We start from the raw sequence: 144,179 nt of genomic DNA on the forward strand, positions 1-144,179 counted from the left end.
TATTGTTCAACATTTTCCTTAATGATGTGGACATTGGAGTCAGAAGCAGGCTGGCCAAGTTTGCTGATGACAACAAACTTTGGGGCAAAGCATCCACACCTGAAGACAGGTGCGTGATCCAGACTGACCTGGACAGGCTCAGCAAATGGGTGAATGAAAACCTGATGGTGTTTAACACCAAAAAATGCAAGGTTCTCCACCTTGAAAAACCTGCAGCATCCTTATAGGCTCAGCAGTGCTATGCTGGCTAGCACTACAGAAGAAAGAGACTTGGGGGTCATCATTGACCACAAGATGAACATGAGCCTGCAATGTGATGCTGCGGCTAGTAAAGAGACCAAAACGCTGGCTTGCATCCATAGATGCTTCTCAAGCAAATCCTGTGACATGATGCTCCCCTTGTACTTAGCCTTGGTGAGGCCGCAGCTGGAGTATCGTGTCCAGTTTTGGGCTCCACAATTCAAAAAGGATGTGGAGAAGCTTGAGAGAGTCCAGATAAGAGCCACATGCATGATCAGAGGTCAGGAAAGCAGACCTTACAATGACAGGCTAAGAGCCATGGGGCTCTTTAGCCTGGAAAAGCGCAGGCTCAGGCATGATCTGGTGGCCACCTATAAGTTTATCAGGGGTGATCACCAGTTTCTGGGGGAACCTTTGTTCACCATAGCACCCCAAGAGGTGATGAGGTCGAACGGTCATAAACTACTACAAGACCTTGTCAGGCTTTACATAAGGAAGAATTTCTTTACTGTCCAAGCCCTCAAGGTCTGAAACAGCCTGCCATCGGAGGTGGTTCAAACACCTACACTGAATACCTTCAAGAGCAAATTGGATGCTTATCTTGCTGGGATCCTATGACCCCAGCTGACTTCCTGCCCTTTGGGCAGGGGGCTGGACTTGATGATCTCCCGAGGTCCCTTCCAGCCCTAATGTCTATGAAATCTATGAAATACTCAAAGAACCTGTCAGCTTTTATCCACGCACTATTTACTCACTTAAGTAGTCCCACCCATTTCAGGGCTGCTGTCTTGAGATGTCACCAGATATATGAAGCAGCTGACCTGTGACCGAAAGACAAGCCAGCACAAGCCTATATCATCTTTTCACTCAGAGAATTATGAAAAAGCAGAGCTGCAAAGGACTTCAGGAGGTCATTTAATCCAACCCTGGATTAATCTGCTCAGGGTAGGATCATGTAAAGCAGCCCAGAAAGCATTGACCTAACCTATTTTTAAAACAGCAGACACCCCTGGTGCACTACTACCTGGCCCATAGCCTCAAAACACCAAGAATACCCTAGCCTTATAAAGCAGGGGGAGAAGGATACTGGTAATGTCCTACTGCTGCAAAGACAAGAGGTGGTTGTTAAAATACCAACCAAGGAAAAGGACTATGTCTACTGCTGCAGAAGAAGGTGAAAACCCCTATAGTTCCCACTCAGGCTACATGACATCTTGACATTTCTGCTCATAAATTCCAAAGTCCATCAATTCCAATCAATCCCATTCTAACGAATGAGAAGAGATCAAGGCCAAGGTACCAATTAGAGTCTGCTAGTTATTGCCATGAACTGCCTCTCTATGGGAGTAAACTTCTATATTCCAAATGAGGGGCACGAAAGAAGGTGGAACATAAAATATTTCCCTGCCATCATGGGGAATTCACAACAATTAAAGGAGAAAAGAGCCATGACCAGCAAGAGAACAAAGCCTTCATAAGATTCTCTTTTTCCAGTGGGGACAATTTCCCCCTTATTCTCCAAGGGACTTAATCAGTTTAATTTTTGCAGCTAGCAATGAAGTACATCCCAGAGAAATCATTGATATCATGCATGGCCACATCAGCCCTGGAGAGAACCTCAACCTTTTCAATGGTGAAGCCAGCTGCACTAACAATTCCCCCCTCAAAATTCCTCTGTCAGGACCAAACAGGAGAACTTTTGGGGACCAGCCATGTAGAAACTGGAGCCCAGATCTCCACTTTGCGCCAAGTGCCCCCTGGCTTTTGCAGAGAGCTGATGTCTCTTGGAGCAGCACGGTAGGAGCTCTGGTCTTTGCAGGCAGCTTCGAAGCACAGTGATGTGACCAGGCAGTCAGCTGGAGGCAGGACAACTGAATCCAGGGCGTTGCTTTTGTGGACATCACATTTTAGGATGCATTTGATGGCTCTTTGTATCTTCCCCTCTTTCTCAGCCCACTAGTTCCTAAAGAGAGAAGAGGAAAGAGAAAAAAGAAAGCAAGAGGTTAACTTTTTTGGTGTGTTTTAGGTGCCTTCCCCAGGATACAGGTCTGAGAATTGGGAATGTGGGTTTTGTGTCTCTAATTTCCATTCCCTTGGAGAAGTATTTAGCAAATGGGGGAGCTTTGAAAGCCATTTCACCCCCAGTGTTGCATTTAGGTAGATTCTCTCTCTGAATTGGATTCTCTCTCTGAATTGACCTGCTATGCTATGGACCATTCAGTGGAACTTGCCCCAAGCTTCATTTTGTAGCAAAATTCACTTCCACTGGGATCCTTTCCTTTAAGGATCCCTCCTCTCCCTGTCTTCAGTCAGAAAAGGCCTGCTCATCCCTGTGGATGGTTTTCCAAGACCCTACAGGCTCCAACACTAGCTTTCAAGATCTTTTCTTTCCTCGCAAATATCTACCTATATTTCTCCCTGCTGAGGCTGCACATCCCAGCTGGTTACCACAAGTGATGGATACTGATCATGGGTAGGCTTAAACCCATGGAATTTAGACGGTAGCAGTCCGGTATCTGTCTCCCTCCAGCTGGCACACATGCTGCACCACTGGAGTCCAGTCAAATGCTCCAGCCTCATTCTTCAGCCACTTCAGCATCTCCTGGCAATTCTGGTCTGTATATTCTGAAGCAGTGATCTCCTTAAAGAACTCACAGGCAGAAAGTAGCTGGTAAATGGTGGGTCCACTGCAAATATCAATCAAGGTGCAGCCTTTCACAGCACCTGACTGGGTTAAAGAATGGTTTAAGATGATCATCACCTCTCATGCATGCTATATGCACTTCACCAGAGGCACAGGGTATATTACACAACCCCCCTAAAGCTGCAACCTTTCCTGATTCTTGCTTTATTTTACTGGTGCTCCTTCCCTTCCAGGGGCTGCAGAAATAAACTGATAAAGAGCCAGAACGAGGCATTGCAATGCTTGATTTTCAGCAGTTTCTTCTCCCCATTCCCCCTGCACTCAGCCCCTTTCTGTTCATGAACAATACCCCCAAACATGATTTCTTTGCATCTAAGGAAGTATTTTAATTCAGCGGCAGTTCTTTCACAAAGCCAAGTGCCTCCAATCCCATTGCTGCACCGTGATTCTTGCAACCCCCTTTGCAAATGCTATGAAAAAGGCCAATCTCTAGGGTAACCCTGCCTGCCTCTGGGCTCGCAACACTTGATATTAATAAAACAGTGGTGTGTGTCTGGAGACAGCTGGCACCTGCAATCCCACAGGCATATCCCACCATATCAGATCCCTTCAAAACCCTTTAGTTCAGGGCATGGCTTCATGAGTGACTAAGGAGAAGGGAGAATCTGCTATATAACAATCTGCTCCAGGACAGCGAGGGCACTGAATAATCCCTCCTGTCTGCTCATAGATCACCTGGCACTTTGGGCAGGGTAGGCGTTCACAAAATCACCCCATGCTTAAGAGATGAAGACCAGGGGGCCACAGAGAACTGACACAACTGCTCCAGAGTCCAACAGGAGGTTGGTGGTGTGGACATGAGGCATCATTTTCCTGAGAAAAGTCCAGTGCCCGATTCTTTGCAGGCACTGTATGAGGGGAGGGTGGGAGAAGCTCTCCAATGCCCTGCACCTTGTTCAGAGGCCAAGTATCAACAGTTGGCATTTTTGCCATTCTTTCCAGCTGGAAAGCCCTTGGGAAGGTACTCGCACAAATGTTTGTGGGCAGCAGGACAGACTTGGTGAACTTGTCACACAAGTATTTGTCACACGGCCAAGACACTTGTCTCTAGCAACTGCAGGCCACAAACATGTTGCACGGACAGTGCAACTCCCCAGCCCCATCCAAAGAGTCCCTTTCTGGGTGCCTGGCTTGTTGTGCCACTGTCCAGCCAAGAGAAGACAAGAGTCCCCAGGGTTTTGGGAAGGACCTACCAACTTCAGAAGTGAAGGTTGTCTTGTAATGTTCCAGGATGAATCTGAGGAACTTGTACCTTAGGGTGCCTTCTTCAACCCTGAAGTGTTGCAGGTACACCATGGGATTGAACTCTGCCATATAAACATCCCCTCCCATGAAGACAGTCATGGTGCTGCAGTAGGGTTGGCTCTCACTCTGCTCTTGCCTGAGTCTCCTCACCCAGCTGATATCATCCCATCTGCACTCAGACTTTTAATCCCTTCATGCCCCTAACAGTGAAAAGCTCCTTGTAACCTGTCTCTACCTCAGAGGGTGACATTAGGGTTGCAGCCAGCTATTAACCATCCCTCCTTGCTCTTCAAGCCAAAAGGGAAGGACACCCCAGGCCCATTCTTGGGGAATCCAAGGTTGCAGCGGTCACAGGGTGATGTGAATAGTTAATGACCCAAGACCAGCGGGTCAGCCTCCCACTTAGCAGCATCATAGAGTATGCAGAGAATGTATGTGCACAGCTGCACAGCGGGGGACTTCTGATCCTTGCCCAGTTCCCATCGTGGATATTAGAGCAGTGAGGAGAGAGAGCAAGTTCATACAAAGACTAACATCAGCAGCACAAAAGCTCTCTTATGCCTCACTGCAGCATTTATGTGCTGCATCTGGGCCAGGGAATTCATTCACCTTTTCTGTGCATGTTAAATAAGGACTGTCAGAACCACAGGCTGCACCCAAGCCACACTATATTCAGGAGCATATTCCCCAGTGACCCTGCTTCTGTTACACTGTCACACTCATGCTGTGTTAGGGCAGTGTTGTGTATCTCTGTTCTGCACACCCTCATTCCTATGGGTGTTGGGAGGCTGAGGCTACTGGTGCTGGGTTTTGCTGCTTGCAGATAAATCATGAAGGTGTAAAGGGCTAGGTGGGTCAGACCTCTGTGTCCACAGTTTAGAGGCACATACATGTTGCAAATGCCAAGTTACACAAAAGTCTCCAAGGGGGCAACATGCCCTGGGAGCTGTGCAGGGGTCTGCGGGGCAATGTGTGAGAAGAGCCGGAGACTCCCCACAGCTGTTGCTCCCTGGTTGGCTTTGTGGGCATCAAATCCTCAAAAGGAAAGTGTTTGTGAGCACAAATCTCTTTAGCAGGTTCATGTAGAAACCTGCTACACACCATTTCTAAGAGAAGTGTCTGCAGGACAGGTTATGAAAGTGCAGATGAAATATAAGGACCCTGAAGAGAAGCAGTGGTCCCCAGTGATGCCAAGGAACAGCAACCCTCAGCAGCAGAATGGAGGCAAACTTTAGGGCATGTCCCCCCTACCTAGCACTTGCCACCTGATGGCAGCTCCGAGGCGGTCTCTCCTCCCACAGATGGGCCGAGGTGGTAGGTTCCTTGGACTGGTCTGGCAGTAGCTGAGACAGACTTAACTGGGGTTTCTGCTAATACTCAAGAGAGGAGGTTTTTCCATAGGGTATTTGTCTCCTTTTCCCCTTTCATAATCCCCAGTATATGTGAATCATTCCCCTTAGAATGCCCACCTGGCATTTATTTTCCCAGGTTTGTCAGTGGAGGCTTGAGCTTCAATACAAACTTTGTGTAAAACCCCCTGTGACAGGGTGTTTAATGTGTGCCCATCACTTTAAGAAGGGACCAGGCTGCAGTGAGGGCTCAGGTGGCCATCTGGAGAGTCAGCTGACCGGAAGGGGCGGGGCTTGAAGCATATAAACCCAGGGCACAAGCAGGTCAGGGAGTCTAGAGCAGAGAATCACAGGGAGAGGTGCTTTTGGACAGCAGGACTGCAGCTACGGTCCTGATTAATAGCCGAGCTGGGATAAGCAGCACTTATCCCAGCTGGCCTGAGCAGAGAGGGCCAGAGACCTGGGCACAAGGTGTGGGGAATTAATGTCAGAGAAAGGCTGCAGTGAAAGAACAGTGAAATGCAGAAAGGGAAGCCTGTGTGTGTGGATACATATTGACTATGTTGATTTTTATCACCTGATGATCTGGCTTTCAATATTTATTGCATATACTTTTATAAATGCAAACATGGAACCCTACATATATCTTTTTATCTGCTTTTTCTTAGCCCTGGTTCATGACTGATTCAACTTCCATCCATGCAATGGAATTACATTTGTAAGAATTTGGATTGTCTTCTTTTTGTCTTTCTGTCCTTAAATAAATACATATCGGAAAAGGAATAGTTGTTTTCAGCTGTGTAATAGAATTTCTTATACAAAGCAATAATATGCTTGGAGCAAGGAACCACTTTGCCTTTGGGGACAAAGGAACATTTTGGAGAGAAAAGAAAGTTTCTGACTCCTGAGGGGGCTTGTTAGTTTCTAGTAGTCTTACTTCTTTAAAGATAACTTTCTCTGTGTAGTCTTGTTAGATATACCGTGTTCCTCTTGGAGTGGCTGTGAAATTTGAGAGTGGATTTTCATCCAATTCATGACAAACACCTGAAAAAGGTATTAAACAAATCCTTCATGCCCTCAATACATTAACCATTATTGGAAAACACTTAAGCGCTATTTTTACTTGATTACCAATCGTTGACAATAAATAAATAAAAACAAAGCATTTTTGCTAAAACCCATTCCATTGTTTTACTGAAAAACTGAAATTTAGACATTTCTACCAGCTCTGCTCAATATCTTTAAACTAACACTTCTGGCAATGTACTTATTGACAATGCTTATGACACACACAGGTCATGCATGTAACATACTAAAAGCATAATTTAATATTTCTTTATAAACTATGAGCATATTTTTATGATGATTTATGACCCAAGATTAAAACTTGCAGGGATGTCAGATGGTGGTCAGAGCTGAAGGCCTTAGTTCTCTCTCACACAAGATTGTCTTCAGTGAAAACTTCTCTAAAAATTGATACCACTTTAGAAAAAATCATTTTTTCTTTATTTTGAATTGCTCATTTATTCACAAAATTATTAAGCTTGGAGACAATTGTTTTGGTCAGTTCTTGGACTCTTGGGCAGAGGACTGGACCCAATGATCTTGCAAGCTCCTTTCACACCTTCCTTCAAGTCTGACTATAGGAGGGAACAGTTTGGCCCTACATTATTGATGTTACAGCTCTGCTTTTGATTGCATTTCCAAGAACGGTTCAGTTCAGTAACTCAGTAACTCCAGTGTGAAACAAATGATGAGATTACAATTAGGTTTACAGTACCAGCAAAGAAAAGATGGTTGTGCAGTTTTTTAATTGCCAGAAGGCTGAAGAGAAACAGGTAGCATGATAGCAACAGATGGAAAAACATGTTAGAGTTCAATCTGGATTCCTTTGAAGGAAATGTCAAAATTCCCTTAACACAGACAGACAGAAATGTAGAATACAATAGTTCAAATGTTTATCTAAGCCATTTGGATGGATGACCTTGGGCTAGAAACTTTTCTGTGAGATTTCTAGTGCTTATTGTTTGTGCCAAATATACTATAAGAAAAGCTTTCACTAGTGTTTTGTCTGTTTCATTTCCCAGCAGGAACCAAGAAGGGCACAGACATACGAAAATAAGAATAACGGAATATAACGCAAAATGAACTTACCAAAACCTTTAATGGGATTTGGCTCAAAGTTGGTAGTATGTATTCTGTTTAAGGCTTTCTGTGGGAAAAGGGATTTTCATATTTTACCTGTTTCCAAAAAAAATAAAAAAATGGAACTACTAGCAATTGTATTATATTCCACAGTGACCCCTCGAAGCAAAAAATTATTCTCTAATTTGCATGAAAATGTAATGAAGTAAACTCTTCCAATTGTGCTGCTGTTCAGTTTAACAACATAGACAGTAAAAAACAGGACCAACATTACTAAACCTTTTCCTTAAGCACAAAGTGAGATTGAAACTGGTAACCTAGGATGTGAACAACATTTTGTTTTATCTAATAAGTCCCATCTTTCAGTTTGGGGGTTTGTTTGGTTTTTTGTTTTGTTGTTGTTTTTTTTTTTTTTAACCAAAACTGATGGAAGGACAGGACACTAGAAGCAAGATGAGATTCTGGAAAATCAAAATGAAACGTGCACACACGTACACACATGCACGCACACTTACTCATGTTTTAACTAATCTACATCACCAGGCATGTGAGACCTTAAAGCATGCCACTCTATAATCTCCAACAAAGTAAAACATCAGTAAATTCATCTGTCAACACTGTTTAATATATAGTCAGCAAAATCAGAAATAGGCCTACATAAAATAAAATCTGGCAAAAGCACAGGGACTGCTTTCCATCCAGCAGTTTTCAAAATGTCACGAAATGACATATTATTGTATTTTGCAGCAGAAACCACTGTCATCCGAGCACTGTGAGATTTAAACAGACGTATTTATATTGTACCTCAGATCGTACCCATCAGCTAATTAAAAATCTTTTTTTAGAACTGGGTTACAGAACTTTGGAAATCTTGATGCATTTGTCTCAGTTCCTTCATGCAATACACTCTTAAAGGAATCTTTTTGTTTAACAACATTTTTGACCAAGCATACAAAACTATGAAAAGTAGCACAGGCTTTTGAACTTCCAATCCTCTTCATTTAATGAGATTATGCATGAAGCAAAGAAATTATTTCAAAACCAAACATTGTCTCCCTGTGTAACAGATGCAGAAGCATAGCCCTTTGGCATATGTTACAGCCTTCAGTATTGCTCCTTTACATTATAAATCCTTCAAGGAAAATCCTGACAAACTTAATTATTAATAAATAAATAAATAAGCCCTTTATACAGCTTGCACATCCCAGCAATCAAATAAGAACCTCGGAAGAGCTAATCTGGTAAATCCCCTTTCTCAACCTAATTACCAAAGGATAAACTAAAGCCCATAAACTAAAGCTAAAACAAAGGCCATCCATGGTTTTGTTCACTACAGATGTGAATTCCTAGAACGCAGGCTCTGTGAACCTGATCAGAAAGCCAGAAACATGATCAGACAGAATGAAATGTTAAATATTAGGACAAGACTAACAGTCTACAAACCCCAAATTAATCTCTGTGAATTAGTTCAGTATGAAAGGCTGGAGATTGTTCTTTTTATTTTCATGGCAGACATTTTATTCTTCCTCTCCTCCCTTGCATAGGACAGGGCTGACATAAACACTGGAGAGCCGGGTTGCATAGCCCTTCTTCATTTTCAGAATTATCAAAGGAATGTGATAATCCTTATCGGCTGTTTCGACATTAGTTAATTTCACTGTGCTAGTTCATAAACGTGAGAACAGCGAGCCATGACAAGTCCACAGCAAAAGGCAAACTTTGAAAATAATACTAGCTGAATTCTGCTAATAGGCATTGTTCAGATTCTCTGATCACTTCTCTAGTAGTCACTTGGTTAAACTCTAGTGCGCGCGTGTTCCTAACAACTCAAATCTCTTCACATATCACATGTCAAAATCTCGTGTGTGCATTATTTGTGGAACCCCAGTTAGGTAACAGAGGAGGTATTTGTGCCAGAAGTATTTGCATACTCATGTAAGCATTAGATTATCTTGCTGGGATCCTTTTTATCTTGCTGGGATCCTTTGTCCCTAGTTGACTTCCTGCCCCTGGGGCAGGGGGCTGGACTTGATGATCTTCAAGGTCCCTTCCAGCCCTAACGTCTATGAAGTCTAAGCAGAGATGAGCATCAGTAGCATTTGCCTTATCTGACCAAATAGCCATTACCTTTATGAAGCAGATAACTGTTTGTTTTGTTTTGTTTGTCTTACAGATGTTCTGGCTCAAATTCTGCCAATATTACTTCTGGTGAGTAGTATCTTATTCAACAATGCTAGACTCAAAGGTTAGAGATCACAGATCAGGCTCCTCCAAAATCATGAGATTTTAAAATTATTTGCAGGCAGTTCTTTTACTGTAATTTTTGCTCCAATGCACTAATGCACAGTAGAATTAGTCTACTGTGCTTTTATTATCTCATGTAGACACACCAAGTAAAGGCTAAAAAGTGCTGTAGTTGTTTTTAATGAAAACTAAAATCTCACATAATTATATGAGTCAAGTTAGAAAAAGAACCCCCAACCACATGAAGATATGGCAAGCATGTCTGCCACAGTTATTTCCATTAAAAGGAAAGTGGCAGAATTTATCCCCTGAGAAAAAGTTGAATCAGACAAATGCATTATTAATTGCAAACTATTTATTCAGTACTAATTGCTAGACAACATGATGTGGTGATTTTTTTTGGCTCTTTTCAATTCCATTCAGTGAAAGAAGTGGATTTCTTTTGTGATTGTTCATGGCTCAATCCTACTAGTTTAAGGAATATTTGTAGGTGACAAGGGACTTGAAAAATGCACTTGGAATTCACAGAAAAATAAACCAAAACAATACAAAAAACCTCCAGAAAGTGTCTTATCCTAAACAGGGTGAGTAAATTACAACAGGAACATTGAACTATCTATCTGTACAAAGTTGCTAGTTATTTTATTGGATTCATAATTTTACAAAATATTTAATTCGCATGTGATCCTACAAGAATCTACTACCCTAAAAGCCTCTGCTCCATATATTAGTAAAAACAAGCATAATTCATATCTCCATATATTTTTAAGGCCAGAGAGGATGATTAGATCGTCTACTCTGACCACCTGCAAACATAGACCATACAACGTTATCCATTTCCCGCTGCACTGAATCCAATATCTTATGTTGGAAAAAGCATACCTTCCAGAAAGACATCCTATATTGATCTGAAACAGTGAGAATCCACTATTCCCCTTGTTCTTAACAGGCAATCACTCTATGTAATAAACATGTGTGCTTTATTTCTCACGTTCTTTTTTCTTTAGCTTCCAGCTACTAGTTCTTGTTACACTTTTCTCCATTCTGTAAACAGCCCTTTTAGCACCTAGTATTTTCTCTCCGTGAAGGTGTTTATGCCTTATAATCTAGTCATACTATAAATGTGCTATAACATTATTAGGCCCTAGGAGATAAACTGGAGGGCTGACTGACTTAAATTCTCACAAATGCCGCCATTTGGACTGAGATTAATCTCTACCATAATACCATTGACTGCAGTGGAGTTATATACGGATGAATTTAGTCCAAAAACTAGTTTGGCTTCTGTGGTGATGAACTTGATGACATTGCCTGTAGTCGAGTAATAGGTTTGGAAATATTTACATATGGAAACTTGAAATTTAGTATGCAGGTTACCTCCCCCAATGGTGTCCAAACTCTAGAAACTTAATTCAGCTTCAGTGAGCTACATAAAATGTGTCAAGGATAAGATTTACTAAATGTCCCTAAAGGAATCAGTCACTGAATGGTGGGAGAGATTCACAAAAAATGCTCCTGTTCCCAGGAGAGCACTTCCAAACTAATTTGATTTCCAAAACAGGTCATTTTCCTTGCACTTGCCTAGCCATAACTTTCTAGCTTCCCCTTTTTGAAGAAAAACTAGAGGCTTTACATTGGGCTGCTAAGGGATATTTTTATTGGGTTGTTCTTTTTAAATGGGATCTACTTCTATTCCTTCTGGCTTTTTTAATTCCGATTCTACTGAGTTCTGAATCTTTTAATTTAGGGTGAGATTATGCTCATATTTATTTGCAAACCCTTTTAGCATTCTGTAGAGCCCATCTTTTTTCTCCCCCTCTTTACTTGTTGAACAGGTGATGGGCTATGGTGGATGTATTTTTAATGAGCCCTTTGCAGTTTATTTTACAATCTGTAATTGATGATGTAGCTGGCCAGAGCGAGTTACATTTTAGAAATGTGAGGAAATGAACTGATTGGAAGTTGGTTATTCCATTTTACAGGAACTTTCTAGTTTTTAAAATCTGGTTTTTTTAATTTATCGGATGTGCAAATGGTACCACAAAGATTAATAACATTCTCACCAATACAGAATCTGAGGAAAGGAGAGAGGGAACAGGTCTATAAGACAAAAATACAAGATGGGATTTTTTAATAAAGTCACTTACCCTTTGATAAGAAGTTTTACACTTTTGTGGGTACTTTGCATTGGTCACCTTTTGTTTCTGTATTCCCAGGTTGCCAATTTTTTTTCACTTTAAATCATCCAATTGATTCATTTCTGTCTGTTATGGCCAAGACCATAGTTACCCATGTCTCTACAATCTCCAAACTGGAATACCACAATTTGTTTTACAGAGGCATTGCTTCTGCAGAATATGACTGTTAATCCCTCAGGGGATATTTAAAACAATTTTTCACAGGTTACCTCAGCTTCCTATTTCCTTCAAGTAGAATTTGAGTTGGTGACATTATCAGGGTGTGTACTACCCAAAAAACCCTCAGCCACCTAACAAAAGCAGGAGATGAAATCACTGGAGCACCCTAAACTATCAACCCTCTTAGGATAGGGCCTTAAATTTTGGATCTCGTATTTTCTGCATTTTGGATCTCATATTTCCTAGGAGTGCATCTGAGCCTAAATCAGCTGACATATTCAGAGGATGGCAAAGATAATTTTTTGCAGAACTTCCTTATCCTTCATGGACTATTTGTTGCATATGGTTTAAATTATACTCAGTGGTCACGTCTACATGAGACAGTACTACACACTAGCAATGAGCTGCTCACTGCTACTGCACAGTAGCACTGGGGGATGCTAACCATAATGCAATGCTACTGCGCAGTAACTCATTGCTTCTGTGCAGTAGCATCTGGAAAAAACATGTGGGGACACAACTGCACAGTAATTCCAGTTACTGTGTAGTCATTTAGCACTTGGTTATGCAAGTACTAAGTGACTGTGCAGTTGTCATGTAGATGTGGCCAGTGACATGTTTGGTGGAATCATGTTGCTATTCATCACTACTGTGCCAACATAAACATTTTTATGGCAGCACAAAGTGAAGGCAAATAGACAACCATACCTTTATTATGCCACGAAGGTGGTCCTGACAAAAGGTAGTAATGATTTATGCTGCTTTATTTTGGTGGACAGCTATTTGCTCTATGGAGTAAGAGTGCAGGCAACCTTGCACTTTCAACCGTCCTAGGCAGGTGCTCTTAGGGCTTGGGGGTGCTGGTAGGACTGGGCCCCTCAAGCTTCAAGAGCGCCTTCCCAGCTTTCCCTGCTTCCAGAGACATGCCTCTGGAACCTCTGCAGTGCATTTCTGGAAGGAAGGCTCTCTGCTTCCAGAGATGTGCCCTCAGCAATCTCTGGCTCATGCCTCTAGCAGCAGGGCAGGCTTTTCACACTTCCAGAGATGTACCCTGGACATTGCCAGGGGCATGTCTGTGGAAGTAAAGGAACCCCAACTTTTTAGCTTCCAAAGACATGCCCCTGGAGATTGCCAGGAGTGGGTTTTTGGAAGCAGAGATCACAATCTAGAGATTACCCTAATGGGTTTAGTGTTACAATTAAAAAAAAGATGGTGAAGGTAAGAACAACTTTAGGGTGAAGCAGGGAGGTGGATGGGAACAATGTTAGTAATAAACTCTTCTGAGCAATCCTTTCTTTTATTCTTCACTACTGTTTACTAGCTAGGCCATGATCTAAAAATGCAACCCAATTACACAAAAATACCTTTAAAGATCACATTTTTGGTGCTTTTGTTGGTCACAAATAGGATAAACTTAGCCTTTTAACTAGAGAATAGCCTGTGACCTGAGAACTTGAATTTACCACCCATTAAAAATGAAATCAGCAGAATCTAGCGCACATCTACTTTTAGCACAACAAGGCTGCATAAAGAACAGCCACATGAAAAAAACATTGGGAAAGCACACTGGTTATGTTGCCTTGTGAATATGCTGCCTATACTTACAACCACCAATGAGCCTACATACTTATAATAAATGTAAAAGAATATATTCAGCACGAAATGTTGAAGCCCAGTCATCGGCAGTGTAGTACACAATTGAATTATTAACATAACAGATTACTATTCAAGCTAACATATCCTGTTTCTCTGCCAGATTTTATATCAGCGTGCTTAACTATGCATTAAAGTACCGTACACAGATACTTAATTTTGGACCTCTTTGATTTGTCACAACCATGGTACATTTATAAAGTGAATTAATGAATATTAAAAACATATGCTGTTGCTCCCAAATATGAAAACATTGACACTTTAATAGAATCTAATATTATATTTTCTCTCCCTTTTTGTGCTGAGTATCTGAAAGCTGTTTACAGCTGATCACAGTTTAATCCCTGAAACTCAAACATTTTCAGATATATATTTAAGCTTCCCAGTTGGACTGAATAAAACTAACAGTCCATTCCTGGAATTGCCTAATGTTAATATTTTATACTATTAATATTATCATCATCAAAGCGCATATGTCACTCTGGGTATATCAGTGCATCACAGTGCAGTACTGTATAGCCGGTGGAGCACATTGCTAACATGTCTGCATTGCTTCAAGAACTTGAGTTAGCTCTGCCATTTCTGCACAATAATGCATTGTGCCGTGTAGCCCTACCCTTCCTAATACACAGAAAGACAAAGACATTGCTTTTCAAACTCAGGTAAGGATCCTGTGAGGTACACTGTCAGATAACATCAGAGCCCTGCTGGCTTCAGCGCAGTATGCAGTGAAGGATCCAGACCCTAGACTACTAGAAAAGGGTGGGAAAGACAAGAATAGCAACAGAAAAAATATGTGTAAGTAAGCATCACAAAAGAAGGCAATCTCTTTGATTTCATCTCTGTTCATTTTTTGTACTTTAAAAAAATAATCTCTACTTTTTAAAGCCATACGGATTTCCTTAAAATGCGAGCTATTTTACTACCCTTTTTTGTCTTCCCCTCAGTCCTAAACAAACTCAGCATTCCCTTCCTGACATCTGTGGGGGAGTTGTACAGAGGATGGGAGTGAAAAATAACCATAAAAATCCCACTACGTGTTTGGAGGAAAAGTGAGGCTTTTAGAGCTCTGAGTCAAGAAGTGGGGAATGACATTTCAGCTGGCAAGAACATATTGCTAGCAGGCAGAATTTATCATTCGACTCTAACTCCCCTACCTTCTTTTGTGACACGGCGATGTTCACTGAAGCTACCTGCCAGGGAGTTAACTTTCCAGGAAGGATAAAAACAAGTGAAATAATGTTAGCAGAGAGTGTGATTCTGGAGGCCTTGTTTTGGAAATGCTGCCAATTTTGCTTGAGTACAGACTGCAGGGGTGAATCGCATTTCTTTCCTCAGCTTTACTAGAAATTAGGAGGATAAAAAGACACAAAACCCTGATTCACTGTTGACCTGCACCTTGTGATATCATTTATACTAGTGTTAAGGGAGTACAGGCTGGGTGGAAATTGCTAAGATTCAGATTTGGCAGTACTTTGCACCTTCTCTGTACTGGTATAAATTGCTCTGTGACATTCAGGGCAATGAATAATGGTTTTTCAGTGCCTGTTTAGCAGTAAACTGAGCCTGACTAACTGTGGGTGGAAGGGCTGGTTGGAGACAGTCATCGGCATACTTCCTCTTCATACTTCTTGCTGAGGACTACATGCAATAGCAAGCTCTATGAGAATGGAAATACAAGGTTTGTTCCCACCCAAGTATTTCTAAGGAAACAAAAAGTGTTCCTGTGACACAGTCCATCCTGAATCTTTACTTAGGAGAGGTCTCAGTTACCCAGACACCATTTTAGCCCTCTTTATAGTTTTCCAGAAAACTAATATCCATTCTTGCTTTAGAGCTAGAATTTGAATTTTGGAGCTGAGACTCCTGAGAATACCTTTTAAAATTTTATTTGATTTATATGCTGCTCTACCCAACAAAGGTTCAGGACAGCTTACAGTAACAAGAGGCTAACAAGAGAACAAAGCAACTTGGGAAAAGTTTATGGAGTAGGTCCTCAAGTGGTCAACTGTGAAGTATCTACTCTGGTCTACTGTGAAGGTCTACTGTGAAGCCGCTGGCATGACTGTCTGAGCACCCATGTTGCTTTGGTCAGGTCCCAGAGGACTGGAAAAGGGCCAATGTGGTCCCTATTTTCAAGAAGGGGATGAGAGAGGAACCAGGAAACTATAGGCCAGTTAGTCTCACCTCCATCCTTGGGAAAACTCTGCAAAAAATCATTAAGAATCACATTTGTGGGAGCCCAGCAGGTGAAATAATGGTGAAAGGAAAGCAGCATGGTTCATTGCAGGTAGATCATGCCTGACTAACCTTGTTTCTTTTTATGACCAGGTCACAAAATACTTAGATGCAGAAGTTGAGGTATATGCCATCTACCTAGACTTTCAGAAGGCCTCCAATATGGTATCGCATTCTGTTTTTGTAAATAAACTAGCAGGCTGTGATGTAAATGATTGCATGGTCACATGGGTGGCAAATTGGCTTAGGGGTTGCACCCAGAGAGTAGTGGTGGACGGATCAATATTGACCTGGAAAGATATGGGCAGTGGAGTCCAACAAGGTATGGTCCTTCAACCAGTGCTATTCAACGTCTTCATCACTGACTTGATCAAGGGCATAGAGAGCACCCTATCCAAGCCCACAGATGATACCAAATTATGGGTCATAGTTAACTCCAGGATGAATATGAGTTGTCAATGTGACAAAGTGATCAACAAGGCTAACCACAATTTATCATGCATTAGCAGAAGCATGATGAACAGGTCCAGGGAGGTGATGCTTCCCTTCTATGCGGCACTGGTCAGGCCACAGTTGGAGTACTCTGTCCAGTTTTGGGTACCACAGTTCAAGAGGGATATGGAGAATCTTGAGAGGGTTCAGAGGAGGTCACTCATATGGTCAGAGGCCTGTAGGCAAGGCCCTATAAAGAGAGACTTAGGAACCTAGATCTCTTCAGTCTTTACAAGAGAAGGCTGAGAGGTGATTTGTATAAATTCCCTATAAATTCATCAGGGGAGGACAGCAGGGAATAGGAGATGCTGTTTTTACTAGGGCACCTTTGGAGTATCTAGGAACAATGGCCACAAATTGATGGAGAGCAGATTTAGGTTGGACATTAGAAATAACTTCTTCACAGTAAGGGTTGCCAGAATCTGGAATGGGCTTCCAAGAGAGGTGGTTCTCTCCCTTAACCTGGGGGTCTTCAAGAGGAGACTGGACAAGCACCTAGCTGGTGTTGTCTGACCAAATGCTCTTCCTTGCTCAGGGCAGAGGGTTGGGCTTGATGACCTAGTGAGGTCCCTTCCAACCCTAACATCTAACGTCTATGAATCTAGAGGAAAACAAGGCGACTGGGAACAGCCAGAATGAATTAATCAAAAGAAGTTATGCTTGACCAACCTGACTTCCTTCTATGACAGGGTGACAGTCTCTGTAAATGGGGCTGAGCAGTGGATATGATATACCTTGTCTTCAGTGAGGCTTTTAACACTGTCTCTCACAGCATTCTAATGAACAAGCCAAGGAAATACACATTAGATGCAAGTACTGTAAGGTGGATACATGACTAGTTGGATCATTGTGCTCAGTGAGTAGTCATCAATGGCTGTGTCTAGCTGAGAGGCAGTAATAAGCGGGGTTTTCCCAGAGGTCTGTCCTGGGTCTGGTACTGTTCATCATCTTCATTAAGAATTTGGATTAAAGGAGCAAGTGTATGCTTAGCAAATGTGTGGTGACAGCAATTTAGGTAGAGTTACAAATGCTCTGGAGGTAGGGCCAGGATCTAGAATGACCCAGGCAGACTGGAAAAATGATCCAAAAAATCAATCAGATAAAATTCAACAAGGACACACTCAAATACTGCACTTGGGATGGGATAATTGAATGCAGATCAACTGTAGGTGGGGGAACAACTGGCTAGGCTGCAATATAATATAGGAAACTGGGGTTGCAGTAGACTGTTAACTAAATTTACTTTTGTTGCCAAAAAAGCCAATAGCATACTGGTCTGTAATAACAGGAATGTCACTTGAAAAATCAGTGGAGATGATTTATCCACTCTATTCAGTACAGTTGAGGCCTCACTTTGAATAGTGTCCAGTTTTGGGCCCCACACTTCAAGAAACATGTGCACTGATTGGAAAGAGTCCAGCAGACAGTGACAAAACTGATTAGAAGCCTGAGAAGTGTGATTTATTTGGAAAGGCTGAAAAAAGTAAAATTTGAAGAACAGATAGCTGATGGGGAATTTGATATATGTCTTCAAATACATGAAAGGCAAGAGAGGATTTCATAGATTTCATAGACATTAGGGCTGGAAGGGACCTCAGGAGATCATCGAGTCCAGCCCCCCGCCCAAAGGGCAGGAAGTCAGCTGGGGTCATAGGATCCCAGCAAGATAAGCATCCAATTTACTCTTGAAGGTGTTTGAACCACCTGGTAGCAGGCTATTCCAGACCTTGGGGGCTCAAACAGTAAAGAAATTCTTCCTTATGTCCAGCCTGAAACGGTCTTGCAGTAGTTTATGACCGTTTGACCTCATCATCTCTTGGGGCGCTCTGGTGAACAAATGTTCCTCCAGATACTGGTGGTCACCCCTGATAAACTTATAGGTGGCCACCAGATCACCCCTGAGCCTGTGCTTTTCCAGGCTAAAGAGCCCCATGGTTCTCAGCCTGTTGTTGTAAGGTCTGTTTTCCTGACCTCTGATCATGTACGTGGCTCTTCTCTGGACTCTCACAAGCTTCTCCATAACCTTTTTGAATTGTGGAGCCCAAAACTGGATGCAGTACTCCAGCTGCGGCCTCACCAAGGCCGAGTACAAGGGGAGAATGACGTCCCAGGATTTGCTTGAGAAGCATCTATAGATGCAAGCCAGCATTTTGGTCACTATACTAGCTGCAGCATCATATTGAAGGCTCATGTTCATCTTACGGCCAGTGATGACCCCCAAGTCTCTTTCTTCCGTAGTACTAGCCAGCGTAGCACTGCTGAGCCTATAAGGATGCTGCAGGTTTTTCATCCCAAGATGTTAAACACCATCAGGTTCTCATTCACCCATTTGCTGAGCCTGTCCAGGTCAGCCTGTCTTCAGATGTGGATGCTTTACCTCAAAGTTTGGTGTCATCAGCGAACTTGTCCAGCCTGCTTCTGACTCCAATGTCCACATCAGTAATGAAGATGTTGAACAATATGGGTCCAAGGACAGAGCCTTATGGAACCCCACTGGTCACAGGGCACCACAGTGATTGATTTCCATCAATTACCACCCTCTGGGTCCGACCATGGAGCCAATTTTCAAGTCTGTGTATTGTGGTGGACCCAAGGCCACAATTAGCCAGGTTTCCATAGTGATCATGGGATACCAGACTGAAAGCTTTTTTGAAGTCAAGATATATGACATCAATCTCTTCCCCCTTGTTTAGATGATAAGTCACATGGTCATAAAAGGAAATGAGATTGGTCAAACAAGACCTACCCGCAACAAACCCATGTTGGCTATCCCTCAGGATGTTGGCGTTGGTGAGTCCATTAAAGTTGGCCTCTTTAATAAAGTTTTCTAAGATCTTCCCCAGGATAGAGGTCAGGCTGATGGGTCTATAGTTAGCCGGATCCACTTTCCTCCCTTTCTTGAATATAGGCACCACATTGGCCTTCTTCCAGTCTGCAGGCACCACACCAGACCGCCAGGAGTTTTCAAAGATCCGTGCCAGAGGCTGAGCTATGATGCTCGCCAGCTGCTTGAGTACCCAGGGGTGTAGATTGTCAGGGCCGGCTGACCTGAAGGTATCCAGCCTCTCAAGATGTTCCTTTATGAGGTCAGCATTGATGAAGGGCAAGGGATCTCCCTCACCCGGACCTCCCTATCCCATAGCAGGCATGGGCATCCCATGGAACTGATGAATGAATGACGCAAAGTACCCTTTTAATAGATGGCCTTTCCTGGGCATCAGTTGTCCCATCTGGTTCAGCAGAGGTCCAATATTGCCCTTTATTTCCCTCCAGCTCCCTACATAGCTGAAAAAAGACTTTTTATTGTCCCTGATACTCAAAGCTAGTTGGGGTTCAGTTGCAGCCTTGGCTTTCCTGGTTTGCTCCCTGCAGGACCGGACCAGTGCGGAATACTTGTCCTTGGAAATGAATCCCATCCTTTGTAGGTCTTTCTTTTTAGTCTCAGGAGGTCTGCTAGGTCCCTGGAAAGCCAGGGGGGCTGCTGTGCCCTCTTGCTGCCTTTCCTCTGAGATGTACTAGAATTAGCTTGTGCATTGAGCATCACTCTCTTGAGGAGCAACCACTCTTCCAGGACTCCCCTCCCCCTGGGGTCATGGTCCCTTAGGGCCTCACTGACAAGCCTCCTGAGCTTCTCAAAGTTGACCTTCCTGAAGTCAAGGACTTCAGTGTTGCTGACTGACTTGCCAGCTTTACAGTGGATGGTGAAGGTGATCAGCTTTTGGTCACTGTCAACCAGCTTCCCATTGATCAAGGAAAAATGGCTTAGATGGACAGAGAGGATTCACATGGGCTTTTCTCTGTGTCCATATGGGACAGGACTAGAAGCAATGGACTCAACCTGAAGTACAGGAAGTTTAAATGGGAGACTAGGAGGAGCTTGCTGACTATGAGGGTGGTCAAGCAATTGAACAGGCTACCTAGAGAAGCTGTGGGCTCTGCATCCCTGAAAATCTGCAAGAGTGGGTTAGGAAATTGCCTGGAATGGTTTAGTCAGAGACAATCCTATGCTGAGCAGTGGACTGAACTACATGACTTTGTGAGATTCCTTCCACCCCAGATTTCCACCTATGATACTATGAATTTAAAAAGGAATTAGAATATCTAAATAAAACAGGGACCAACTCCTAAATGATATCCCAGCCTAGCTTTCTTTGGTAAATGCCTGTCCAAATAGGAATGTCTTCCAATGCTTTTGAAAGATGTCCAAGTTTGGGCTCTGGCAGGCCCCAAGGGGGATGGTGTTACAGAACTGGAGGGACTGCTGAGAGTGATCTTCCATGTAGATTTGCCAAATGGACTTAGTGTAATGATGGAACATTGTAATTTCTGCCCCAGGAGCTGACACAACTTTGGGTTTTACAAGTACTTCGTCATGTCATGCTCAGCTGCATGCTCAGCAGCACATTAGGTTATGTTTGTTGTATGCTCTTGGCACTTCTTTATAACAACATGCTGATCTATGAAATCTGAAAACCTGCAGTTTGCTAATGAACAAAGCTAAAACATGTTTCTTTCCTCCAAGTAAAAACATTCTAAATAAATGTAAATTTAGAATCTGGATTCCAGCCAGGTTCCTGCAATTCGATTCTCTTCTCAGGAAGTACTGTAAAGGGTACAATAAAGCTGGCTTAAATTTTTTTTCCAACTATTTAAGTTAGTCTAATAAAAGATATTAAATTCACCCAAAGAACCTTGTCTGCCAAGGGTACAATAAGATTTTCATGGGCAGCTTTTTGTAAATTCTTATTCCCTTCATGCTCATCATACCTGAATCACTTGCAGGTAGTTTGGCACTTCAGAGAATGTACTCAAATGGTTTTATATACCTGTCATGTACTGGAAGCCTGATCCAAAGCTTATAGGAGTCTTCAAAGAATTCAGTGGGATTTGGCTCAAAATCTATTGACACCACACTGTTTTCAAAGATGTACTTCTACTTGTGTTTTCTGTTGGCCAGATGCAACCTTATAATACATAGGAAGTTGGGAAGCACCAAGTCCTTTTTCCACACATGGAGCTTCCAGGAACAGGGGATGTCTGTGCCTATCATTTCTGGCTGACAGCTAGATGCCACTCAATCCAATATGCCTCCCCAGCTGTCATTGAGTCAGGGACTCCCTCTACTAGAATGCCAAGGAGATACTAACAACTGCAAAGTCACAGCTTGGGCCTAATGGCCTGATGTAGAAAGGGGTACCCCTGTTGTTTCTGCAATCAATAATATTGGACCATCTGAATTGCATTGTCTGGATGGAACACAGATATGCTGAGAAGTTCATAACATATGAAGAATATGAATGAAGACTTGGGCTTTTATGTTAATTTTGTAAGTGGTTGACTTACAAAATGCACATTTTGTACTCCAGGATACCAGACACTGAAGTGGCATGTCCAGTCTTGTTTATTATAACCAATGAAGATGCATCTCAAAATTATTGACAGTTGTATTATGATGAACATGAATTATTACTGTGGAGCATGGATGAACATTTTTAGATACTCTTTTTGTTTCACATGGGGTAGAAGGTCTTGTATCAAAGTTCCTTGAAGTATTTAAGGACTTCCATTTATGGGTCAGGCTAGACCCTAGAAATGGAGAATCATGGGTATAAAAGAAAAAAATAATATAAAAGTGAGGAAAATATCATCTTAATTATATTGAAGCTTCAGGAAGATCTGTTTGGAGACATGAGTAAGGCTCAGTGAAATAACAGGTTTGTGTGCTCATATGAGCAAACGAAACTGGTATTTTAATCCAAGAGCATGGACAGACATATTCTGATGTACTTTATATCAGTTTATATACCAATGTAGATTGTACTGGGACAGTACACCCTGAACAGTATATTCAACAAGTATAGTAAGAAGACATTTTTCTGAACCAATAAGAAGGGGCTACTGTGTGTCCCAGAAGATTATACCGGGACAAATGGATCAAACAGTAAGGAGCTATTGTGGTGCCTCAGAGGAAGGTTATAGCCACTTGCCTTAAGCAAACAGCTACCCCAAATTGGATGCAGTCAGATTAAATCTACACTGATAGCATTTTGCCCTAGGTTCTTTCATCTGAAATTGTCCTTTAAAGTGGACAAGGTTATTCTGGTCTAGGCATTTGTCTCATCTCTTTGCTAGTTTTTTACATTGATGTAAAGATTAAATCGATATCCAAAGATGATAGCTCCGTTCCAACATATTACACACAATGAACTACTACAAGCAATTTCAAATAGTGCTAGGAGTTCCTCTTACTATCAGCACTTCTTAGTGAAGGAACTGAGACCCTTATATAATGACTTTTATTATATAATGTTTTACCTTCTAATCCCTAGTACCATACAAAAGGATGGGGAGAAGAAAAGAAAGATGTTGAAGTACTTTGCTTCCCCAAGGTTGTATAATCAGTTTAATAAATGCAGTCTAGAGAAACAGACTGTTTGAAAATATGGGATGATTTTCCACTTATTTTGACAAGTTTTACATTGCTTTAACTCCTTCAAATTTTATGTGGCTTCTCTTTATTTATATGATTGTGAGAGTCAGGCAGGACCACGAGGGTTTCAAATGAACTTTCCTTCTTGCCTTAAGAGACTGAAGACAGTTATATTTTAAGAGGGAGTAAGCAATCTCATTGATTTTTCTGTTTTATTGGAGGTCTAGAATGCTAGCATTTCACTTTACATCTTTTGCGAACTGCTGGCATTTAAATTTTTATTGTCGTTACTGTTATTTCTGTCAACCATTTAAAACTGCCTTTTCCAGAGAAATCTGCCCTTCTCGCTGCTTTGGCAGGAAGAAGCCAGCCTCTGGCCAGCGCTGAACAGGCCTCTCCTACAGGGAGTTCCTGAAGGAAATGCTTTGATTTTCCTTCACAGTCCGATGACTGGGGAATTGGCTCTGAGGTTGGACTCAGAGTGTGGTAGTTGACGGAAGTGAATCCTCATGGTGCTCTGTGACCAGTGGTGTCCCCCAAGGCTTTGTCCTTGGACCTGCTGTCTTTAACATCTTTATTAACCATGTGGACATTGGTGTCAGAAGTGGACTGGCCAAGTTCGCTGATGACACCAAACTTTGGGGTAAGGCGTCCACACCTGAGGATAGACTGGTGATCCAGGCCAACCTTGACAGGCTCAGAAATTGGGCAGATAAAAACCTGATGACATTCAATATGGAAAAATGCTAGGTATTCCACCTTGGGGGATGGGGGAAGAATGACGACCCCTCGTATCACGCTTATAGGCTTGACAATGCTATGCTTGCTAGCACCACAGCTGAAAGGGACTTAGGGGCTATGATTGACCACAAGATGAACACGAACCATCAATGCAATGTCGCAGCTGGTAAAATGAGCAAAATTCTGCCTTGCATCCATAGATGCTTCTTAAGCAAATCTCAAGATGTCATCCTCCTGCTGTACTCAGCCTAGGTGAGGCCGCAGGTGGAATACTGCATCCAATTCTGGACTCCACAATTTTACAAGGATGTGGAAAAGCTTGAGAGAGTCCAGATGAGAGCCACATGCATGATCAGAGGGCAAGAGAACAGGCCTCATGATGAGTGGCTGAGAGCCATGGGACTCTTCCGCCGGCAAAAATGCAGGCTCAGGGGTGACTTAGTGGCAGCCTACAAGTACATAAGGGGTGGGGGGTACATCAGGATCTGGAAGAGCGCCTGTTCACCAGAGTGCCTCAAGGGATGACAAGGTCCAACAGTCACAAGCTCCTGCAAGACTGTTTTAGGCTGGATGTAAGGAAAAAACTTTTTACTGTCCGAGCCCGTAAGGCCTGGAATAGACTGCTTCAGAGGTGGTGCAAACACCTACTGTGGACTCTTTTAAGAAACATTTGGACACCTATCTTGCTGGGATCCTTTGACCCTAGCTGACTTTCTGCCCCTGGGGCAGGGGGCTGGACTCGATGATCCTCCAAGGTCCCTTCCAGCCCTAATGTCTATGAATCTATGAAGAAAAGGTAACCTCTAAAACTGGCATGGCTAAAACAGTTTCCAGACAGGACACACATACTAGATCCTGGCAAACCTCACTAGACTGAGACACTGTATAGCTATAACTATTTTTATTGTTCCACATGGGAAATTTTGTCTTAAACATTTGCCTTGTATAATAAAAAAAGCCTCTGACAGATTTTAGAACAAGATGGCCCAACAGATACAAGGCACAAAGGGCTGTTCATATGAGACACATCCTAGTTTTCAGAAACATAAAAATGATCATATCCTCACCCTTCTACTTTTATTTTACAGTGGCAGCCCACAACTGGTAAAACAAAATGTAAATACCCTCACACCGGAGGGTGTTTTTTGTTATGAACAACATAGGTATTTCTCCTCCCTTCCTGAACCAGCTATCATTTTTCAGAACTATTTACCTCACATATAGCACCTAAAAATTTAATTGACGTTAAATGTATAAGGAATAAAAAGGGAGAAAAGGTGTTAGGTTAGGAGAATAGGCTGAATTCTTAGGCACGTCACTGAGATTAGGTTCAGATGGTGTATGCAAAATTTTCAAAGAAAATAGATTTCTACCCTGCCCCCAACAGGTTCTATAAAAAGCTCTATCTAATACACACCATCAGAGAAAATAGTCTGCTTGTTTTGTTTTGCTTCCCCTGCTACTTCTTTCTCAGGAAATAATCTGAATAATTCTATACCAAATTGTTTTTGAATTTGCATTGGTAAGCAATTGATTTGGATGAAGTGAATGCAAGAATTTTGTCCCTTTTTCTGGAGTGTCTCCACAATCCTGACTCTTGTTTCCCTATTGCACAAGACTTTGGAAACTCTAGCAGTGTTGTGTTATTAAACTTCCCACTGGTTCAGGCATCAAGGGCTGCTCATATCCTGCTGATGCTCCCTCTCCAATATCTAAATATAGGGATGGTGTAACAGAAAAGTTCCCTATTTTGCTAGATCACCTCAGACAGACATAACTAATCCTTGGGTTCGGAGTAGAACTGAAAATCAGGCAATTAAAATAAAAATTCAGTAGAGGATATCCTGTTCCTTCTCATGCTATCTTCACAACAGCTTTTTCCTTTTGTATTAGTTGAATACTGATACATTATCAATATGTTTCAGGAACTGTTTTATGTGTAGTAATATGTTTCAATAATCATACATACTTATCAGAATTATATGTGTATATCATCTATATTCATATCCATTTGTTCAAATTGACATGAGATTGATATGTAGTTATTTCTTCCTGCCTTAATTAGGGCTATAAGACAGCAGTTTATTTAATTGTTTCTGCACATAGAACTCTGACAAATAAGGAGAAACATTTGTATGGGAGCCTTTGTTAAAATATTTGTAGCAAATCTCTGTTACCAAATGAGGCATTCAAGATCAAGGTCAAACCATTAGTCAATGGAATAATCATTTGCATGGATATAAATCCTAACATTGATCAGAAAAGTGGATAGGGTGATCCTCAAAGAGAGAATTGAACAATGCTAGAAAGAAGATGGCCTAAGGGAAGACAGAAGACAGCAGCTGGAGCAACAAGTGGTAGGGCTGTACGAAGCTTTGGTCCCTGATTTGATTTGGTGGAGATTCAGCCCAATTCAGTAGATGAATCTCTGAATCCAGATTGAATCAGGAGACCCTTTAATCTCTCTAAATCAAATTAGAACCATCCAAATCAATTCAGAGAGATTGGGAAAGATTCAGTGATTCAGACACAGACACAGCTTTAAATGTGTTTTCAGTATACTTCAAGTTATCAGGCAGCTCATGGATGTTGCGATGCTGGGGCAGGTGGAGCATTCCACAGGGATGCACGGGACTCCCCAATGCACTCAGCAGCAGATCCAGAAGTGAATCAGAAGCTCTTCTGGTCCACTTCCAAGTCTGTCGTGGAGTGCGTGGAATATTCAGCGGCTGGTGACTCCTGGGTCTGGGGGGCACCTGGGTTTCCCCCCAAGGCAGATTGACGAAATAGGAGGGCATGGAGTGGGGTTTCAGAAGTACTTCCAGTCCACTTGTGGGTTCACTTCTGGAGTATTTCTGGTCCACTTCCAAGTCTGCCGCTAAGCACACCCCCCAACCCCTCGCTCCTGTAGGACACTCCATCTGTCCCAGCATCCCAGCATTCACAAGACATGCCTGGTACCTCAAGGTATGTAGAAAAAAACATTTAAAGCTGTGTCTATGGCCAAATTGCTGATTTTCCAAATCAGCATCAAATCTTCAGATTCAGCTGAATCAAATCAGGGACAGTGATCTGAATCAACAAATAGAATCACTGTCCCTGGTTTGGGCTGAATCTGAATTGAACACAGCCCATTTTGTACACCCTGAATAAGTGGATATGATGTGGTGGCAGAATTGTAGGTAAAAGTAGTATTTTGACTGGTCAGTGCTACATGCGCTACATACTGAGAAACAGCATAGTAGGTTAGCCTCAATTTACATTCCTAAGCTCTGAGGGCTAAGTACAAACATTTGGAAGCCTTAGAGGGAGGTTAAATTGATTTAAAATGGCTGCCTGATAGCAAGTAAGTCAAGATGGGGGGATAACAGAAGGGTTGGGGGCCCTCTAGAGGATGGGGAAGAAGCATGACCCATGAGGGATAGGGGGCAGAAGCAACCTGTGGATGGGGTGGGCGGGGTCAGCATGATCCACAGGCGGGGGGGGCTAGCATGATCCATAGTTGTGGGGAGGGTTGGTATGACACATGGGTGGGGTGGGCAGGGCCATCATCACTGCATGTGGAGTGGGACAACATGACCCATGGCTGGGGTGGGCAGAAAGCAGGTGCAGTCCCCTCCAAAGAACCTGAAAACCCATACATCCTGCCCCTCCCCACACCAGGACTTACTTGTTTAGCTCCAGCAGCAATGAACACTGATAAAAGTAGCTGTACCACAAGTGACTTGCGGGATGGGGGTTGATAGGGCTGACTGGTCAGAAGGTGGGAGCAAGCGGCCAGTGGGGCAAAAAATAGCTCAGTTCAGGGAGGGAGGGTGAAAAGACCAGTCTCAGGCTGGGTCCAGTGGCTTGGTTTTCTAGCTCTGGGGCTGTGCGGGGGAAGTGGACAGAAGTTCTATGCACCAGACTGACCTAAATCAAATAAGCCTGGTACTACATAGATCCAGGTTTATCTTAAACTAGGTGTCCCAGGAAGTGAGGTAATGGGGGATACTCACCTGCATCCCAGGACGGAGCCCATGAGGAACAGGGAGAGGAACCCATGCGGCTCATGAGCTGCCTCTATGTACAGCTGCGGCTGGTTGGTGATTTCAGCATCAGACGCTGGCCGGTGAAAATAAAAATGGCGGTGGTTGCGGTGGAGAGGACGGTTGGCTCAGAGGCAAAGCTGCAGCTGACACTGTCAGCACAGCGAGCCCCAAGGAAGGACCCCGAGGAGGCTGGTGAGCTGGTGGCAAAGTCTGTCAGGAAGAGGAGCACCTCATCACAGACCCCTGCTGTACACCGGATGAGTGAATGGTGGGCTGAGGGAAGAGGATTGGCTGTACCATCTGGAGTGCAGCAAGATCCAGGTGGAGTGTCTGGATGGTGGGGCATGGAGGACAGCACACCAGGAGGTGAAAGCCTGGGACAGCCCAGACAGGGTTCATAATTGGGGTGGGGTCACCGCCAGGACCAAAGAGGGCAAGCGAAGGATCAGCGCGAGCTCTGGGGCAACAGAGTGTAGAAGCCCCTCCCCACATTAAGGGTCCAGGGATGAAGAATAGGTGGAGGGTTGGTGGAGGAGCACGGGTTTTTGTTTTGTTATTGTTGGATTAACCCAAGTTGGGGGTTGAGTTTGGGGAGGGCACCCTGGTGTTCGGGCCATAGGGCGGCCCGGGAGGGGCCATCGTGGGGATGGTTCCCACGGGATGGGAGCAAGGAGTGAGGCACTGCAGGAGTATGCACGGCCTCCCACTGTAGGCTTTAGTACACAGAGAGGCGGGCGAGATCTGCAAGGAAGGCTGCAAGATAACAACGAGATGGCCTAGCAAAGGTGGCATGTGGCTGGGGTATCGGGGTGGTGGAGCCCCGTGAGCAATCGTCGGGCCTGACCTGGGCCACAGAGGAACCCGCTAACTAACCCCGCCCATTGAGGAACACCAAGACATGGCAGGCAAGAACGGAGTTGGTGACATGGGCAGAAAGAGCTACCTCGATGAAAAACCAGCCCGGAAGTGGCGGAACATCCGTCAAAGGACCTGAACTGCCACAGAGTGGCTAGCGGAAGCCCGGTGGTCGCACCAGGTTCTGCAATTTTTTACTGGTTTTTGTGTATGTAACTTCTGTACAGTTATAGATTTAGACTGATTGCTGGTCACTGAGACCAGATCTGTAAGTGTCAGGTCAGCAATTTTGAACCCAATTTTACCTCCCTGAATGTCTGTATTTAGCCCTAGTGTCCAGTTAAAGAAGGTTCGCTTTGAAATACCACCTCCTTTTTCTAATTCCACTCGTCATACTATAGACACATGAGAAAGTGTAAAGAGAAACAGGTCACAGAGACAGACTGATAGCTGAAGAAAGCTGAATACTGGCCCACTGACATTACAACTAATCTAACTTTGGAGGTGGAAAGTAGAGGAAAAGGTTATGAGGGCCTACCAATAAGACTGTCTTGAATTGAGACTGAACTGTTGGATATTCATTCATGTTTGAACTTTTCCTACTAGGTTGTGGTTGGTCACTTACCACATTCACACGATACATGTTTTGAAGCGTCCCTAATATACATGTGTTCTCTTGATTTGCACTAATTTTATTCTAAGGAATTCTATAACATTGAAAGTGTAAAAACAATAGACTAAACTGTTTGAACCAGTGTCCACCAGATAGTGTTTAGCAATTGTTAAAGCACAATTAACCCTTAAATAGAACACAAAATATGAATGAAGGCAATTCAGCATCCTAAGATCAAGGTTTCCCTTAAATTCAGACAACTCAGTCTCTTAAAATCAAAGTCTCGGACAACTCGTGTCCTAAAATCAGTCTAACTTTATTAGTAAAGCAAGTATTATCTTAGCCGTTTCTATATTCTGAGAGAGAAATACATTCAGTATGATAAACTCACAGAATGGCAATGCATAGGGGGTGCATGGGGGTGCACATACACCCCCTGAGAGCGCTGGTACACTCCGTGACAGCATGTGCACCTCCCTGCTTAGGCAATGTGTGGGAGGGCAGATGGGAGCATCAGTGCCCTCCCTGTGAGCATCAGCTGAGGAGTGGGGGTGCCAGGTGAAGTGCTGCTGGCACTTCCGGGAGCACCGCAGCCGCTTTCCAGTCAGTGCAATCGCCTGTGGGATTCCCCCCAGCCCCGATCACTGAGATTGGCCACTGAGTGTTCACTGGGGGGGGGCATGTGCCCCCCTGAATCAGGTGGCACCAGTTGCCTGTGAACTTACCCAATCACATCTGTTACTTTGCACAACAAAAAAGACGGCCACTCATTTCCTCGAAGTAAAGAGTACATCATGGGCTGGGACAGTCCAAACAGGTATTTCAACAGGCTCTTGATGATGACAATGATGAACTTTCCTGCTCTCCGCTTTTTATGTTTTTCTTCAATTTCACTCCTTTGATGACTCTTCACTTTCACACTGGTCACTCTACAGTCAGCATGCTGTACATTTTTTACCCCATCAGCATATTCCTTTGTCTAACAGACCAAATACAAGTACACCTCTTAATTTGGCCTTTTTTTGGTGTCTTACTTTGGGCATTGTCCATTGGTCTCTCTTATCACCTTTCATTAATAAATCCAATTCTTTCATCCCTCTGATTCAGCTGCTTCATGCTAAGTTCAGTTACTTGGAGCTAGTAACAAGGCCATTGCTATGTTATATTAAAAGAACTTCTCACAGTGATAAAAAATAAAGACATAATATAATGATCATCTATGAGCTCTATGAAAACAACTCAAAGCTAGCTTATTAAAAAAAAAGGTAATAAAGACAAAACTTGAACAATGATTAAATAAGGCTACATATACACAAATACTGTAAGCAGGTGCAACTTCAAAGAATAAAACATAACAAGCTACCCTAACAGAAGCTTTTCTGCCTCTTCTGAATTCCTCCTCAGAATAGGTAACTGCTCACATTTTTCCTGATCTAGAAATGACTCCTAGTTGAGAAAGTCACAGAAAGCAGAATGGACAATACTGACCCTCTGAAACTCAAGCAGAGTTGTGGTTCCCCCATATCCCATTTCTTCTCATTAAAGAGTGCAAGGAGTCAGAAAGTGAGGACACAGAGGAGATTCTTCTGAAGTTATGAGGAACAAAGGAGTCCAGCGTCACCCAAATTCCTGGAGTGCATGGACAGAGAAGTCAGTCTGGTAGAAAGAGCTGATGTTGCTGTGGCAAAAAACAGGCCCCAGTTGTAAAGGTTTTAAAAATGTGGGGTGGGGGGCGGTGAGGGGTTCTTGTTTCATTGTGAACTGTGTTTTAGTGTATGCTTTTCAACAATCTAAGTATTTTTTGTGTTTGTCCTGTTGGCATCCCAAATTCTTATCCCAAAAGAGGATTGGCATCCCCAATTCTTATCCCGAAAGAGGATTCCCCCCATTTCCTGGGTGTTCCTGGTTGTTTGAGAGAAAGAACTTAGAACGGGGTGTCACGGGCACACCCGAATGAATGGCCAGGCCACATTATAAGTCAGCAGTGTGCTAGGTCTCAACGCAAAGGTCTCTGGATGAGTGGCGTCTGCTACCCTCACGTAGCAGAAGATCACCCGCCTTGAAACTGCCTGACAAACAAAAGCGAGGTAATAATAGCTGGCGTGAGTTGAAACAAAACGCTGCAGCCCAAAGTTTTGATATGGCACACAACTGCTGAGGGAAAAGACGACTGATTGGTCGCTGGAAATAAAATGCTACAGCCTAACAGTACAAAAGCAGTTGCGGGAAAAGCCCTGATGGGGGAAGTTCAGAACAAAACTTCAAGCGTCAAAGGGCCCGCGGACCGATCACCCGCCAGCGCTGCCCCTCCCCGAGTGCCATCTCAGGTCAGTTTTTGAGCCTTCTGCGAAGTGACTAGCGTTCCTCAGCCATGAAGCCTCTCCTGTTTGCCTTTGTGGTAAGCATGCAAGCCTAACTGTTAAATAGCCCCTTGAAATCTATGAGCCGCTGACCAGGTCTGGGACTAGAACTAATCTAAGTCGCCCCAAGGCTACTCACAGGGTAGTTTTGAACGCAAGGGAGTTTAGTTTGAACCTCGTGACCCAGTGGACTGACCATAAGAAATCTATGAGCCGTTGACCAGGTCTGAGACTAGGGCCCTGGCCAGCTGCATCAAGACCACGCATGGTTTTGAAAGCAAGGGACCTTGGCCTGAACCTCGTGACCCAATGGACACAATTCCCCGTTGTTAACTGTTTGTAATTGTTTTAATTGTTTATATATGTAAATCATTGAGATTAGCGTGGGAAGTAGTAGTAGCAAAGTATTTTGTGCATTTTGTTAAGTAGAAATAAAAAGTTTGGTATAACTCAAGCCGCGTCCTTGTCGGTGCCTACCCCACCGGCCCAGCCACGCCTGGGCATCTCCAACCTAGTGTGACACGGGGCTCTGTCACAGTTTGACAGTTCCTAGACTTTATGAGCCAGTTTGCTTATCCCACCTTGTTTTGAAGAGTAAATGTCAAATTTGCCAAAACTAACATTGCCATGGTGTATTTTTCCTTTAAAAGAGATTTTCCAAGAGTTTCTAAACAAGACTCTAAATAGTTTAATAAAATGCCCATTCCCAGATAGCAACTACCAAGCATATAATAAAAGTCACATTGTGAGCATCCTAATAATTAAAATCCATTCTAACTTACAACGTAGATCAATGGGAGAATTCTACAGAATAGATACAGGCTTCTGAGCCTAATTTGCTTCCTTTGCTTCCTTTTCCCATGTGTGCATGTTTTTTGTGTACAGTTGTTTTCTTTATTTTTCTGCAGCTTTTCTTATTCCCTCTGGTAACACGTATAATGCAGTTTTTGTAATTCTTTTGGATATCTTTATCATGTAATTATACTGGTTTGCTTTCCAATATACTTTTTGGCACTGAACCGTGTTTGTTGCGACTATACAGAGAAAGGTAGCATAACCTTATACTGAATTTCTTCAGTGTTTTCGTAGAATTTAGATATTTTTCCACAATATTCCACAGCCGTTCCTTTCACACAGGCAGGTTTAACAAAGAATACTACATGGCTCTCACATCTTAGTAGTTACAGCAAGTGAAGAAATTGCTGAGACCTTGTTAGTATTACTATGCAGCCTGTGCAGAAATTTTAAATAAGTCAAGGAGTTAATGTCAAGCGGTTGGTATTATCTTGCTTGAACATTCTTAAGCTGACTTGAAGGCTGTACGTGTCCAAGCTAGCAGTGATGGACTAAGCAGAACATTACTACAGAAACATAGCTCCCTGTTGATGTCAGTAGTTTTTATTGTGCTCAGTCTGAAAGGAAAATGTAACTACTTTTTGTACATTTGAAGAAATTCTGCTTCTTGCCTGCACCAAACTTTAAAAAAATAACGACGCTTTATTAATGATAAAAGTTTGGATTGTGTACTTTGAGTTCCAATATGTTCTCCAGTTTAAACACGTACACCTTGAAGTAAAACAGTTTCTAAGCGTTTATTTAGTGTTCTAGGTATTCCCTATTCGTTTCAATGGAGACACAGGTTCCAAAATGGGACTCAGTAACTTTTATTAATACAGATTTGAGAAGATTGACCAGTGGTGATCAATTTATGATTAGAGAATGTTAACTATAGTTTAAAATTGAATGAGCATGCTAGTTCAAAATCCAAATATATGTATAATTATATTTTTTTGGCCATAGAAAGATATACTCATTCAGTAGTAAGCATGGATTCCTAAATGACTTTGAAGCCTAAGCTCAAGTTTTAAAAATGAGTTTGCTTTCTAAAGGTATGCACAGATGTTTCTGGGACCCAATATATGATGTCGAGCTAAATCTAGATGTTGTTGTCCAGCAGAGGTTAAAGATACTTGGTCAAAACCCCTGACATTTCATAGACAAAAGCAGAGACATCATCAGCTATCTAATTCTTATAGAGTTATGCACACTCTTATAAAAATAATCAATGTAGGTATCTTTTGCTATTTTGTTATAGGGATACTAAGGCAAAAACTCAATGTCTCAAGTTCCTAAAAAATACTACACCCAGTAGGGGTATAAGCTGTAGCCATGTTGGTCTAAGGAAATAGGCAGACAAGGTTCTTTGGGTTCAAGGCAGCAAGCTTTCAGGTTTAAGCTTCAAGGTTTTTGAACACAAATTCACCTTTTCTATAAAAACAAAGCAACACTATTAGTACACATGCATAGGAACGGTTTACTCTGATTAAAAATAAAAAGTGAATAAAGTGTTAAAAAACAGAATTTAATGACATAGCATCACTTCACTCCATACAAGCTTCAGTGAAGAAAGCTGAACTGTTGAGAGCTCTTTTTTGTTTATGATGCCTTTATGTAACAATTAATCTTTTCTTAAAATATATTAATGATATTGCCCGAACAGAAGGATTCATCATCTCTGATTACGAGAACCTGCTAGAAAATAAATGGAGCCAATTAGCAGTAAAAAGAGTACACTAAAGTAATGTTGAAGCAAGACTATCCATTACAGATATGAACCTAAGGCAGCTAATGGCAAATATAGATTACAAGGGTGTCTAAAGGTTAGTTGGGACGCACCACAAAAAATCCAATAAATATATGAGCTCCTATAAGACTTTTTCTTGAACCAGTTTGGCTGTGTCTGAGGTTGTTGTATAACACTATTTACAGATACCGAGACAGATTATGACTTGCTTTAGTCCATAAGGGTTGCCAGTGAAATTCATGGGTGAAATCCTGGCTTCACAGAATGCAATGGCAAAATGCCACTCGACTTCAAAAGGCTCACTCAGGATGTGTAAGAATGGCACAATCTGGCCCATCATATGTGTTTGGTTTGCTGTACACAGAGATTGACCAGTCACAGATGAGTCAAAAATTACTTTGCTGGTCAACAAAAACAATAGAGCAGAAGGAAAGAGGAGTAAGTTCTGAATGAGAAAAGAGACAAGACAAACATATTCAAAGTATACAGTATTTTGGGGAGCTTCAGCTACTGCAGTCCCATATGATATGCCAAGGGCCTAATTTTCAGAGGCCACATCAGAGCCCCACCACATCAAAATGACTTCAAGTGCTTAGCATGCCCAAAATTAAGGTCCCACACTGAACATATGTGGGACTCCATTACATGCACATGTCAGGGATGGTTTAGCCAGGGATGATCCTATTTTGAGCTGGGTGTGGGACCAGGTGACTTCCTGTGCCTCTATCCAGCCTTATGTCTCATCTGTGGTTCTGTGACCAAACATGTATCTCTTTTAGGATTGTCTTTATCTGAATACTAAATGTCAGCCTCTCCATTAAAGCTACAATGCAGAAAAAACTAGTACCACGGAGTAGGATCAAAGTTAGCAGTACCCAGAAAATTCATTACTGTGCTAGAACATAGGGGGAAAAAAGGCATAAAATAAATATAGCTTTGTAAATTAAAGGAATGGGGTATCGAGGATGATAATGCGTTGTTAGAACTTGAATTGATAAATGAAAGAATCAAAGCAAGTAGGAAAAAAATATTGTGGCAGGGCTAATATTTCCCCTTTTAAAAACAGAGCCACTTGCTTAAACAATATAGGGATAGAATAGAAAGGAAGGGGATTTGTGCGTGTTAAGTAGATGCCATCCAGGCCCTCAGCACTGGTAATACGAGATACACTGCTAAAATTTGCAGATGCTAAGCTGATGTCTCAGTCTTTTTTAAGCCTTCCTGTTGTGAAGGGGAAAGAGATAGTCAGCAAGCGTAGCTGTTCTTAGGCATGTGTGACATGTCATGCATTCCTCCTTGTTGTCATAAGTCAGTACTTTAACGCCTGCTTTCCAGCCAAAGTGCTGCCCATTCACACAGTTCTTGGAAGGTCTGTTGAAAGTCAAAGGACGGGCTCTGTTGACAAGTCAGGATTTGATCCTGAGCACACAGGATTGAACTGTCAGACTGTCGTTAACTTCAGTGGCCTTTGGATCAGCCTTCTACTGCGGAGATCGGAACCTGTTTAAAACAAATAATGTTGGGCAAAGGACTAATATCATTTTCCTCAGACCTTTGCAGACATCTTGCTAAGTTGTGGTGTGAGTTTGGGGATGAAATCTTGGGAAAGACTGATTGGCAAGATGTGCTAGCCAGAAGCTTTTATAGTTTTAAACAATTTGGAGCAGTTTAGAGGAATAAACATTTTTTAAGAGATGAACTGCAGCTGAAACCCTGTGTATAGGAGCACACAGATTGGCAACCACTATGGAAAACTATATTTCCTCCCCACCACCCCCACCTTTTATTTTTTTTCTGGATTAGTAATGACAAAGGAAAGAGAGAGTTAGGAAAGCACTACCAAGATGCTGATTAACAGTGTAGAAAAGAGTAGAAAGATAAATAAAAAAGAGCTGTAGTAAGAATGACAAAAATCAAATAGCTACTATTCCAGTGCTAGGGGCATACATGATAATAAGGCTGCTGAATAGAAGCAATGTGTTTTCAAAAATTAATATCCTATTGGAATAGCAGAGTTACGGCTCAAAAGCATGAAAATGAACAAGGAACTAAAACGCCAGGTGGAATTCACTGGAGGGATAGGCATGGAGACACAGGAGGTTGCTAGCTATCATGGAAGGATGATATTTAATTTTCAGACAGAAATGATAGAAATGTTTTGCTGAGACAGTTTGGATAGAAATTTAAGGAGAGTAAAAGGTTCACAACCAAGTGATCCCTAGATGCTACTAGGAACCCTCTGGGGCAATTGGAAATAGTGAAATTCGAAATGTATTTAAATTGACAGAGCCAAGACTTGTCACTTGCTGCATTTTAATTACAAAAGTATTGATTGGAATAAATATTGTGCAATAACTAAAGCAGGAAATGTGTCTTGAGGCGGTGTAATGTCTTTTCCATACATAGCTTGTTGACTAATCAGTATGGTCAGAGACTATTTTAGATTGCAACTTAGGCAGCAAGCCAATGATCAAACTGAAGCTGGGGAGTACGTATAGTTTCATGGTCAGTCACTTGGTTACTCACTTTGCTGGACTGTATGCTTGCAAAGGAAGCAACAACAAGTTTTCCAGCTGTAGTACAGCTGATATTGGTGGAAATGGACAGAGTCAGCTATTTTGATCGTATTTCTGGTTATGTTTGGGAAATCTCAGATCTACAACAGGTGTATTGAGCTGCTCTGATGTTATTGAATTACAGTCTGTCTCAGAAGCAGTTAAGATGTCTACCTAGGGAACCATAAAGTGAAGCTGAGCAGATAAGTCCCAATTCCCAAACAGTGAATGGGAAACCCTATAATTCAATAAAAATACCTCTGTAGTAATTCATGTATTTATGACAAACCACAATTCATTCCTCTACATTTTATTTTACAAATTCTCCGTTACTTGCTTCAGTTACAGTGGAATGGCCGACCATATTTCGGAGAACTTTGTTTTTCTGGATGACCTTTCTCCTCACTTTTGTCATGGCAAGAAAACTCCAGACAACTGAACAATCAGAATACTGAACAACTGTACATTCCTCACAGTACAAGGGAAATAGGAACTATTTAGAAACTAATGTGAAAAAATGAAACTTAAAATGCAACCAGGTGTGTTTAAGTGTGAAAAGACAACCTAGGTCACTACAATTAAAGAAGAAAGGGAAGACTATAATGTTGAAATATGTTGTTTAAAATATATATTATGCAGCAAAGCCAAGTAATTTCATAAGGGAGTTTTCAAGGCATTCCAGAGAACAGTGTCTCTTCCAGGCAACATATGTTTTGCCCTTGCATTCTTCATAGTTCACATAAATAATCTGGTAATGAAGATTTGGACACACAGAAAATGAGAAGCATGGTACATTAGGGAAGCTAAAATGATCCCTGCATATTGAAAATTGCTCAGAATATCTCAAGTAACAAAAAGGGTGTCTTTAACTATCTCTCCAGCAGAAAGGAGGTCAAAGAGAAAAAGTATTCCATAAACAGTGATAGCCATCTGATGACTATTCAGCAGCTTTTCTGAAATGAGTGGTTGTCTCAGTTCATTTCTGAGTGGACACATCACAAATTTGTCACTACAGATGGCTGGTAGTTTCAGCTGACAAACCAAATGGATATGTGTACTGAAGTGCCGTATTAACACTAATAAAAATCAATCTTAGCATTTGTTATGAAGCACATTACAGATAAGATAAAATGTTCAGCATTGGCCTAACTCTGCTCCCTCTGGTAAAACTAGTGATTTTGAAAAGATGCAAAACTATCAGCTGATGAATCCTTACAATGCAGACTCTGGGAAACTGGGATGCAGGGAACTTAAATGTCATACAATACAGCACAGACAGTAAGCCAATGACAGACAAGATTAGAAGAAGAGTTCCCAGATCCCAATGCTATGAGACAAATATGCCACCACGAACTAAACTGTATATGCAGGCTTCTTGAGGCCTCCTGGTGTGGACTGATCCTGTCTTCATAACGATACAAATGTAGGAGCTCAGCCTCATCTATAGAACAAACAGGCTTTGAATTTATACATATATTGTTATGTCATTGCCAAATAGTCTTCCAAATTCTCCTTAGTGAACATCACAGATGTTCAGTGTTGGGAAGATATGAAATATGTTCACTTTTTAGGGTATGCAAGTTTCTACAGATAGTTTGTGGAACTATATAGGAGAGTTTGCGGTCTCCTTTGGTGTCCGATTAGGGTTAATTCCGAAGACAGAAGATTGGCTATTTGTGCTGAGTTGTGATTTCTCAGCAAACTGATTGTCTCTATGCTGTTTGGCCATGTGTATTTCAAGACTGGTGTATAAAAGAGGCTAATTCCACCTATTTTGAACTCCAGAATCTGTCATTAAATCTTTCTTCAGGGAAAGCACTATGCTGCCTGTTGGCTGACATGCGATACCAGACAACATTATTATTTCTATCCAAGGTCAGCTGTTTGGCCCCCAGTGAAATTTTGAACTGCTATTATCTGCATTTTACGATCATAAATACACATGACGATATAGTGACTGGTCATATAGAAACTCTGTTTCATAGCAAGACACTGAAACTCAGGCTGAGGTTTGCATCCAAGGCACTGAAACAATCCCTTCTCTTCAAAATACCAAGAATCAAATAAATAGGACTAACTTCTGTACACTGCACATGAAAAGCTGATTAAACTTTGCTATTCTGTGACATATTGCATTACAGTTAGAGTATGAGACATTCCGAGAGAGGATTCAGCTTGTACATTTTTTTACCTTTCCTAATATAAAACCACAAGCATATGCATTTTGTTCAAAGTTTCCAAAAACAAAAAATCATAATAGGGCTATGATTACTAAGGAAAAATAAAGGAGCACCCCCATCTGACTGAAATTCATTGGGAGTCAGCCCTGAACTCAAGGTCTTTTGGAAAACTAATTTCAAAATAATTCTAATAGAAATGTGAAGGTACCACTATTACAGCATCAAAGGATAAGGATAAGGATAATGACAAGGATACTGTTCAGAGGAATTATTAATGTTTGAATGGAGAAAAGTGAGATGATGCATCAAACGTAATGTACATTCTATAAAATGTGGAGTATTTGGGTGGCATAATTAATGGATCAAGTTGTATACCAAGGCATAGTAATAAGCAGATTAAAGGGTAAAAAGCCAAGTGTTAAAGTGAAAGTAATATAGACAGAGAAGTTATTGACCAGCAATTGTTCTGCTATAGTTAATATCTTTATTGTTAGATCTGTTAGTTATATTAACATGGCTTTTTAACACACGTTTCTATTTTTGTTGGTTGATCCGATCCCTGGTATGGCTGGACTGTTGCAAATATCTTGTACAGCTATAGCATAATGGGACACTATAGGAGCTTTTGAAATAGACGAATTATTATATATATATATATGTGCATGTGTGTGTAATATATATATGTGTATACATATACATATATACATATATATGTATATGTCTATATATATATATGTATTGGAGTATGTAGAGAACAAGACGTTTTGTTGCCAATTATGATGTCTGACAGCTTTTCTTTTGAATATATTGTGCAATATTCAGTGGTTTGGCACTATGTACACTTTTCTACTGATATAAATTGTACAGCTTATCTGGGAAAGAACCTGATGATATCATGTTCTAAAATGGGTGCATGAAGGTTTCTCTCTCCAATGTCAAGATTGAATTCTGGAAACATCTGTTACTTCACAGTGTCTCAAAAAATCAATCAATAGTGGATCACATATTTTGAGCTTGGAGCACATCCGCCTCATCACATCAAAGGAATGGGTGTAAGGATTCACTGCCAGCATCCAGAGGGTATCCAAGAAGTTTCACAGTGTTCTCTGAGTATAGTCTATCTTTTCTGAAGACCACTCTGGCTGGTGGGGAATTATAATAGTCTGATGTTACTAATGTCCTCAGGACAGTAGACTATAAATGGGCTCTTTTGTTCATGACTTTATTTGGATTTAGATGACCTGAGAATAACTCAGAAGGAAGAGAGATGGCCAGGGCATTGGTCATTGATATCTGACTATGAGTGACTGTGGTCTGAAGATTTGTTTAACATATTTGACTTTGTTTTGTGGGAGCTTATGTTTCTTCCTGCAAGAAGCTGTCAGATTATATAGTAAATGTGGAGGGTTAGGACACTGCCTAAGACAAGAACTGTGTTCTGAGTTAAATATATTGAGTTCTTGATGGAAATAAAGATAAAACCACTCACTGAAATTCTGGAGGTAATGAAGATATGCAAGCTGTGACATGAATTAGACCAATGATCCTCTTGTCCTGTAAAGAATAGTGAATAACTTTTGGGGCTGCTGTAGTACCTGATTACCAATGCAGTGAGGAATCAGATTTTTGCAGGGTTGGGCCTTTTAAAGCACTCTGTACTGTAGTCATGCGTTTCTGTTTGGTCACAGCTGTAGAGCACTTTCAGGGGCCAGATCAGGTGAAAATTGTCACTTCTGTCTGTACCTCCAATCAGGCTGATCTCTTTGATTACTTCGAATATGACTTGATTGTTTTGGTTTCTGAGAATTGTTGCTGTTACCAGAATTGTCAATCTAATGAGAACTTTATTCAAATTAAAAGTATAAGCTCAAGAGCCTTATTTTAATAAACATTAGAGCTAGGAAGGACTTGAATGATTAACCATTTATTTTGCATGTGCGTGTGTCTATGTTGTAACACTGCTGATAAAACAGGATGGAATGAATTCCTATTTAGCCTTCTCACCTGTTGACTTCGGAAAAAATGTGAATAATTTTTCTAGATCATTCAATCTTTTTAGCAAGTAAATCTTTTAACTGTGCGTCATCTTATTGATCTAAAATATATATACATTATGTATAGTAAGCCACGTAGATCAATATTATTTAAGGGTTCTGAGATAAGTCCAATGATCTATATCTATAAAATGCGCAGCTCTTTAATTAGTGAGTGGGAGGAAGTTTAATATTTCAGAAATATCACTTTGGATGTTTAATTCCAGCTGGTTCTCTCTCAGTCCTAAATAAAATCCACATAAATTATTTGCTAAACAATCCTCGATAATTTATCAGTCACATCTCTTGGTGCTTATTCTGGGTTAAACCTTTAATTTTTCCACAGATGGGATAATAAAATAAGATCAATCTAAGTTCTTCATTGAAAAATACATATCTATTTTGCAAGTAACGGTGCTGCATGGCCTGTAATTGAGAGAAGATGATGCGGTGCCCCGAAGTGATTAGACATGCTGCAAGACTGAATTTAATTTGGAAGATTGAGAGGTGTGGAGATAACTGCTTTCTGCCTACACACTTTTACCACTAACTCAGTATAACTGAGACTTATAAATACTTTATAAATTAAAGAAATTAACCACAGCACTCCCAAACTGCAAGAACCACCTACACCATTTGTACATCATTCTATTAATAGTGGCTAAAGTATTCGCTGCTGAAACCCTGGGATAAATTAAAATGGAAACAGAACTTGAAGAGCCTGCATTCTCTTGAATATGTGTATGATAATTAGCAAGGACAATATAAGGGACTGAATCTGATATGAACATTTTAACAAAGACCCAGAATTCTGTCCGATTTTTCAGTATTTTAAAGGAAAAGATACTGTGCTCCTCCGAGATACTATATTAGAAAAGGGTCCTCGCCATTAGGCCCTCTCAAAATTATGCATAGGTAAGAGACAACTGTTGTGATGTTTCCTAACCCTGTCAGAGAGTAGAACTGAATTTATATCATCTCCCTTTCAGTCCATTGGTTTAGTAAAGTGTACTATAGCTGTGTTTATTTAGGTTCCAGAACCAGTAGTTTTTTTTGCCTTGCCTCACCTTTCTCTGCCCTGTCTATCATTTCCCTTGCACTCTGGTTTCCAGTTAGACTCCACTGATGTGTACACCTGTACTGACTTTAGCTCCATAGCACTGTATTGCAGTCATTAGCCCTATGAATTGAAATTGTTATCAGTGTATCTAACCTAGTTTACAAAAAACATTTGTAGGCTTACATGTCACGATAGAATTAGAAAGTATACATACTTCAGGATGCATCAGTGATCAGGAAGGAATTATCTCCCTTTCTGAAACATTAAAAAGGGCTAATTAAATTACAGCATAAGATACATTCCTAAATTGAATCCTAATTGAATTACGTGAAAAAGCTCTTGAACTTTTAACTCACTGAGTGACTAATAGACCTGCTTTGTACATTATAGTAGAAAGTCATGTGACCGTAATTAGGATTTGGAGTTACTAACTCTAGCATGTGCGTGGAGTATGTATGAATAGAGTCAATGTATCAACATTTTACACATTAAGGCTTCAGAACTCAAAACAGTATTTTTTACAAAATTTAGAACTACAGCGGTGAGATTATATTAGCTCAGGACAAATCCATGAACAAGGAACATTTGCAATCAGCTGGTCCAACCTAGCTTTCTGTCTGTGGTTATGGCTCAAAGAAAATGAAGCTATTCATAAGGTACCTAGCCAATTTTTAAATGCTCAGTATACAAGGACATACTTTCCTGATCCTTGTAGCAGTCAGCTTGTACCTTCAAGCTTGACTTTGGATTACTCTCATCCTTTCATGAATAACAACAAACGGTTTTCTTGCTCATAAAATTATCTCCTCATAAAAAAAAAATTGCTATGCAATTGGATGTTACAAACCCCTGTGAAGGAAGTCCCTCTGCAGAGTCTAAGGGCAAAAGAATAAACTGGATTGGACTGTGAATGAGATATTCTTAAATTGCAGCAGGCTTAAAAAAAGGAGCACAAGCAATTAATTTGAAAGTAAAATGCCCTGTACAAAAATGGAAAGAGAATGCTAAATTGAGCAGAATAGAAAAAGGATAATAGAATGTTGTAAATAAAGAGTAAACCTGGCTGAGTTCAAGGCTGCTACAAGAAAAACAGAGGCACAGGAATGGGCACAAGGGAGAAACTGGTGTAATTTGAAAAGTTGAAAAATCCAGAGCATCTGAATTCTATATGAGTAGAGGAGCTATACTTATGGAACTAGAATAGAAGAGCAGGTTCTATCAGTTGATAGGAGAAGAGTAGACCAAAAAAAAAAGTTGAAAGAAAACTTGGTTTTGAAAAATCAGAAGAGACCAGTCAGGGAAAAAATAAAAACAATAATCATCTTTGTAGAGGTTTTCCAGTATCAAAAGTCAAGAAAGAAAGCTCTATATTGAAAATTCTGGCGGAGCACATTGTTTAGTGTATTTGTGAAATGAGGTTTCTTTAGAAGGTGGCTGTACTAACTTTATCAGGCTACTTAATTAATAAAAAGAGAGTCTCTCCATCACTGCTAGAGTCCAAAAGTTACACAGTTAAATAACTTGGTTCTTTCCTACTATGTGGCATATGTCTTGCATGCGTGTGTGCACGTGTGATCCCAGGTCATTACATTAGTGATGTATTGCCAGATACATTTTTTCACTTGTATTCCTATGAAGCTTTAGGGCCACATCCAGATATGCATGGATGTGGCACCTTGTGGTACTGCTAGTTGTCCCTGGGGAAGTCCAGTGCCACATATCCTTTGGCATGTGGCAGGTTACCCCAGGTGGTAAGGGAAGCTGGGGCAAACACTGGGCTGGCCCCAGCAGCCTTACCTGAGGTCCTGGAGGCTGCCCGGGGTTGCAGCTGCAACGTTTCTGCCATGTGGAACTGGAATGTGGCTCTGGCTGGCCAGGCTCCAGCTTTAGGTAGCTCATGCTGCCTCCACTTGCACCACTCCACTTTTCCTCCTCCCCACCGCCCGGATTTCCAGGCATCAGAAAAACCCTCCATGCTGCTCCCTTGCAGCATGGAGAACACCTGAACATGTGGTGTCTGCAGTGCCATATACCACCCAGCCACGCTCATCTGGACCCAGCCTAGGAGCCTAAAGAGCATAACACAAAAAAGTAGAAACTCTTTTAAAAGGGGTGTCTTAAAGACATCCCATATGGCTCATTTTTGCTCCTTACTTTCCTGGAAGTCCTTTTGAGAAGTCACACAGTCTGCATATGAATAAATTATAGCATATAAATTATAGATCAGCTCAGGTCTGAAAACTCACTATTATAGGGAAATTATGAATAACTTAATGCCAGGTAAATAACCCAACCCGTCAACATTACAGGACTCCAGACATTTGGGTCAGACTGAAAAACCTGCTATATGTTTCCTATATCCGTCTACTGAGGTTTATATATAGAACCATTAAAGTTTATATTGGTTCTCTCTGCTGGCTGATTTAGTAAAATGGTTCTCTGAGCTCACCAGATAGAAAGACTAAGTGAGAGTCAAAGGTTATTAAATTCCCCTACCTTCTTCCTACTAATCCTAATCTCATCATATGTAATAGATGCTTTCTATACTGTCAACTGATCGCTAGAATGTGAAAAACTTGCTGCCAGAGCTTAGATCAAACGTTTGATCATCGGCATCTAGCAACAATTACATAGCAGCAAGAATCCTACCTAGAAACCTAAGTGACTGAGATAAAAACAGAGCTGTGAGAAAGAGAGAAATGCTTGTTAATTATGCGAGGGACATTTTCTAATGGATTCTTGCTCTCAACCTAGCCAGAGTAAATCAACTGGCATGTGGCATGTACTACAGATGGATCAGCAGTGGTAAACATATACAGCTGCACATATCTGTTACACAGGTGCTTGGTTTTGCAACTGCAAGTGAGCCAAAAGTAGACAGACTTTTTGGCAAATGCCCACGGTTGCACTGAGATGGAAAGAAAAAGACAGGGCGAAAGTAGTCAGCTGGCACTGCCTCCTCTGCAATAGGCTCCACACTTAAAAGCCAAAGCTGCTGCTCTCATATCTCACCCATATTCTGAATCACCGTCAAATTCCTAACCTTTTTTCTTCAGCTTAGTGGGGGAATGTTTTGGCTGGAATAAGCAGAGCAGAACTAGCACAATGCTTAGTGCATCCACATATACTGTTTTCTATGGGCCCTGTAACTCTTGTTAACACTGGAGCAAGTCTTGGTCTTTTATCTGTTATTTTATTGGAGGGGAAGGGAAAGCCAGGGGGCTTTCCACTGTTTTCAGCCTGGCATTTGGTACTGACACCACATGCTGTTCTTTAATAAAGTTGGACATACTGCAGGCATAACAGAAGTATTATGCTGTTTAATCTGTCCCTATAAATCGGCTATTGCTGATGTTATGGAACTCATGTGGAGCCAGGGTGTGTGTATGAACCATAATAATGACTGAGATGAAGGCAACTTTCTTATTATACACACATGCCTGGGTATACATTTTTAATATTACATTTTCAGACAGTGGGCTGGAGAGCCTTGATGCTATGATATGTAATAGAGCCCCTACCACAGTTTTGATAAGCTGAAAATTACATTGTGAAATATGAAAAAATATATCCTTCTACCAGTATACCCTGTACAACAGGGACAGTAAAGAGGTATAATAGTACAAAAATCAAATTGAACCTGTATATTGGTCTTGTAAGGGCTATTTTCTTACAACCGCATCAATATCTCCGTAATTTCAGATTTCAATTTTCTCCATCCCATACCCTGCCAGCTCCCCCCTCCAAAAAAGCCAAAGGATTTTTTTCCATAATGTTACATAGATGTCTCCAAATGAGAACTTATACAAGGGTGCTTTACTGAGTTGGCTGACAGACAGAAACAATGAATTGATCCTGCCTGTTTGTCTGTTCATCTATTTGTTTATATAGTAAATTATCACTATAGTAGATTGGCTTGTAGCAAGCAGAGCCGGGTGAAAAACAGGAAGTTTGTTCTTTCCAAAGTTAGTTTCTCCTAATCAGAGCAAAAAGAGCAACTTCAGGGGTGCCAGGATTGCTGGCTACAAGGCAGAGGTGTCACTGTTGCAAGCCGTGGCATCCCACTGTAGTGGCTACGTCTGGAGAATGGGATGCCTTGGCTACTATTGTGGTTCTCAGGGCTTTCACATCTGGAGCTGGAAGCCAAACTCTGCACAAAGACAGTGCTCTAAGGGCTGTCAGTCCCCAGTTCCTGGAGATGTGGCGTCTAGGAATCCTAGGTCCTCGCCAGGAAGATCTGTCCCAGCACTGTTCTGGAGCCCCATCAGGAGAATCAGTGCCAGAGCCAGTAGCTCTGGGAGACTCCACAGGGCTCTATGGGAGCACTGCCTTAGATGCAGTGGAAGTCTGACCAGTCCAAGATGTTCTGGACAAGATATTCCAGGTTCAACAAACTGGTACCATCTCCCGAAACAAATTTTCATTTGAGGGCTCCAGCTCTCATAGGAACTCTAACATGATGCTACATGAGTGTTTCTGAGCTAGGTGTCAAATGTTACCACTGGAATCAGTATAACTCGTAAACCTACTAACAACTATTTAAATGCTAGCACTCTTACTGGAAGTGCATATCATTATAATAGAAACTTCCAGCTACTCTATGATTGCATGAGGATTTGGGATTCTGGCACAGAGCATGAGTACAGTATTAATTCATGAGCAGAGTATACACATATTCTGTAACAGATATTTTCACTTTTAACCTCTGGATGCTTGCCCCTTCTGAGGTAAAAGAAGTGTCATTAAACATATCCCTCCAATTGGCATTTATTGTCTTATATAACTAAACTACTCTCGTGCAATTTGCATATGATTTTATTTAATCTCTAATCATTAACTAGGAACAAAGAGTGACTCATTTTTTTCTGTTCCCATCATTAGTCATGTAAGACAGGTTTTATTGTATTTGCATAAGCATTGCATAGAGACATATGACCAAATGAAATCAGCACAGCATGTCAATGATGCTGTTGTGGTACTCAGAGAAATCCTTTTTCTGTGTGAGAAAAATGAAAGGCCCACAATATTTTCAATCCAAAAAAGCCAACACTTCAAATGAGTGGGTTTATATTTTATTTTATTCTGTTTTTCTTCCCTCTCCATGCCCACAACCATACTTTCAGGTTGCGTATTACACTGATTAACTGCAAACTGTAGAAAGAATCATTCTTTACATATGCCTTAACCAATCCTGATTTAAAAAACACAGAGGAAAATAAATCTCTCTTAAACTGCCTAAAAATGCAAAGTTACCTGTATATTTAGCTATCCCTGATTTTTTGTGTTTCTTGTTTCTTTCAAAAATAAACTGAAATGGCAAGAAGGATAAAAACAACATGAGAGAGCAATATTCAAAAGTGCTTAGAGATGCACTGCTCCCACTAAAGTTCACTGTTGGCAGAGTTGGTTAATACTAAGCACTTTTGAAATTACACCTATTAAGCGAATAGAAAAAATAACGCACAAAATCAAGAAAATCAGCTGGATGATGCACAATGGCTCAGCCTTATATCAAGCTCCCCAAAGGTCTGATTAGCAATCTGTCAGTCGTATGCAGAGAACACACAGTAAATAAATGGCACGCTGTAGATTGTCAAAATTTCCCATGCTATTAATATCATCAATAAAATATTAACTTGGGTAAGTGCATGGTTTCTGATAAGGACATTCAATATGTAGAGTTTAGGGGCACCCCAGACAATAACTCAACCTTCCCAAATGGTTGACTGGCTCTCGGTTGTATTTTAGGAAGCTAATCTTTACAGAAATGGTGATAATTCTGGAATTGACTTCCGGCAGGGTCTATAGGAAACATTTACATTCCCTCAGCTATAACTGGAAGGATGAAATCTTTTAGCAGTTAAAGTGCTTACTGCAAAGAAAATCATCAGTCCTTTTGTCCAGAGGTTTCATGTTGCCAAGTGACTATCAGAAATCTGCCTGTTCATCCTTTCCAATCTCTTCAGTCTACCAAGTTGGACATGGAATTCCTCCCAAACCTGTGAACACAGGAGAATGCTGGTACTAATTCCTTCCAACTGGACCAACTAGAAGAAAACTTCTTAAAGTCCTTTCCTTCCAGCGAAACATCAGGAACCGCAGAAGTAAGAAACAGCAACCCAAACTTTTCTTTTGACACTGCAAAAATATTAAGTTAAAGTTTACAGAAAAGGGGAAGATTTTTATTTGAGAAAATATGGGCCCTTTATTACAGACCGAAGCAGCCCAGTTTTGTGACTAGTGAGGAGATTTAGCCTCTAATGGCATCACTGATTACTACTGAATAATCATATTGCCATAGAAAGATAGGGCTGGAAGGGGCCGCAGGGCAGGGGTATTCCTGTATGCAAGTGTTTATCTAACCTGCACTTTAAACCTTTCGGTGACGGAGAGTCTACAACATTTCTTGGCAAACTCTTCATGCACTCGGCATTATAAAACTGACCAAACAGAAAGATAGAGTCTGTTTCAGTGACTGTAATCTTTCTACCTAATCAAGAAAACTAGGGCTATATGTCTGATATCCAACAAGCTAACACACTGGCATTTTGTTGAGTCAAGGCTTTAAGGTTGCAGAGGGTTCCTCACATAATGAACCTGGGCTGTTTCTACTATGCTGGCCAGGACAGGATTATCGAGGAGGCATGCCCAGTGAGTATGTGTCTACCCCATTCAGAACCTCGCTGCACCAGGGGTCTTGCATAGGGTAACGTTGGAAGCACCGGGGAGCAGATCCATACAAGGGGTGGCACTAGTTTTGAACCTATTACTTTCAGGATCTTTTACCTCATGAGAGTGATGTGATAGGCAGCAAAGAGGCTACACTGACCGGTTTGCATGGATGCTCTGTAGTGTAGGGGAGAGAATGGCATTATTTCTTCGCCCTTTGGGAATACTAGGTATGTCTACTTGAGCTGTGTGCTGATTTTCTGGGACTGGGCCTTGCAAGAGCAATGCTTTAGGTATTAACTTTCCTAAGTCCCTTTTGCTTTAACAAGCAAATCACATTTGTTGTGTTCAGTGAAGTTATTTTTTCTTTACGTTTATGTTAACTAAATTATACGTGGAGCAAGATTTTAAGTGCTGTGTCATTGCAGTTAAGGTCTAAACCAATTGTGCTTTGCATGGCAATACTAAAATACTGATATTTCTAAACAAATGTCATCCTCCTGTGACAGATTACATTGTTTCTTTGAAGTGAGACTTTAAACAGCTAGTGTTTATGATAATATGTACATCATTAATCTTCAGGCGTTAATCTCTATAGTCTTGTTTAACACACTCTGAAGCTTCAAAGGGTAGGAATGCCTTATACTGTTTATTGAGATATGAGTTAAAATATAAATGAACGATCTGGGGAATCAATATTATATCCATGACATTTTGTTTAATCTGTACAACAAACTTTATTGCAAGACATGTTAGATAGCTACCTGTAAGTTTGACTTGATCAAGGGTAATATGGACATTTTGGAAAGGGTAAACCTATTAATTAGAGACCTCCACAGCTTTCTTTCTTGCTAGTGTAATCATTAAATTGATTTTTCCAGTCCATCATGTAATTGTTCCAGCGATGGAATCCTGCTTTCCACTCTTGTTCTGCTTCATCAATATTTCCTGTAAAATACAAAATGGGCTGTTTTAATCTACATTTGAATCTCTTCGTACATTAATTGAAAAGTAAATTTGATTATCAGTGGGTGTGTCTACACAAGCAAATACTGCAGGGTGGGTTTACGCTAGAGTAATTTACTCTAGAATAAACCCACCTGGGGCAGGTGCCTACAGGTGCAGGGGTGAGAGAGCAGATCTGCTGCTCCTGGCAGCAGCCTACTCCCACCTCCTCCAGCAGCCAGGCGGAGCTCTAGACTCCCTCTGGGTGTAGCCCAGGGGCTAGCAGGGAGCATGGGGACAAGAGACAGATGTACCCAGCAATGCAGGGCCAGAAGACAGAATGGGGGTTGGCTGCTTGATGGGGTGAGCTCTACCACCACAGCCCAGATAGGGACAGTGTCCCTCTGACCCAGCAGCAGGCAGCTCCTGGTCCTAGCTCTCCAGTTGGGGGCAGGGGACTTGGGAAGAGCTGCAAGGCAGGGGTAGGTCCCAGCCTCCAGCCTCAATCCACCAGTGATAGAGCTAATCCCTGCCCAGCCAGGGACTCGCGACTAGCTGCCCACTGGTGGATCGGGGCAAGGGGCTGGGATCTGCCCCTCCCCGAAGAACTTTCCAAGCCCCATGCCTCAATTGCCCAATTGGGACACGGGGCTGGGACTTGCTGCTAAGTGAGATGGTTCCCAGCCTCCACTCTGCAGACATGGAGCAGGGCTCTGAATAGGCTCTTCAGGTTGTTCCCCAGGCTGTTGCCTGCCCAGCTCCACAATCATGGAGTATGATGGTGAACATGCTCCCATTGCAATCATGGAGCTGTGCCTGGGAAAAGTCTCCACAGCCCCTGCTCTCTAATTGAGATTGGGGATTGGGGGCTGGGAGCTTCCTGCTGCCGGGGCATGGGGACATTGTCCTTGCCTGGGTTTTGGTGTCTGGGCCCTAGGCAGATCCCAGGGGCAGGGAGCAATCTCCAGCTGGCCGGAATCAAGTTTGCTCCCAGTTGGCCATTTACACATGCCATATGATACATTAAGTAATCACAAGCTGTATGATACAGTAAGTAATCATGATGACAGTAAATTACTGCATAGTAAGCATCTGCACATATAGACAGTGATGCTTACTGTGCAGTAATTTGATCTCATCTTGAGCAAAGAGTCTTGTGCAGATGTATCCATTGTCATTTTCTTTGAAGCCATTGCGCAATAATCTTCCCTTTCTGCTTTGAACTCCTCCTAAACTATTAGCAATTCTGTGGTATAGTAACATTTTATTTTGGGAACAGGAAATGCTTAATGCCAAATAATTGTCCTTCAAAGTATCTCAGAGATAAAATATTTATCAAGATGGATTTGATGCTTTTACAACAGAGTTAAATATACACTCATTTATATATATTTTTAATCTCATACTTTAAAAACAACCTTTATTTTTTCAAAATATAATTATCCAATCTACATTTTGCACGACAGCCTAGAAGTTGCAATGGGAGCAGTGAATTGCTGTGTTGCTGCTATATGAACACTTATTGAAGTATGGGGTGAAATCACACATCAAGCCAGCAGTACAACTCCCACACATTTAAACAGCACTAGATTTCAACCATGGTCCTGGTCATTCAGGTTGGGGAGTCAAAGGGGCCGGATATGATGTTAACAATAGCACTTCCTTATGCACTCTTTGGTAGGCACGTTGGCGTACTTTAACTTCACCAGCCCACTGGAACATGTGGGCACAGGCAAACCTATGAGCTTATTTTGGTTCTACTGTGAATTACAATAGTGGCTGAAAAGAGACCATTTTACAGTGGGTTTCATCTTGAACAATCCCTAACTGTTCTGCAGGCTGTATACGCATACAGGTTCACTTCACACAGCATTAAAGTGTAGGGAGGAGCACAGCAACAATTTAACCACAGCCTGCAAGGGGTGTCATGGTCATGCCTAGGACCCCAATGTGTTACAACATATTTTAAAGGGTCAGGATTCCCTAAACTCTGGTAAGGGATCAGAGTTCTAAGGACCCAGACTTATAACCTAAATTTTATTATATTTATTTGAAATCTAAAACATCCTTTCTGCGTTTTCCATATTCACAAAGCCTCCAGAAATGTGTGGGGACCATGGCCACATAGAGGTTACTCTGTGATATAACCATAAGCATTGCGAATGAATCTAGTTATGTGAAAGCAAAATGTATTTGTCTGTGTTACACACTTCTATAGAAAGAGTGATTCTGGAAACAGGATTAACTGCTTCCAAAATTTCATTTGGAGAAGCGTCCAAAAATGTGGATTTTTATCTGCAGTTCAGTTCAAATCTATTTTTCAAATCTATTGGGTCTGGAAATCAGTTGGACAATTTAATGAGAAGAGACATCTAAGTGAGATTTTCATTACTTCTTGATTTCAGTGAGATCAAAAATACTTCCAGGCTGCTTAGCTTGGGTTAGTTCAGTATTTCTGTCTCTAGTTCAGAGCAAAACCAAAAAAAAATCAAAGATAAGCATAGAATTTAAAAAAATGCAAACAAACTTTCTCTTCTTTCCTTGCCCTTTCCCTAAGCTCCATAAAAGGTAAAACTTGGTTACATGTTTGTGTGGAGAGAAGTTTAGATGGCTTCCTTATTTTCTCTTAGCCTGTTTTATCATTACCAAAAAGAACAAATCTTGTGCTTTTGCAAATGTTGACAACATTTAAAATCACTAAATTATGCAAATATGATTCACAAGACTCATAGGGAATAAATGGACACAATATTAAAGGGTTTGTTTTACACTTATTTTTCTGATCATACGTACTTCTCTTTGCATATTTCTTAATTTAAACAAGAAATGAGTCCCTCAGACTAAGCCTACATATTTTCACCCATGTCAAATGGATAGGTAATTTAGCATCTGGACATTACTAATACTATTCAAACAAACAAGCAAACAGCACCTAGATCTTACTGCTTTTCACAGATTTGATTCTGGATAGGCAGTCTCATTTATACATGCAGCGCAACTCACTTATTGATTGAAACAACTGTTTCATTTCTTCCTGAATAATTCAGGTTAGAATGTTCTGAAGTCTTAATATTTGGAACATATTCCTGGTCAAATACTTTAGAAACTTGAATTGAACCCCTATCCACACATATCAAATGAGACCTGATTGATCTAGATGATAGCGTGAGACATGTGAGTGCTAGCATACAAACATAAAAAAGAAGCGAAAGAAAGCTATAGAAATGGGCAATGAGAAATTTAAACCAGCTACCCTTATGAATCCAAAAGAGAAAGGGGAAAGGTAAATACTGGAAAAAGAACTTGGATTCCCATTTATTTGCTTTCTTTTCAATGATAAATTCCAAATTGAAGTCACAAGTCAGTACATCCCATTATCACCCATGTCATCAATCTCTTTGAAGCAACCACCTGTGACTTAGATGAACTGACAGCTAGAAGGCAACAACAATTAGAGAATTCAACTTGACCAATAATTACAATTGGAGCCCTGGATTACTACAATCCACTACAATGCTAAAAATGGTTAGTCAATACAATGCTAACAATGGTTAGGTAATATATTCTGATATAGGCAATAGTATATATGTAGTCTATATGGCTCAATCATCTCCTATTTGCAAATATAGCAAGATGATATAGTTTATTATCTAATAAGTCATGTATAATATGCCAATAAATAATTTCAATAATAAATAAAGAATACTTGGTCCAATCTAGAGCCCACTAAAGTTCATGGAGGTATTTGATTTAAGTCAGTTGTGGATACATCTCTTAGTGTTCAGGAAAGGGACCAGTTTGACAAAACAAGAAAATGAAGCATATCCAGAGAATGGTATCAGCACAGGCAGTTGGCAGCACACCCCTTCCAACGTTGCCTCGGTAATGTCAAACAATTCTAATTTTAGTGACATTACACCGGAGAAAAACTTGTCTATGTGTCCTCATTTGCCCTTTTGTTAAATTTTCCAAGAGGATACCCACTTTGAATGTGTTTTTCTAGTATGGGCGTTTAGGACCTGGATAAAAGCCACAATATGTTACAATACTGTATAATTTTTCAGGAAACATTAGATGACAATAACATTCCAACTTTCTTAGCTGTTCTTAGGTACTGTGCCACAAAGTATCTTCCTGAATCATAACTATAACAAGTAATAAAGATGATAGCCTGATCCTGCACTGAGAAGTGTCAGGGCAAAGAGATTTAAAACAGCCGTTCTTGGTACAGAACTATAACCTACATGTTAAGGTCTCCTCTCAGAGTCCTTTCATCCAGTTTCTAGGTATCTGCGCAATATTGTAGTGGGCTTCACTTCCATTACTAGCTGGACTGCAGGAAATGAAGCTAGAAAGAAAAATTACACAGATAGGGCCTTGCCTGCTGCCTTATGGTATTGTTACATGTTACCCTTGGCACATGCTAACTGCATTTACACACTAGCGTCAGAGCATTCAAGCAGTAAAGCATGTGTTAAGTGTCATCACAGTGTAGTAAAGTTAGACCTTTTCCAGAGTATTTGCATATTGTATTACCTAACACATGGTGAGCTAACATCAAACTGCTCTATAAAGGTAATAAAATCAGAGAACTGCAGTGCGGTGGTGGTGGTGGGGAGAACCTGACAAAGGTGTTTGTTGGGCCCCCACATTCCTTTTAACACCAGAGTTTTGAACCAGCAAGGCAGGTGGGACCCTGCTAAGCAGCCCAAAAAACAGTGGTTTGTTGGGCTCCCTCTTTCACTCCCATGCTGAAACCTTGCCAGCTCAAGGCTCCCATATGATTAGAAGGCTGGACGCTTGACCGCTTTGTAAGGGTTCCACCTTCACCCCCCACTGCATTAAGGCCTTGCCAATTTAAGGCTCTGAAGCAGTGCTGGGGATGGGACTGGCTCATGTGCCATGTCAGTGTCACTGTCAGCCCCGACACCACACCAGAGCCTAGACCTGGCCCCCATTACGTGGAAGAGCTGGGCATTGTTGTTGCTCTCAGCCTCCTCACTGCACTGGAGCCTTGAACTGGCTTTGGTGTGATCTCCCGGCTGAGACCGAAAATCAGCTGATTTTGAGTCTCAGCCCTGGGACCATACCAAGTCCATTCAAGACTCCAGTGCAGGACTATGGACTTTATTTAGATCATCATAAGCATTGACGTGATACTGCTCAGAAAACTTCCTAAGTTATATTAATGCTTTCGATGATCTAAATATAGCATGTGCTAAGTGTAACATGTAACAATACATTGATGCTGTGTGGGTGCATCTACATATGCACTTTACTGCAGAGTTGACTAATTAGTTCCACAATAAAGTGTCACCATTTACACATGCACCTGTAGTAGAGTGCAGTACATTAATTAACTCTGCCATAGGATAGTACTGTTTGAAACAAGTACTGTCTTGCAATGGAGTAATTTACACCCCCTCAATGCACATGTAGATGGTGCCTGGTGCTGGCGAGGGCACAAGAGTGCTAAAGTGTGGAAGAACTTACAGGCTGCTCCACCCCAACTCTAACTGCGGTGGTTTTGGGCACGTGTATATGCTGTATCCAGGAGCTGCTGACTACAGCACAAAATGTGCTTACTAATTGGATATGTGGATGCACCCTGTAAGCAGTTCTTTTAGCATTGATGGAGCTTGAATTAAGACACTGTTTAATAAGGGCACTATCTGATTTTGTAACTAAATTCAGATGCTATCCTTTCCAACTACCTGCATTTTCAGTGATCTGCATACAACTATTTGTCAACACAGGATTCCTATGTCATTGAGAATTATAATGTGTAATGATCTTGGATACTTCTAGGTACATATTGGACATTAATACTTAACTTAAATTTCTCTTTTCATTCTCTGCTCTCCAAGATATTTCTAAGGCTCTCAAACCTTCATTACATAAACTGGTATAACTATTCCTGAAGCTTTCTCTTTCTTTGCTTCTTCGTACATGATATGTAGTGATAGAAAATCAATTTAAATTGAAGTATATTATATACTTTAAAAAGAACAAATGGTAACACAAATTGAAAGTTGTGCTGCCTATATTAAGCTCAAGGGGAAATTCACAGTTAGTTAGGGCCCTGAATGCATAAGGAATGTTGGACTCTTGGAAGGAAGGGAAGTCTTATTTCGACAAGCAATATTTTGGCATCTAACATACGTTTGAACTAAAGGGTACTACAAAGTTGCTTGCTCCTTTAGAAGAATTTTTTTATTCTGCTGATTTCTGTTCCTCACTGGTTGTCCCAGATCTGATAACTTTTCAAAAATGTCATCCAATCTTCTGCTTTTGAATACCTTCAGCCTTTTTACCAGCAGTGCGAGTTGTGGGTATTTTTAGTCATTTGCTAGATCCCTTAAGCTCTTTTCAGGACATCAAACCTATGTAGCAAGAGCCCAGTCTGTCTGAGAGTACAGATACAATTCATTAGACTAATTATTTTGCCAGAACAAAAAAATGACATATTGTGGTTAGGGTTATAACCTCTAAAGAAAAGCCAGCAGGAAATTCTGTCAAACTGTACAAATGCTAAAAACTCAAGATATGTTCAGAGAGCAGCATTTCATTTGTATGTGCTTCTGCAGTCTGGGTGAGTAAGATTTGTTTTTCTCCTCTTAGTTGTCCAAATTTGTAGGCATGATATAAACTTTGCTGGCTGTAGGCATTTTGTTACCCTAGGAAACTGGAATACATCCACCCTTGCAGCCTACAGTTACTAAATATTTTGCTGTCTCTCATATTTTACTGCCTTAGGCAACTGCCAGTCTTACCTACTGTATAGTAGAATTGGCTGTGCTGACATGCTGAACAAATTTGGGATTGGTCATTATGTGGCTGTGGGATCTCAAAGGAATAAATGAGCCAGCATAGGAAATGGGCAGATGGCTTAGTAGGTGGCTCAATACTGAATAGTAGAGCAAACTACATCTTATCTGAAATATGGCACCTCCACCAGTAAAGCTGAAGTTCTGACCATTGGGATAATTAAAAATCCAACTGCAATTTCAGCCAAACCTATCATTTCCAATGTACTGCTCAGATTCCACCCGAGATAAAGAGTCGTGATTAACCTCTCTTCTTCCTTACTTTTCAACTGGACATAAAAATAAAGATAGATAATATTTTTCTTCACTTCTGCTGTAAATTGCTATGCAGTGTGAGTGTGTTGGTAAGGCAGCTATCATCTTTCACCCTAAAAGGGGCAGTATTTTAATAGTGTATCAAACAATATGTGGGTGCCTCTGTCACAGGCCACCACTACACATTACAGGTATTACACAATGAACTGTTTAATTGCACAACTAACTGAGACATGCTACATGTGCTATGTACCAATCATGCCATAAAAAGGTCCAGCCAGCTATAAAGTTAGAGCTTGAAAATGTGTGCTAACTTTATAGCTGGTTTTGCTCCAACTTTATTTTGCACATGTAGCAAGGAATACAACCTGTGATGGCAATCTGCTGACCCTCCAGCATCCCAGGATCTTTCTCCAGTGCAAAGTTTTCTGGAAAACAACAGAAGGAAAACCCTGCCCCATTACAGAACTGAGCCCCAGGTTATTTCCTCTACCCAGCAGCACAATGCACACAGGATAAACGGCCTCCCCACCTGCCATGAGAGCACAGAGCAGGTGAGCAGGGACACTCCTGCCCAGCCTGAGTGTAGCCTGGGTATTCTCCCAGGCAGCAGCAAGCACAGGGGAGGGGAGGGAGGGGAGGAAACCCCTGCCCCACTTCCCCCAGTTGAACAGGGAATATAAGACATGCTGCTTGGCCAGAATGCAGCCCATGGTCTCATGGGCAGCAGCCAACTCAGGGAGCAGGAGCAGAGTGTAGGGGTCTCCCAGGTAGCAGCAAGGCCAGAGGGAGGGGCAATCTCTCCCCACTTCTGTGCTTGCTGCTGCTCAGGAGATCTTGGGCTTTTTCCTGCTGGGAAGGGTGTCCCTTGCTCCTTGCATGCATGGGAGGGAAGTGGGGTAGGACATCTCCTTCCCACCCCTAGGTTGCTGCTGCCTCTGAGACTCCAGGGATCCTGGAGGATTCCTTCAGTGGTGCTGCTGACCAGAGAGAGCTCCCCAAGCTGGGCAGCAGCAGCAGGACAAGCTTTTCTTCCTTGTCGGGACAGCCTGCCCTAGGCACGTGTAGCCGTACATGTGGAGTGATGTTTTCATTATGCAAGAAAAGCTATGCTATCACTGTAATGTCTAGATGTGCCCTAAAAGGTATATAAACATCTTTGAGTGTCTTTGGACTCATGAAGAGCTAAAGCAATGCAAATCATTGCTTTAGATTCCTTGTTTTGTTGGAAGCAGCCTTTAAAATGAAAGTAAATTACAGGAACTGTATAAGTAGAAAGAAATGGGTTTTTTTTTTATCATACCTAGAAGAGGAATGACTGAGAGTTATATACCAAAGCACTGCTACTTGCTAAAAACAGTTCAACTACTTCCTTGGCAAGAGTCCAGACAGAGGTCTTTACTTTTGTCATGAATATGTTAAAGAATTATTTTGGAAAATAATTTTAATACACATATTAAATCACTGACTACAAAATTTTAAAGTAAAATCAAGTGATGTGCTTTTGTGTCTTTTGGCAGATCAAGAGTGGCGCTTGACTGTTTTTCACATTTCAGGAACATGTAAAATAACTCTTTTGGCCCACCACAATATGCTAAAGAAATGTGTCTATTGATATACATTATATCACAGAACATTTGATTACAAAGAGTATTTTATATGTCAATATCATCACCCAGACAGATAGAGTATACAGTTATAATTTTCTGAGTACTGCCTGATGATCAAAAAATCACATTTAAACATACTACATGTTCATATGAAATATCCACTTCTTTCCTAAAAGTGACCCAAATTTAAAAAAAATCTCTATTTTGTATAATCTGCCACACAGCTTACAAATATCAGTGTGTCATGATAAAAGAAACAGTGAAGTGTCACCCAAACAACAGACAATGCATTGAAGTGATTAAAGAAACATCTTCCCATCTCTTTTTTTCACCTAATAAAATGGGATCTGTTCCTTTCAGCTACTAAATATCTACAAAATGCTAGTGAACTCAATCTGTTATCATTGAAGCCAATGGGAATGATGCACTCAGATAAAAAAGCAATGAGTGTGTTATAAGATACTCAGAAGTGTACAGTAGATTAAACGGGAAGAGGACAGATTTATGGATTTTTAGTGTGCCCATCACCCTCAAGCCCATAACCTTTAATAGGAATGGAAACTATCCAGCACCCTTTTCTAGAGACATACAATATCAGGTACAATAAATTCAAACTATAGGAAGACTTTGTAAAAATCAATGAGTATGAGGTATACAAGTTCTCAGAGACAGGTCCAAGGCAAAATTAGATAAATATGTCAAACTTTGTGGAACTGTTTTTGCTTAAGAATAGTTTTAAAAAGGTGTTGTAATCTTTAAAAAAGTAAACAGGTACAAGTATTGTAATAGATAATATTGGAATAGCTGTCTCAAGGTCCTGCCTTAACATTTGAGATTCTGTAGTCTCAATCTTAGTAAACCGTGATTGCGATCTTGAGAGACGATAAATTTTTTAGCTTGATTTGGCCCCAGTTGGAGTACATAGGGAAAAAATGGATTGACTTTTAGTGGGAGTAGGACCACAGTAAATCTATGGACACAAAACAGGAATCAATAAACTCTCTCAGAAAAAGATAGATCATTATCTTTCAAAACCGTTTTCATATCCACATACTTCTTTTCCTTCCAGACTTTGGCCAAGGTTAGACGTATAGAAATCCTATTATAAAGAACTCTTCAGAAACACATAACGTTGTTCTGTACTGCGAGCTCCATAAGGAAGCAAATGCTACCAGAACAATCAGAAGAAAATTTATTCTTGAGAGAAACCGAGTCAGATGGTGCAGATTAAATGGCTTCAGAGCTTCAGCCAAGTTTCAGATAAGCGTAGAAAATTCTTGGCCACCATTGCTGAACCCAGAACCAAGTATCCAGCACTTATAAAAAGTTATGAGCAGTGATTTAGCAAAGCCTACAAAAGCACTATACAGACAACAAACTGTAACTCTGGGATATTTTCCATGGGCCAAACCTTGAGGTCTCGTCTCTCTTTTGTTTTCATTTTTTACTCATTCTTTATGCCATTTGGTTTTCACTAGGGACTCGGTGCTGAAACTTCATAAATAAAGTGCAAATCTCTAGAGTTTGAAACAAATTACCCAGCTGGCAGCTGTAGTAGCGTCATATCCTCTGTGGATTAGGCAAGAAAGGGGGTACATAACATGCATTGGACACAATGCGCTCATGCCAAGCATCTGTGGCCTTTGGCACTTTTAATACCAGACAAGCTCCCATTTTTGCAGTGGCCTTCATGTCATGTTATCACGGGGGACTGAATCTGGACTCTACCCTAAAAGCCTTCTCCTCTACAATTTAAGCAGAAGTGCTTGCTTATCAGTTCTCTCTTGATCTAGCATAGAGAGATTTGCATAGCATACTGCTAAATGTTCTCAGGAAAAGTCCTTTTCACATGAATAAGCCTTTGTCTGTCTTAAGACCTCAGGATCTGATCCTCTTGAAATCTTTTTACAAAGATAAGTTTCAAATCTAGAATGTTAATATAATGCTAACATCAAGAATGTGAGCCTATACTAAACCATTTACTCTACAAATAAATACTTACAAAAAACAGTATTACCTGTCATCTCCAGGACTTTGGGAAAAAATATATTCCAGAATCGACACTGCTGAGCACGTAACTTTGTACGTATCTCTGAAGCTTCAGTATTTAAAGTTAAGTATTTTTGTTCGGAGATGGTGAAGATTGGCCATTTTGTTCCATTAATCAGAGTCCCATTTGGAGTTCTAAATGATGAAAAAGAAACATTTCATTTCTCAAGGAAATTACCTGTGCACATCAAGAAAGCAAAATTATTCTATTGAAATTTTTTTTTATTTTAAACATCAGTATGGGAGTTAGACATTACTTATGTTTCCTTTTGTAAGAGATAGAGGGGGGGAAAAGAAACCCTAAAAACAACCAGTAAAACTTTAATTTTTTTACATTATCAGAGTTTAATTAATAAAACTAAACCAACATATATTTGAATTTCCCTCCTTCCCCCTTTTCTTTGGATTAAAAGGGGGAAAAAAGCAAAGTTAGAAAAACAGCCTAAAGAAATTGCATGACTTGAATTCGGAAGGTCTGATAAACAATGTAAGCTATTACGAGTGGCTTAAGCGCTATACATTCAGGAGACTGAATTACTACCTTTCAATATCGATATAAACATCTGCTTCTAATAGTCACATGCATTGGATTAAATTATTCAGGTTGAAATGAGGTACACATCAAGTAAGCGTAAAAAAAAGGCTCAGCTCTCAGTAGATGGCTACGGTAGGGAGGAAGTGACTTTTCCTGCTAGGAAAAAAAACACCCAGAACTGCAACTGTGCTGAACATTTGTGGTATGCTACAAAGCATGAAAAATTTCACCTTTCAGTTCCAAAATCAATAAGAATTAAAGGGGTAATTTGCATCTAAGAGGATGAGTTGAGCAGCCTACAGGATCACAACCATAATTAGTATTAGCAATGATAAATAATTATATTTTGATAGAACCTAAATGATGAGCTGAGTTTAAGGTAGAGAACATCTGCTTAGTGACAGACATGTTTTATCCATTTTTTTCTCCTTCAGGGGCATTGCTTTTACAGGCAGAGATAGAGAAAAAAAATGAATCTAGTTCAGGAAGCAGACAAGACAGTAGTGTAACCAGGTGTGGGCAAAAGCAACACCTACCCTGGACACCAAGTTAGGAGGGGCGCTGGAACTGACCCCCATCCCTGTGAAACCTCCCCTGCCTGCACTGGGATGCCATGTCTCCCACAGTCCATGCTCCCTACTCCCAGCTGTCAGAACTGCATCCCCCGCTTCCCCCATCCCTTTCCCCACTCTTCTACAGGGTTTGCCACACATGGCAACTCTGCTTGTTATGCCACTGAGACTAGATACAACTTCAGAAGACTTCACATTGCATAAAATCATAGAATCAATGAGTTGGAAGAGACCTAGACAGATCATCTAGTCCGACTCCCTTCCATGGGCAGGAAGGAGCACTGGGGGTGGCAGGGGTCATAAGACCCCAGCCAGGTGCCTATCCAGTCTCCTCTTGAAGATCTCCAGGGAAAGTGAGAGCACCACCTCTCGCTCTGGCCACCCTTACAGTGAAGTAGTTCTTCCTAATATCTAACCTAAACCTGTCCTCCCTCAGCTTGTGGCCATTGTTCCTGGTGACTCCAAGGGGGGCCCTGGTGAACAGACTTTCCCCGAGTCCCTGATGGTGGTCCCTAATAAAGTTGTAGGCAGCCACAAGCCCTCCCGTCAGTCTCCTCCTGCGGAGACTGAAGAGATTCAGGTTCCTCAGCCTCTCCTCACAGGGCTGGCCACGGAGGCCCCCAACCATACGGGTGGCCTCCTCTGGACCCTCTCGAGGTTCCCCACATCCTTCTTGAAGTGCGACGCCCAGAACTGGACACAGGACTCCAGCTGCGACCTGACCAGCGCCACATAGAGGGGGAGCAAGACCTCTCTGGACCTGTTAGTGATGCCCCTGTTGATGTATGACAGGGTGAGGTTGGCTCTGCCTACTGCTTCGTCGCATTGGCGACTCATATTCATCCTGGAGTCAATCCTGACTCCAAGATCCCTCTCTACCTCTGTGCTGCCGAGAGGGTCAGCCCCTAACCTACAACCACAATGCTGGTTCCCTCTCCCCAGGTGCAGCACCCTGCACTTGTCCTTGTTGAACCGCATCCTGTTCAGATCCGCCCACTTTTCTAACCTATCCAGGTCTGCCTGGATGTGGTCCCTGCCTGCTGGTGTATTCACTTTACCCCACAGCTTGGTGTCATCAGTGCACTTGAACAGGGTGCTCTCCACACCCTCGTCCAGGTCGCTAATGAAGATGTTGAACAGCACCAGCCCTTGGACCGATCCCTGGGGGACTCCACTGCCAACACCCCCCCAGGTTGACATCCACCGGTCCACCACCACCCTCTGGGTGTGCCCCTGGAGCACCTTATTCTATCAATAAAATAGACTCACATGAAGTCTGGATGATATGTGACTATTAAAAATTAAAAGCTAGGGTATCACAGAGAAAGCTAAGAGGGCAATTTTGAGCACCTACACATGTGCTCCAGGCTGCGGGGGAAGGGGGTTGCATTTTAATCAGTGGTTGGGGGGGGGCATGCTAATTAAATACCTGCAGCATCTCATGTATTCAGCATCCCACATTTCACTATTTGTTTGAGAATATTAGGTAGAATGTGGCTCAATTGATGAGCTTTAGTTAAAGTGCTCCTGCTGCCATTTTGAAATGTGGGGATGCTGAATACATGAGATGCTGCCCCACGCTGGAGTGTTATGATTAGAATCAATTCCTGTTGCTTTCTAATCAGAAAGCATCGGAGCACGTGTAAAAGTGCCTTATGATCCCACTTCAGTGCTAACATAATAAAACATTTCATCTCCTTGCTTGATCTGCTGCCTCAGAGCCTAGGCAGCCTTTCAGCCTAAGTAAGGAATGGCCAGAAGATGATTCAGTACTTTCTGCCTTGTTCTTGTGCACCAAAAGATTTCCTCTATGATATGAGGGGAAAGCCAATCAAGGGAACTTTCTAAGGAGCTGTAATGAAGGAGATATGCACAATGGAAAGTAAATAAGATGGATTCGAGCCATAAAGATTGCCTCTTAGAAACCAGAGGAAAGACTGTAATGGCTATGGAATTCAAATGGGTGTTAATTTCTGGAAGGGGTAGAAGGTGCCAGCACTAAAGGCAATAACTAATAATCATGCTTAGCAGTTCAATTATTACTAAAATACCAGGAGCATTCTAAATATTCTGAATTTATCTAGTTGTGGACCCTTCTCTAATGCCACTCTAAAGCTCCAGGCAATAGCCGCTTGGGGAGAGCATGTTAGAGAAAAAGATCTGATAATCTGATCTGGCATAGCAATTCCTATGTTCTTAAATTGCTCACTTCTTTACTAATTCTACTCTGATTAACTTATGGCACCCTTTTAACTGCACATTTATTCGTGACTCAAGAGAATGGTGACTTAAACAAAGCTGACTGGTATTTCAGTTCAAGATCAGAACGCTAATAGTGCTGTCACTATTCATTTAACAACCTTTATCCTATGAAATAAATCATGACATTCCACATGGTAATTTACAGATAGTAAGGAGCTTTTTGACTATGGATGCAGGTATACTGTACCACAAAATGATTGAAAACATGATCAGATTAATATAATATATTGCTATACAAGAACCTGCTGATTATAACACTCTGTACATTGGTGGAACAACTATTTCTTTAAAAGGAAATGTATAGTAACTCCCTCTGTGTCTGAAAATTCCCATAGCTAAAGAAACAGCTATTAGGTGTTGCTATACAAAGAGATTGTAGAATTATGATCTCATATGTATAATATTGTGAAATTTATCACAACTTTTTTCATTCTTTCTTTTAAATTTTGTAACTAAATTAAGAACTGCAGCTCCCAGAGTAATTTGTAGAATTCCATAGTTTTACAGAGTAATGGCCTCAACAGTCTATACTACTGGTATACAAATTAGCTGTATTATGAAAATGTCATGATTTCTTGCCCATGAAATCATAACACTGGTAACACTGCACGCCCATTCTTAACATAGTCTCTGGTGGGCATATGCTATTCTACGTAACTGATGGGAAACCACTGCTATGGAAGAGCTCATTGTTTCCCACAGGAACCTGATCTCACTTCAGTGTTAATATAACCTTGAAATCTTCACTCTGCTCTCTCTTTAAGTGTCCATTCCTCAATCTCCTCCAATTCCTGATACTACATATCTGCCTCTTCCCAGGGAAACTCTATGCTTGCTTAAGCACTAAGGGGAATAGGCAAAGGGAAATTACTCCTGTGCTCAGATATGCAGCTAGTATTCTACAGAAGAGCTTCTCCTTATGTTCATAAGAAGCCTTTATCAACCACTAGGCATCTGCTATCTACTCCTATTTCCACCCACATGTTTTGGGAGGCCTCCAATTTAATATTAGGTGGAGTAACTGAGAGGGTTTTTTTGTTGTCGTTTGGGGGGAGGTGTTTATAATTGCACACCTCTTATACCTTCCTAATGTTCACAGTATCTGATCACTGAATATTGGTGAAAGTAGAATTAAGCAAGACATTTCAAACATTTCCCTTGAAATATATTTCTTCTCCAAGAAAATACCCTTAAGTCAAAAGTTTCCAAAGCTTCTGATGGTAGCACATCAGCCATTCATTAGTGGATTCTCATTTATTTCATGATACTAAACTTTTAAGGCAGCCAAACTTGCTTCCTGATCTAGCCAACATTATGTGGTGAATGGGGAGTTGCTTCTTAAACTTACTCTCGCCATCTTGAATTACAGAACAGGAGCCAAGTAATTCACACGTTTCAGCCAATTTAGTAGGATCAGTTACAGACAAAGATAGTACCAAAATCTCATCAACATGGTGTATCCACAATCCACTGTGGATTCAAACAACACAGCTGAGCTAGACTGCTATTAGTCAAATTCCCGTATTTAATATATCTGTTGTCTTTAGACATTATGTGTGTGTGTGCATAAAGGCCTCCTCTGACGTTTATGGGACCAGTTTTAATCTCTTTAATTGAAGTAATATGTATTCAGGATAGCGGAACTGGTCTGGAATTAGTATAACTGGGATCAGAATCTGACCTTTGGGCATCAGGTATCCATAACTGACAGCAGCATTTGCTGTAAGGGTTCATTCATAATAAAACATGATAGATTTTGCTCTAAGAGGGAAAAAATCAGAAATTACAGCTTTAAAAGGGTTCTTTATTAACTTCTTTATATTCTGTGCTCTTGTTTAGAGATTCTTTAGTATCCTAAATTCAAGTTAGGTATGGAATGCTGGCACCCCGGCACACAGGCGGCTTTGTTAATCAGAATAAAAAATGCTACCTGTTTTTGTTTTTTTAATAATGTGATCAACATAATCTGCGAACACAATATTCTTTCATTCAATGGTATTAATATCTCCTTAGCATTGTTTTAATGGATGAATTATTGATCATATGTACACAGCATTAGATCCAGCTAATCTAAACACTGACGAATAGGACCAATCATTTTGCAACGACTTGTGGGGGGGGGGGGGTTAACAAGCATGCAGGATATGAGTTCTCCAAGACCCGTAAAGTAGTGCATTTTATTTCAGTGAAAGAGCTTTAAGTGGCTTTCTGCTCTGCCCTTTAACCACTCTTCAACAGAAATGTGCTGTACTTCACGCTGAAATGCTCCAGAAGGCAGAGTGTTCTTTGATACATTTTACAACTTAAATGGATCATTCCAATTCAAAGTGCTTTGTCATCCTGTACTTTTCTGGTACTTCGACTAAATGCTTTGAGCACTACTAGTGGCACATAACATAGATTTCCATCACTTATACAAACAATTATATGGCTGCTTTAGTTTTTTTGGTAGTCAGATCTGTGTTGGTGTTTAGAGGTGTAATAAAGAGAAAATTCTCTATATGTGAAATACAGGAGGATTATATCAGTATCCAGTTTTATGAGGTTCATACCAAAGCAAATTTCTAATCCTAGACCTGACCTGTCTTCCTTCACTCCGTCATCATTACATTCCTTATTATTCAGTTAAATCGGGTGGTTGGTTTTTCGATACACAATATGCTTCAAAGGAGACATAACAATAATGGTAGTGATAATGCTAGTAAATACTCTAATAACACAGTAAAATAATGTCTTTTATTCTTTAGCATACAATACTGTATGCAAGTCTCTATGACCCCAGAGTTATTACTTGTGTGGCTTGGTAATTTAAGGGAATGCTCCTTCAATGAATGGTACCATAGACCCATGACAACAGATAGCAAGAATGGCCATGAGATTAATGTAACAGTCTACCTGTTTAACATTTCTACAGTTATTTTACAAAGTCTGAGAGGGTTGCGGAAGGAGGCAAAAGCTGCAATAAATTCACCAGTGAATGAAGGAACATTGCAAAATGCTCTATCTAAGGGACAGTTCTGGGAAGCAATTGCAAATAAGTCTATACTGCAATGCAAAAGCATGACATTCCTTGTGTAAATACAGCCAAATTAGTTTTAAACTAACTAAATTAAATACAGATAACAGCATAGTCACATTGCCTTATGCCTCCATCACTGATTTAAATATTCAAGGGTTCCAGATGCAATTTCTGTCCTAAGCTTGCCATAGAAGTGGAGTAAAATACTGCATTTCTTATCTCAAAAGAGACTCCTCTGTTCTGACCCACTTTCTTTCAGGACTTCACTCTGCACAGCATTCAGACTTGAGATCCATGTAGGAGGGCAAGGGGATGGCAGCTCATATATACCTGCTCAGGTATGTAAGAGAAAATAACATAGGGCTACATAGGGCTAGTATAGGAACAATGACCTATTTGATTTGAATAAAGGCAGGAGAATATGGTTCCTTAGAAATGAGGAATCAGAGGCATAATTGCAACATAAAGAGATGTAGTCTCTGCAGTTTAATCTAGCTAGCAATGGTAAAAATAATAATGGGATGTTTTGGATATGGACCTCAGCATGGGTTGTTATATGTGAGCATACCCGGGACTAGAGTTATGCACTCAGGTGGCATCCTGCAGCGTCATCCCCTCTATTAGTATTTGTCTTAGTTATATTAAAGCTAGCAAGGACAACTTCTGTCAAGAAACCAGATTATAGGCATCCCCTAAGTCATGCCTCGCTGTAACTAACTTTATGTACCACTCATTTAAATGCAGTTAGAAAGCACTCGGTACAAATGACACCGCAGTTTGAAGAATGAACTGAGGAGCAAGAGCTCAGGATCCTACCAACATTTCTGTTTTGTTCTTGGTTAATAATTAAGTCACAGAATCATCTTTCTTAATCATATAAAGGTAATAAACTAGCTAAATAAAATATCCTTAAGACCTTGACTCAGCTTTTGGGTGGCATGAATGAATAGTGCTGTTTATGGTCTGGGAGAGATAATTTTGTTGTTCTTTCCCTCTTTCATTTGGACAGAAGGGCATTCTTAATTAGCTGGAGAGCTCAAGAGGCACACCAGGCGTGTTTATGCTGTTCCAGTCCTTCAAAACATAGCTAGCAGTGTTAGGCACTAGATCATTTCAGAGAGTGGCAGGAAGTGTTTGTTGTATTAGTCAGGCAAATGTATCCAGATGTCTCACATAATTTCGAAAGGCCATGATGCATGATATTTATACCTATTTTCATTTTCTAGTCACAACATAACAACTGCAAAGCTAATAACAATTCTGGGCTGTGGGGTAATTCCCAGAGGGACTACACATGATTGACAACAAACTTCTTTCTTTTGCATTCAGAGCAACAACTCCAGACTTTTTCTGGAGTTGGAGGCTGAGATTGGGAGTTAAAACGATACTCAGCAGCTCAGGCCTATCTAAAGGAATTGCAGATTTACCATATGCTTTGGTTAAATATCCCTAAACCCAGAAAACGTTTGACCTGGCTCATTTTTTTCCAAACCTAGCTATCAATTTAATCTACTTGTTTTTAAGGAGGCAATGAAGGCTGCCATGAGGTCAATGACTTCAGGGCCTTAGTTTGAGAAGCCATCCCCTTCAATGTCAAAAGAAAAATATGCAATTCTGGGAACCCTGCTTAGAAAAGTCAGCATAGAAAGATTTGATAAATACCTTCAGATACTTGGGAAAATAAACATAAAAATATCCCCAGAAGCTCAAATTATCATATCAACTTCTCACTCAAAGAAAGGAGTCTGTAAATACTGAAAGGCTTTCATGGCATGAATACGTAGATTGTGTCTGATGCCAGTATTACTACTAACTGGGGCCATCTATGTGTGGTTCAGTAGAATGAGTTTACTCTCCAGATTTTTTACATTCAGACCGTTCTCCAGAATATAGTCCCAAGTCAGCTAATCATTTATCTTCTAATAAAATTATTTGATGGCCTCCCTGGGTAAATTCTTTATACCACATAAAATTATTTCATGAGAAAATGATCTTTTCAGAACTCTCTCTCACAACTGCAATTCCAAGAGAAAAGACAAGAGGATACAGGCAATGTGCTCTCTGTCCTGGTATTCCAAAGGTTGAAATAATAAAGGCTAAATGAAATAATACCCTTTGATGGGTAAATGAGAGGTTGACATGCTTTCAAATCGCAAATGCATCGATTATACTTGATATCACTATTACTGCTAATTGAGGCTTCTGAGACATGAATCAGTACAATGGGCTGAATTGCCAGATTTTTGTTTTTAATTCAGATGGTTCTTCAGAAAATTCCCCAACATCAACAAATTATTTACCATCTGAACAAATGCTCTGATGCATTCCCTGTGCAAATGCATTGCCATGACTAATACTTTACTCAAAAATGTTCTCTTCAGGGTTTTTAGTTGTATAAGACTGAATTAAGAGACAGGATAACAGAAGTATTTTACCATCTAGTCCAGTGGGGGCGGTCAACATTTTGGGCAGGCATGCCACAAATTAAGCTCCATGCCCTCCCCAAATGCCACTCCAGTCTTCTTCCTCAGCATGATCTGCTATTCTTCTTGTTGCTTCCTTTCCCCCGCTCTGCTTTATGCTCCCAGCCCTATTTGTCACTGTGCTCCATCCTCCACTCCTTATTTGTTCCATTCCACACCCTTTGCTACTTATGGCACTCATGCCACAGGTTGGCCACCCATGATCTAGTCTATTCTCCAAAATGTGTGATCAGTACCATTTACAGCAACAAATAGACTAAATGAAAATAAATACATGTGGAGAGATGTCATAATCCATCAAAATACTCTCTTGCCACTGGAAAGGAATCACTAACTAAATCCTTCTCTTTTTTTTTTGCTCCCTTACAGACTTGAATAAACTCCTGGCAATCATGCAGAATCTGACTCCATGTTCCTACAGTACATCCATAAAAGCTGGTATAAATAATAACAACCCAGGTAATCTTTAAAGACATTTATTTAGTTAACTTATTGGAATAGCAATCCTTCTGCGTGGGATTAAACAATAGTTGAAATTCTGCAATAAATATATATTAGCTAAAAATTGTTCTTCAAGTGAATTTGTATAAAATCATTCCAAATGCTCTCACTTTCTTAGGTCCCAGTTTTGTAACCTTTACACTGAGTTGTACTTTACTGCATATTTCCAGTGCAGTGAATAGAATAATAGAGGCAAGTGAGGACTACTCAATTTGAACAAGGTCTGAAGAATCAATTATGCCCCATATTCACTAGATATTTATGGAAGGTTTTTTGTTTCTTGTTGTGCCCAATCCACCCTTGCTTTCCATAACTTTATCTTCTAGCCCTGAGGAAGTGTCCCCTGTGTCCTATCTTAAGGAGGTTGCTATGGAAGTGAGAGAGTAATACTAAAAGCCAACATTATTTTATCTGCTGATCTATGAAGAATCCTGTACCATCCATCTAGCTCATTATTTAACTCCCCAAAACTGGAAAAGAATTTTGCCCAGCAAGGCTTTCTAACACCTTCACTTGCTAGATAAGGCTCAGGATATTTCTTCCATTTTCTTATTTGGTGACAACAATGATGCATAAAGATATCCGAAGCCATAAATTATCCTGGCATATAATATTAAAATTGACATCATTGGCAAGAAAGAAACTTAACATTCTGATGCTTCTTTTCTGGTCTTATTCTTCCTTTCCCTACAACAGGCTTATAAAGTGCAAGCAGCTGTGTACATCAAGCATTCTTGATGTGAAGATATGACTATGCCTACCTGCAAATAATGGGCCTAGAGCCCTGGATTCACTGCCCCAGCTCTTTCTTGTGAATGGCTTCATCCTTACTTGTTAACTCGGCTCATATATCAAAGCCCTGAAGAGCTCTTTTCAACGTTTGGCTATAAAACCAGTAGTGTACTGGATGGAATGGGAAGTCAGAGTGTTTTGTTGTTCTGCCGTCTTTGGACATGTGTAGATGGAATGGGGGCCTTAAATTGAAGCGGTGGGTTTTTAAAAACACCGTTTCAATTTAGGTCCCTTTAATCCCCTGTGTTGTGCACACACCCGAACTTACCTGCCTCTCCAGCGGCGAGGAGGGCAGGACAAGCTGCTGGCAGGTGGAGCGGTCCCTGGGCTACGGGGGCGGGTGGGGCTGGTGCTTCCCTCCATGGCAGCAGCGCCCCCCCCACAGGTGGCACCTGCCTACAGGCACCCGGCTTGGGTGGTCCTGGGGGGCACTGCAGCTGCAGAGGGAAACACCAGGCCCCCATTCAGTTCAGGAAGGTAGGCAGGCTCCAGGGGGGAAAAAAAAGATCAGGCTCACTACTTTTATGGGGCAGAGCCTGCTTTCCTGGGCTGGTGCCAGGCTGCCTGCATGGGCTTCCTCCAGAGCCCCTGAGCTGTACTGAGCCCGGTGCTTCTCTCCACAGCTGTAGGACAGCAAACTAAAACTCCTCAGAGGAGTTTTAGTTTGATGCACCCCAAGTCATTTAAGGCACATTACACTGCCAAATTTGCTACAGCAGCTGGAATTACTGTGCAGTACGCTGCCAACTCATGCAAATACCAACACCATTAAAGTGGTGCAAAAGCATTTAACCCACTTTAAAGTGTCATGAACACATGCCCCTCATTTCGTCTACACATGGCCTTAGCTCTTAAAAAACATGCCCTAAGAGATCTGACCAATGCCCCACAGTCTGGTATCCAATGTCAAATACTTCAAAAAGACTACTAACAAATTAAAACAGCCCAGACTGTAGCCTTTTCCATGAGAAGACTTCATGATTTCATAGATTTCATAGACATCAGGGCTGGAAGGGACCTCGGGAGATCGAGTCCAGCCCCCTGCCCAAAGGGCAGGAAGTCAGCTGGGGTCATAGGATCCCAGCAAGATAAACATCCAATTTACTCTTGAAGGTGTTCAATGTAGGCGCTTGAACCACCTCCGCTGGCAGACTGTTCCAGACCTTGGGGGCTCGGACAGTAAAGAAATTCTTCCTTATGTCCAGCCTGAAACGGTCTTGCAGGAGTTTGTAACCGTTCGACCTCGTCATCCCTTGGGGCGCTCTGGTGAACAGATGTTCCCCCAGATCCTGGTGGTCACCCCTGATAAACTTATAGGTGGCCACCAGATCACCCCTGAGCCTGCGCTTTTCCAGGCTAAAGAGCCCCGTGGCTCTCAGCCTGTCATTGTAAGATCTGTTTTCCTGACCTCTGATCATGCGCGTGGCTCTCCTCTGGACTCTCTCAAGCTTCTCCACATCCTTTTTGAATTGTGGAGCCCAAAACCGGACACAGTACTCCATCTGCAGCCTCACCAAGGCCGAGTACAAGGGGAGAATGACGTCCCGGGATTTGCTTGAGAAGCATCTATGGATGCAAGCCAGCGTTTTGGTCGCTTTACTAGCCGCAGCATCGCATTGGAGGTTCATGTTCATCTTGTGGTCAAGGAAGTCTTCCCATTGTATAAGAAAATGAAAAAAGTGGAGGTATGAAGGGAGATAATATTGGCATGACAGAATGGAGAAAACAGAATGGGATGGAACAACTGCAAATATTTTGAAGCTTGTCTATTGCTCTTAAAAATAAACCTCCTACAAGTTAATTTTTCTCTTTTTGGTACACTTTGGCTGTGCTGAGGGGCTTTCATGTGGGCATGGGTGCCTGGTGCCTCGAGTCAGGGGAGACATGTGCCCCCCCTTGACACCAGTCAGCAACCAGCGAGAAGTCTCTCGGCGGCCAATGACACTGACTGGGAGGCGGCATCCCCCACAGCTGATCTCATTCATCAAAAAGTGGCCATGTCACTTCCAGAAGTCCCACAACCACTTCCAGATGTAGTGGTGTGGCTGTTTTTGCTGGCAGCACCGCTTCCCAGGCAGCACTCACAGTGTGGGCACCAGCGCTCCTGCCTGCCCCACTGCCTGCTGCCTAAATGGGGTAGACAGTCTGACGGAGGTGCACCGATGCTTTCAGGGGGTGCACATGCATCCCCATGCACCCCCTACACATTGCCACTGCATGTGGGAATCTAATGACACAGGTATAACATATCATAGACTACAGCATTTGGAGCCTGGTTTTAGCCTTCTCAAACCACATGCTATCTTAAGGTGCTTGTACACATGATGGGGGTCGAGTCCTTAAGGTTGCATTCTATGCCCCCTAAATTGAAATCGTGCGTTTTTAATTGAAATCCATTTCACTTTACGGGGTTTCCCATTGCTGTTACAGTGAGGGGCCTGATCCTTTTTTGTTTTGTTTTGGCCAGGGGCTGAGCTGCTGCCTGGATGAGCAGTCTCTGAGCTGGGGGTGGGGAGGAGGGCAGTCTTTCCCTTCATGGTAGCAGTGCCCCCCAGGGCTGCCTGGGTAGGCTGATAGTGGGCCGGGTGCTGTCCCAGCTCAGAGGCAGCACCTGGCCTGATCCAACTCTTCCCTGACCACAAGCTGGGGCAGTGCCTGGCCTCCTAGCGGTCCACCTAGGTAGCCCTGGGGGGGTGCCGCCACCATGGAGAGAAAGACCAGGGCTCCCTGCAGTTCAGGGGCTGCTCAGACTGCTGACAGCTCACCCCCCAGCTTCGGGAGAGGTGGGCAGACTCTGCTGAAAATTTTTTACAAAGGATCAGACCCCTCACTGCTTCTGCCTTCAGCAGGTGTCTTGAGGACCCTGTCCTTTTTTTCTGTTGAGCCTTCACACCACTCCCATGGCTGGAGGGTATGCTGACTAATAGTTACAACGCACTGTTGCAGACTAAACTACATCAGGATGGAGTTTAGTCTGCAATGATACAAACTCATTTTAAACCCCCAAAACTCCTGCACGTGTACAGTGTGATGCCATTAAGTCATACAAAGTGACATTTTGTCATCTATACATGGTAATGGTGTCACAGGTACAAGTGCCTTTAAGGACTCATCCAAAGTCACTTCAATCAGCAGTAAGACTCACTGACCTTTGTGCAGAAATGTAGGTATTTTTATAGCACACAGTTTTATTCCTATGTAGATATAATTTGGTATTATTGATACATTGATATAATAACCTCTCCAGGCATCTGGTTTCCACTTGTTGTATGGATAATCTTTTTTTATATTTATGAAATGTATGCATTGGCATCAAGGAGAGGACAATACATAGCTTAATCATTTAACATTAAAACGAGGGAATGCTTCTGAGAATTGCTTTTTACAACCTAGACCCTTTTATGTGATACCAATTTTAGCTTTCAAGAACTATTTTTCAAAGCTGTTACTTTTATAGTAAGCTTCTAACAAATACAGAAAGAACAAAATTAAAAAGAAAAGAAAAACGATAGATGAAAACAGCTTTTGGCCTTTTAGCTTTACTCATGGAAGAGAGCTATATGGATGTGACAAAAGGTGCTGGTCCCTATTGAGACTCTGAGGCAGATGGGTAGGTTGGATCATCTCTACAAATGTAAGTAAAAGAAGAAGTGAGGGGAAATAAACTTTCATTCATCCTCCCGCAAGCTGGCTGACCTGCTCTGGTGACCTCACTTCTCCCTGTCATGGCCTGAAAAAATATGAAACTCATGCATTATTTCAACACATATTGCTACCTGGAACAAATATCAGCAGCATATGGGAATGGGAGAGAAAAATGTTTTAACTTTACAGAACTATTAAGAGTATCTTTTATTTTTCTAGTGGCCTTGGTAAAAAGTGTTAGTACCATTGGCTGTGAGCGAAGAGCAATGCTGTGCTCATATGTATATGATTACTGTGCCTGTCTCTATTTCTCCACCGTTAGTGGAATTTACCCAGAAATTGTTAGATAAGTAGGTCTGGTACTTTCCTTATCACAACAGACCAATTTTTTTTTTAAAACAGTTTTCATGGCAGATATGGGAGGGTGGTATCTGATATCTGGTTTCAGTTCTACCTTTACTCATCATTATTTCTTTCCAGACAGGATGGTCCATTCAAAACAGATTGGTTGTGCCCTTCTGGAATGTTTTACACTAGTATTTTCTTGACATTGCCACCAGTGGTAGAAAGGCAGATGCACAAGTATAGGTCAACAACCACAAGTGTTTTAAATGCCATGCAGACCAGCCCTACTCTGAGCTTGCTTATCTGTGCAGGGTTAAGTGACTCCTGGTGTGTTTCTAGTAGTGCTATTCTTATTACTCATGGAAACAGGGCAGTAATATGCAAGTAGTAGTAGGGAAAAGCATTTTTTTTCTCGACCATTAGTAGGGTCAAGGACAAAAAATGCTAGTGTACATATAACCCAAGCTGAGGCTTTAAAGTGAAGTCTTTCTTCTTCTGGAGTAAACCCGTTGCAGAGACATTAGATTTGGTGCCCACTAGAAAAGTGAACCCAAATATCCCATTAGGAATTAAATATATTTCAAATGTATCTTAGCATCATAAAAGTCATTTAAACTGCGCTGTTGCACCAAAAGAAGGAAGAAGCGTAAATAACCTCTGTCAGCATTTTACAGAGAGTTTTTGGATAGTCAAGCAAATTATACCAAAATAGTAAAAACAAAAATAGCAGTAACAAAGAGAAAAACAACACTCTGTTCACCCTGTTTCATTCAGCCTGTTACCATATGCCAGATACAGACATTACACTTTTACTCCTATAAGTGATTGGAAACTGGTCTATACCCATAACAGAACAGAAGTTTGGCATCCACAGACTGGTTTAAAAATGGCAGAACCCAGTCTAATCCACCCCCAACCTTCGCCACCAAAGGACGAATGTGCATTCTGTTCACTACCAATCTAACCTATGCCACTTACAGAAAACCACATGGATTCCCCCTCTGGCTTTTTTAATGTCCGTACCTAACCATAATTTAATTCCTACTTAAAAAGGGATAGAAGTAGATATGCACAGCGGTTATTGGGAAGTACCTTACATGTGTTGCTTCCCTTTTTACATGGTATAATTCCATACATCTGTCCATAATGAGAGAATTAAGGGGTTCTTTACCAATATCGGGTAGGCTGAGAGTAAGCATGCATAGAAAAGAAATGCCATGCGGTGGCAGGCATTTTCCAAGAATCTAAATGCCACCAGATCTTAAAGAAGAATGCGTTGTTGTCATCTGTATATACCATCTGCTTTTTTGGTAATCATAGCAGAAAGGATATATTATGGATCTAGTCACCTCTGTATAATCCAAGTAATGGTCTCATTTTCTCTGTTGTGTTTTGGGTTTATAAACAATATAATGTTATATCTATGTGTTGTATGTGCTTAAATTCTAGGAAGTTCATTAGGTTGTCCCTGAGGGGGCAATCTGCCACCCCAACCCCTTAGCCCGGGAAGTCTGCTGCTTCCTGGGGGCCCGCATCCAGGACATTGCAGAGAAGGTCCCAAAGCTCCTCCAGCCCACAGACAACTATCCTATGCTTCTCATGTGGGCACCAATGACATGGCTCAGAGCACTCCAGCTGGGTTATGAGGCGTTACAGGGATTTGGGAGTGGGGCTAAAAGGTCTGGGGGCACAGGTGGTGTTCTTACCAATCCTCCCAGTCTCGGGGTATGGGCTGAGGAGAGAGAGGAAGATCTACATAGTCAACCAAAGACTGCGGCACTGGTGTCATCAGGAAGGCTTTGGCTTCCGTGACCACAGCCTGCTTTTTGGCGAGAGAGGCAGCGAGCTGCTTGGAAGAGATGGCCTCAACCTCTCTCCCCTGGGGAGGAAACTCTTCTCAGCCAGACTGGCTGACCTGCTCCATTGGGCTTTAAACTAAGCCTGTTGGGGGACGGGGGAACTACTGCCACTGCTGGCCTGCTGAGCAATCCTTGCAAAGCCAGCAGGCCAAGGAGCCCATACCTGCCCCAGCCCTGGTACAATCTGTGGGCAAGGCAAGAACCCCCAAGGGCACACTTTCCTGCCTGTACAAAAATGCCAGGAGCTTGGGGAACAAGCAGGAGGAGCTCTCCCTCCTGCTCAATGCAAATAATTCTGATGTCATAGGGATAACGGAGACCTGGTGGGACTCCACCCATGACTGGACCATGAGTATTGATTGCTATACCCTGTACAGGAGAGATCATGTAGATAAAAGGGGAGGGGTGTAGCTTTCTATGTTAAGCAAAGCTACATGTCCTTGCAAGCTAATCTTGGTGACCAGGGTGGACGATTGGAGACCCTGGTTAAAATCCATGGGGAACACAGCACAGGGGACACAACAGTGGGAGTCTACTACAGACCTCCCACCCAAAGTCCTGAGCTTGACCAGAAGTTCACCCAGGAACTGGCTGAGGCCGTTTGCTCCAGGACCATGGTTGTCATGGGTGACTTCAATTACCCGGACATCTCATGGGAGGATCACTCAGCAAAATCTGAGCAGCCACAAAACTTCCTCTTGTGTGTGGATGACCTCTACCTGACTCAAGAAGTCGATGGGTCAACGAGAGGCAAAGCATTGCTCGACCTGGTAGTGGCTACTGGGGATGACCTAATCAGTGACCTAGTGATCGATGGGAAGCTGGGTGACAGTGAACATGAGCTGATCACCTTCACCATCCATTGTAAAGCTGGCAAGTCATTCAGCAACACAGAAGTCCTTGACTTCAGAAAAGCCAACTTTAACAAGCTAAGGAGGCTGGTCAGTGAGGCGCTAAGGGACCATGACCCCAGGGGGAGGGGAGTTCAAGAAGAGTGGTTGCTCCTCAAGGGAGTGATCCTCAGTGCACAAGCTAAGTCTATTCCATCTCAGAGGAAAGGCAGCAAGAGGACACAGCAGCCCCCCTGGCTCTCCAGGAACCAAGAAGACCTCCTGAGGCTAAAAAGGAAGGCCTGCAAAGGATGGAGGATGGGATTCACCTCCAAGGAGAATTATTCTGCACTGGTACATTCCTGTAGAGAGCAAACCAGGAAAGCCAAGGCTGCAACTGAACTCCAACTATCTTCGGGCATCAAGGACAATAAAAAGTCCTTTTTCAGATATATGGGGAGCCAGAGGAAAAGCAAGGGCAACATTGGACCTCTGCTGAACCAGATGGGGCAACTGACAACTGACACTCAAGAAAAATCCAACTATTAAATGGGTACTTTGGCGTCAGTCTTTCAGCAGTCCCATGGGAAGCCCATGCCTGCTACAGAACAGGGAGGTCCAGGTGAGGGAGATCCCCTGCCCTCCATTAATGCTGACCTCGTGAACGAACACCTTGAGAAGCTGGATACCTTCAAGTAAGCCAGCCCTGACAATGTACACCCCAGGGTACTCAAGCAGCTGGCGAGCATCATAGCTCAGCCTCTGGCACGGATCTTTGAAAACTCCTGGCGGTCTGGTGTGGTGCCTGCAGACTGGAAGAAGGCCAATGTGGTGCCGATCTTCAAGAAAGGGAGGAGAGTGGATCCAGCTAACTACAGGCCCATTAGCCTGACTTCTATCCTGGGGAAGATCTTAGAAAAGTTTATTAAGGAGGCCATCCTTGAGGGACTGGCCCAGACTAACATTCTAAGGGATAGCCAGCCTGGGTTTCTTGTGGGTAGGTCTTGCTTGACCAATCTCATTTCCTTCTATGACCCAGTGACCTATCACCTGGAAAAGGGAGAAGAGATTGATGTCATATGTCTTGACTTCAAAAAAGCCTTTGATCTGGTATCCCATGATCACCTCTTGGTGAAACTGGCCAATTGTGGCTTTAGGTCCACCATGATCGATTGGCTTGAAAATTGGCTCCATGGTAGAGCCCAGAAGATAGTAATAGATAGAAGTCACTCATCATGGTGTCCTGTGACCAGCGGGGTCCCCCAAGGCTCTGTCCTTGGACCCATATTGTTCAACATCTTCATTAATGATGTGGACATTGGAGTCAGGAGCGGACAAGTTCACCAATGACACCAAATTTTGGGGCAAAGCTTCCACACCTGAAGACAGGCGGATGATCCAGGATGACCTGGACAGGATCAGCAAATGGGTGGATGAGAACCTGATGGTGTTTAACACCAAAAAAATGAAAGGTTCTCCACCTTGGGAAGAAAAACCTGCAGCATCCTGATAAAGCTCGGCAGTGCTACAGTGGCTAGCACTATGGAAGAAAGAGACTTGGGGGTCATCATTAACCACAAGATGAACATGAGCCTTCAATGCAATGCTGCGGCTAGTATAGTGACCAAAACACTAGCTTGCATCCATAGATGGTTCTCAAGCAAATCCCGGGACATCATTCTCCCCTTGTACTCGGCCTTGGTGAGGCCACAGCTGGAGTACTGCGTCCAGTTTTAGGCTCCACAATTCAAAAAGGATGTGGAGAAGCTTGAGAGAGTCCAGAGAAGAGCCACGCGCATGATCAGAGGTCAGGAAAACAGACCTTACAATGACAAGCTTAGAGCCATGGGGCTCTTTAGCTTGGAAAAGCGCAGGCTCAGGGGTGATCTGATGGCCACCTATAAGTTTTTCAGGGGTGACCACCAGGATCTGGGGGAACGTCTGTTCACCACAGTGCCCCAAGGGATGACGAGGTCGAATGGTCATAAACTACTACAAGACCTTTTCAGGCTGGACATAAGGAAAAATGTCTTTGCTGTGCAAGCCCCCAAGGTCTGGAACAGCCTGCCATCGGAAGTGGTTCAAGCACCTACATTGAACACCTTCAAGAGTAAATTGGATGCTTATCTTGCTGGGATCCTATGACCCCAGCTGACTTCCTGCCCTTTGGGCAGGGGGCTGGACTTGATGATCTTCCAAGGTCCCTTCCAGTCCTGATGTCTATGAAATCTATGAAATTGACAACACCTTAGATAACCACATGCTTAATACCACTATAGTGAGCCTCATTAATGAAAACAAAAATCTGAGTACCTGAGCAGTTGTTTGCCTGTCTGCCTCCTCCCACCCCCCAGTTTCCCTCTTTTACTGGAAAAATATCTTTGTTATAAGGTGGAGGAAAGAGAGCTTGCAATGTTGCTCTAGTGTGATATAATAAGCAGTCGTTAAAGGTTTCGGGCTTTGCCTGAACAGACTTCAGGGCTGAGCTAGTTGGGAGAGAACATGATGACAGCTGCTAATTTTATGCCATAACTAGGCTAAAGTTTTGTGCATGCAATCAACTAGAAACATGACAAGACTGCATTTCAGCATCTAGCTTCCAAATACATGGGACCACAAAAAACAAAAAAAATCCACAAATCACAAGGCTAGATTGCTAGCTACCAACATTTTTACCTACAATTTTCACTCAATCTGCAGCTAATGGGAACATAATTACAGGCATGGAATTAAATGCCAGGTCAAGATCCCTTTGAAATTCTCGCTTCAGCTAGTTTTTTTCCTTACTAAAAGTAAGTGAGAGTAAAGTGCCTATAAACATTCACCAAGGCTGCTCCGATGCACTGTACTTACAGTGCATCAAAGCAGCCTTGATTAATCAAGTCTGCAGGAGCGCGGTAATTATTGTGCTCCAGCAGACTCCAACATCATGTGCATCAGCATCCCCATGCTGAAAAATGGTGGTGGTGGCGCTTTAACCAGACCTTGTTCAATGAGCTTTAGTTAAAGTGCTCCTGCTGCCATTTTTCAGCATGGGGACACTGATATACATGATGCTCCAGGTGCTTTAATTACGGTGCCTGCTCTCCCCCAGCTCCCGAATACAGGTATAAATGACCTATATTTTTCATTCCTCAACTCAGCTGTGCTTGCAACTGTCTCAAAGGTCTGAGGAAGGGGACTGTGGTACCCAGAAACTCCACTATGTCTATACTAGCCATATAGTTGGTCCAATAAAATTCACAAGTATTTTTGCCTCTCACGTCAATATACACATCATTTAAGCATTATCATTCCTCATGTTAAATTGCTAATCCAGATTCCAGTTCAAAATTGTAGGATTATCTGGGGAACAGATTCCAGATTTTGAATATCACTTGAAATCAACTGCAGACTAAATTCATATTTTACTGCCTTGCCATACAAAATAAATAAATAAAAAGGAAAAAAGAGAAAGGGGGGGAGGAGAAAAGAAAAGGAAATGTGTTGAGTTTGTTTATTTTGGAGAAGCAGTGTCTATGAAAGGAGGATTTTACCTAGATTAACACTTATTACCAGTAAGCATTTACACTAAATGGCAATCTAATTAGGCCCCAGGTGTAAAATTACTGTTATATGAAGTTATAGTTTAATTAAACTAATTGCTACCCATAGACCCATGTTTTCAAGGCTACATCTGAAAAAATGTATGGGCAACACATGTTTAAGAGCAGCAGGCACTGAAGATTTTTTAATGTCTTCAACCATAAGGCATCTGCCCTGCACTATTCACCCCGAGCTCTCTCCATTTTACACTTCTGATTCTTTTACCCCTCTCTCATCTCATTCCATCTGTCTTTTCTCTTCCTTCCTTCCATTCTCTTTCTTTTCATCAACACCTATTTATATGCTCAGTCTAATCCTGCCTTGGATATTCTTTCCCTCTTCTACATTTGTTTACTCAAAATCTCTTTTTTTCATTTTTTCTCTTGTCATACTAACTGATTTTTATTTCATCACCCCATTATAACCATTATGGATTAGGAACCCAACATTGATGTTCTCCCTTCTTTTGGGACTGCTGGGCTAAGGGAGAAGTCCCATTTTGTTCTTTATAGTTTCCCTACAGCTCTGAGATGGAGGCCACATCACAATCTTCACCTCAATGCCTGAGCATGATTCAGGGATCTCTTCCTGCTTCACTGTGTGGGTGGCAGACTCTCTGCTAGGCTTCAGGCAGAGCAAGAAACCATCATTATGATTTCCTCATTCTCCTGCTGTGAGACTGCAATATCCTTATAAATTAAGGGAATATTATTATTGTCATTTTACATGTGCAGAACAGAGAGGTAACCCTCAAATTCTCAAAGCTATTTTGGTGCTTGCATCCTTTGCAAAATAACCTTTGAGAATCTAGGTCAAAGTGATTTGCTGAAAGGCTTGCAAAAACCTATGGCATAGCCAAGAACAGAACCTGCATCTCTTGAATCTAAGTCTAGTGTATTAATCACAAAACCATCTTTCTGTTTCTCTCTCCTTTCTCTCTTTTGGACAGGAGAGATCTATTGAAATGTGTGTTGCATTTGTGTTAGCTAGTATCATTGTATATACAGCACCGACTTCCAAAAAATCAAGACAAACTTTTAAATTATGTTTTCAGCTTCTAGCCTGTTCGTTTGTTTGCTTCTTCTCGGTGATATTGGGATTATTTCTTAAATTAAACTCTGATTTAACATGTAATGGTGTCTGAGCAGTTTTAGCAATGGTTTGAACTGTTTCATATACAAAAGAAAATATCTAAGAACTCGGTCTAAATTTCGGTGCGTATGGGGCAAAATCTTCACCTTTTATTTGTGTTGGCAATAATGTTAGGCCAATGTAAACAATTTGTATCCCTGTCCCATTTCAGACAAATGGATGAACCAATATTCCTGTTTTTGATTCTGAAATTCGATGACAGCTTGTCAGCTTGCAAGCCAGAATCTCAGATGATTGCCAAATGTGCATCTCCAGTTATTGGCTTTTTTCATGATGTACTAGATCCAAAAATTCCTAAATAGCTAAATAGAGGTTTCCATTTCTGCTTCCTAATGGGTGGATCTCCGTGCTGATTCTAAACTATTGAGATTTTTAAGACTCCCTAGTAAAGTGGGATCTAAGTATTTACAGTAAAAAGGGGTTGGAGAGCTGTTGGAGTTCTGATATATAGTAAACACTATATTTGGTACATGTGGCCATTTTTTTGCAGGAACTCTTATGAAAAAAGCATGAGTATGATTGCCACACATTTTAGTGTCTCTAAAAATGAATCAAGTGGAAAAAGGAAGTGGAATTTGGGGTGTCCACCACAAATATGTGCAAGGGAAAAAAAACAATTTTTGTATAAAATGTATATTTAAAATTCCCCCTTTTTCTTTTCTTTTTTTTTTTTCCTGACAGACAGCAGGAAAGAGTGGCATCTTAGTCTGGAATATATCATATGTGCTCATCTTGATAGGACATCCTTTCTCCTAACTCACTGACTGAAGACTAATGTCTTGCCCAAGCAAAATTATATGGATACTTTTCCTTCTAACCTTCACATCCTTTTTTCCTAATTACAATTGGTAGTTGCATCATATCCCAGGCTCCTAAACTGATTTTTTTTAGCCCTCACTTTTCTTCTACCTTTAGTTTTCTACTAAGCTATGGGACTTCTTCCTGTGCATTGTCACAGTCTGCCCTTTTGTTTCTCAAATCACTGCTACAGCTAGTTACATACTTTCTGCTGCCATATTTTGTTTTGTTTTGCTTTTTTCCCTAGTGGGAGATGCTATTTCATAGACTTTCTGCAGGAACATGTCAATTCATTTAGTAAAGAAAATGAAAGTAAATGTTTCTACAAGGTTCAATGGAACATTTGATGTTTTCCTTTTCAAAATATCTTTTCATTTTCAAATGAATATAGTATAATGTATATTATAAAATGAAAGCCAAAATGAAAGAATGAAACATTTGTGTTTTATCTAAGCAGTACAGTAAATAGTACAGAAAATGTTGCTTATTGGAATTTTTTTGGGGGGGGGGGTGGCTATATTCCAAATTGACGTGAAAATCAAAGTCTGAAATTTGGCAACTTCTTACTCAAAATTACAAATGTTGAACGCTTTTGCCAGTTTCTAAAAGCTTTGTCTATACCTTATCATTATGCCTTGAAAGAAAAACTGGAAGTCCTTGCTAGTAGGCCGAGGCATGTAAGGGAGCCCACCCCAGCCCCAGCCCTGGAACAAAATGTAAGCAAGGCAAGGGCCCCTAAGGGGACACTTGTGTGTCTATACACAAACGCCATGAGCCTGGGGAATAAATAGGAGGAATTTGATCTCCTCCTAAATGTAAATAACTACGATGTCATTGGGATAATGAAGATCTGGTGGGACTCCACCATGACTGGACCACGGGTACAGATGGCTATACCCTGTACAGGAGGGATCGAGTGGACAAAAGGGGTGGGGGCATAGCTCTCTACGTCAAGGAAAGCTACGCGTCCCTGCAAGCTGACATTGGCACCCACATTGGATGACTTGAGACTCGCTGGGTTAAAATCTCTGGGGAACATGGTGCAGGGGATACTCTGGTGGGGGTCTACTACAGACCCCCTACCCAGAGTTAGGAACTCGACCAGGAGTTCACCAGGGAATTGGCTGAGGCCACATGATCCCAGTGTATGGTTGTCATGGGAGATTTTAACTACCCAGACATCTTGTGGGAGGAGCGCTCGGCCAAATCCGAGCAGTCACAAAGCTTTCTCTCTTGTGTGGATGACCTCTATCTGATGTCAGAAGTCTACGGGCTGACAAGAGGTAAAGCACTGCTCGACCTTGTACTGGCAACCTGGGATGACCTAATTGGCAACCTAACAATTGAAGGGAAGCTGGGTGACAGTGATCATGAACTGATCACCTTCAGGATCTGCCATAAAGCTGGCAAGTCAGTCAGTTGTACAGAAGTCCTAGACTTCAGGAAAGCTGACTTTGACAAGCTAAGGAGGCTTGTCAGAGAGGCCCTAAAAGGCCAAAACCCGATGGAGAGGGGAGTTCAGGACAAGTGGTTGCACCTCAAGGGAGCAATCCTGGATGCGCAAGCAAAGTCCATCCTGGCTCAGGGGAAAGGCAGCAAAAGGGCACAACAGCCCCCTTGGCTCTCCAGGGAACTGGTGGACCTCCTACATCTTAAAAGGAAGACCTATAAAGGATGGAGGACTGGAACCGCCACCAACGAGGAATACTCTGCTTTAGTCCAGATTTGCAGAGAGCAAATCAGGGAAGCCAAGGCTACAATGGAACTCCAGCTAGCTACAAATATCAAGGATAATAAAAAGCCCTTTTTTAGATATGTGGGGAGCCAAAGGAAAAGCAAGGGCAACATTGGACCCCTGCTAAACCAGATGGGGCAACTGACAACTGATGCCCAGGAAAAAGCAAACAAACTTACTAAATGGGTACTTTGCATCAGTTTTTCATCAGCCCCATGGGACGGCCCTGCTCACTATGGGTCAAGGAGGCCTGGGTGAGGGAGATTCCTTGCCCTCCATCAAAGTTGACCTCATGAAGGAACACCTCAATGGGCTGGATACCTTCAAGTCAGCCAGCCCTGTTGGGTTACACCCAAGGGTACTCAGGGAGCTGGCGAGCATCATAGCTCAGCCCCGGCACAGATCTTTAAGAGTTCTTGGTGCTCTAGTGAAGTGCCCGATGACTGGAAGAAGGCCAATGTCATGCCTATCTTCAAGAAAGGGAGGAAAGTAGATCCGGCAAACTACAGGCCCAGCAGCCTGACCTCTATCCTGGGGAAGTTTTTGGAAAAGATTATCAAGGAGGCCATCCTTAACAGACTAGCTGAAAGCAATATCCTGAGGGATACCCGACATGGGTTTGTTGCAGGTAGGTCTTGCTTGACCAATCTCATTTCCTTTTATAACCAGGTGACATATCCCCTGGACAAGGGAGAAGAGATCGACTTTGTATACCTTGACTTTAAAAAAGCCTTTGATCTGGTATCCCACAATCACCTCTTGGCTAAACTGGCCAGCTGCGGCCTTGATGTCACCATGATCCGCTGGCTGGAGAACTGGCTCTGCGGTAGGACCCAGGGGGTGGCGGTCAATGGGAGTCAATCGTCTTGGTGCGCTGTGACCAGTGGGGTCCCACAAGGCTCTGTCCTAGGGCCTATACTGTTTAACATCTATATCAATGATGAGGACATTGGTGTCAGAAGTGACTGGCCAAGTTCGCCGATGACACCAAACTCTGGGGTAAAGTATCCACACCTGAGGACAGGAGGGTGATCCAGGCAGATCTGGACAGACTCATGAATTGAGTGGATGAGAACCTGATGGTGTTCAACACCGAAAAATGCAAGGTTCTCCACCTTGGGAGGAAAAACCTGCACCATGTTTATAGGCTTGGTAGTGCTACACTGGTTAGCACTACAGATGAAAGGGACTTGGGGGTCATGGTTGACCACAAGATGAACATGAGCCTTCAGTGTGATGCTGCAGCTAGTAAAGTGAGCAAAACACTAGCTTGCATCCATAGAGGCTTCTCAAGCAGATCCTGGGACATCATTCTCCTGCCTTGTACTCAGCCTTGGTGAGGCCATAGCTGGAGTACTGCATCCAGTTTTGGGCTCTGCAATTCAAAAAGGATATGGAGAAGCTTGAGAGGCTGCAGAGGAGAGTCATGTGCATAATCAGAGGTCAGGAAAACAGACCTTATGATGAGAGGCTGAGAGCAATGGGGCTATTGAGCCTGGAAAAGTGCAAGCTCAGGGGTGATCTGATGGCCACCTATAAGTTTATCAGGGGTGCTCATCAGGATCTGGGGGAATGACTGTTCACCAGAGCCCCCCAAGGAATGACAAGATTGAACGGTCATAAACTCTACTGTGACCAGTTCAGGCTGGACATAAGAAAGAACTTCTTCACTGTCCGGGCCCCCAAGATTTGGAACAGACTGCCACCTGAGGCGGTTCAAGCACCCACTTTGAACACCTTCAAAACACATTTGGATGCTTGTCTTGCTGGGATCCTATGACCCCTGTTGACTTCCTGCCCCTGGGGCAGGAGGCTGGACTCTATGATCCTCTGGGGTCCCTTCCAGCCCAAATGTCTATGAAATCTATGAAATTTGGAGTGCTGCATCCAGTTCTGTGTGCTGCACTTCAAGAGGGATGTGGATAACCTTGAGAGGGTCCGGAGAAAGGCCACTCATATGGTTAGGTGCCTGGAGGTAAGGCCCTACGAGGGCAGGCTGAGGGACCTGGATCTCTTCAGCCTTCACAAGAGCAGGCTGAGAGGGGATCTTGTGGCCATTTACAAATTCATCAGTGGGGGGGGGGCAGCAAAAAATTGGAGATGCTCTGTTTACCAGGGAACCCCTTGGAATAAGCAGGAACAAAGGCCACAAACTGACAGACAGCAGATTTAGGTTGGACATCAGGAAGAACTTCTTTATGATGACAGAATCTGGAACAGGCTTCCAAGGGAGATGGACTCCCTACCTTGGGGGTCTTTAAGAGGAGACTGGCTGGGGTCATATGACCCCAAAGCTCTTTTCTGCCCAGGGCAGGGGGTCAAACTTGATTGTCTATTGAGGTTTGTTCTGACCCTAACAACAACTATGAAACTATGAATATTATGTGACTGGAAAAATAGAGACTTGGTGGGGTAGCTTGCACGACTACTGCCATGGATGAGTGCAAAATATTCAGGAAGGTTGGAGGGTGGGACAGAAGAGGAAAAGTAGTTGCTCTTTATGTAAAAGAGCCATTTGATTGCTTAGAGCTCCAGTATAAAATTGGAGAGAGGCCTGTTGAAAGTTTTTGGGTTAGGGTCAGAGGGGAGAGCAACAAGGGTGATGTTATGGTGGGGGTTTGCTATCTGCTATAAGCCACCAGGACAGAAGGATTAGGTGCATGAGGCTTTCTTCAAACAACCAGCAGAAGGTTTTTGATCACATGCCCTGGTTCTCATGGGGACCTCAATCACCCTGATATCTGCTGGGAGGGCAACACAGCAGTGCGCAGGCAAGTTTTTGGACAGTGTTGGGGACAGCGTCCTGGTGCAAGTGTTGGAGAGGCCAATTAGGGGCTGTGCTCTTCTTGACCTGCTGCTTACAAACAGGGAAGAACAGTGGATATCAACTTAGACAGCAGCAACCACGAGACTATTGAGTTCAGGATCCTGAAGAAACAAAGGAAGGGGAGGAGCAGAATAAAGACCCTGGACTTCAAAAAAGCAGACTTTCACTCACTTCATTAATTGACGGGAAAGATCCCTTGGGAGGCTAGTCTGAAGAGGAAAGGAGTCCAGGAGAGTTGGTTGTATTTTAAAGAAACCTTGCTGAGAGCACAGGAACCACTCTGATGCACAGGATGACTAGTAAGTGTGGCAGAACACCAGTTTGGCTTAGCAGGGAACGCTTCAGTCAGCTAAAACATGAAAAGGAAGCTTACAAGAAGTGGAAACTTGGAGAAATGACTTGGGAGAAGCATAAGAGTACTGCTCAAGCATGAAGGTATGAAATCAGCAAGGTCAAAGGGCAACAGGAGTTGCTGGAGGGTAGAGCTAGGATTCAGACAGAACTAATTGGAGGATTGGACCAAAAAAAATCTGATGAGATTCAATAAGGATAGGTGCAAAGTCCTGTGCTTATAATGGAATAATCCCATGCACTGGTATGGGCTGGGGACTGACTGGCTAAGCAGGAGCTGTGTAGAAAGGGACCTGGGGTTTGCAGTAGACAATAAGCTGAATAAGAACCGATAATGTGCCCTTGTTGTGAAGACTAATGGCATACCGGGCTGCATTGGTTGGATTGTTGCCAGCAGATTGAGGGAGGTGATTATTTCTCTCCATTCAGCACTGTTGAGGCCACATCTGTAGTATTGTATCTAGTTTTGGCCCCCTACTACAAAAAGGGTGTAGAAGAGGAGACAAGGAAGACAAATTGGAGAGTCCAACAGAGGGCAAAAAAAAGTGGTTAGGAGGCTAGGGCACCTGACTTATGAGGACAGGCTGAGGGAATTAGGCTTATTTAGCCTAGAGAAGAGAAGAATGAGAGGAGATTTAACAGCAGCCTTCAACTACCTGAAGGGTGATTCCAAAGAGGATGGAGCTGGACTGTTCTCAGTGGTGACAGATGACAGAACAAGGAGCAATGGTCACAAGTTTCAGCAAGGAAGTTTAAGTTAGATACTAGGAAAAGAAATTCTCATGAGAAAGGTAATATAGCACTGGAACAAGCTACCCAGAGGTTGTGGACTCTCTCTATCCTTGGAGGATTTTAAGACCCAGCTAGAAAAAGCCTTGGCTGGGATGATATAGTTGGTGATGGTCCTGCTTTGAGCCGGGGGCTGGACTAGATGACCTCCTGAGGTCCCTTCCAACCCTAATTTTCTATGATTCTATGTCTTATCTTCATTACTTTGACATTTCCATTTCCCATAGGGCTTCTGGACAGCTGTGGGGGTTGACAGTCCTAGGGTTCCTGAGACCTGGGTTATCTCTACGGAGGTCTGACGTCAAGGTTTGCAATTCAAGAATGACTCTCAGCAGGGCTGCCAGCTCAAGCGCTTTTTCCTGACAAACTTGTTATGACATACATTTTTAATGACAAACATTTTGCATAATATAAATGTACTCCTTCTGCCAGACCCTGGACAAGGGATGAGTTCAAATCATAACACCAATCTTAGTAAAAAAAAGTTGTTATAATTTGGTAACAAAATTATACACCAAAATCACCAAGGCAAGCCTATAATAATCAAGCAAAGTACTTTGGAGTGTTGGGGCAATCAAAGCCACAAAAATTCCCTTAAAACAATGGGAAATATTTCAAGACTTGGCTTTTTAGTACAAATTGAAAAGATTTGTTTCATTACTTGTAAAACTGGTAGTGAGACAAATTTTGTCATTTTCTTTTTAAGGGAGAATTTTTCCACACAACCTAAAAAATATTATCCTTGTATATACCTCTGCTTTCTTTCTTTGGTTTTTGTCTCATCTGATTTGTCTGTCTCCTTGTCAGTTTTCCTTCACTCACGTCTAAAAAAAATGCACTGACTAAACATAATGAATAAAGTAATGCAAAAGGCATAACCTGGCAGCTACTGATTTGGGACACCATATCTTTTTCCACGATAAATAAAGCTTCATCTTACTAGGAGTTAGCAGAGCATTCTGCTGACTATGATTGATAGTACCAGTTAGTGTCACTCATTTACTTCCAAAAGCTTTCTGAAGAGCATCAAAAGTACAGAAGAAATATGAGACTAACATTAAAACTGTCTGTCATCATAGTCCTCATTTAAAATGAAACATGGAGGGAGAATTTCCAAGTTAAGCTCACCAAAACCTAAAATAGCATTCTCTATACCTACATCCTTGTTCAAAATTAGATATACTGATCATGATGTTAATGACCATTTTATACCAGTAGAACCAGTGACACAGAACCAGCAAACAGGGGAGTTTGGGTGGGTCTCCTGCTTGGCAGATAAGCAGGAAGCTGTTGTTGCTTGGGGCCAGGGTTTGTGAGCGCTGGTGAGTGATAGGCTTGTTATGAGTCCTCTCTTCCAACAGTTCAGTTGTCATTTTATGCTTTACTTGTTTACAAAGCAGGAATAAAATAAGCGGAACTTTCCCCCAAACATTCAAACTTTCTTGGAGAATAAACCCATATAATAATGCCTCCTCCAAACTGCACATTTTGGAAAACCAGTATCGTCAAAATTATACTTCTGAAACTAGAAAATCCCTGAATGAGCTAGAGTATTTGAATGAAGGAATTTTACTTATTGTTGAAAGTTCTATCAGATGAACTCCAGATTATCTTCTTAGAGGTTCAAATGACTAATGCAACAGTAGCCTACAGGTGATAGGGCAAAATATGAAGAAAGTAAGGTTTTGTCTTCCACTCACTGGACTCTTATTGTCAATATAGTAATATTTACCTTTCTCTGTACTGTAAAGACTATTAGAATTTAGCCTGGTGCTGAGGCCATGTTGTTGAACCAGAAGCCATTCATAAGTATCTGAACTTTTTGCCTCAATATATTGAATTCACTTTATTCAAGCAAAAAGGTAGTTGGAAAATATAACCATTAATCTGTCAGCAAACTTCTTGTAAAAGAACAGCTGATACAGTAAGCCATATAGACAAAGGCAGTATAAAGGCCAATAACTGGCCATGTTTTCAAGAGGGACAAAAACATTGATTATTGGAATAATCGGAGGCTCTTGCAAACAGGGTGTTTATTAGACCAATTTATCGTTTTCTACCTCTAGGATTTCCTTGTGCATTCTTACACAATTCAACGCACTGATTGGTGCTTACTACTTCATGAAAGGAGATTTCTTAAGGGCCAATTTATGGCCTACTTTTCCTTTCAAGTGCTCAAGGGTTTGGAAGCTACAGGAGCCATGCAGAGTTGCTTTGAAATCACATGCCTACACAAGGCAGAAACTAGAATATTTTTCAGAAAGTGCTGAGTGAATAAACTGTAGCAAACTTTATTCCTTTTACCTGCTCTAGAAGTAAGTAGCATATGCTTTTCTCATGTAGGACTGATTGTGGTAGTTCCTTATCTGCGTTGCCAACTCATCGGGCCTTGTTTCAGGCTGGGGAGATTCCTGCAGTACTGTACTATTCTTTCTTCCTGAGCCTTGTTCACTTTGTGGAAAAGAATTTTTAAGACTTCATCCTAACCCAGTATATAAGACCAAAAAAAGCAGGATTTTGATCTTAAGCATCAAGCAAAGTTTTCTATGGAAAAAGCACAGCAACAGAGACAATATCAGTAAAATGAGGTAGTTCTGTGATCGTGTTAGTAAAGAATATTCTAGATATTGAAACATTTTTTACACCTGTAGAATAGTGTCATTTTAGCAAGAGAGGTTTAAAGCCAAACCCTACTGTATTTGCTGTCCATGCATACAACTGCCTCCTTTGTTGTTGCATGGAAGGAACAAGAATGATATCTAATCTAACAATAAGTGAAGAGGCCACTTTGTTAAATCTGGACATTGGTACAGAATGATGTTTTCTGTTTGAACTGTTATAATGAGGCATCATAAATGTAGACAGTAATTTCTATTTTCACATGAAGCAATTACCAAATGTGCACTGAATTCATAATTTTTAATTCAAGCCACATTTTTTTCTGGCTAATGATATAGTAAATACATTTTTTCTAAACACAATGTAACTCTTAGTTTGAGCAAAGCTGGGTTAAGGAGTCAGGATTAAGATGACATCTAGATTTTGATCAGGTTAAGATTTGAGGTTCAGCCTGGAAATCTGTGTGTTACAGTTTAGACAGGTTGAATATGATTTCCAGGAGAATTTTCCTCAAAAGGAAAAAAAAAGTACAAAAATCAACTGTTTTCATTTTTGTCATTGCTTTGGGTCAAACTATACTGGAAAATTATATACCCTATGGATGCAACTACATGTGCAATTAATGAGAAGCAATAAACTCTGGAGCAGTTTGAGCTGGAGTAAACTGCTCCTAGATGCAGCATCTATACATATGTCTGAAACAGCAGCAATTTGAGCTGGGATAGAGCAGGCTCCCAGTGGATTAGGCTGACTGGGTACAATTTACTCCCCTGGTCACCATCTACAAGTGTGTTTCGGCACAATAAAATACTCCACCATAAAATAATACCATCCCTGACAATACCATTTTAGTATTATCTTGCAGTAGAGTTAATTTACTGTGCCCTAATATCAGTACACGTGTAAACGGTGATGCTTTACTGCAGACCAAATTAGCCTAATCTGAAGTAAAGTGCATGTATAGCTGCTTCTTGTGTTTTTAATGGATGTGATGAGTAGTTATCAATGGGCAGGGATTCACAAAAGATTATTCCAAGTGGGTGCCTTTGTTGACAGATTCATGAAAGAAACCATGTACTAAACTAGCATTTTTTCTCTTTTCAAAAGAAGGGTGAAGCCTGCTAGCACAGAAATATTGGGAAGCCTGCAATAGTACTGTTTACATTGTGTCCTTGGCTAAACAACAAAAGTAAGTTTCTAGGGTAGGGAATCTAGTAACATTCAAAAGCATCAGGACAACAGTATCTAATTACTGAGAAAAATGTGGGGTATTTCTGAATTTCTCTACTATTGCATGATAATTATATAAACCTCAGTTTGCCCACATCCTGTTACACTGTGACCTATTGTGAACTAACACATTTATTTATTCCCTGAGACAGTAGTGTCAGAGTTAAGGATTGATCGTATTAGGTTGGCATGGATAAATTATCAGTTACTGTTCACATATGAGCGGAGTTGCTTTAAAGATGCAATGAATGGACATTACCTTTTAATAGTGGACAGCCAGGGAGGAGCTAGGGACAGAAGGTACATATAAACCAGTTTAAGTGATCAGAAACTGACTGCCCCACACAGTCGGTGGCAGTTCTGCCTGTCCTGCTCCTGCCTACAGCACACACCCACTGCCAGGAAGAGGCTTGCACTCCTGGGAAAGCATGACAGTGGCTGTTACCCCATGAGAGTCACTTCTTCCCTCGCTGCTCCAGGCAGAAGCAGAGGTGCAGCCAGAGGCCAGCTGGCTTAGCCCCCTTAGGTGAAGGAGGCAGGGAGGGAAGTATCTGATGGAGGGGGCTTATTCTGCTGCTCACCCCACACAGGCAGCAATCAGTAGAGGTAGCGTTTGGGGCTGGCAACCCTGGCTGCAGTCCTATGGGGGCGGAGGGAGATAAAAACTCTCCTCCCTGCCCCCTTTGCCTCAGGAGGTCATGCCAGCTGGCATCTGGCCATGCCCCTGCCCCTGAAGCAGTATGGGGGGAGTGCCAGGCAGACCTTGGCTCAGGTCCATGCCAGTGGGACAGGGAAGTTAAAACCTCTCCCTGGCAAGTTCACTTCAGGCTACTGCCAGGGCTGGCCATGCCCCACCCCTCAGCACAGCTTCTATGCAGCCGAGGGCATGCCCCTTGCCTTCTGGCCTGAGCCACTGCAGGCATGAGCCTGCATTTCCCAACTTAAAAAGTGAATGTCTATTCAGTTGCGAATTGGTTCAATTGAGGCAGGTTAAACTAACCTGCAAAGATTGAATCAGTTTAGGCTCTAGCTTTCTGAATGTCTGTCCCTAGCCCGGAAGAATATGTGCAAACAGTGTGAGTGCTTCTAGAAATAATGAACGACAGACACAGGACAAAGTAAAAAAAAAATTCTGTGTTGAAATTCTGTGCATATTGGGCCAGAAAGGCAAATAATGATGCCAACATCAGTGCATGTAGTCTTGTAAACTTTGCTTTCTATCCACCATAAAGATCTCTACAACCTTTTGCTAATATCACATCTCCCAAAGTGCAAACATATCTAAATATAATCTCAACATCTTTTTCAATTCTTTGAAAGAGATATAGTGAGAAAAAAAGTATATTGAAGGCATAATGCCCATCTATCTCTGAATAGTGGAGCTAAGAGCTTCTCATGGATACCTATGGTATAGTGCTAAAGGGGTACATTTTCTCTTGAAATGTATAAAAGTCGGATGAACTTACAGCAACACGTAAGATTCCTTCATTCAAATAATGTAGCTCATTCAGGTATTTTCCAGTTTCAGAAACATAATTTTGGGGACAGCTGTTTTCCCTGTGGACCCATGACAGCTATCTAAAATCAGATACCTAACTCTTTAATTTGCACTGTATTGGGATTCTGCCCATTTTGAGCTTTATGACCAAATATACAATTTACGTTTCTGCCTCTTGATGACTTATCCATATTTCAATCCTTTCTTTCATATAAAAATGCCTAAATATTTCAACTGAATTCAGTTTCAAAAAATTTGAAAACTGAATGAAATTCCTCGAATGAAAAATTATCAGTCTTCAAAGTACTGGAAGCCTTCAAGACAACTGACAGCCCCATTTCATTCAGCAAGAAACAAAAGAATCAAGGGTTTCATATACATCACCAGAGAGCCTTTTGAAGTAATCATTTGTCTCTCTTACTACTTTTTTTCTTATGTAGCATCAGGCAAACAGCTCCCATAGGGTTTTGAACCTTTGATCTTTAATATGAACATACTTCTAGTGGTCATATCTGGATGAAAAATCTAGATTACTAATGTCACAGCATGGGCTCAGAAAGACTCCATGAGGAATGTGAAGAAATGGGCCAGAGCACTGAAGGATAAATGTAATACTCTATTCTTCTGAGGGAAGTCAAGTCATTTCAAAATGACTTCCAAGTGAAGACAAAAATATTTCCTCAGCTTTTGTTAAAGTTTACCATCTCTCTACCCATGCAGGCTTCTTTCCCCTCCCTCATTTTTTGGTACTAGCACACATTAGAATATATCCTCAATAAGAACTGTGCTGGACAGTACTTCTGATCTTCATCTTTTACCAGATTTTCTTCTTTTGTACTGCAGACATCAATGGCTAAGGCATTTTTTTCCACAGATACTAACCTTTTGATTGCCCTTGGATTTACTATAAAAGCTCTTATGTGCCTTTATAAATCTCTACTGTATATTCAGACATGACAGAAAGAGGGTAATTAATTTTTATTTTCACAATCAATGTGTATTTTTTTCTCTACTATATATAAACTATGGAGAATGCACTCCTGGATATATGTCCAGTGAGACGATTTATGCTCTTGGTTATGAAGAGAGTGGCTTTTAATCTGTTAATTTAGTAAAGAACACACTGATCTGATCATTTTGTTGATATTGAGGATCGTGTGGATGTATTAGCTACCATAAATAGTCATGTTTTCAATATTTATGGCAGAATCAGATAGTGAGTATTCGCTGTTTGCTGTGGAAACCACTTGAAATTCTATCTGCCAGCTAATCTAATTATAGTCCAAAATGATAATCAGACTAGATGACCACACAACAGGCTGGCAGTCTTTCATAAACTTAAACTTGCATATACTTTATGTTATTGAATTTTAACTTGTACTATGCCCTTATCACTGTAATTTCATATTTAGTCAGGCACTGAAAAACAATAGAATATAGATTGTAGTTCATGGTTAAAACCATATCCATTAAAAAAGAATAGAATGAAATATTGTACTGAAAATCCTGTTTCCAAACAGAGCTTATTTCTAGTCAAATACATGAATTTATTTAAATAGGAAAGATCAACAATGTTATGATTATGGTGAAAAATACATGCTCATGGGAAGGTTTATAAAAACTGCAGAATCTCAAAGATTTCCAGCTCAATCTTTCTTTCTGTCTAAGGGCCACATCTCCACCGATTGGATCTGCCCTTTCTGCATGAATGATTACTAAGTTTTAGCTGCTTTCACTGCATAGGCTTTATTTCAGGAATCAATTGTCCAAAATGCATGGGAGTAAAAAATAACATGACTAAATGCTCCAAATACAGTGATCAAATGTATTCCTATTTCTGCAATACATCCTATTGCTAAAAATGCCTCATTGCAAGTGATCCAATTCCCTAAAATACATATAGAGCACTGCCATTAAACTGCTAATACAAACAAAAGGATTTTTTATACGAGAAGCCCTTATATTAATATTTCAATAATATAAAAAGACTAAAATACTAGAATAGCATTTGAAGACCACATTTTTCAACACATTGTATGTAACATTAATTCTTAAAATAGCCCTTAACTGTATGCAAAAAAATGAAGTACATTACAGACTCTATATAGTCTGAAACTATAGCGTTCTTACATATATTAATTTTTCTATTCATTAAGCTAAATTATAGCTTTGACACACAAAAAAAACCTGTTAATGGAATGATACATTTAAGGATAAATTGTTAGTTCACCTCAGACATAAGAAAACAAAGTAAAAAGTAGGACTCTTAAATGTATTTTTCCAAATCAATTATTACTGTCCTTTTAAATACCCATTGAAGAAATTATCCAGTTAAAAGAATGATATGGAGAGAGAAAGATGGGGTAAACTTCCTGAATAGAAATAGATCTCTAATTAAGCAATATGAGCAAAATGGAAGGCTCAACCAATTATAGATGACAGAGTGGGCAAGTTATGAAAAGCAAAGAGAACAGGTTATTGAAATAGAGCAATCTGAGTAATTGGTAAAGTGGTCACGAGCTAGCTATATGCTTGATAAAATGATCACCTGTAAATTCATACATCTAGGAACAAAGAAGGAAGACCATGCTTTAGGAATGGGGGACTATTTTGGGAGAGTGACTCTGAAAAACTTTGGGAATTCTGGCAAGTAATCAGCTGGACTTTAGCTCAAAAAGGTCAAAAGATAGCTGGATATATAAAAAGGGTAATATTGAGTAGGAGTAGGGAGGTGTATAGGACTCCTGTATATAATACAGATGTGCCTTTTTGCTGGGCCATAAGAAAAAAAGGGCACTGATAAACTGGAGACAGTGAATACAACAATACTTAAAGGACTAGAAAGCATGCCTTATAGTGAAACTTCATTGATTGAGCTCCTTGAATCTTCAACAAAGAAAAGGTTAAAGGTTTATTTGAGCACAGTCTGTAAGCACTTACACAAGGAACACAATTTTTATAATGGGCTCCTCAGTCGATGAGACAAAGGTATCAAGAGGCTCAATGGCTGAATCTGAAACTAGACAAATTCAGCTTCCAAGTAGCTGAACACTTTTTATAGTAAAGACAATTAACATGTGGAATAACATACCATGGTTTGTGGTGGATTATCCTTCAATGGAGATAGTCAATAGAAGATTGTAAATCAGGATCAACAGCCTTTTGCTGGTGTGGGCAGGAGCTTACAACCCAGATGCTGGCATAGGCTGGAAGTATCCATCCCTTCCCCATACTCGGAGTGGCTGTCTGCCAGATTCCCTGCCCCTCTGAAGCAAGGGTAAGCAGCAGGCTTCACAGCAGAAGGAAATGCTATGGAGTGGAGGGGCAGCACAGTGGACTCAGACCTCTGCTCTCTGGAGCAGACTTCTTTGTGGGCTGGGGCTGGCCTCTGGGCTGTAAGTTTAATACCCCTGTTTAAAATCAGTATTAGGAGTTTTTCTAAAAGATGTATTCTATTTAGAAAATACATTCAGGGAATATCCCACGGCCTGCATTGCACAGGAGACAACAGTCAATGATCCTTATGGGTTGCCTCTCAAATTTCAATCTACGGACCTATTAATGTATGAATGAAGAACCAGTGGCATACTGTGGGTCTCCAGCACCTGGGGGCCAATACTTGCATTTAAGCCCCTCCCTCTCGCAGGTGGGGGGGGGGATCCCCCAGTGCCAGTGGTGGAAACAGAAGTGCTGGCAGCAGGACTGGAAGTGCCACCAGGGGAGCAAGTACCCCCTGGCAGGCTCAACTGGTGCTCCCCCAACCCCCTGCCAGGACCCAGGGGCATAGTTCCCTCTGTCCCTGTCCCCCTCCCCGGCTGCATTGGTACACCACTGTGAAGTACAGGTGCAGGTTCATACATAGTTGATGGAAGTCAGTGGGAATCTTCTATTGACCTAATCAATTTTGTATCAGGATCATTTTTCATTGAAAGAAATAGTCATCTGAGAATTCGTATTTAATATAAGCATTCAATAAATAAAATACTTCCAAATGGGTTATACACTGAATGTTTAACTGAACATTATCTTGGGTACTTTTATTTGCAATATGGATTTTTTTCTCCCTGAAGTAAAGTAAATGAGTGAAATAACCAGAAGGCAGGGCTTCATTCTCAATATTCCACTAGATTTGTAATATTAAATCTAACTCTGTATGGACCTGGTAATAGCCATGTAGCATATATACGATAGTGTAAAGCATCCCCAAATGTGAAGGATATTTATTGGTTTCAGTACAAGTCTTACATTAATACAGCAACAGAGAATCCCTACATAATAAAAGGGCTCTTTCTTCTACTTCAGGTCCCTATGAGCTTGAGTAGAAAGGCTTTGATTTCAAATGCCAAAGTCCCATTTAATGCCCCATATTAAGTTAATGTATTTGAGTTTTGTATCAGCTAAGGTAACTTCTACTGCGACGGGGAGTCCCAGTGTGTTCAACAGAAGATTTGCCATCAACTTCAAAATTCACCAGATTGCATTTATACAAGAGAAGTGAATATAGAAAAAAACAGGACTGGAAGGGACCTCCCAAGTCATTGTGTGCATATCCCTACTACTGCAGGCAAGCACATCATATAAGCCCTTTCATGAACTAATCAACCTCCATTTAAAAAAAATGGTTTGGATTTTTTTGTTCCCATTACTACTGGAAGTCTGTTCCAGAACTGTAGATATTATTTTTTTATATTTGAAACTGTTGCCTTCACTTACATCTGCTACCACAGCAAAAATGTTTTGTGTATGCCTGGATAGGGGGCAGATGACTAACAACTTTGAAGGGTACACAGTGTTTTCTTAAGCTCAGTTTGTACAGTCGGATACATTTCAATGATGTATTTTACTGAGACACTGTTTTTAATCAGTAATGAGATAACAGAAATTCCGGATAACTGGACAATTAATTGTAGCCTTCACTAGGATCCAAGTCATGACCAACAGGATCATCCTTTTTAGTTTAGGCATATGGAATAAAAGGAACTAGCCAAACATAAACTTACCCCGTTTTTGCAAAGCTTGCCCAGTATCTCAATATGGATCTACTCAACATTTCTTCAGCTTTGGTATAATTAACTCTTCTTTCTAGAGGCAACCCAAATACGAACTCAATCTCATAACCATGCATTGCTCCCATCCACTTTGGCCAGGCAAGTTTTGAAGACTGATGTTCGAAGAAATATAAAAAGGCATTGTTTCCTAACTGAACGAACTTTTTTGTGAACTCTGTTACAGGACATATGAAACTATAATCTCCAACAACGTCATCCATGGCATCACGATAAAGTTCAGGCTTCTGCTCATCTTCCAAGTCTGTGTAGTGAAAAAGGATTGATTCTATGGCAAGTTCACTTGCTTCTGGAAAGAACAGCCTTAAACCTGCTTGAAATTCTGTCCTATTAATCAAGCTATCGTTATCTTTGCTGAAACCAGGTGCCCCATACACTAGAAAAGCTGACCCTTCGTCTTTGTTAACTCCCAATAAGATCTGTGTTTGTTTAAGAATGCCACGTTGCATCAATGTTTCTGGCATGTCAGTGAGAAAATCACCATCAACTGTTGGACAGAAAGGTACTTTTACAATATAATTGTGTGTTGAAATGAAAACTTCACCCTCAAGTATGTCCTCAGGATCCTTGTTTTGGAGACAGAGAATTATATCGGTCTCATTGTTGGCAGAACAGTGGAGAAGTTCAGCGAAGGTCAAAGTTCCATTCCGCGCCTCAGAACACGTTATTGCACTCCACGGGGCATTAGCAGAGCCGCTCTGCATGATGGCTCTTGTGAAGAGGGGATGGCTTTTAGGGGAAAGGAGATGGTAGTTGACACAAGCAGCTCCAGCACTCTCTCCAAATAAAGTCACGCTTCTTGGATTGCCACCAAATGCTGCTATATTCTCTTGAACCCACTGAAGCGCTAACCTTTGATCAAATAATCCCGCATTTCCTGGAGCTTCCTCATTTCCTGGTAAAGCCAAAAATCCTAATGCACCTACTCTGTAGTTCATTGAAACTACGATCACTCGTTCAACCCGGGCCAGAAACTTGCCATCATAGACAGGCAAAGAAGATGTCCCTGATTGAAAGCTACCTCCATAGATCCATACCATGACAGTTGCATTTTTGGTTCTGGGAGAAGGAACCCATACATTGAGGTATAAGCAGTCTTCACTAAGATTAGTGTTTGGATTCCACATCTCTGATCCAGGGAACCCAGGGAACGTTTTGTCTATATTCTGATAACAAGAATTTGCATGTTTTGTGGCATCCCAAGTCTCTGACCATTTCTCACGGGGTTCTGGTTTTTTGAATCTCAGTCTACCAATTGGTGGCTTTCCATATGGAATTCCAAGAAAGGCTGTCACAGTTCCCCCAAGTACGGGCAAGTTGATCCCTCTTATTTTTCCTTTCTTAGTAGTAACTATAATGTCATCTTCAGGCATTGCCTTTGTGACGAACATATGCAGAAGAAAAAAACAGGCTACATATCTGGAGTAGACACCTCTTCCATTGTTCCACATCATAATTCCTGCAACAGAGAAGAGATAAACATATAGAAGCATGCCTACATATATTCCAATCTTGCTGCAAGCAAGAAGAATGCAAGAAGGTTCCAACGGTAATGGAATTGGTGTGCTTCTGCTGCAGAGAGCATGCTAGCCTTTCAACAGGCTTTAGAAATAGTTGTCACTGGCCATGCTTGCTGCTTAACGTGAATCAGCAGCAAAAATTCTTGCCCCATTTACTGCCACCAATTTCTAACAATCAATCATTTTAATAGTGTAAAGTGTGCACTTGGATGATAATCCTGGTCTCTCTTGTATGGTCATTGCTAATTAGAGTTGGGCCCCTATTTTAATTAGCATTACGATTGCCTCTTTCTGATTTAAGCTGAAAACTGGAAATGCTCTAAAACAGGCTTGTACAGAACAACATGAGGGTTACTGAGGGTTAGATGGGGTTGGTCTGATGAAGCAGTGTATGCAGTGAGACTCTGACTATGTAAAGGATTATCCATATACCCCATGCAGCATGGGACTTGGACTAATAACTACAGTTATTAGTTACCATCATGTTCCTTCAGAGCTTACGCTCATATTGCTGAGCCAAGGAAACATGCCTGTTCCTTTTCCACACACAAATAATTCTTGGACAAAACATATTTCATCTGTATTACCACATAATGTTTAGTTGTTAGGCTTTTTCCTATTTGTTTTACTTGACAGGTACCATTAACCATTCATCCCTGGGATTATTACATAACAAAAGTCTTGTGCAAGACATAATGGCTGATTACAATTTTTTTTGGTCGGTTGTTACTTTGGTTATTCATATAATAAAGTAAATAGAGGGAACTATTAACAATGTATCTTACAAACAGTTAAAAAACAAACAAATCCCAAACCCCCAAAAACCTAGTCATAAGGATATCAAGACACTTTTGCTGCTAAATCTATTGGCTGAATTCAAATCACATTCAGGTTTTTCCACAAGTAAAAGGACTTTTCAAAACATTTCCTTCACTGTGTACTCAACCTTAACTGGCACCCCTATCATTTAGATTAGATTTTCCCCTAATTTTGGAGGTGACTAATTTTCAGGAATATGTTTTTCTTCCTGTAGGGACCTCTCTAAATGACCTGTCTATACTCTATTGTAGCTATTGACCCACTACCTATATTTGATTATAGTCTTCAAGTGGTATCCAAATGGGTTTGAAATACAATAGTTATAGGGTAAAACAACATGGCTGTAAACTCAACAATGCATTGAAGTGTCACACTGTTCTAGTCACACTTCCTTGCTATTGGAGGTGCTTCTCATAACTACATGCACATACTGTGCATCCACTGACATGTTTTTAGCACTCATTTTGCCTAAATAAAAAATTCCTTGCAAAATCTTGTGTCCATGAAATTATGAATAATTGAATCTACTTTGTAGCTACCATTGCCTATAATAACAGGTGTTGTAGTTATCACTTGGAATGTACATTTATTTGGTTTAGTTTCTGCAGTGCCTGGCCTTGCAGTGGCAACCATAATAAGGCCAAATCTTTGACTGGGACCAGTGTAGGACCTCTAGACTAAATAAAAAACAATGATTGTTTTAAGAATTTAACACTTAAGAATGTGCTTAAGGTTAAGCATATGAACAGCGTCAGTGATCCTAGTCCTTAAAGTAGAAAGTACTAAACTTTTCTTATAACAGTTTTTCTTTTTGACAGCAGCACATCAGAAAAAGGACAGTCTGTTTCTGTGGAGACACTCAACAAAGGTTCCTTTTTTTATTACTGTCCTGTTGTACTTAGTATACTCAGTACTGCCACTTTAAAACAGTCTATTCATTGTTAAGGAGCAGTAGTTTTCTTCTTAAAAGGAGCGAAGCTAATTTCTGTGGAAAGTACAGATATGTGCCTAATCTAAGATCATTCTGCTTGTTTATTGTTGGAAAGCTGGCGGAATATAGAAAAAAAGAGGAAAAAAAATTGCTTCAAGTAGTTCTTGTCCATGAGAAAGCATTGATGGAACACAAAAAGAAAGAGAGAAAACTTATCAAAAGACGTCATTGTAACTGTCAAAAGCATGAACAAATACAAATCAATGGTATACTGATAAACTTTTAAGGAAAAAAAATTAATACCATCTCTTATGGTAAACTTCTAAGCGTGAATTTAAGTGTTACAGAGCTTTTACTCAATACTAGCTGAGCTGGAAGATTTACTTGATCAGAATCAAACATGCATACACACATGTACACAGCTTTACAGAGGTGAGCAACCCTGACTGATAGGAACTATTCATGTGTGCAAGTGCAGCCTATGCATAAGTGTTGGCAAAATCTGAGCCCTCGTGCTCCAAGCTGCAGTAATTACTCAGGCCAAGCTCCCTGTTGCAGACCTGGATTCTAGTTTTGGTTATTATTGATTTTTTCTTTCACTGTAAGCAAATAATTTGATCTCTTTGTACATCAGTTTCTCGCCCGCTAAATGGGTATAATGATCACTACCCAGCTTTGAAAAGCACTCCAAAGAGCTCCCTATAAAAAAATTCTACAAAAGAAAGAAAGTTTAAGCAAGGGTCAAACTCTGGTTTTATTGCTTTGAAATGAATTCATGCAAATTGATCAGGAAATGGCATCATTATTGGGCTAAGAAACTAACAGCATATAAAGTCAGTAATCATCTAATATACAGTAGTTCAGGGTAAGAATGGCAATTTTAAAAACTAGTCTGAAATTGCCACTGAAAGCAAATATTGAAAACAAAATTTCTAAGTGCATCCTTGAAAGACTGAAAAAAAAAAAAGATTAGAATCATGATTTCAAATACTGTCAATGTAAGGAAAAGAAAACTGAGAATGTAATAAAAATGAGATGTTAATATTATTAACATCAGGAGTTTGGGGTTTAAAATAGAAGCTTTAGACTTTAAGACTTACATTATTTAATGTTCTCATGTTAGTTACAGTATCTACTAATGGAGCCACAAGGAGAAGCAGCAAATATAATCAGAAACCCTGCACTTCTGACCCATATTTCTAAAATATTGTAACTAGTAATGTACATATGGAACACATAATATAAGGAAAAATCAATGTTGCAACTTTTATGTGGCTCTAAAATAATTTTTTCATCAACTCCATAAGAAATCAGAAGTCAGTCAGTCAAACTTGGAGACACGCACATGCAAAACTTTTACACTCCAAAATGTAAGCACAGAACTAGTTTCAAATTACTGATCCAGCTAACAGCGACAAAACTAGCAACTGACAGAAAAGTATTACTACATTTGGTATGTGTACTAGAATACTGTATGTCTTAGGGGTTTTAATTCTGCATTAAAACAAACTCAGAGATATAAAACATATTAAGCTAAACCAGCATGACTGGATTATAACTACAAGAGTAATAAAGGTCAGAAGATTGCTTTAGCCTGTCAACCCTTACCAAACAGAGATATATAGTTTAACATATTTGAACACTTGGAAAAGTTGCTTCTTTATTAGTTTTATCCAATAAAAGTTAACTTATGTATTCTATTTCAGCAAGGAAATGCAATTAATTTCTATTGTTTCCTCTTTCAGCAAATCTTTACCCAAATGAGACATCTGTACACAACACTATGTAATCTTTATTTAAATGGAAAAGATAGCTGAATTAATAAATGATTTCCAGCTTGGTTTAATTTACGTTAGCCTGGGTTCCCTTGAATTATGTCAGGGTCTCATACTTACATGTTCCTGCTTACATGTTCCATCAATTCCATTTACAGAGCGCGTATACCCAGTAGTGCAACAAATGGACAGAATATAACATTTTAAAAGATCACAGACCTTACATACATCAAGCTAAATGGTAACTTATACTGTCAGAGAGAGACATGTAAACAGAGAAGCACTTACCCCAGTTTCGATTACAACAAGTACAAAGTTTGTAAGAGTCAAGATCTATGAATACTTCAGTGAGATGCAGTATGCAGCTGCTGCTTTAAGCCTGCAAATTGGACAGTACTGACATTATAATCAACTGCTTCTGACACAAAGCTCGCGAGAGCTGGTCTCAGCAACTTGATCTGTAGGCAGCCGTTCTTTAGTATCAGACATCTGTGCAAAGGCTAATGGTATACTTGTAGAAATGCTTCAGAGTTCGCTGGGTTTGGAGCAATCAAAGATTAGGTTTTATCAGCAAGGGATAATAAAATGATCTTTAACACAGGGCTGTAATTCTGTAACATGTTAGGCTGTAAAAACAACAACAAAATCATAAATATCTGACCTTTGTTTTAGATGTCCTTCTGTCTTCCATGACAAGCCATTTCTACCTTCCTTTTTTGTCATTTGTAATTTTCAAGATTCATGCATGCTTCTGGGGAAAATATGTAAAACAACTTAAACTACTATTTTTCCCTGAGGTTATTATTTCTAGCTATCATCAGAAGGAGAGAAAATGAGAGCTATGCAGATACACCATCAAGTAACAAGAATCAGTTGTATGATCTGAAGTTTGATGCTTCAGTGTCAATTATGTTGGGGCATGGTGGGAGAATAGTTGAGATCTCTTACTCGGGCTCCAGTGCCACAAATTAATGCCTTGTTGTGTGCTAGAAGTTGCATATGTCTTAGCTGTAAATGGCTACATGGTCATTCATGCTATGGAGGAAATGTTGACTGGATATAACACTTACCACATTACACTCTTGTGTGCTTGGCTATAAAAACTGGCCAGCATGCCTTAACTATGGTAGCCCAATGGCCATTTGGCTTTATTTCTTGCTATACATAGCTGTGGCTTGTATTTCCAATTGTTGGTTTTAAAATGTTTACATGTATGACCTTTCTGTACATATTCCCTATTTCCTCAACTTGAAGAAATAAGATATCATCAAAACTTGTAACTGGGCAGTAATTAACATGGAGTAATGTGCTCTTTGGCTGAATCTGGACTGACGCATTCTTCTTCTAATGTATGTTGTTATAGCATTCATGAAGAGTTTTCAGCTTAAATTAGAAAGAGACAAGGGGTAGAAAGAAGCAAGCATCTTATGGGGTCACTCAAGAAATCTATGGCAGTCAAGAAGTGAACCCAGACAGATAATTACTCCAGAGCTTGCCCCACCTTCCTACCACACCAGGCTTTCTCTGGCACTACAGTGAAGGAAGACCACAAACTTTTTCCTCTCCTCATATGATCAGCCTCACCTCTCCCTACACCATGAACAGCATGGAATTTTATTCTGGCTGGGAGATGAAGCAATAACTTTCACTAGATATAATAATCAAACTCTAGTTCAACTACCCAAAAGCAATATTAATTGTTATCGTATGAAACAAAAGAAAAGCAGAAATAAAAGGTTAAATATAAAGTGCATAGAACATAACTTGGAAATTGACATAAAATTCAAGGAGCTAACATTAAATGGGGATTGGTGCAGTAAACAAGCTTGCAGTAAAAACATAATATAATTTCTCTTAAGATATTGAAGGGATATCCTTTAGGCTCACATGTCTGTTAGGAATTCCTTGCAACATGCCTCTGTGAGAATGTGTCACTAGGCCAAATCCAAAGCCCAGTTAGAGGTCCCCATGGCTTTAGCGTGAAAGTGTCAAACATACATACTGGTTTGGGATTAAAGTTTCTTGGCCTAGATCCTGAGCTCAGTTACTCCCTATTATTTAAGTATCGTGAAGTATAATTACCTACTTGAGAGTAAGATTAAGTTACTGGGGGCCTGTTATTTAACTTAAACCAGGAAGGGGTCTGAGGCAGAAGTTTCATAAATTGGCTTGATCCAAATCAGTTCAGTCTGAAACTACATTCAACAAGATTTATCTTAAATCAGTTTCAGCCATTTTGAAACTGGTTTACGTGCACTGAACTTATGTTCTGTTACAGGCTTAAACCAGTTTCCGATCACCTAAACTGGTGTGTGGTGCAACTTCTGTCCCTAGCCAAAAGGAACAAACACACTAACCTTACAGAAACTAATAATGTTGTCTGTTTCCTATTTTAACTTGAAATCACGTCTTCTAGGATAGCCTGAAAATTACAACAAACATCCATCATGCAGACTGACTAAATTCAAGGTGTTAGGGTTTTTATGGGAGGTATAATAAAATGTACTGGTTTGATTTGTGGATCTTTCATCATGTCTAGGTAGTTGGAGGGCACCACTATGGTTGTTTTACTGAACACATCCGTGCATCTTTCTATTGGCTAGCATTTGAGATATAGCACAATAAGTGGTACATTAGGATGGACAGTCCAGGCTGTTTTTAAGGTATTAAATATAGGTGCTTTTCTGTTTTGTTTTTTTCTGTTTTGTTCTGGTGGTTGAAGACATTTTTAGAAATTATTCATATCTTTTGAATCAACTTAAGTGGGGGGTTTTGTCTGCTTAAAATTAACAGAGAACTGAAAGTCATCACTGTGAACTACGAAAAAAATCCCGTGTGTTAAAACTTAAGAGTGAATACTAGCATAAAAGTTGTAAACACCTTCAGTAAAGTTAGAGATATTGGATATACTGGCTGTTTTTCACAGTATTCATTTAGGACTACTGAAGGGAAATATACAAAATAGCAGAGATACTGATGATGATATGCAATATCTCACAACAAGAGAGGAGCAACTGTTACAGTATAGTCACTTTCCCTTCTTCCGCAATGAAACTAAAGAGTATCTTGGAAAACACAGATTGTTTGCTTGGCCTCAGTTCAAGTGAACATACACGAGAGTGTCATTAAAAATATGTTTGTATTGCACTTGAATAAATAATCTCTGAAAGGTGCCATAGATATATATTACTACTACTACTACTACTACTACTACTACTACTACGTAATTAGCTAAAACATACAGAATGACCATCATTAGGTTTTATAATTGGCTCCCTTTTGGTTAGAAAATGTTAAAATGCGCACATACATACACATTTATTGGATAAATATAGTCTGAAAAAATCCTTTTAAATTTATGCCAATATATCTGTATTATCTATTTGTTTAATGCATGGTTTGCTACAATGCCCAGCACCCATGCTTTGTATGGCAATGTATATGTTAGTACAAAAATGCATTCTACATTAATTTAGAAATTTGGTAGCAGAGTATTTTATAATCTAGGCTGAAAAGTAAATCTATGCCCAACCATAAGATAATTGGTTTGCCAAACGTTAAGGAAACCATCTGAAGTTTACAAGGAGTTTAGAGAAAACACTATTGAACTACAAAGTATTATTATGTTTATAAGCAATTTCAGTATATTAAATGTGTGGGGTTTTTGTCTTTCTTTTTTTTGTTTTTTGCATGAGTAGCCTAGATTCAGTACCTATTGAGATACACTATGAAATCAGGAATAACCCAGAGCAGCCTGAACTCTATTGTAAGCCATAATAAGTGATAGGCCTAGTTATTTTATAAACAGTTTGATTGACCTCCTACAACCTCAGACAGGCAGGAGTATTTCACTCTCAAATGGAGTATGCTGAACTTTGAGGATTTCACTTTTATGAGCTCTTTTCTCTTCATATGGTTCCTTGAACCGAGGCTGCTTTTTGACTACTGGACATCAGTACTCTCCTCCCAGAAAGGATTCATTCTTGTTCTAATCCATTGACAAACAGCCTGCTTTTTCACCATCACAAAGAAAGCGAGCAAAAAAGTCACATTTTATCTGACTTTTGTGTCAATATGTCTAAGACGAAACCTTTATTATAAGCAGGAATCAGCACAGCTACAGAAAGTAAAAACTTTACCACTGAAAAATATTGCAGCTGTTCGTTAAGGGTAACAGGATGAGAATCATTTACTAAGATTTTTCAAGCAGCCTTCAATATTGCACCCTTGTAAAGACTCCAAAAGAGCCATTTACAAAGTGCTACTTTAATGAGTGATGTAGCCATGACAGTTCAGAAATTATGCAATAGAGCGGGATTTCTTAGGGTGATATCTTTTATTGGAACAACTAGAATCAGACAAGCTTTCAAATGTAAGACATCTGACAAAATGTTTTGCATTCAAAACCTTGCCTAACTCTACCCCAACTACATAGATTGTCCAATAAAAGTTATCATCCTAAGGTATCCTTGCCTATTTTAGTAAGAACCATGTAGGAAACTAACATTCTCTCTCCATGCTTGAAACACACAGTAAATCATAACTGATTATGTGAAAAATTGACATTGGCATGAACTAACAAACAGATCATATTTCAATTCCTTAGGCTCTCATAATGTCTTTTGTGGTATTTGTTTGCTACCCTTACATGTTGTACTGCATTCAAGAACTCGCATATAATTTAACACCTCTACATCTGCAACAATACAAGAAAATGAAACTGCTAATAAAAATTCACTAGAAAGCAATTTAAATGTTGTAATGGTTACTGTAGTCCAGTGTTTGGACCAGTCTGAGACTGTGATTATTTTGGTCATTCATAAAAGTTATTCTTTTGCTGGTGGCAACTCCTAAAAAAAAGATTGAATTTAAGAGGACAGCCAACAGTGGGGAAACAGATGGAATAACAAATAAAGTAAATTGATTGTAAATCTCAGATTAAAAAAAACCCAAAGCTTGAAAAGTTCCCTAGAGAATTATTTCTATAAACTGACTTCAGAAGTGCTCAGTGAAGATGAAGCAGTCTGTCAATGGTCAGTGGTCACAGGGTCTTCATGTCAAAGAGGACGTGACACCGACCATACGTGGTACATCCATCCACCACGCAGTAAAAATGTTCTGAATTTTCTCAAATGTTTCTGAACTGTGAATCAGCCAAACATTTTTTAGATTTCTGAAAATCTGGGCATGGCAGCCATGGTGAGCAGTCAATGAGGTTTTTTTCTGTTTATACTGTAGCTACCCAAATACCGCCCAGTAGTCTACTACAATTCAAAGAGCACCCCCCAACACTGACCCCACATCCCTCATTGTTCCCTACTTCCCACATTTAAATCAATAAAAAGCATCATCAAACAATTACAGCCTATACTCAAAAAGGATCATGTGCTGAGAGAAATATTCCTACCCCACCTGTTCTTAGCTTTCAGACAACCCCCTAAGCTTCCCCAATTCATCATCAGAAGCAAATTCCCTACCAGTTAAAAGATGGAAAATGGGACATACCCATTTTAACAATAAATACAAAAGCTATGAATTCATCTCCATTGCCACCCAGAATGAAACCCTTAGAATCTACAGATGCTACACCTCTACCCCAGGCTGTGGTACATCTCCTCCAGTGTACCATATGCCCTCATAGAAACTCTGTGGGTGAAATGAGGCAAACTATGTACCAGGGTGAAAGAGCACAGGAAAAGGATACAGGTATTAAAGAAATGCATACAGATAGGACAACACTTTTCACAGAGAAACCACTTAATTTCTGATCTCAGAATCCTTACACTCAAGGAAAATTTACAAAATATCTTCAGAAGGTGGACCTGGAAACAAAAAATCACAACTTTATTGGACATCAAAAACTAAGAGCTAAACATAGAAACTGAGTTTATGACTTTACAGTCTACCTGCTAATCTCTATGTACTCCGTATGTGATAAAGACCCTTTTTCTTCTTGGGCTTCCACTTACCAAGTTATTCTTTCTATTGCATTTCTCTGATCTTTTAGCAAATCCTGATAAGGTCTCTTTGATTTTTTTTTTCACAGTCCTGCTCCATTCTTTAAGACGACTAGTTTTTTTTAACATATGGAGTTTTACCCCAGCTGTTGTTCTAGTACACAGCTCAAGTTGTGCCTGCTTCTTTCCCATATCTGAAAAGGGTACCTTGTGCCTGAAAACTAGTCTAAAATCTCTCCCAACTATGTAGTTGGTCCAATGAAAGATATCACTCCTCAAAATCCTTGCCTCTCACATATTTCCTGTACTACCACAGCTAGAACATCACACCAACACTTTGAAACTGTTATCTATTTATAAACAATATGGAGGAACTAAAATTGGTATAACCATTAAGCAGTCTTAATTTTTTCCTCTTATTCGTTTAGTTATAGGGTGCTATCATTTTCACCTTATTACACTTATTACCTTAATTAAAAACAGCTATAATTTTATCTTGATTAGTACAAGTGTAGGCTGTTATTTCACAAAAAAACTCTAAACAAATAAACCTTAGGGAAATCCATGCAAATGAAAAATATACTGCTAGTTGAAAGATATATTTCTTATTATTATTCATCTAGTATGTTTATTTACTGTTAGTTCCCTATGGTATTCTTAAAACAATTCTATTTTTCTTTTACTTATATAGGACTTGCTTCTAGAAACAGAATGTAAAAAATAATAATAATGTATACCCCAACCAACTTTCATAATATTATATTTCCAGTTATTTGGTTTACAAGAAAACAGGCAAAATTAAGTGTCAGCACATTTTTTAAATGCTGTGTGTATGTGTCGGAGATAATCAAATTATGGTTTAGATTCCAACGAGTTTTGCTGAAGAATTAAATTCATTGGATACATGGCACAGAATGCATGACACTCACCAAAATAATTTTGGGACCTGTCACAGGCCAGCTGGGCACTGTGAGTATATCAATTTAGTTGCAGACTGACTGAGCACTGAAACTTTATTAGCCACTGGGTTATTTGGTTCAGGATCGAGACGGTGATGTTGGAAAGGAAAGAAATGACAAGTTTCTCTTACAAAAAAGAATGAATTTTACTTATGACAACAAAAGATATAGTTTGCATATATAATAGTTAATAAAAAGGTTAAGTTAATAAGCAGACAACATAACAATACAGACTAAAATTGACAGTGATAATAAAACAGATAAAGAAATTAACTAAGAGTTTCTACTTGGTTTGTAACTTATCGGTAGTCCCTCGGTTAGAAGGTGCACGGCAAGTTGAATTAGCGAAGTCAGACATCTCTGAACTGGGTTGCTCAAAGGATACTGGTGGAAGCCCCTCAGTCAGGATCTGGTTTCACTCTCACAGGGAGTAAGACATATCCATGGGGTCTGGGACAGCAATGACTCTGCTGTTCCGTCCTTCCCTAGGATTACTGTGACGTGTGTTCTTTTTATATTCTGATTATGCTAATTTTTCAGTTACATAGCCATTCATAATATTGCTTTATAGCTGTTATCCTGTGGGGTTAAAAGGTGTTAGAAATTATTATAATAAGTTACTGCCCAAGCTTGGGTTTAAACAATAAGCAAATTGCAACACAACATCTTCAGGTTTAAAATTAACATTACCCAGCCTAAATCCAGCCCCTTCAAAACTCTCTGACTATGCTTTTTTTGAGCTGTTCTTTTTGAAATGTACTAGATAAGCTGGGCAGTTGAATCCAGTTTTTATCATCATCAAGGCTAAATTCTGAGCGAGAAAGAACTATTAGGTCAGCTAATTTCACAGCTAGAGCTTTGTCTTTGAGGCCTAGCCAGTTCCACAAACAGTTACAAGTTACATTTGCGGGTTACAAAAATACAAGCTGCATCTTAGACTAAAGTTCCAAATGCCTCCAAGAAGCACATATTCATTGCTTATTAATTTCTTTGGTTCTGGCCCTCACAGGGACCCTTTATAAATACTACAAAAAATGTATGCATAAGCACCTATTAGCTATCTTTAAACTAGCCACCTTGGATACCAGTAGCTGCCTAGCTATTACAGCTAGAAGCTCCGAGTGCACCTTGAGATTCTGAAGAACTGCAAATTGCCTGTTTTATGTCACCAGAGTAGACTGAAGTTACTCTAATAGGCTGGTAGCACAGCCTAGCTTTAACCCTCACCTGAAGTGGTGTAACTCTGAGACGCTCACAAGGCACTTAGCAGGAGTTAACAAGCTTTAATGTGCAGACACTTGCATGTTAAGTGTCCTTAGTACGCTGTAACTTTTAACTTCACCCTGATTATGTTTGGTTTTACAGGAAACTGTGGCTCATTCACCATCTACGGGGAATGCAAATAATGGCAAACTATCTAGTGGTGAGTGGTTAAGAGGGGCTTATTATGGGAGGCAGGGGAAAGGGGCATACTGGCATGGGAAAGGAACAACAGTGAATTAAACTAGAAAGACATTATCTCATAGGCAAATATATAAAGCAGTGCTTACTATAGTAGACTGAGCCTTGAGCTGAGAATCAAGAGCTCTTTCCGAGTCCTGATTCTGGTTGTCATGAGGCGCTTTTGGCCAAGTCACCTGTACAGCTCTCTGCGTCTTCACTTACTCAACAGTAAAAGAATGATAACAGTTCTTAATGACAAACCTCATTATATACACGCTCTGGGAGTGTGTGTGTGTCTGTGTCTGTGTGTGTGTGTGTGTGTGTGTGTGTGTGTGTGCGCCCGCGCGGGGGGGGCAGTTTAATTAGAGCAACTCCAAGAGCTGCTCTAAAGCACTCAGAGCATCTCATGTATCAGTGACACTGAGCTGAAAAATAGCAGTGGGGGTGCTTTAACTAAAGCTTGTTAAATGACCACCATTTTTCAACATGGGGATGCTGATACACGACACTGGAGTCTGCTGTAGTTATTACCATGCTTCAACAGACTCGATTAATCGAGTCTCCTCTGACACTGTAATTACAGCCTCATTGCATATATATATGTACCCACAGTTTCTCTACAGAACACTGAAAATGTAAAGTAAAATATAAATGCTTCATCTCCATCTACCAAGGGATCAGGTTAAGGTAAACTTATGTCCAGGTTTCAAATGATTCCTATACTGAGACAGTACATAAACAGCATTTATCATATTTCATTGGGAAAACATATTCCTGAGTGGTATTGGGTTTTTAATGGTATTAGAGAGAAATTACAAAGAGGGTGGAGATGGGCTTCTGTCTGTGGCTGTAGGGAACAGGCTTAGGAGCAATAGCCTCAAGCAGCAGCAGGGGAAGTTTAGGTTGGAGACAAGGAGGAACTGTCTGACTATGATGATGGCCAAGCATTGGAACGGACTGTAGAAAAACTGTGGAATCTCCATCTTTGGTAGTTTTGAAGAGCAGGTTAGACAGACATTTGGTTGGGATAATAATGAGCAGGGGTCTGGGATGGGTGACCGCCCTATTTTCTTCCAGCCCTACTTTCCTATGATCCTGTGATGGTATATGAATCATCTTATGGATTTAGGGAAGATCAGAAAAATAATACAAGTGAATCATTTCAAAATAATCAATTATAAATGCATGCAAGGCCTAAAGAGTAGCATCATGACCATCTGCACTCCCTGTTGTCTTCACCATGGTGGCAGCATGCTCCATAGCCAGAACTTGCAGATACACTTTGCCAGCTCTCCTTACTTGTACACTCCAAATGCAGAAATGTGGTGATGCAGCTGCTCCAAGGTTAACCCCTGTGGGTGCTCTCAAGCATGCCAGAGATGGAGGTAATTAACTGCATGAAACAATTCAGAATGGCTTCACTGAAGTATTTTTAGGAGTGAAGGATGTGAGGAGAAGAGGGCTGGTAAGGTATACTTAAGAGCATCCCTGCTGAAACATTGGAATACCATAGTATGATGGTGACATACTTTTTACAGAAAAAAAGAAGATAAACTAGATCAATGCAACACTGTCTATTCCTGTCACATCCAACAGATAGTTCTGTAGTGACTTATGATGACACTGACAAATTATTATGAGATAGTATTAAACAAAATATTTATCCAAAGTCATGAAGTCTGCAATGAGATCAACGAGGAATATTTAAGTTATAAATATAAGTCTGAAATTTGATTTATATATGGTCTAGTCATTAGTGAAACTTAGGTGCTATTGGAGATAGCTGGTTATTCTTATCTCAGTACTATTAGGTAACACACTCTCTCTCACACACACACACACACACACACACACACACACACACACAAATAGTTTGAGACGCTGCAAGAGGGACATGCAGGAATGAGAAAATGTTCCCTGTGCTGCAAATTTGCAGTGCAGGGGCAAAAAACAAAAAACCGCAACGGAAAAAAGGGCCTCTGTGTTTGGTCTTTTCCCAGGTGCTGAAGCATGCTGCCTGCAGTGACCAGGACCTGGGCTCCATGCCAGGTAAGTGGAGGGGGGGACCTGGAGGAGCGGGGAGACTACTGAGGGTGCAAGGTACAATGGGGGGAGCAGCTCAGGAGGGGTGGGTCCACTGGCCGTACCCACCACATGGCTCTAGCTCAGCTGGGTGCAGCCCTCCACTCACCTCCCTGCTTAGCTCCAGCCCCACACTTGGCTCATGCCCAGCTCCAGCCCTCCCACTCTGTCTGTGGCTGGGCGCAGCCCCCTGCGCACCACCCTGCTCAGCTGCAGCCTCTTCGCTTGGCTCCAGCTCCTGATCAGCCCACGGCCAGCTGCACCCTGTTCACTCACCCCCCCTCCCAGCCTGGCTGCAGCCCCCCTGCATGGTCCCTGCTTGGCTGCAGCCCCCTTGAGTATCCCCTATCTTCTTACAGTCCCCTATGTGCCCACCACCACCCACCTACAACCCCCCCTGCATACTCCCCACCCAGCTGCAGACCCCTGCATGCCCTCCACCTGGCTGCAGACTCCCACGTGCTCCCTACCTGGCTCCAATCTCCCCCACAGATTGCCAGGAACAGCAGCCACATTGTTGGCCTTGTGGCACTGTCCCCCTGCACAGCGGAGGACAGCGTGGCTTGGCTTCAGCCACCAGGTATCCACATGGCCTCTGCCACAGCATGCTGCTCCAACCTGGCTTGGTGCAGCACAGTGTGGGGTCGTGTGCTTTCAGGCTATCACTTGGGGCTCTGCACTTGTGGGAACCACGAGCCACACCAGCATGGGTCTTGCATGCACAGAAGCAGCCTGGCTGGATGACACAAGTCTCATGCATGCAGGACTTGGGTCCATGTGCCTGGCAGTTCCTGCAAGTGGCACACAGCCCTGGGTGACAGCCTGAAGCTGCTCCAAAGCACATGGCTCCATGCTGCACTGAGCTGGGCCACAACAGTCCACTGTGGCAGAGGCCATGTGTATACATGGTGGCTGGGGCTGAGCTGCACTGCCCTCTGCCCTGCAGGGGAACTGTGCCATGAAGCCAAGAGCATGACTACTGTTGCTGATAGGCTGCGGTGGGTTGGAGCCGGACAAGGGGCAAGCAAGGAGGCTGTAACTGAGCAGGGATGTGAGCAGGGGGTTGCACCTGGCTGTGGGCCAAGCAGGGGGCTGGAACCAGGCACAGGCCGAGTGGAGGACTATAACCAAGGACGGAGGTGAGCAGGGGGCTGAACCCAGCCATGAAGCGAGCAGGGGGCTGCACAGGGCAAGCAGAGGGGTGTGAAGCCATTCAAGGGGGCAGCCAGCACATCCACTTCTCCCGAGCTTCCCTCCATGATTCCCCTGCACTCTTAGTAGTTCTCCCCCCACCATTCCTCCACCTCCCCACGTCCCCTACTTACCAGGCACAGAGCCCAGATCCCAGTCGCTGTGACCCCTGTGGGGAGCAGGTGGCCCCCATGGGGCGGTAATTCTCCATATATATATCTCCACCCAAAATCCATGTTCCTCCACAATTAAAACAAAAGACTACTATATAAATATATAGCCTTTACTGGCTGTGTAGTCTCCATCCAGGTCTGGCAGGCATGCAGCCTTAGTACCACATGCTGTTGCAGATGGCAAAAGTTCACTGCCAGGCACCAGCCCCCACTGCCAGACTGCTGCATTGGGTATAGGGTACAGGGAATTTTCAGGGCTTCTTCAGCAGTCCAGCTGGCACAAGGGGTAGTGTCTCCAGATACCAATTGGCTGATCCCTAGAAGCTCTTGAGAGCAAGTAGGCCTGAGCTACTTGCCAGGGTACCTTTCTATATTGATGGGGCCAGCACAGGCAGTTTTTTATTGCTGGGACCAGCACAGGTACATGCCCTGGGCTTTAGCCCCCCCTGGCTGCAGATCTGGGAGGAGGCAGGCAGGGTTATTTTGCCCCAAGTGGCACAATTTGCCCCACAACAAAGTACATGTTCAGGCATGTGCGCGGAGGCAAAAAAGCACCGTCTCAAATTTTCACTGCTTCTATTTGAGTTGCTGCAAGCACACGTGTGGACGTGCCCATAGTAGCTATCCCGGTGGAGGTGATGTTTCATAAGCTTTGCTTTAATGCTGGTTATGTTGGCTACAGAAAGGATAGTTGGGGCAATGGCACAGCCCTGCTTGACACCAGTAAGGACAGTAAATGGGTCTGTCTCTGATCTACTGCAAAGGACTGTGGCAGTCATCCCATCATGGAGTAGCCTGAGGATACTGAGGAACTTTGGTGGACAACCAAACCTAGGCTTCACAACTGATGGAGTTGAAAGCCTTGGTTAGGTCAATGAATGCCACAAACAGCCCCTGGTGTTGCCCCCTGTGCTTCTGGATCTGTCATGCATCAAAGGTCAGGTCAATGGTACCTAGAAGTGGTCTAAAGCCACACTGGCATTCTTAAAGGACATCTTCAGCAAGGGGGAGGAGGCAATTCAGAAGGATGTGAGTAAGAGTCTTCCTAGCAATGGAGAGAAGAACAATGCCTCAGTAGTTCCCACATGTTGACCTGTCCCCTTTCTTGAAGATGGTCACAATGTTAGCATTCTTTAAGTCAGGTGGGGCTTTCTCATTAACCCATACTTTGATGATAATTTAGTGAAACTTTTGGCTAATGCTGCTCCACCAGCTTTAAAGACCTCTTCAGGGATGCGATCTGGCCCTGGCATCGTATTGTTCTTGGTCTGATTGATGGCACACCAGACTTCCTTGAAGAATGAGGGATCAGAAAGAGGTTCTATTACTGGGTGTTGAGGGATGGACTTGATGGTAGCAGCTGACACTTCAAATTCATAGTTGAGCAGAGTCTTGAAGTGTTCCTTTCAGCATTGCTTGATGGATTCATTGTCCGTGAGAAGGGTGGAGCCATTCTGGGATCACAAGGGGGTTGGGCCATTAGAACATGGCCTGTGGATGGCTTTTATTGCTTGAAAGAAGCTTCTCATGTCATGTTGGTCAGCAAAACTCTGGATCTCCATGGCCTTTGCTTGCTAACTAATAAGACACAGGGTTCATGCTGGATTTCTAACATCACGTAAGCTTCACAAACATTCATTCATTAGGACGAAACCTAATTTTTTTCTTTTTTTTTTTTTAGCTCTTTTAATTTAAAACAGATTCCACTTCTCCTAAAAAACACAATGCTATTTCAATGTTATTAGAAGCTCTGAGATGTCCTGTTCTTTCATCTTGTTTCTGCCAATAAGAAAATAATGCTTTAACATTGTAAAGTGCCAGCAACTAAGGCTTATATGATCGAAAGTGCTTGGATATCTGAGGACAGAGGTGCTGCAGCACACTTCTGTAACAGGGTACAAAAAGCAACTTCCCAGTGTGAGCATCTTTCAAACAGAAGGCAGTATCATTCTGTGGATGTGCAAGCGGTGTGTAATCATGAACATCTCAGTATAAACATCTGTGCAAATTTCCCAGAAACACACCAGGATTCCAGCATATTGAGCAATTCATCACAGTACCATCTGTTTGAAAAACAGAGCTGTCAGAGCAGGTGGCCTATTGGTAGTGTACAATAAACTCCTTCAGGTTATTCTATATGTCCCTATATTAAATGCAGAACATCAAATTTAAAATGGCTGTTAAAATAATATGAAAAGAAGAATACAAATTAACCTGCTAAGGGCGTTTGCATTATTGACTCAGAAAAGTCCTTAAAACACTCATTGTTTCTAGATACTGCAATACATTTTGTTTGTAAATGAAGAGGAGAGAGCTATTCATTAGTAATTTTCATGTGGCCTGCCTTGACTGTTGAAAACAGAAGTCAGCATTTGGGGTTCAGAGCTGTGTTTGCCTAAAGATGCCAAAAGCAGCAAGGAGGGACTACTATGCAATCCACTGTAATAAGTACTGTAGTGACAGCCAAGCCTGGAACATCAGCTCCCGAGTCAAATGGCCAAACCCTCAGTGCACATGGGAAGAGCATGCAGGAGACTGCACCTAGCTGTGCCTATGTCACAGAAACACATTGCAGTGACTGGCTTGCACGGCAGCAAGAGACAAATAGGAAATCATTTGTCAGCATTTTACCTAGTTTATACTTCAGCAGCTCAAAAGCCTCTTGTGTGGAAATGAGTTTTGAAACAGTGAATTTTTAAGGCCATTTCAGGCACAAATGGGAATGGATAAGGGTTACATTACAAAAACATTAAAGTTCTTCTAACTTTCCAGTCTATGGATAAAGTTATGCCGCTGACATCTACCTCAGATTTGAAATGCACAATGTAAAGTGAGGAAAGGCAAATGCATCCTGCCTTTGACTCTACTGGACACAGTTGTACTTGCATCAACTGCAAACTGCTCTCCTCAGTGAGAAGACATTTAATAGTATTTTGATTTACCTTTGTGAGCAGCACACTGATAACTGCCTTGAGCTTGCTGCCTCCCTTATACCTTACAACAAGACGTTCTCACATTTAACAGACTGATCTCAGCTTCAGGAAAAAACATATAGATAGACATCTCTTGAACATATACAAACCAACGTATAGAAAATAATTTTACTAATAAACATTAAGAACAAGTAAAACCACCAATAAGGAAAACAATAACAGTAAAAAAAAGGCAACCACTCTAAAAATATTATCAGGTAAGTAGTACATGAAAAATGAAGAGCATGAAAAGGATTTGAGCCAGATGGGCGGCTCATAAATTTAGTATGTGTCTGGCAGCTCCCCTAAGATGAGGTTGGAGCACAAATGGAAATAACACAAAAGCCCATCTCTTCCAATGAACTTGGGACTTGTTCTCTCCACACTTTCTTCTTGTTGTTTTCTTGGCTTTAGTATCATTATGCAAGTGATTTAAATATTAAAGATAACTCTGCTACAGACTATCATTCAGGGAATCCACTACTGCTGAAACCAGCCTCATAGTTCCTGCAAGGAAACATAGGAAGAGGGAACTATTAAATAGAAAACGGGCCATCTACAAGCAACCTTAGGACAATTTAATCTATGGGAATGTTGGGCTAGGCTGGGCAAGCTACTTGGCTGAACCACTATCTGCAAACAAACATCACCCACCTCTTCCTCTACCTCTGCTCCCTGACAAAATCACTCCTCCAGAAAGTAGGGTTTACAAGAAAGTTTCTTGCTGTTTGGGGGATCTGAGACCTGCCACACTTCCAGACTTATCATGCTTCCACAGACCTTCCATATGACTAAGATGGACTAAGGCAATGTCTGTCTTTAAGCACCTGAGCTACCATCAAATTGGTGAAGATTACCCCTGCTAAACCATGGTTTTTAGGGGATTTCTTGGTACTTCCCACCAAATCTTGGGAATTTTTCTGTGTAATTTTTAACTGTGAAAAGGCTGCTGAACAGAGGAAAAGAAGATGGAGATGCATCTTGTCCATATGGGATCCCGATCTTGAACCACTCTTTTTTTGGATAACTTAGAAAAATCACTATAACTTGTTTTCAAATAAAATAGACTCAGATTCCATATTCCTTCAAATACAGATGAAGACTCTGACAGGGATAACAGTGCCTGGGGTAAAAGTTTGCTCCTAGCACAGAAACAGCAGCTTGCATTTGCCATGGCAACCATCGTCCTACATGCCAGGTATAACTTTCATTTGCCATTTTGTGGTGGCTCAGACACCAGCCGTTCTGCTGCCCTTTGTCCCCAGAGGCCTATATTACCAAGAGGATAATTTGCAAAGTTATTATTTAATTTCACATAATCAGATTTCACTGTTTTACTGAGAGAAAAATGCCACTCCCCCCAAAAGCTCAAGCGCAGTATGCTCTACTTTCTGCTTGTAGATGTTTATTATTTTCCAGTCATGGACCAGAATACCTTTGTGTTAGGGGCTGTACTAATATAAAAAAAATATGATGGTCCCTGAGCCAGAGAGCTTGCTTTCTAGGACAAGATACAGTGGATGCATCTACACATGCCCCTATGAAACCGGTGTTATTGTACTGTTACTGTCTTTTTAGAAGTACTAAATGACACACTATGCCATGTTATTGTTAGCTGCTACATCACCGTAGCAACATGCTATACCAAGGGAGTGCGTTGCTATGGCAATGTAGTCGTGGCATCACGGTTTTTGCCAGAAGATGTTATGTTGCCATAGTGCATTGCTACAGCGATGTAGTATTGCATGTAGACGCACCCAGTAAGTAGAACCTAACGAAGAGATGGCCTAGAAGATGGCACAGAGTGCACTCTCAAGTAGTCTGCAGATGACACCAAGCTGGATGGAGTAGTAGATATGTTGGAGAGTAGGGCTAAGGTTTAGGGAGAACTAGACTAATTGGAAAACTGGACCAAAAGAAATCTTGCGAGGTTCAACAAGGACAAGTGCAAAGTCCTGTACTTAGGATGGAACAATCCCATGAACTGGGGACCAAGTGGCTAAGAAGAAGCTCTGCAGACTGCAGAAAAGAAGCTGGGGGTTACAGTGGACAATAACCGGTGGGCGGGAGGGTGTTCATACCAGATTTCAGCTACCTGAAGGGTGGTTACAAAGGGCATGGAGCTAGACTGTTCTCAATGGTGGCACATGACAGAACAAGGAGCAATAATTTCAAGTGGCAGTAATAGAAGTTTAGGTTAGATATTAGGAAAAACTTTCTTCCAGGGCATGTCTAAACGTGCACATCTACTGCACAGTAACTGAAATTGTGTGTGCATGCCTGTATCTACATGTGCACACCTATACTGTGAAGTAAATATGGCAACTTACACTGACTTGAGCATAAATTTACACCTGATTAATTACTGCTCAGTAACGCCTTACGGTGCTGTAACAGTGTGTGTGTGGACTGACTTCGGACTAACTTTAGTCCCAAATCAGTCCACACACAGCGTTAATGTGCTTTAATGTCTGCAGGTGTAGATGCTGGCCTATTCCCACTTACTGCTCAGTAACTTACTGTGCAGTAAAATTTAAGTTGGTGTAAATGCATGTATAGACACACCCACAAGAAGGGTAGTAAAGCACTGAAGCAGGCTACGCAGAGAGGTTGTAGAATCTCTATCCTTGAAGGTTTTTAAGACCTGGCTAGATAGAGTCTTGGATGGGTTGACTTAGTTGGGGATGGTCCTGCTTTGAGGTCCCTTCCAACCCTACTTTTCTATGCTTCTATGATTCTTACTTGGGAGATCAAGGAAACAACACAGCAGTATCATTCAGCATAAGCAGGCATCTCAGTTCACTAGATGCCTTACAGTATGAAGGTACTGTTGTGGTGAAGAAGGGATTTGAAGGAAGATAAGGATATAGCTTTGTGGATGTTTAAAGGGAGTTTTGTCAACATACAAAGTGAAGCACAAGGATGCTTGCATGAAAATGCATGAATCAAGAGATGCAGGCTGGCAACACTGGCACAGGAAATCAACATCTTGCTAGCATATGAGAGATGGTAGCGTGGGGCCAGCTTGTGAAGAGAAGTAGCCCATGTTTGGTTTCCAAATGAAATCTTATCTCGACAATACCTCAAAAATGTGCTCAAATGAAGCATAGTGTAGGTGACCTCAACTCCCCTAGTACAAACTTTTGGCATTGTATGCCATATATCACTATATAAAATGGAGCTGTTAACACAGGGATTTTTAACAGCACGTATTGTGTCAGTAGTTACTCCGGGGCTGTTAACAAGTAGGTCTTTGGAACTGTCATGATGCACTGTGCCAGTGTGTGCTATAGAATCATTAGCATGCCTATCTTTGACAGGACGCCTTTTAAGAGCTTCTTCCTAGGACAGCTGTGACAATATATCATGTCAATGCATTGCATACTATAGTGCTATTAAGCAGCAGACCTTTAATGCAATACACAGTATCCTGACAATGCATGTTATTAGGCAACCCTTAATCATCGGATCCCAGATACTGATATACCAGCTGTAACAGATCTGAAGTGACTATTAAGATGTATAATGTGCAAGTGTGATAACTATATTTTTAACAGTATATTATGAAGCCAATAGGCAGATATTAACAAAATCTCACTAAATGAAGGGAAAATTTTGCATTATCATAAGTCAGGTTCCACAGGATTCAATGTACGATAAAAATCAAGTGGACTCTTGTTACTTTTGATATATAAGCTGATTGTTATTTAAAAACTTGGAATTATCACCAGTTTTCCAAAAATAAAGCAGGGTATTCCAATGCACATTCATGGCAAACTGCTTGCATCCATTTAACGTAGGAAGCAAAATTTGTTATTGCAGTTACACTATGGAGAGGCCAAAATAATCTGAGTCAAAATTTGCAACAATGTGAATAAAATCTGGCTGAAAACATTCAGCAATCAGTTGAATTTCCATGATGGAACTGTTATTGCTATGAGAAAGATGTTTATTCTTCTCTTGAATTATCTGTAAATGCTGATGCAGTGTAAACATTTGCAGATCTTAGATAATACAGTACCTATATCGTACCTTACATCAGCTGGCAAAGATCAGTGTCTCTCATCAGAGCATGAAAACTCATTTCACTCTTATTCACTGAGTGGGTGTTTGATGTGGAAAGTCAATTATCAACATTTGTCCTAATTGACAGATGTCCCAAAATGGTATATTAAATTATTTCTGCAGATTCATTTTACATAATGTAACAATACCAAATAATGTTGGAAAGTAGGAGGAGGAGGAGAATAGAGGATTGATCATGTCAGTGATAATGAAGGCCATACTCCTCCAGACACTGGAAGAAAGTTAAGGAAGTAAGTGCTGATTGAATCATCAGGCTTAACCTGAAAGAGTTTTAAACTGTCAGTCCAATAATTAGCACTGGCATTTGGAGTACGAGAGAAGCAAAAAGCAAGATATTTAGTAATATCTCTAGGGCATGTCTACACATGATGCTACAGCACCATAACGATGCGCTATGGCGACATAGCATTCAAGGGCATCTACACATGACCAGCAGCTACTTCACTGTAGCAATGCACTCCCCTGGTATAGCATGCCACTACAGCAAAGTAGCTGCCAAAAATAATCATGCGCCATGTGTACAGTGCAGTACAGGATGTTACTGTGCCATGATTTAGTACTTCCAAAAGGAAGTACTAAATCATGGAGCAGTAACAATGTTGCCATAGCGACACATGTAAACGTGCCTCTAGTGATGAATAATAACTATTTGTGTTAAAAAGAAAACATATTAAGCCTTATCTTAGTAAACCTAAAGTCAATGTGTGCACCAGTAATTTTTACTGAGAACACTAATGCAAAGGTATTTTTTTCTGGAGCTACTGACAAGTGCTAATAGATGAGGAGGTACAAAAAGTGCTGCATACAGCACATTTAATTTCACATGGATTTAATTTTGAGAAGCTTGCTGTGTTGAAATTGTTTAGTATCTTTTGTACAAGAGAGAAACTTTTCACATTTCTGCCATTTCTTCCAATTGGTTTCAACAAGGATAACGAAATTGTGTCGACCCACATCTCCATGGTTAAACTTTCTCTTGGCTTTGCTGCTTGTGAGAATATTGTTAACATCTTATGTAAGAGTACATTTCTTCTATGATGACCTCATTCAGAAGTGCAACCATTTTCAAGATGGACACCTAAGAACATGTTATGTTTAAGCATATATTTAAATCCCACCAAAATAATTGCACGTTTCGGTGATTAGCTGATATCTATTTACTTACAAACCAGAATAAGTGTTTCTCCTTCACTGGAGCTTTAGAGCTTCATTCTTCATCCACTGAGGTCAATAGCAAAGTTCTCATTGACATTGGTACTGAAGGATCAGGATTTAAGTCCATAAAAAGATTGAGCAATAGGACATGAATGTTACCATTTCTCAATGCCACCTTTCTTCGAGATTCTCTATATAAACAGTGTTACTTTTCTACTGCATGAAACATACCCTAGCGTGTCTACTGTTGATAAACGTATCTTAAAAAGTCATTTTGCACATGTACCAGTCCAACTCACACTGAAATTAATAGAAGTATTTCCATTCACTTCAGTGGAAAGAGTACTGGGATTAGACGTGTGCTAGGAGATAAAATCTTGTTTCCTTATATATGGGAGTAGTAGTAGCAATACTTGTAAAATTAAGATGAGCCAGATTATCCTACTATGTTATCAGTAAGTATTCATTGAAAGTGAACCACAGTTGGCAGGAATGTCATTCAGCTACCACCTTACTTGCCAGCTGCATTGATAATAAAAACGTAGCCCATTCTTCAATGTGAAGCAAAATAAAGAATGTAATTAATTTTATTTGAAAAGTCTGTGTGAGCACATTTGGCACTGGTTTCCTTTCACTATCACATCACAAGATACACTCTAAGCAGTGTCACATACCCTGAAGACACAGAAGAAAGAGGACAAATATTATTTTCTGGGTTTGCATAATCAGTGTATGCAAAAGTATTATATGCTTTGTTCAGCTTTAACATAGTAGAAAAACCAAGTATGATAAACCTGTTTTTACTGCTTTGAACTTCTTTACATAGTGCACTTTCTAACCTATTGCAGGCATTTCGTTAAAGTTAAGCAACTTTGGGCTATCATTTAGGAACAAAGCTTAGCTCCTAACTTACCACACAATACAGCTCACTGCAACTACATCTTCAGGTTTTGGAGTCATAGATCTTAGAAAGGAAAAGGCACAATTTATCAGGCACAAGCATCAAGGACAACAAAAAGTCCTTTTTCAGATATGTGGGGAGCTGGAGGAAAAGCAAGGGCAACGTTGGACCCCTGCTAAACCAGATGGGGCAACTGACAACTGATGCCCAGGAAAAAGCCAACTTATTAAATAGGTACTTTGCATCAGTCTTTCATCAGCCCATGGGATGCCCATGCCTGCTGTGGGACAGGGAGATCCGGGTGATGGGGATCCCCAACTCTCCATAAATGCTGACCTCATGAAGGAACACCTTGAGAAGCTGGATACCTTCAAGTCAGCCGGCCCTGACAATGTGCACCCCAGGGTACTCAAGGAGCTGGCGAGCGTCATAGCCCAGCCCCTGGCACGGATGTTTGAAAACTCCTGGTGCTCTGGTGTAGTGCCAGAAGACTGGAAGAAGGCCAATGTGGTGTCGATATTCAAGAAAGGGAGGAGAGTGGACCCGGCTAACTACACGCCCATTAGCCTGACTTCTATCCTGGGGAAGATCTTAGAAAAGTTTATTAAGGAGGCCATCCTTGAGGGACTGGCCCAGGCTAACATCCTAAGGGATAGTCAGCACGGGTTTGGTCTTGTTTGACCAATCTCATTTCCTTCTACGACCAGGTGACCTATCACCTGGATGAGGGAGAAGAGATTGATGTTTCATAGTTTCATAGTAGCTAGAGTCGGAAGGGACCTAGGTAGATCATATAGTCCGACCCCCTGCCTTGGCAGGAAAGAGCACCGGGGTCAGATGACCCCGGCAAGGTGCTCATCTAACTTCCTTTTAAAAATCCCCAGGCTAGGAGCCTGCACCACTTCCCCTGGAAGCTGGTTCCAGGCCCTAGCCACCCTGACTGTGAAGTAGCGCCTCCTAATATGTAATCTAAACTTACCCTCCGCCAGCCTGTGACCGTTATTCCTGGTCACTCCTGGCAGCGCACGGGGGAACAGGGACTCCCCCAATATCTGCTGATCCCCCTGACCAGTTTGTAGCAGGCCACAAGGTCCCCCCTTAACCTTCTCTTGTGGAGGCTAAACAGGTTCAGGTCCCGTAGCCTCTCCTCATAAGGCCTGCCCTGCTGACCCCTGATCATACGAGTGGCCCTCCTTTGAACTCTTTCCATATCGTCCACGTCCCTCTTGAAGTATGGCACCCAGAACTGGACGCAGTACTCCAGCTGCGGCCTGACCAGTGCCGCATAGAGGGGGAGGATCACCTCCCTGGACCTGCTCGAGATGCATCTGTGGATGCATGACAGGGTACGGTTGGCCTTCTTGACTGCCTCCCCACACTGCCGGCCCATGTTCATCGTGGAGTCAATGACGACTCCAAGATCCTTTTCCGTCTCCGTGCTGGCAAGAGGGGAGTTCCCCAACCTGTAAGTGTGGTGCCGGTTCTTCCTCCCCATGTGCAACACCTTGCACTTATCAGTGTTAAACCCCATCCTATTCTCCTCCGCCCACCGTTGCAACCTGTCAAGGTCAGCTTGTAGCCTATTGCACCCCTTCTAGTGCACCCACATCCCCCCACATATTAGTGTCATCAGCAAACTTGAACAGGGTGCTTTCTACCCCCTCATCCAAGTCACTGATGAAGATGTTGAACAGTGCGGGCCCGAGGACCGAGCCCTGTGGAACCCCACTGCCCACGTCCTTCCAGGTCGAGAAGAACCCATCCACTACCACCCTCTGGGTGCGGCCCTCCAACTAGTTGGCGACCCATTTGACCGTGTGGGCATCATATATCTTGACTTCAAAAAAGCTTTTGATCTGGTATCCCATGATCACCTCTTGGCCAAACTGGCCAGTTGTGGCTTTGGCTCCACCACGATCCACTGGCTGGGAAATTGGCTCTGTGGTCGGACGCAGAAGGTTGTAGTTGATGGCAGTCACTCATCGTGGTGCCCTGTGACCAGTGGAGTCCCTCAAGGCTCTGTCCTGGGACCCATACTGTTCAACATCTTCATTAATGATGTGGGCATTGGAATCAGAAGTGGACTGGCCAAGTTTGCCGATGACACCAAACTTTGGAGCAAAGCATCCACGCCAGAAGATAGGCGGGTAATCCAGGCTGACCTGGACAAGCTCAGCAAATGGGCAGACGAGAACCTCATGGTGTTTAACACCGAAAAATGCAAGTTTCTCCACCTTGGGAGGAAAAACCGGCAGCATTCTTATAGGCTTGGCAGTGCTACGTTGGTTAGCACTACAGAAAAAAGAGACTTGGGGGTCATCATTGACCACAAGATGAACATGAGCCTGCAATGCGATGCTGCAGCTAGTAAAGCGACCAAAACGCTGGCTTGCATCCGTAGATGCTTCTCGAGCAAATCCCGGGACGTCATTCTCCCCTTGTACTCGGCCTTAGTGAGGCCGCAGCTGGAGTACTGCGTCCAGTTTTGGGCTCCACAATTCAAAAAGGATGTGGAGAAGCTTGAGAGAGTCCAGAGAAGAGCCACGCGCATGATCAGAGGTCAGGAAAACAGATCTTATGATGATAGGCTGAGAGACATGGGACTCTTTAGCCTGGAAAAGCGCAGGCTCAGGGGTGATCTGATGGCCACCTATAAGTTTATCAGGGGTGACCACCAGGATCTGGGGGAAAGTTTGTTCACCAAAGCGGCCGAAGGGATGATGAGGTCGAACAGTCACGAACTCCTGCAAGACCGTTTCAGGCTGGACATAAGGAAGAATTTCTTTACTGTCCGAGCCCCCAAGGGCTGGAACAGTCTGCCAGTGGAGGTGGTTCAAGCACCTACATTGAACACCTTCAAGAGTAAATTGGATACTTATCTTGCTGGGATCCTATGACCCCAGCTGACTTCCAGCCCTTTGGGCAGGGGGCTGGACTCGATGATCTCCCGAGGTCCCTTCCAGCCCTGAGGTCTATGAAATCTATGAAATCAATTATTTTGCATATCCTCCAACTTTATAAAATTGGCCTTAATATCACAATATTTGTAAGGTTTTTTTATTTATTAAGCTAAATGGGTACCCTGCAGATGAGAGAAAAACAGCTTCAGTTGCCTGCAAGCAATTAGATGGTTTCTGTCAAAGGGAAGTCCTGTATTTTCCTGAGCAGACACTCATGCACCACCGGGTTGTGCTGTTGCCCAATGTGTTGCCTTCAGCTCACATTGTGCAGCTGAACTGTGCTATTATGCTCATTTTGTGGTTGTTTCTCATTTGGGAGGAGTCTCAAGGTGTTAGGAAACCAGAAAAAGAACAAGCCTTTCAGTTCCATTTGCTTCTTGGTTTTACACCTCAATATTTCTCAGTGGTCTTTGGCTTGCTTTGTGAACTACCAGCAGCGTTTGCAGGCCAAGAAATTCTAGTTCAGAATAAATAACCCACTGCAGAAGCACAGAATGCAAGCGCTGCAAAGCTGATCAGTGGATTAATGTTACATTTAGTGCAATTTCCAGCACATCATCCTTTAAGGTTCATTGCTGCCGCTGACCTCCATTACTGCTTTTTGCCTTACCTTTTTTTTCTTGGAAATGGTCCTTTCAAAGCTTTTTGAAGTCTTGTACTACATGCAAAATCTGAAGCTCTCCATGGGTTGGATGTGAACATAACCTCAAACATTTAGATCAGGAGGATCAAATCATTTTCCTCTCCACATTCTAATGCTTAGTAAATCTTTGTTATGATATTCTGCAGCAATACTGTTTGCAACACCCATTTTTCACCCTAATACATTTCTGGCACATGCTACTAAGAAATCATTTTTTTCAGCATACTTAAGCACTCTCTCTGTTTTCCTGAAGTCCTTAGTGCTATTTGTTGACTCGCTGATCTTGAATCTGATTGTTCCAAGCTCTTACGGCCATTGCTTATTAAAGTCTCTGGGTAGCTTCCTGCTGTGCTGTCTAAGGAAACATTAAGAAAAAACAACCAGAGGAGTCCACTGTTCACCTCAAGAACTAGTGCGACTCAAAAGTATTTTTCCAGGCTTTCTGGCTAGTGCAAAGGATGATAATGGAGGATTAGTGAGATATTTAAACTGATACAAAGCCATCTAGGATCTCTAACCAGGCAGGCTACTCCGTCCCATAAAGCAATAAATGCAATAGTGCAGTAGAAACTAGGGAGGGACTCAGGACTAAACCTTGTTATTTTTATCACAACATTGAATTTTTTAGAGATGCCCAGTGTTTGAAAGTTTCTGACAAAAGAAACAGGTAATTAGTCCTCCTGACTCACTGAGCTGGAATAATTCTTTATCCTCTAAGTCGATCATTTCACACTCATTTTACTATCAGGAAGACCAGCTGCAAACCTTGATCATCAGATTACCTGTTCTATAAATCTACACAGAATAGTCCTTTGTAATCTTAAAGGGTTATTTAAGCAAGCTACAACTTCTTCCTTCCCTGGTAAGCTTTTGCCTTTGTTATCTCCCAGCTTTACACATTTTTTTTTTTCATCTACCCAGATGTAACAACCACTCCTGGGAAGATGGTACCCAACTCTGGTACCATTCTTTCCTCAATGGTAGAGGCATATACTGGGTTCATCTCTTTCCCAGAATGCACTCCTCCCCCTTCTGCTGCCCCCCCCCAAGCCAGCTTCTTAGGTATTATAAAACAACATAGCTCCACTGAAGTTACAGAGCTATGCTTATTGTGCCAAATAGAGTGTGAATTGTAAGACAGAAACTTTGAGAAAAGCATTAAAGAGTTATAATTCAATATGATGGGGATAAATCAGTAGTTTTTACAAGGTTAAAGCAGGCCGCGCTAACCTGTTCTACATCTATAAAACAGTTAATAACAGAATAGAAAGGGGAAGATAATTTATTTAAACTTTTAAAAGGCTTGTGATAAGATCCCTCAGAAGAGGCTATTATGGAAACTTGATAACCACAAGATAAAAGGTGAATTCCTGTCGTGGATTAAAAGCCAGTTAAGAGATAGAGAAAACAAAGGATAAGAAAAAATAGCTAATTCTCAGCATGAAAAGAGGTTAATAGTGTGGTGCCCCCAGACTTGCTACTAGGACTGATCTTTGTCACTTTAAAAGAGACATGCCATGAAAAGTAGCACTAACTTACTCAGCAGACCATCTGTATTTCTGTAGTCAGAATGGCTTGTTTCAGGTTGCACAGAAAACGGTTTGCATTCCCTTTACTTGTAATAGCACATTATGCCTGCAAAGGTTTGGGGAAAATAAATTCAATCCTTCTCTGATTTATATATCAGCTCAATTGTTTCACGTGTAGAGTCTGAATCACTAATGATGTCACACAATTTGGAATAAAGGCAGCTTTTTTTTCAAGTCTTTCAGTCAATCTGCACCACTCCAAGTCACATAAACTAGTTTTCCTTTTAAACTGGAAACATGGTGTCTGAGTAAATCATCCCCATTAAATGCAATTGAATGATATTAAGTCCCATATAAGCCCTTTTTTGAAGGCATAAGCAGTACATGGAATTGTGCTGACTTTCTTCTCAGGTCTGAATTTTATCCACTGCAAACCTCCAATAAAAGTACGCAATTGAGGAAAATTATGGGAAATGAAACTTGATGCAAACACTAGCAGATTCCAAAGTAGTTATTATCATGACCTGGGCAATGACCTCTGTGAAGATCTCTGCCCGATCTGGAAAAGCAGCCAAAAAGTAAGTACAGGGTTACAGTAGCTATTCGTAGTAAATTGATAAAGCTTCATACCAAAAAGGAGAAGTTTTCTGTATATCGCAGGCTGTCAGCTTTGAAGGATGTGTTTAGCTTTGGTCACTCATAGACGCAACAAAGGTAGGAGATGCCCAGAAAAAGTTCAAACAAATGTGCATAGAAGCATGCAGCCTTTCAGTCAATAAGAAATCTAAAAGACCAGATCTATTTTTATTAGATTCTGCCACCTTTACTTTACTGCTGCCTTTCAGATTCTGCTACCTTAATTTCTTACATGTTCAGAAATAGTTTCATAATTGGCCAGATTCATGGGGAATGTTAAGTGGTATAGGTGTAGTAACTTCAGAGGAACTAAGATAATTTACACCGAGACTATGACTCAGTTATTACTTGTGCGTACACTAACTAGGATTATAAGTACTTACTAAGCAGGGTAAGAGTTATCAAGTGTTATAAGCTGAAGACCTTACCAGGGAGTCAGTTGGATGATCAGGATGTAAAAGGGGAACTAAAGACAGGGCAGTTTCTGAGAAACTAAATGCATTCTTTGTATTGTCTTCTCTTCACTATGGAAGATGTTTGGGAAATTCCCTCATTAGATCCACTCCTCTCTAGGGACAAGTCGGTGGAACTGATGCAAACTGAGGTTTCAGCAGATGAGTTTGTAGCAGAAATTGATAAACTAAACAATGGCAAATGACCAGAACCTGATGATAGACATGATTCTTTGGGTACATCTGATATATTTTATTAGACCAACTCAGTAGCTGGAAAAAAAATCTTCTTTGCAAGCTTTTGGGCACAAACACCCTTCATCAGGCTGAGGAAGCAGCTGCAGTTGGTGTGTACTCTTCCTGGATGGAATAAATAGTGAAGAAGCCAAAGAAGCATGCAAGAAAACCAGTCAGTGGCAATGGAGTCAATGGGTGAGGGACAGGTTTGAGAGGAGGAATGACTGTAGATGGTAAATACTGAAGAGGTACCTAGAGAGTCAGATGTTAGGCAGGTTATAATGTGCCATAAATCCAATGTCTATATTTAATCCATGATTTTTTGTATCCAGGAGGTTGATGAAGTGAAGTTTGTAGGCTTGTCTATGAAAGGTGTTTTGTAAATGTGGTTTGATGATTAGAACTGAGAGACTGGAAAGAGAGTGGTTTTCTTGTGAGAAATGTGCCCGCACAAAGACTCTGGTCTTTAATAGATTCCTGGTGTGCATTCATTCTTGTACACAGTTGTTGTTTGGTCTCTCCTATGTATTTTCCAGCACGGCATTTGGTGAATTGGATGAGATATATTACGTATCTGGAGGCGCGGGTATAAGATCCAAGAATGCTGATGGTTCTTTTATGGGGTGTAGTGATTGTGGGGGTGGTTGATGTGTTGGTAGGTTTTGCATTTCTTGTCATGGCATGGTCTGGATCCAGTTGGTGTGTTTTTGGCCATAGGGAGTTTACTTCTGGTGATGAGGTTGGTGAGGTTCAGTGCTTGTTTAAAGGCTAGGATGGGTGATTTTGGAAAAGATCTGTTTAAGAATTGGGTCTTCTTCTGTTATGGGTTGCAATGGTTTGAGGATTTTCCATATTGGTTGATGTGTCACAACCAGTGGTGTGGGATTCATGAGGTGTTTTCTTCTGTACTGCAGTGATTCTTCACGTCATATTCGAGTGGCTCTTTAAAAAATGCAACCTCTCTCTCTGGAGGAGTGTCCTTGTGTGAAAATTTTTTGAGATTTGTGAAGTGACAATCATGGATGTTCTCCTCAGTGCAAATTTGGTGGTATCAGAGGGCTTGGCTGTGTACATTACAGCTTTCTTGGTGTGCTGAGGGCGATTGCTTGTTTTGTGCAGATATGTATCTTGGTCCATGGGTTTCTTGTATATCATGGTCTGTATTTTACCTTTCTGGATAGCGATCATCATGTCTAAACAGGAGAAGTTGGTGCTGGAGTATTCAATAGCTAGTCAGATGGAGGGGTGATGATTGTTGAATTTCTGATGGAACTCAATTAGAGATTACAGGTTTTCAGTTCAAATGATGAAGATTTCATCAATATATCTTACGTATAGCAAGGGTGCAGTCCTTGAGGAATTCTTCCAGGTGGTTTCCTGATGGCATTCATCCTAAGATCTTGAAGGATCTCAGATATAAAATTGCTGAGCTTTTAACTGTAGCATGTAACCTATCACTAAAAACAACCTTGGTACCATAGGAGTGGAAGTTTTCCAGTGTGGCTCCAATATTAAAAAAGACTCTAGAGAAAATGCAGGGTACTACAAGGCAGCAAATCTAACTTCTGTCCTGGAAAATTGATAGAAAACAAATAATTATAATAAAAATGTTCAGCACATGAATGAACATGACTTTCTGGGGAGGAATCAACATGTCTTTGTCAAAGAGGAACCATGAGTTGCTAATGTACTAGAGTTCCCTGACGGTGTCAATCAGCAAGTGAATCAGGGTGATCTAGTTGGCATAGTATAGTTGGACTTCCAAAAAGCCTTTGATAAGGTCCCCCATCAGAGGCTCTTAACTAAGGTAGTCAAAAGTTTACAGGGAACATCTACTCATGGGTTAGAAATTGACTCTAAGATAGAAAGCAAGAATATAAATGGTCAGTTTTCAGGATGGAAAGAAGTAAACAGCAGGGTCCCCCAGGGATTTGTGTTGGGACCAGTGCTGTTTAACATATTTATAAATGATCTGGAAAAAGGTGGCCATAATAATTTGGTGAGTAGCAAGGTGGCTGTATTTGCTGATGACACAAAATTATTCAAAGCGGTAAAGGCCAAGTTAGACTATGAGGAATTATGGAAGGATTTACCACAATTGAGTGAATGTGCAACTAAATGGCAGATGCAATTCAATGTAGCTAAGTGATGCACCTAGGAAAAAATAACCTGAACTCTACCTACAGAATGAGCTCTACATTACCAGTTACCACACAGGAAAGAGATCTGGGAGTCATTTTAGGACACTGTGGTCCTAAAACAGCAGCTCAGTGCTCAGCAGCCATCTAAAAGGTAAACAAAATGTTTTGGGATTACTAAGAAAGGAATTGCAAACAAAAATGCATGGTACACACATACCATGGATAATGAGCCCAGTTCTGGTCTGTACACCTCAAAAAAGGATATAAAAGAACTAGAGAAGTTCCAGGGAATCTCAACAAGGATGAGGAGGGGCTTCTATATGAGCAGTATGGAAGAGCTTCCATGTGAGGAGAGACTAAAAAGGCTAGGTCTATTCAGTTGAAGCCTATTCAGAGTTTCTAGGGAGAGGCGGATTGGGGGTGGGGCATGACAAGGGTTTACAAAATACAAAACGGTGAAGAGGAAGTAAATAGAGGTTTATTATTTAGTCTGTCACAATGCAACAACAAGGGGGTCACAAAATAAAACTAGCAGGCAGTAAGTTTAAAACCAACAAAAGGAAGTTTTGTTCCACACAGCACGTAATTAAAAGTGTGGAACTCATTGCCACCAGATGTTGTAAAAGCTGAGAGTTTAGCCAGATTCAAAGAGAGATTGGACATGGTCTTGGAGGAAAGGTGCATCAGTATCTGTTGTGCATGGAAGTTAAGGATACAGCCTCCACATTAGAGTGTTTTTAGACCTTAGAACTTCCTAGACCTGGAGGCTGCCAATGAGAGGGGAACAGTTGGAAAAAATCCCGATCTAACCCAGTTCACTCTCCCTTTCAATATCCAGTCTCTGCTGCTGTGTAATATAGGGTAATGGACTTACAGTCCGACCCAGTAAATAGCAATTTTTATGTTCTTATGAGTCAGACAGAAATGTATCCTGATGGCATGATGTACTTCATGCATACTGAAGGGGAGAGGACTGTGTGTATTTTGCAGTCGCAATTAATGAAGAAATTATATAAAATAAGAAAAGCCTTTGTTCAGTTCTGGTATGCCACACCCTATATCTATATGGTATGGATTTCCAGTTTTGTACTTTGCATTATGAAGAGCAACATATAATGTAGGTCGGTCATATCAAATGCCTAATTTTTCTAAAAATAGAACTGGAAGACTTCCCAGACCACACAATACATCTGCTCTTTTGAGAATAACAAAACTGAAGTTAGTAATTGCATTCTATTAAACATTTGCATGGCAAACGCAAAGCATTTTCCTCTTCCCACGCTATAATGCTAACACTCAGAAGTTGGACATGATGTTTTCTGTGAAACAATTGATGTTGGACTCCTTAAAAGCTGATTTTAGCATGGAATAGAACATAAAGCAGTTTACTCATTTTGAGGGAGAACTCCAAGAAACAAAGAATTCTTTCAGTATTCTATAAAGAATGTTTAGTTTGCTGTTTTCCTTTTTTTTTAAAAAAAAGAAAATATTCTAGATAAGATAAAGAATTTTAATATAAGAAAACATACTGTTAAAGGACTAACATGTGAGTGAATTCTTACAAACGCATTTGTTTATGCTGCCAAAGTTTTGATGCAACAGTTAGAGTAGAGGTATTCTGTTAAATCATGCTATAAGGAAAACTGTTTCTGTATTGTGTGAAAATGTAGAAAATGGGATTCAGTTCTCTGGCTGATATACTGAGAAGTCTCATAAAATACAGTGTCATGAAAGAATGTTACTTTTAACACACAAAAAAAATGTTTTTTCTGTTAGAAAAACTGAAAGAAAATATTTTATTTTAGGGACTTAGAACAAAGGTTTGGGAGGGACTTCATGGGTCATCAGGTCTAATCCCCAGTGCTGAGACAAGAACATTATATAGTCCCTTTCATAAATGGATCAAACTCCATCTTAGAAGTAGTTATGTCTCTTGTAGTTGTTATGCTCTGTTTCTTGTAGAAGGTTATTTTCAGATCTTCACTGCTCTGGTAATTAGAAACCTCTTTTTAATTTCTAGCGTAAACTTATTTCACAACCAGGTTCTACCCATTTGTTCTTATGCCAGCATTGTCTTTTAGCTTCAATAGCTCTTCTTCCTCCCTTGTGTTTACTGCTCCAATATTTGTATTAAGCCCCTTAGCTTTTGTTTTGCCAAGCTAAGTAAGCCTTTTAGTTTCCTCTTGTAAAATGTGCTTTCCACTCCACTTGATCATCCACATAACCCTTCTTTGTACTAATTACAGTTTGAATTAATCTTCCCTAAATATATTAATACCTATCTCTATAGGAAACCAGACATGTACATGGTATTAGAGATGGCAGTGTAATAATGCCATGCAATATGTCCTAACCTCTTCTTGAAATACCTTGCCTGCAATGTCCTAGGATTTTGCTCTTCTGCCAGTTTATACAAGACATTTGTATTAGGCCCTAAATTAATTATCTTGTACTTTGTATTATTCTGATATAACATTTTAAAAGAAATAAATGTTCATAATGCTTTGGAATGAAGACATAGGCTGGAAATACTGCCTTTGGATCAAACCACTCTTTTCCTTTTCAGCCGGCCTGAGGTTGAACATCCTCAACTCCTATAAGATCAACTAAAAGATGTGTAGATGAGTTTTATCAGTATTATTTTATTTGAAAAAGAAGCTCTATCACAGTAGCTCATAAGCTGCCAATGGGTATTTACCTTACATATTCCTAGGCACACCCAAGGTGTTCAGTGCTTTCTTTATATAAAGAACCCAACATCTCACCATTCCTAAGCCAGGAGATATGCCCCGTCCAGATATTTATAAGTCATAGATCTCATAGCATTTTAAATACTCTTTCTTTATTATGGTTGTGAAGGTCCATAATGGTAGCAATATGTTGTGAGTGTTGCTCTAGTTAAAGAAGGAAACCTTTCAAAAAACAGGAAGGTTCCTAAAATTTCAGAAATCTGTACTGAAAACTCAGCCACAACCAAATACTCTATTACAAAATCACAAGAGGGTACTTTCTGACCAAAGAGATTGCCCTTAGAGCAGAACTGGTCATGAGACCAGACTCACGACAGTCTAATCTAGCAGTGTTCAGCCCTCCTCCAAAAAATAATTAGTACAAAAGGCATTATGAGGATATTTGAGTGGAAGTTCAGGTTTTGGTGGGGTGTAATATAGTTTTAAAATGAGAAGGATGCCTGTGCTCTGCCTAGCTCCTAGTGCCATTCACACAAGAAATGTGGATTGAGTGTGGAGCAAACTTCTCTTCCCATGCAAAGTAGCGTATCAGTTCAGGGATAGTTTCTGTTGTCAGTCTGTTTTCCTCTCATGCTAGTTTAACACTGGTGTCATCCCCCTTTCTTTAACAGAGTTGTTTCAGAGGTGTAAATGGTAGGTCTGTTGTTCTGGACTAACACAAATCACACCAGAAAGAGCAGAAATTCGGAACAGGAAAGTTTTAAGGGGAATTCTGCTTTCAGTTATACTGATATAAATTTGGACCATTTACACAGAAGGCAATGCAATTATACCAGCATGAAACAGGTCTGAAAGGTGTCACATTTAAAGGATAGGACAATCATCAGAAGACAAAAATCAAGAGAACGTGCATTAGGCAAAAACCCCAAGAAAAAAAAGAAAGAGAGAAAACAGAGTGGTAAGAGTTAGTAATATGTCAGAAGATCAGGTCCATCTGAGAGAGATCATCTGTAACAGGAAGCCAAAATTAATCAAAGTTAGGGCTTATTTAGGGATCTAGAAGAAAAGTTAGTGTATGGTAAATTAGTGGTGTGCGGTCAATCACCATCTGTGATTTGGAAAGAGAGAAGCAAATATACATCTGAAAGTGCTATAAAGAAGGAAGGCTGGAAACGTAAGTGGTACATACATGATTTACAGAATTGTAAAGATTAAATGATGTTTGTCGCCTAATGGGAAGATTGCCTTAGTCAAAAAAAATATCCTCAGTTTCTAGTTCTACAAGAAACAGAGAACTGCTTTATGCAAAGATTTATGAGGATCAAAGACCAGATTAGTCTGATGTGGGTGGGAGTGGAAGGTGGCCCTACCAATGGCTCTACCTGAAAAACCAATCAAACAAGTATCTGATGTGAACAGCAGAAAGCAGGTGTTTAATAACCTGAAGCACATAACTCTTACCTAAACACAAAAGCCAAAATGATGCCAGACCACTAATTAAATAACCATCCACCCATGACCACACATTTTAGTGGGGAATTTTAATTTACTTTTCTACAAATTGCTCAAATTTGAATGAGTTTGTGTGATCATTTCATTGTGCTTGCTATGTCTTCAGACATACACCAGGGCTGTAGACTGTGGCACCTGGGCCTGTATCATCATTCTAATCATTTTCACCAACTATAGGCTATAAACTACATATTAAAGTTCTTCATTTTTATCATCTCATGAACCAAGAAGTGAAAAACTACAATAAGTTAAAAGGTAACTATCAAGGGCCACTACTGTAGTTACCTGGGTAAATAGTCTGTGACATGATTGGTAAATGGTATTGTTCAAATAGATTTTTAACTGGAAGTCACGCTTTCATGCATTAGTATAGGTTAATAAACATAGTTACATAAAGGTTAGCCTAGTCTGTAGCACACTTCTGTCTCAGGCTGCCAGATATCCGTTGTAGATGCCTATACAATACTGTTTGGGTTTGTTTTTTGTGTGTTTTTTTTTTTTTTACAGCAAAGCCTAACACAGCTGTAAATTGCTTTGGGGGGGTTGATGGAAGAAGGGGCAAAATATTGGAAGAAAGGGAATAAGCTGAATGCATCACAGAAGGGGTGAAAAAAACTCAAGAAGAAGAAATCGCTTTTCCATGAATTTTCATCTCCTAGCAGTAAAGTGTCAGGAACATGAATTAATAACTATAATTAGTAACTGTGAAAGCTCCAGGACACCAAGCAGAGCCTTGATGAGCTGTGACTAAAGATTAGCAGTAACCAACCTCTACCTCACACACAAAGGATTTAAACACATCCTCAACACAATTCCCACCCCCTGCTAAATGTAAATGAAGACTAATATGCAAGCACAACATAAAGGGCACCATAATATTAAATTATGGTAAGCTCAAGAGCCCATGATGTGCTAATTTGGTGGAACACATGCAGTTCAAAGAAGAATAAGCTGGAAATATCAATAGCACCGCTAAGCAATATATGCGAGTGGAATAGTAGGAAATCAACTGACAAGTGTTTGTTCTATTCCTTTTGTTTATAACATGCACCATACAAGGAACATTTGACAGCATTATTAGCTGGAGAGAAATAGCTGCAGCATGGAGTATAATTTTAAGTGCAAAAATGATAGCTTGATATTGTTGATAGCTGAAACAAAAAAATCCAAATAAAAGCTAAGGGTTGCAAAATGCTATTACTTGACACTTAAAATAGCCTCAAACTAATTCCACTTCAGCTTCTTATTAACACAGTACTCAAATGAAGAAAAAGGAAAAGTTTAGATCCTCTTCTAAAGTATCTGTCCTTCATCTTTACTCAGAGAAGCCTTTATCTCAGGTAAATCTAATGCTAGTTCTACATTGAAACATAACTGTGCCATCTTAAGAGCTGTTGCTTTTCTTTGACTTTGGTATCTTTAAAGGCCAAATCTTTAAATCCCTTTGCCTTTTGCGACACTGCCAGTTTCCATGCTAATTTCTGTTTCTTACTGCTCTGATACGCATGACATTAGGTACTAGGCAGCTCAGTTGATTTTCTCTCTTTCACAAGGTGTTCCAGGATCCCTAGGTATTCCCAAACTCTAACTGGTAAACAGGGTATAATGCTTTTCAAGTCCATTCATCTGCCACTAGAACCAAGGGCAGGCACTCTAATGCCTGCCATCAGATCTAAATGCTCCCCCTCCAGAAGCCATAATACCTAGGGATTTCTGCCATGCACTTCATTCCCCTGGTACACCATCCTGCATATCCAATTCTAGGGAGAAAGTGGTATAGAAGGGGAAACACTAAGGGGAGAACTATAACTGCTTACTTTGGCTTTATGCTGATTGGAGGTTTCCCCACAATAAGTAGATCACCAGATTCCCAGTTAGACAGCTTTTTCTCATCCTCTTCATATTGTTCATGGAATAGGGTAGGATCTGCCCTCATGGGCTTTCCAATCTTCAGTGTAAATTGGCCCATACCACAAAACCACCCCCAGTTTGGCATGATCTGTCCTTTGCTTAGGGCACTTTAAAGTTAGGGGGTAATATTTAAGTTAGTGACAGTCTTGGAACTGATGGTCGTGGGCTCTGGATCAGGCCCTCAATGAAAAAGGCCTCAAATCAGTCCTCAATTACACTGTAATGAAGGGGGAAGATTATTCAGCTCCTATTCCTGCTGTCTGTAGCTGCAGCTGGTGCTTTCTTAGCACTTTAAATGCTCAATATTAACAAAAAAGAAATGACAATGTTATCTTCTCACTTGTTTCTTTAGGCCTCCTACTCCCAGCTCCCAATTGACACCCACATCTGTGCTTTTAGCCTGGATTTACAGAAACAGATTATTAAGCAAAAAAATGAGCACCAACCTCTCCTGCTGCTCTTTCTAGCCTGACTGCCTCTCGATTACACTGGAATAAAACTGTTTTCTCCAAACCAGGAGCATACCAGAGGGGTGAACGAGTACTATCAGCAATTTCTGTTTTACCTGGCACAGATATCATGGCAATGAACCTGGTAAGTCAAGTCAGGTGACCAGTAACATACTATTTTTACTCAACGAACTGTGTGGCTCTGTCAAAGTTTAGAAAGAAATTCAAACAGTTGTGTTCATGTAACTTTCTCTCCTGCTGAAAACATTTCTTCGCTGTGTTACTTTACAATTGTCATCAATATATGGAGGGCTGGGGGATAGAATAACTTGTTTTCAATTTTCTTTCTAGCTCCATAGAAGGCAGGGTAGCTATACATTTTTAAGTGTTGCTCAGTTTTACAGTAAGTGGCACCTTTTTGACCTGGCTAATCAGTTAAACCTAATTTTCTAGAATGCTGCTTTTTGATATTTGCCTTGTGTTAGGAATAGAGAAGTGGTCCTGGTACTGGACTGGAAATCAGATTTCCAAGATTTATTTTTCTTGTCTAGCATTTTCCTATTGATTGATTTTTGTCAGGTCCATCCTCTCTTGTGGATGAAACATCTAAGTTTTGCACCAAAACTGCTTATTGGGAAGCAAGAGAGTGATTCCTATAGGATGTATTTGTTGTTTTGCTGACCTCCCTGCCCTCAAAATTAACAGAAAAACAACTGGTTTTCAAGTGATTTGTTTTCAGTTTTCTAATGAAAATTACTTTTTGAAGAATGCAATGAACTTCCTTGTATACATTTTCTTTTCATTTTGCCTTATTGGGTAGGATCGTGACTGCAGCCCCTTTGCATCCAATGCATGGGCTTTTTTTCAATCTAACTCCTGAGTCCCTCTCCTTTTCCCCGCCTGCTCCCCATTCTCCAGCTAAATGTTGCCTCTATACTGGTATAACTGGGTCCAGCAAGGGGATTCACTCAACATGCAGAGACACTAACCCTTTGAGACATTCCCCATCCCTATGGGACGAAAGAGAAGTACAGAACACGTGAGTACAAAGTGAATATTACATACCTGGATAAAATTTATGAAGGTGTTGTGAGATTTAATTCAATTATTAATAATGTGTTGAGAACATTAGGCAAAGTGAAAAACATTTTTATTATATTAACAGCAGTGAATGAGAATGATATAAAAAGCAACAAGTAAAGCTATTTTGACACACCCCTTTTATGACTTCAGTAGACTCTCACATGCTTTTTGCCAGGTCCATATTTTTTTCTGCCAATATATAATCTGATGCAGAGAAATAACAGGACTTCATTCTGTGAATAAACTTCGGAGACTAGCACATAAATAGCTTCAAATGAGTAGTTACTCAAGAGTCTGGCTGTCCTTTGATGTGGTACTTTGAAATACTGCAATTTTGACACAGAACAGAAAGGCAGGGCAATTAATGGATAATTGCAATATTAAATACAGGAGAAGATCAGAACGGTAAAGCCACTGTAAGGCAATGCTGAAGACAGTCATGTCCATAGTGAGTTTTTAGATGTGTCTGCCTAGATTCTCAGTGACAAATAAGGATTGAGAAGCAAAAGTAAATTAGTAGGTTCAGTCACCAGATCAGGAAAAAATCAGTATCAGGTCCAACTCTGTTCCCTATTGCTACAGAGCACAATGTACCCTATTTTCTCAAATGCCATACACCTCCAAGTAAGATATGCACTTTGTTTTCAGAAGGTTTTTTCCCAGAGCCATGGCCAGCTGTGTGACATATAGTAAGTCATCTTAGAAACAGAGTATCCAGGAAGCATGGCATCCCTAGAAAGTCTAGGTGAAGTAGTAAGGACTTTTTGGGGAAGCAGAATAGCAACACAACTAGCTCTTAACCTTTGCAAGAAGCAAGACTGTTACTTCTTTAGTGTAAACAGTTCTTTATGTAAGTTCCTATCAATAATAACATGTTGTTTCCATACCATAAGCTTCATCAAAATACTGCAGACTGCATGCAGCAGCTCACTTGCCCTGAGCCAACTCATTTGCTGCTTCAGGACTCCAGAAGTAGCAACTGTGAGAGGGTTACTGCTGGACCCTGCTCTTGCTGCTGGCTGAACCAGAAAGAAGTGACAGCTATTTTTGCAACTTATAGAAGACAGCGTCTCCCTCACTCTACTTTAGTGAAGAAAAATCAGTGTCCCCACTTAAAACATGCACCCCAATTCTGGATGGCTCAACTGGGAGTGGCAGGATGTGCATGTGGTATAAGGTATTATTCACAAACAAAATCTGAGAAAATAATAACATAAAGAAGCCCCCATGAAGTCTCTGGGGACTCACTTTGGGTGCTAGTTCATAGAGAAGCCTGTTCTGACAAATCTTCACTGCAAATGATATCCATGCTAGTTAGATTAAAGCTCCTTTGGTTACGCCTGTGTATTATAAAAACATGCCTGCAGTTACACATACCCATGGTGGATTTCCCTGATGCATCTCTACCTGGTTCCGTCATTCTCTTCTCAAAACTTGACCATGTTAATTCATGGAAATCACTACACTACACTGGAACTGTTGCAAGTGTCTCCATAGCATCCAAAGGGAATCTTGCACTTGAAGAAGCTTGATTTTAAGACCTTGAAATAATATTAGATAAAAAATATAATCTTGTCAGTTTCTATAATATAATTATGCTTGAAACTTAAGGGGTACTATAGCTAAATCACAGACCTTAATGAAGTTGATAGAGGTATTAAGTGCATTTCTCTATGGTAAACAGAAGGCATATTTGATTGTCCTTTTATAGAGGTAAAGCTGGACTAGTCAATGGGCTATGTAATGAGAATCAGTGGCTGAACCATGTGACCTGAAGAGACTCCTTGGAACTGATTTGAACATGCAAGTTTTTTGAAGTGCTCGCTAGGATACGGCAGAAAATCTGACATCTAAATATTTAAATCTTGAATATATTTCTGCACATATTGACTTTGATAGGAAAACATACACACACATACACACAACAAAACTACACTTTCACTGCTCATTAGGGCTTCCAGGCCAGGTACAGCTATTACACGTAAACTGGTAAAATGATCAGAAACCAGTCTAAACCTGTAACAGAACAGAAGTTCAGCAGACAGACTTGTTTAAAAATGGCAGAACCCAGTCTAAGATAGACTTGGATCATTGTTGTATCTAACTTAAGTGAATTAGATAAAATCAGTTTATAGAACTTCTGTACCTCCCTCCCGATTCAAGCTAGGTCATTGTCCTCCAGCACCTCATGCTGCTTTGCAGGTCCCTGCAGGTCAGGGGCATTGCAGGCCCTTCACAAGATAGTGTGCTGGAACTTGGCCTGCTATGTCCCCAGCCTTTTGCCTTCCTGCCTTTGACCGGTTGTCATCAGCAGCCGGGGCAGGGCATGTGTGGGGTGGAAGGGAGGGGAAGGTGCTGGGAGGAGCAAATCCTGGCATGTGTGTTCCTGCACAACAAAGAAGCAAGGGGAGCTGGGGCTCCTCCCACCATGCCTGAAAAACAGAACAGCAGTTAGCACTTTGGTGGGGGGAGGCACACAGGCTGCGTGTACTGTCCAAGGACAGCAGATTGGGGACGCTCCTGCACACCTCCCAGAAGGCTGCCTGGCACAGGGGGAGCAGTCCGCCTTTCCCTTGTTGCTCTGTCATTTAGGGACACAGATACAACCATGGCCAGGCAGGGGAGAATGCTGGTGTCTGTCTGGGGGGATGGGATGAGTCTGTGTGGTGGGGACCTCTGTTGCACCCACCCTATTCCAGCTGCGGCTGAGAGCTGATGTGGCCTGGGCCAGCACAGCTGAGAGAGGCCCACTCTAGTCTCCCACCCACCATGGCTGACAACATGGCTGGCAGGAGGCAGGTCTGGGGTGAGGGGCTATGGTAGCCAGTCTGGGGTGGCCTGCTGCTGGCGGGGCTCAGCATTCTCTGGTAGTCTGTGGGAATTCCCCCAACCTGCTGGCCTCAGCCAGTGTAGGTGGCCTGCATGCCCCCACAACCAAAGGGCGAACTTGTTGTGTTCACTCCTGAACTAACCTATCTGCTTAGAGAAACCCACACAAGTTAGTTTCAGTCTCCC

At 41.3% G+C, this 144,179-nt stretch overlaps 1 protein-coding gene and 1 pseudogene across 3 annotated transcripts; both read right to left on the reverse strand.

The window, feature by feature from the left end:
- Positions 1 to 1,776: 1,776 nt before the first annotated feature.
- On the reverse strand, positions 1,777 to 2,998 carry LOC149863063 (nicotinamide N-methyltransferase pseudogene; annotated as a pseudogene).
- Positions 2,999 to 47,165: 44,167 nt separating this feature from the next.
- On the reverse strand, positions 47,166 to 104,420 carry BCHE (butyrylcholinesterase). 3 transcript variants are annotated; one of them, XR_016443206.1, is made up of 5 exons: positions 104,291 to 104,420; positions 98,892 to 100,416; positions 60,433 to 60,599; positions 49,543 to 49,726; positions 47,166 to 48,108 (listed from the first exon to the last, which is right to left on the reverse strand). XR_016443206.1 is itself a non-coding variant. In XM_090054230.1 (4 exons), exons 2-4 carry the CDS (start codon positions 100,409 to 100,411, stop codon positions 49,602 to 49,604), a joined length of 1,812 nt encoding a protein of 603 aa, XP_089910356.1. In that variant the 5' UTR covers positions 100,412 to 100,416; positions 104,291 to 104,420; the 3' UTR covers positions 47,166 to 49,601. The 3 variants fall into 3 exon arrangements, 1 of the variants encoding a protein (XP_089910356.1); XR_016443205.1 differs by having other exon boundaries at positions 47,166 to 48,247; XM_090054230.1 differs by having other exon boundaries at positions 47,166 to 49,726.
- Between the last annotated feature and the right edge of the window lie 39,759 nt (positions 104,421 to 144,179).

The sequence above is a fragment of the Crocodylus siamensis genome, chromosome 6 (assembly GCF_052110815.1).
Source record: "Crocodylus siamensis isolate JL-2025a chromosome 6, ASM5211081v1, whole genome shotgun sequence".
NCBI classification, from domain to species: Eukaryota; Metazoa; Chordata; order Crocodylia; family Crocodylidae; genus Crocodylus; species Crocodylus siamensis.

Excerpts from the sequence above, each read along its gene's own strand:
- BCHE (XM_090054230.1), bottom strand. The coding sequence starts at position 100,411 with ATGATGTGGAACAATGGAAGAGGTGTCTACTCCAGATATGTAGCCTGT. Across the intron at positions 60,600-98,891 it reads GCAAGCTTTGCAAAAACGGG|AACTCCAAATGGGACTCTGA; the intron begins GTAAGTTTATGT and ends TTCATCATTTAG. Across the intron at positions 49,727-60,432 it reads CAAAGTCCTGGAGATGACAG|GAAATATTGATGAAGCAGAA; the intron begins GTAATACTGTTT and ends TGTATTTTACAG.